The 139,276-nt window shown below is 56.4% G+C and overlaps 3 protein-coding genes across 3 annotated transcripts in view; all 3 read left to right on the top strand.

Moving 5' to 3' along the window:
* INMT (indolethylamine N-methyltransferase) overlaps positions 1-2,382 on the top strand; it is a 4,722-nt gene extending 2,340 nt beyond the window's left edge. Inside the window, exon 3 of the mRNA XM_004606913.2 lies at positions 1-2,382. This exon is cut by the window's left edge and continues 419 nt beyond it. Within this exon, the coding sequence (XP_004606970.2) occupies positions 1-11 (11 nt within the window). The 3' untranslated portion in view covers positions 12-2,382.
* Positions 2,383-22,806: 20,424 nt separating this feature from the next.
* MINDY4 (MINDY lysine 48 deubiquitinase 4) lies at positions 22,807-116,579 on the top strand. Its single transcript, XM_012932360.2, has 18 exons — positions 22,807-22,994; positions 32,027-32,146; positions 36,947-37,182; positions 42,933-43,179; positions 46,032-46,450; positions 70,111-70,169; positions 75,419-75,525; positions 77,440-77,556; positions 78,425-78,513; positions 83,120-83,221; positions 84,415-84,478; positions 85,449-85,514; positions 92,847-92,914; positions 100,834-100,897; positions 103,387-103,548; positions 107,788-107,968; positions 108,233-108,305; positions 116,186-116,579. Exons 1-18 carry the CDS (start codon positions 22,839-22,841, stop codon positions 116,232-116,234), a joined length of 2,379 nt encoding a protein of 792 aa, XP_012787814.2. The 5' UTR covers positions 22,807-22,838; the 3' UTR covers positions 116,235-116,579.
* A 19,111-nt stretch (positions 116,580-135,690) lies between these two features.
* Positions 135,691-139,276, top strand: part of AQP1 (aquaporin 1 (Colton blood group)) — a 9,621-nt gene continuing 6,035 nt past the window's right edge. The window contains exon 1 of the mRNA XM_004606909.2: positions 135,691-136,222. Coding sequence (XP_004606966.1) covers positions 135,833-136,222 — 390 coding nt within the window. The 5' untranslated portion in view covers positions 135,691-135,832. The remainder of the gene's footprint in view (positions 136,223-139,276) is intronic.

The raw sequence follows: 139,276 nt of genomic DNA, 5'->3' as shown, positions 1-139,276 counted from the left end.
TGGGGCCCTGAGCCGCAGGCCCAGCGCCTCCCCAACCCTGTGCGGGGTGGGAGAGGAGGAGGGTAGGCGCAGGGGCCTTGCTTTCCCCACTAACTCCCTCTTCTGAAAGCCTGAGATTTTAACATGCCGCTTTAGCAGACCATTCGCACCATCCTAGTTCCCGGAGCCCTGGAAGAGTCCATCTGCTAATATGTCCCCTCAGCCCCTCTCCTGGCCCGAAGGCTGGCGCAGGACATGGACTCAGAGTTCGATCCCAGAACAGAGTCGGAAAGCTCCTACCCCAGAGTCTCCCCATCCATCTTGGGTTCCCCATTATTGTGGTTTTGGCCCTCCTGGAATATCCGGGGGCCCATGCAGGTAGCCTTTGGCCCTTTGTGGGGTGTTGGGACATGTTTCACCAGCAGGGAAACATGTTTCTTTCTTTTTCTTCCACAAAGAGAAGGATGGAAGGAGGCGTGGAGGGATGCCGTGTGGCAGTCCCTGATTTTCAAGATGTGAGCACACCTGCCAGGGTTGACTCCAAGCTTGAGAGCTGGCTCCCGGTATTCCCCAGCCTTTCACAGTTTCCTCTCGCCAGCCCACACCGGCCGAGAGCATGGCTGATGGTCTAGAGATGTCCAGTTAAGGGAATTCAGATGAACAAGACTGTTCTACAATTTGAGGCATATGCCCCCCCGCAAATTGCGCAAACATGCTCATCCCAAAATGCAGATTTCATCTTTGATCTGGTCCATTTCCTCTGCTCTGGACCGTGTCCCCCAGCCCTGTGGAGAGAGGCCCAGGGGGGAGTCGGCCTGAGTGGACTTAAGGCGCGTTCACCTTCCCTCGTGTCTCAGCAAGGGTCCCCCAAAGGAGTAAGTAGGGAAAAGGGCTCTCTGCAGACCAACTGGGACAGTGCCTTCCCAGGCTGCTGTGGTTCTGCCTTTGCGCCCCTCAGCTTCCTGTATTCCTTCAGTCCCTCCTGAAGAGTTCACACTGGACTCTGGCCCTGTAGTCACTGGGGGCCTGCCTCCAGCCTCAGCCAGCTGGGCTGAGGGCTCCCAGACAAGTCAGTTCCCGCCTCTGGGCCGCACATTTCCTGTCCGAGAAGCAGGGCCAAGGGACCTAATCCAATCATCTAATCATCTTCCAGGAGCAGGGAATCATTGATGCAAAGTGCTTTGCCAATCAAAGACCTTGCAGAAAGTCTCTATGGATGTCACATCTCCCCAGAGCTGGAGCAGCCATGGCAGAATCTAGTCTCATCCCTTTGCTTGAGTAGGAAGCTTCGTCAGGAAGTTTTGTTTTGCTTTGTCAGGAAGCGGAGGCCCAGAGAGAGCAAGCAATTTGCCCAGAGACACACAGTGAGATGGTGTCAGAGCTGGAGTGAGCACAGGGACCTCACACTCCTGACCAGTGGGCCCTCCACTCCACTGGCTACCCTCACTTGAAAGGGCACAGAAGCTGCTCTTTGCTGTAGGTCGCTCCCAGCCCAGGTGTGTACCAGCAAGGCAGGCTGAGCCAGAGAGGCCGAAGCTCCCTCTAAATGGGCTGGTCTCACCAAGCCCTGTTTGGACTCATCTGGATCAGCACTGCGCTGGAGAAAGCTTTGGAAATGGATGTGGTGGGAAGGTCAAGAGACAGAGAGAGGTGGGTGGTCAGCAGACACAGGGACACAGAGACCCATAGCCAGGAAGAGGACTGACAAAGGGGATCTTGGCAAGCCCAAGGTTTGGACATATTTGAAGTTTCACAGCAGCCGAAGGAGTATGTGTGCATGTGTGTGAGGGGGTGGGTGCAGGGAAGGTGCTTCCTGCAAAGGGATTTGCCAATCAAAGACCTTGTAGAAAGTCTCTATGGATGTCACATCTTCCCAGAGCTGGAGCGGCCATGGCAGAATCTAGTCTCATCCCTTTGCTTGCCAATCAAAGTGCTTGGCAGGGGAGATCATGAAGAGAAGAGAAGAGACCTACAAATGTAGGGTCTGAGCACAGTGGGTAGGCTATTTGCCTTGCATGCGGCCACCCAGGGTTCATTCCAGCCTCGGCGCCCCAAATGGTCCCCTGAGCAGTGCCAGGAGTAATTCCTGAGTGCAGAGCCAGGAGGAAGCCCTGAGCACTGCCGACTGTGGCCCCAAAACCAACCAAACCAACAAAGCTAGATAAATGCACTGCCCATCGTGCCAGGTGCCGAGGAGCTGTGCGGGCATCCTGGCAACACGGAGGACCTGGTTCTGTTGGCAGCCCAGCAGGAGCGCCCCCTGCTGCTGGGAGGTGGGTGCGGAAGTGGGGAACCATGCACTTGAGATGTGGGTCATTGTTTGACTGGGCCGTGCTGGCTGGAGTCTCCATGTTTTCGACCAGAGTCCATGAAGATAAACTCTGTATGTCTTAATAAAACCTTTGCTTCCCCCTCCCCAGTGCACGGAACTTGAGATTCAGAGAGTGTGGGGGAACGGGGTCTCCAGAGAAGGAAACTGCCTGAGGACTGGGAAGGAAACTTCCCTTTAGGCTGGGGCCGGGGAGGTGGACTTAAGGACTAACTTCTCTTGTGTAGTTAATCTCTGAGCTTCTACCTACGGTGGTGGTGGTGGTGGGGTGATGGGGCCGGCATCCTGTTATGGCAGGGGTGCAAACAACAGAAAACCCTGGAGCAGGGTCTCTGCCATGTTTGTCTTTACTTCTCTGAGAACAGTGCAAGACACTGGCCCTGCGGCAATACTGACCCGCAGGTCTGGCGCAGCCTGTCCTCATGGTGCCAGGAAGGCTGCTATAGCTCCACCCTTTGTGCTTCTAGCAAAGCTGGGAAAAGGAGGGAGGAAAGGGGACTTTGTCAGTGATGTCTAGCACTCTCACAAGGAAGGCGAAATTTTCCACATGTCATACAGCCTCCCACTAGCTCCCAGGTAGCCAGGAAAGGAAATGTCACCGTCTCAGTCCACAGTGGAGGAGGGGGGAGGGGATCAGTGAGCCTCGCTGCCTGTTCTTCAGGTGAAACAGAGTAGTCCGTGTTCCTTTCCTCCAGACCCGACTGACTAGAGCCTTCGGCCTCCTCTGTTCTCTCAGATAACCGTGCCGGGTAGCAGGGACTGAGTCAAGCTAGGCTCTGGATATCTGAGTCTGGGTTCGAGGAAGCACCCTCACCTCAAGACAGAGCCCAGGCCCCTCCAGGCAGGATTCCTGAAGGACCCCGTTGGACAAAAGGGTCACACTGCACCCTGACCGAATCTCGGGTCCCTCTCCCGACTCTGTGATGGGACATTCTGCGATGTCTGTGGGCAGGCCTCCCCACCCCATCTCCACAGAGCTCTGCCCATGTGGCTGCTGCTCTCAGCCAGGTGGGGAGTCTGGGGGGTCATGCCCAGTGTGGTGAGGCAGGGATCCCTCCCCAGCTCTGGGGCCCAGGGAGTTCTGGCAGGTGTGCCAGGCTCAGGAATGGAACCATTCTGCCAGGTTGGCCGAATGTCACCAAGAGTGGCCCCCAAGCCCATCTGAGCACTGCTTGGGAAGACCCCCCCTTCCTAAGAAATATTTAATTTTCACAGCAGCAGCTGACTCTGGAAGGTGTCATTTTTAAACCTTCCTTTTATAAGTGGGGAAACTGAGACCCAGCTGTGAAAAGGACTTGCTCAAGGTCGAGATCACAGGGTTACAAAGGAGCAGGACTAGGCTTCCAAGCCCAGGTAATGTGGCTCAAGAACCTGAGAGCTGACCCTTGGCCCCTCTGTCATCTCAGAGAGACTCAAGAGCAAGTGGGACTTATGCCTGGGGTCATCCCAGGAGGACCTCCTGGCGATGACCTTTGAGCTGGGTGCTGAGTGAGTTCTTTGCTGGTGTCTAATGGAGAGAAGGGTCTGCATTCCCTGCGAAGGGGAAGCCTGGCATGCTGTGGCATACCAGGACCCGTCTCCGCTGCATGGCAGGCTCCTGAGTCCTAAAGTGACATGCAAACAGCAGCTGGAAACTCTGGATTTTATACTGTGTCATGTCCCCATGCCCTGACCCCTGCACCCCACCCCTTGGTGATGGGATTGAACTCACACGGCATTTGACCACAGAAATGTTAACCCCACATTCAAGTTTGAGTCTCCTCTGCCCACAGTTCTAACTCCCCACACCCTGGTGGGGTGTCAAGGAGTGGATGGGGGAGAGGAGGAAGTGAGGATGCTTGCCCCAGAGTCTCCTAGGCGAGCTCTGAGCCTCAGACTCCTTCATGCACCCAAGAAGCCTGACTGCAGCTGTGAGTTCAAAGTGTGGGTGCACGACACGTGCATTCGGTGGCCAAGAGCCACCTCCCCACCCTAGCCGGCTGCTGCAGACAGGCAATGAAAGGAGGAAACAGGACTGCCAGGCTGGTTGGTAATCAGTCACTGTTTATTGGAGTCTCACGGCATTAATTACAGAGAAATCACGAAGGGTTGGGGTAGCAATTACACACAGGTGTGGTTGCACAATGAACCTTTAAAGCCTTTTTTCAGGAGAAGTAGATTCTAGGAGATACTCAAGGACAAAATCTCATTTTGCTTGGAGATCCACCCAAGGGGGGAATTCCATCTAAGGGTGTGTTGCTTTCCTTAGCCCCTGTCCATTTAAACAGGCATCATAAATTTACTTCTTAATAATATTTCTAGTCATTTTGTATGGGCAGAGATATTTTTAACAGATATATCTTAAGAGACATTAAGCTTAAAATGTGGCTCTCCTTGGGGACATCTTATCTCTATCCCAGACTACAATCCTCAGACCAGATTAGTCTTTCCTAACTCCCGCAGGGTCCTTATTCAGTTACTTCTCTCTGGATCATGACAAGAGTTTGTTCCGTGACCGTGCGCTGAACTTATTATATGTTTTTTGGTGCTTAGCCTGTCCCTTTTTGATGCCAGGATAGCTTATAGCTGCCCAAGTCCCTTGCCAGGACCTTCCTTTCGGGGTGCTAGGATCTAAGGGCAACTGAGGCTTAAGTCAAGTAAACATGACAGATGCCCAGGAGTAAATATTACTCTGAGTCAGTTAGCTCCAAAGTTACAAAAGCGTAGCATTACTATCTTCCTGTATCTATACAAAAAGGACATTGCCCCAAAGGTCATAAACTGTGCAAAAGACATAAAGGAAAGAAAAAAAGCAATATATATACAAAATATATATACACTTACATATACAAAATCCAGAGTTCTCAGAAGAATATGACTTTACAGGTCACAGGGTCTGATTTGGGGGTATAGTGATTAACAGATAGAGAAAAGTAGAGCACAAAGGAGAAGTTAAAGATAAACACACAGGAATGGGAGTGCTTGAGAGCACTGTGGTGGGAGTAACTCAATACGTTTATTGAGCTTAAGTTTAAGCTCCCTGCAGGGGGGGGAAGGACAAACCAATGTTAAACCTAAAATGTTTAGAACTATAATCCAGTATGAAACCAGCCCTCCTTGGCTTCCCCAGGCTAACCTCAGACCCAGCCCCAAGTCTTCCCAGGAGGATTGATGATACTACATCAGTATCATGTTGAGTGAAGTGAGCCAGAGAAGACAGACAAACACAGGATGCTCTCACTTATTTGTGGGATATAGAATCCTAGATGAGGAAATTTACTGTAATAAAGGGGGGATGCCTAGCTCAGCCCTGGCCCGAGTTTATAGAGGAGGACAGAGAAGGAAAGAAATCAGGGGGAAAGAAGAAGAGAACATGAATTAGTGTTGATCGGGGGTCAGAACTTCAGTTATACTGGTGATATGGGTGAGTGATACAGCCATGGATCCAAAACACAGATTCAACAACGTGGAAAGCATGAGATCTAAGTTACTGCACCCACTGGACCTTTGTAATGTGCCTGTCAGGATAACAGGGGGGTGGCAGCTGGGGACAGAATACGGAACAGGTGGAGGCAGGTTGACATTGGTGCTGGGTTTGCTGTTGAAATATTATATGCCTAAAACTCAATATTAAAAACTTTGTAAATTAAATTCTTTAATAAAATTAAAAATCACTAAAAAAAAAAATCCCCGTCAGGAGAAATGTTGTTTATGCGAGGCACTTCGACTCACTTATCGAGGAAGGAAAGGGTCAGAAGTCTTCGGTCAGTGCAAGTCTCAGCAAAGAGGCGAGTTCCTGAGGGCAGCTGTCCCTCCAGGCAGGAAGTGAGACTGGGACTTACGCTGTGCCTCGGCGGGGCAGTGGGTAGGCCTTACCCTGTTTGGGCATCGAGGCCTCAGGACTGGGCCCTGAGCTCCATGTGCTTGGCCAGACACACGGGTATGTTGTGAGCACAGTAAATGTATAGGACGGAGAAGGCCCGTGATTAGTGATCCTAATAAGATAATACTGGGGTTAATATTAATATTAGGTTCTGGAGCGATAGCACAGTGAGCAGGGTGTTTGCATTGCACACGGCCGACCCAGGTTTGATTCCTCCGTCTCTCTCAGAGAGCCTGGCAAGGTAGTGAGAGTATCCCACCCGCATGGCAGAGCCTGGCAAGCTACCTGTGGTGTATTCGATATGCCAAAAACAGTAACAAGTCTCACAATGGAGATATTACTGGTGCCCGCTTGAGCAAATTGATGAACAATGGGATGACAGTGTTACATGTTACAATATTAATAGTAAATGTATAATAATATTATAAATCAATATGAATTAATATTGATATTAAATTAATACTTATATCCAAATAAAATAATTCAGGTACAGAAACACACTTCTTGGAAACAAACATACATAGATAGATAGATAGATAGATAGATAGATAGATAGATAGATAGATAGATAGATAGCTGGCATGCTGCAAAGACGCTGAGCTCCTGCATCCACTTATCCACTGTCCCCCACATCTTTAGTCACAGGTTTGGTTGTTTTTTAAGCTGGTCACATGGTGAAGACTATAATATCCAACAAGCAATACAAACCCTATTCGTATAGCAAGGTACAGCCAGGCTGGCATATTTGCATTCTGATCACTGTTTGATTTTTAAGAGAATTTCCATGGATCCATGGATCCTGTACCTATTGACAATCCCTCCAACACTGTAAAATAGTGTTTCATTTTCTCCTCAATCTCACAAATCCAAGTTGTTTCCAAGCCTTTCCACGTGGGTGTGAGGTGATAGCTCAATCAAGTTTTGACTTGCAGGGTTTTGGGTAATGTGTAAAATTGAGCATTTTTCCATGTGTGAGGGGGCCGTTTGTAAGACTTCTTTAGAGAAGTATCTACTGCCCAGGTTTTTAAAAACTGAGCTGCTTTTTGTTGCTGCTGCTATTGTACTCATCATGCATTTTAGATATCCGTCCCTTGGCAGGAATCCAAATATCTCCTCACAATTACTTATGTTTTTGTTTTGTGGTCCTTTCATTTTCTTCATAAAACTTTTTAATTTAATGAAGTCCCATCTCTGGGCTAGATTTTGTCCACCTTTTCGTTGGGGTTGTCTGGAGATGAAGTTCTGGATGTTATCACTGGTTTTTTCTCTGCATTTTATGATTTGGGGTCTATCCTCCTCAGTCTTCTATCCTATAGATTAGATTAGAATAGAATTCAACTCTTCTGAGTTGACTGTTGTGTTCGATATTAAAAGTAATCACGTTTTGTTTTATCTTTTGCTCTTTTGTATGTGGCAGTGCAGTTCCCCCAACATCATTTGTTCAAGAGACTTTATTTTCTCTATTGTATGGTTTTGCCCTTCCCTTGAGATCAGTTGTCCCTTTTTGTGCAAGTTTATTTCTGGGTTCTTTATCTTATTCCATTGGTTTCTGTGCCAGCATTTGTTCCTTGTCCCATTGCCACACTTTTAACATGATTGCTCTGAGGTTAAGGAGTATGAAGCCTCCATTTTTCCTCTTTTCTCTCATCATTCTTTGACTATTCAGGGTTCTTCATGGTTCCATACAAGATTGAAAATTGTTTTACTTCCTTGAACAATGACATGGTATCTTATAGGGATTATCTTGAATCTGAAGATTGCTTTTAGAAGAATAAATATTTTAAAAGCGCTCATTCTTCCAGCACCTGAGCCTGGGACAACTTTGTCTTTCTGCTTCTTTGTGTTTTCTATTTCTCGCAGCAGTTTCTGATACTTTTAGTCTCTTGTCTTTTCAGATATTTTCTCTCTTTTTCTGTGATGTAATTGCAAATAAGATGTCTTCTTAATTTTCCTAATCGGTCTTCTGTGCATATAAAGCATGCACCTCTGACCCTAGGGCTGTCTTTCTTACTCTGAAAAAAGTTTTTAATTTATTGTTTTGCATTTTTTAAATCATTTTAAACTTTATTTAAACACCATGATTTACAAAGTTGTTCACAATGTAGTTGTTTTTGGAATTCAATATCTCAACACCAGTCCCACCACCAATGTGGGCTTCCCTCCACCAATGACCCCGTTTCCCACCCACCCCCAATCCTGCTCCCTTATCTGGCACTAATTGAGTTACCTTATATTGCTTATTACAGTAATCATAGTGTTGTAACGGTGTTGCTAAAGCCGTGGCCTGAGGAATACTGCGCTGTGAGCTGTGAGTGGGGCCTTCTGTGTTACTGTTTCTCTCACTGAGCTTCCAGGCTTCTATTCACGTTCCCACCTAATGTTCTTGCCTTTTGGGGGCTCTCAGCTCTGTGAAGTTGGGAGGTGCTGCAGAGCGTCATATGCAGCTGTTCGCTTCAGGGGCTTTGGAGCTGGCATGATCAGCTGCGGGGGTCTCGCTGGTCTCTGAGGTCAGCCCTGAAGCTGGGTGTTTATCTGACCGTGGGAGCCGGCTGGGGGTGGGTGGAGTGCTGGGCTTTATCTGCCCCCGTCCTGCCTGAGTCCAGAGACCTTGGCCCTGTGGCGGCCACGCCTTCCTGGGCTAACTCAGCTGCTGGTGTGTCTCTGAAAGCTTTTACTTTCATGCTGGTATCAACTTCTCACTTGACAATAGCAGTTCTCTTCCTTCCCCTTTTATCTTTGCTATTGTCTCATATCACTGTCCATTTTTTGTTTCCATAACTATATTACTACTAATCTCTTTATTCAGGATTTTGTTATTTATTTGGTTTTGGGCCACACTGAGCTGTGCTAAGGGCTTATGTCTGACTCTGTGCTCAGGGATCATTTCTGGCAGGGTTCAGAGAACTTTGGGTCATGCCTGGGGTTGAACCCATGTCAATCACATGCAAGGCAAGAGCCCACTGTCTGTATCCAGTTCCAAGGTTTTGTAATCTTTTGTTCCTTGTATATATAGAACAGTCAACACTTCTTGTAGAGCAGATCTGGTGGTGATAAACTCTATCAGCTTTATTTTCTTTTTTAAATGTCCTTTGTTTCTCTATCATATTTGAATGATAATCTTTTAGGATAAAGTATTTTGGGAGAGGCAATCATTGCTTCTCAGTAGTGGGACTGTGTCATTCTACTCTTGTCTATCCTGGAGGTTCAGAATTACGATGAAAGCCGGGTCTATGGGCCTTTGTATGTTCCTTTCTCCCCCTTTCCCTGGAAGTTTATCCAAAAGTTTATCTTTGACTTGATAATTGGACAATGGTGGTCTTGATGGAAGTAATTCCAGACCCATATTCTAGGATGTTCTCTGTTTCCTGTGGTTAGTTCTTTCCTTATGCTCGGGATGTTCTCAGCTAGTCTCTAAAAATGTTCCCTCTGTCTTCGCCTTCTGCGACTCTTTGAACTTAGATGTTTACTCTTATGGTGCCTGAGATTTCCCACCAATCTTCACTCTAATTGTTATTTCTCTTTGCTCTTCCCTTTGAGACTTGCTATGATCTGATGTGCTCTGATATGCTTTCTTCTGTGAAGACGAATCTATTAGTGGTTTCATGTTGGTTTTTCATTTAGTGTGCTCCTTACATATGTCATCTATGGCTTTTAAAAAAGCATCTTCAGGGACTGGAGTGACAGAACAGCAGGTAGGGCGCTTGCCTGATCCAGGTTCAATCCCCAGCTTTCCTTATGATTTTCTGAGCCCATGTGGTTCAAGATATAATTACGTATCTCTCCATATATTTTATAACAGCTTTTATTTACTCTTTTTTACCTCCACCATTTCTGCATCTTTACATTTTCCCTCTGGGGACTTGTCATTTTCTTTGGGGAATTCCACGTCATCATTGCAGTGCTTGCCCACGGGAGAATGCTAGCTCCTGCATTCCTGCAGGTGGCATTGTGGCCTCAGTATTGGAATTTTGTTTCTCAGGTTGTGAGAGGAGTGGGAGAAAGATGGAACTGAGGCTATCTAAAACCTCAGTTTACGGGGCCGGAGCAATAGCACAGCGGGTAGGGCGTTTGCCTTGCGGCCGACCCGGGTTCGATCCCCGGCATCCCAAGCACCGCCAGAAGTAATTCCTGAGTGCAAAGCCAGGAGTAACCTCTGAGCATCGCTGGGTGTGACCCAAAAAAAAAAAAAAAAAAAAACACCTCAGTTTATCAATTACAGCGTTTCCAATCCAGGTGGGATGGGACTAGCTCAGAAGAGGCCCCAAACTGCTCTCACCCTCTGAGGCTTCTCCCGCCCCTATTCCTGCCAACTGTCCGCCTTAGTCTCCATTTCCGGGGCACAGATAGATGGCCCTACCATTCCCTGAGGCACTGAGGAGGTAAATCACTCGGGTGGTCTGCTGCTAACCTAAAACACCAGGACTCCTTTTGTAGTTGCTGTTCTAGAGTTCAGTTTCTGCATTTCACCTCTGGGTGAAGATGGTTAGTTTTCTAGTCTTGGCCCTTCCCCACCTGGTCAGCATACGTGTGCCCAGATTCCTTCACAGCACAACCTGTCCCTCCAATTCCATTTTGCACCTTGCCAGCCCACCTTCTAATCCGTGGACGCATATGTCTCTGGGACAATTGGGCTATGAGTAGTTGGGATATTTTGTTCAACATGTATTGATTTCTGATTGTCCTTCAGATGAGAAATTTCCTCATTAACATTTATTCTATTATATTTTTAAAGTTTTTAATTTGTTCATTTATTTGTTCCTTTTTTTCCCTCCTATTTTACTTTATTTCTTTACATGTGAACTAATAATGGATTCTTATTTCACTCAATTTTTAAAATTATTAATTAATTAATTTAGGTTTTTGAGCCACACACAGTGGTGCTCAGGGCTTACTACTGACGGCACTCAGGGAGCACTCCTGGTATGCTCAGGAGACCATTTGTGGTGCTAGAGATCAAACCAGGTCAGCAGCGTGCAAGGCAGGCACTTTACCTGTTGCACATTTCCTCTGACCCTCAGTGGATTTTATTCTATATCGCTGCCATTACTTTAATACATGGGTTTAGCCTACAGGTACTTTAGTTTGCTTGTGTTCTTTTTGACATACTCCCATCATTTTCTAATCATTTCTTTACTAAGTCAGTTTTGTCATTCTCAATGAAACTAATATTAACTAATATCATATAGCATGGGTGTTCAAACAGAAATGAGGGCTCTGGGATCACCAGTTTCCCCCTTGGGTTTTTTTTTTTTTGGTTTTTGGGTCACACCTGGCGATGCACAGGGGTTCCTCCTGGCTCTGCACTCAGGAATTACTCCTGGCAGTGCTCAGGGGACCATATGGGATGCTGGGATTTGAACCCGGGTCGGCCGCGTGCAAGGCAAACGCCCTACCCGCTATGCTATCACTCCAGCCCCACAGTTTCCCCCTTGGATAGGGGCAGAGGACACTGCTTGATGGGAAATGAAGTGTCCATAAAACAGTCACTCCTGTCAGAGTTCAATGGGGAACACCCTGGTGACCGCCTGCTCCAAGATAGCCTCGTTTGGAGCAAAGGACACAGGCCAGTGCGGCGGACAAAGAGGTCAGAGAACCAGGAGAAGGGAGAACAAAAGGGCCTTGGGTGGAAAGCTGTGGGGAGTAGGACATCTCCAAGGGAAGGTTTCATGTCAGGCCACACAGTGAATGATCCTGTGGTGCAGCATATGAGCTGCCCCAACAGGCAGGTTCACACCTGACAGGCACCATTCAGCTGCTCCAGGGCTCCGAGGCTGTGGTCTCAGCACACACGGAAGCAGTGGGCAGCTTCTCGTTCCCAGATCTCTGTTGTACACACACATAAACAGACCAACTGATGCACCTCCAAACAGACTGCAACTTATTTCTCTTGTTCACAGCCACCTGACCTCCATCCATGTAGCCATGCAACGAAACAACTTTCCTTTTACCTTGTTTTTTCGTGGTCCCTCAAGAAGATGCTTGGACTTGGGGGAGCATCCAAGTTACATGGAGGGTTAGGAGAGATGGATTTCTGGCCCCGCTCTCAGAATTTCAGATTCAGTAGCTAAGAAGTAGGAACTGAATATGTGCCATGATGATAATCGTCATTGATGTAGATACTGCTTTTTTCTTTTGATGGGGTGGGAGGAGCGTGGCACACATTGAGAGTGTTCGGAGGTTAGCTTTGCATTTATAGTCATAGTCCATAAGCTGTGGTGCTACTGAGCCCTGCCTGACCAGAGAACAAATCACAAAAGCATGAGACCTGGTTTCAAGGCATGCTGGCCCTCTCATGCCATTGATGCTATAATTCCAGGGAACATCCAACTGCAGAAGAAGGGGAAACAGAGTGTGACTCAAAAACCAATTGCTGGGCTCTAAATAGAGCATCATAAATGATAGAAAGAATGGATCATGTTGGGGACCTAGTGTGCTTCATATCCGGTCTTCGAAAGCTGTCTGTTCATTTGCTCAGACTAATATTTTGATGTAGAACACTTTTTTCTTTTCTTTTCTTTTCTTTTCTTTTCTTTTCTTTTCTTTTCTTTTCTTTTCTTTTCTTTTCTTTTCTTTTCTTTTCTTTTCTTTTCTTTTCTTTTCTTCTTGTTCTTTCTTTCCTATTATTTTCCTTTCTTTTCTTGCCACACCCAGGGATGCCCAGGGGATTACTCCTGGCTCTGCAATCAGGAATTACTCCTGGTGGTGCTTGGAGGATCATATGGGATGCCAGGGATCAAATCCAGGTTGACTGCAGACAAGGCAAATGCCCTATCTGTTGTACTAATGCTCCAGCCCATGGTAGCTTTTATAGAGAATTTTTAAAAAATTTAGTTTATTGAATCACCATGTGGAAAATTACAATGCTTTCAGGCTTAAGTCTTAGTCATACAATGCTGAAACAACCATCCCTTCACCAGTGCCCATATCCCACCACCGGAAAAACAAAAAAACAACAACAAAAAACCCACAGTACGCCTCCTATCCCGCCCACCCCCGCACCCCCCCCTTATAACTGATAAATTTCACTTTAATTTCTATTTACTTTGGTTACATTCACTATTTCAACACAATCCTCACCATTATTGTTAGGAGCACCCCACTAGAGTCAGACCTGTTGTGAAGGGAAATGGATTTGGATTTCTGTACTTTAACAACTAAGTCCAGGGAGATTTCTTCCGGATATTGGATCATTGCAAGCTTGTAAATCCCATCTATGGTCGTCATAATATGGCGGTCCCCACGCCCTTCATCCCCGGGAAGGGATAGTCGAGAGAGAGAAATAACTTTCCCCTCCTGGGTGGGCACGGGGGTCGAGGCTTGGTTCTCAGGCTGTAGATACTCTGCAAGTAGCTGCCCACGTTGAGTTTGGTTCAGCTGGGTCTGGATTCACGCTGGTGCAGCTGCAGAGGAGCCGCACATGCGTGCAGCCCCCGGGGTCACATCTCAGGGGAGGGAGGGGCCGGTGCCTCCCACCTTCCCAAGAGCACCCTCGAGTCCTTTTGCTGCAGTTTTTGTCATATAATCCCATCTGTGGTCGTCATAATATGGCGTCCCCACGCCCTTCATCCCCGGGAAGGGACAGGCGAGAGAGAGAAATACCTTTCCCCTCCTGGGCCGGCTCGGGGTCGAGGCTTGGTTCTCAGGCTGGAGACATTTATAGAGAATTTTTATTCTAGATATGGTCTAGACAAACATCTTTTCACAATACCAAACAAATAAGCATTGATTTGTAAATATTTGTTAGCATTCATTTGAGAGGCAGAGTATGGCAGAATTTATAAGTAAAAATAATGTCTATCATTGTGTCACTGAGGTCAAAATCCAATGATGTTTGAAGAAAGATAAAGATTTTGCCTTGAATTTATTTCAAATATCTTTCTTTTCTTTCATCTTCCTCTTCTTCCTACTCCTCCTCTTCTTTTTCTCCTTCATTTTCTTCTTTCTCTTCCTCCTCCTTCTCCTCTTTCACTTCCTCCTCCTCCTTCTCCTCCTCCTCCTCTCTCCTTTTGCTCTTTCTCCTCCTCCTCCTCCTCCTCCTCCTCTTCCTCCTCCTCCTCTTCTTCCTCCTCCTGCCCTTTTAAAGTTCTTCAGATTTTCTCCTTCTCTCCTGTACCCTGCAGTACTCAGATCTTATTCCTGACTGTGCTCAGGGATCACTCCTGGTGCTCCTTAGGAGCCATATGAAGTGCTGGGGATCAAATTTATGTCTGCTTCATGCAAGGTAAGCACTTTATTTGCTGTGTTATCTCCTCTTCTGCCCTTCAGCATCATTTCTTTTTTTTGGAGGGATGGGGTGACACACTCAGTGTTGCTGAGGGATTATTTCTGACTCTGCACTCAGGAATCACTCTTGGTAGGCTCAGGGAACCTTATGGGATGCTGGGGATTGAATCCAGGTCAACCATGTGCAAGGCAAGCATCTTACCTGCTGCAGTATCTCTCTGGCCCTAAGCATAATTTCTTAACGAATATTATGATCGCCAAAGGGTGGCATGTTATTTCTTTCACTTTTCTTTGTTTTCACAACAAAAGCACCCAGTCAGTCTGGGGGCTCCACTGTGTTTGGGGGTTGCTCCTGTCTGTGCTTGGAGGAAGAGCAGGGCCAGGAATGAAATTGGAGAGCAGTGCCAGGCTTCCTGCACGCAGAGCGCAGAGCACAAACTCAGCCCTTTGATCTAGCCTTTCAGCTCCCCATGCAGATTCAATAAGAAACTACTCACAGGCGGCCCCTGACTGAGACCTCAGCTCTCTCTGAGAGTCCCGGTGTGCACCTGATGGTGAGAACACAGGGGTGTGAAGTAACCGCCAAAGGTTAAAGCCTGCCCCAGACAAGGCATCTATTTACCTGGACCAAGAGCAACTCGCCTTGAGAATTGCACTGGGCCATTCTGTGGTGAGACACAGTGAAGTGGGCTGTGTTAGTCAGTGACAGTCAGAGCAATGGTGTCAATAGTGTGTGTGTGTGTGTGTGTGTGTGTGTGTGTGTGTGTGTGTGTGTGTAAAACACCTATATTTGTTCAAATATATGAGGAAGGTGTATATGCATGCATGCATTTATGGAGAGGGAGGGAAGTAGGGGGGCATAGAGGCAATTAGGGAGAGAAAGAGTGAGAAAGAAAGAGAGAACGCATATAAAATATATAGAACAGATTGGCAGGCTGGAGAGCCAAAGGAAAATACCCATGGACACTACCGTATATTTTTCTTTAAAATATTTAACTGACTGAACAAAACCTACCATGTTACGGGAAATTCTATTATTCAGAATCTACTGATTTCAATGGTATCTTACCATGTACATGGCCATCTCCCACCTTTTAAAAATTGGTAATCTCATTTTTTCAAGAGGAGACATCTGGATTGATGTTTGACCAAATATCTGGGTACTGTGGCCTGGTGAAATTTTCACATGAAATGACCAATTGTGGAAAAGTAGGAGAATTCCATTTATTTGGTTAAATTAGATACAGGATTTCAGAATCTCATTGGGTATTTCTGCTTCCCCTTACCCTCTGCCTGGCACAGGCCCGCCTGATGCTCCAGCTACACAGACTTGTATGGATATCTGGATGATCTTATGTGAAAACGAGCCACATCTGGAGTGTCTGAGGCTAAGTGACAGGCTGCAAGCTTGGCCACCGTTATGGCCATCATTACCGCATCATTATCATCCTGTGGGGGTCTGGACCTTTCCACATTTCTGGTTGCATGTTGGCCCATGACATGCTTGTGTGGACAGTCTGTGGACGAGCTGCTCCTTCACACTTCCAAGGGCAGTGACAGACTGGTCCTATTGCTCTGACCTCTGGGGACGGTGGCCAGACAGCTGAGAAAGTCTGAGGGTCACTTCATTGGAAGAGTTGGCTTGTCTTTGCAGTGCAGCTGGTCCCAATATATCACGCCTCGGTCCATGCTCCACCTCCTCACCCCGGATTGCTGGCTGCTGGTGAAAGCATGGTTCTGGAGACAATGTGTATGCATCTGTTCTCCCTGACCTGTAGCAGACAGCAGTCCTGTTTGCCTTCAAAGGGCCCTCAGTGAGAGGGTTCTTATCTGGTTAACCCCCCCAGAGCATCCTGGAAGGTGAACCATATTCTTTCAAAACAGTGCAATAGTCTTCTTGTTCCAAGGCCCCTACCATGATGGTTACACCCAGTGGGGCACCCGGAGTCCGGGTTCATAGATGCATTGATCTTCTGTGTATAGCAGTGTGTCATCTCTCTCTCTCTCTCTCTCTCTCTCTCTCTCTCTCTCTCTCTCTCTCTCAAAAACACACAGTCTACATATTAAAGCTTGCCTACACACCCAAGAATCCTTTCTCCCCTGTGTGAAAGCTGGGTTATGAGGCAAAGCCATCTACAGTGTCTTTCCATTACAAAGTCTTTTCAAAATCCCTCTGCAACTCCCACCTTCTCTCCCTCATTTCCTACCCTGTCATGGGGCACAGACTCAACATTCTACTTTGGCTCATGGCCTTCTCCATCCATTGGTCTCTGCAAGGCCCAGCACAATTGACTAATGAATAAATAGAAATCACATCGCAAATGCATATACATAAAACAAAGACCGAAAAGACCAACACTTGTTCCCTGGCCCTGTGCCTGAGCCTTCTCCTTCTGTGGTTACTGCTGTCCTGAATTCTGTGGCCTTTACTCCTTTGATTCTCTTTTCATAAAGCTTGACTGAAACTATCCTTTCCCAGAAATTATGATGGTTTAGAAATCTACACAAATACTGTGTGCCATCACGGGGATTCACTTTTTCTATCACAACCCTTTGTTGAAGCTCCTGGTGCCGTCTGTTTCTGAGAAGGGGAGTGAAATGAGAGGGGGTCTCAAGTGAGACCCCCACTCAGCTTGGCTGGCGCTGGTTTTCGCCAGTGTGTGGGGTGGAGAAACTGTTCCCCAGGTACTGAACAGACCCATGCTGTAGCTTTGGTTTCTCCAGGTGTTTACCCCAGCGTCTGGAGCTCAGAGAAGCATTTTCCTCCCCATTTTTGATGCCGGTAGATCTTCACAAGGTTCAAATGCTTATTTTGATGCCTGTGTGTTCCCTGTGTGATTCTCATTGTAAGGCGCCATTGATGATGGCCCCAATCAAGCTCTGTATGTGGGAGCACGGGGAGCACGGGAAGCATGGGGAGCATGGAAAGAGCAGCGTGGGGTCTGGCAGGGATCTGCGGCAAAGAAAGAGCCATGCAATGCAATCCCGCCTCCTCCTCAGGTGCTGGCAGGACGCCTTTCCTTCTCCCCATTCCGAGCAGCTTGGCCCCTTTCACTTGACATTGTAAGGTTTTCGTTAGGTTACTAACCCCACTAGGAGCCAGCTCTGTGTCTGGAGAAAGAATGCATTCCTGTGCTTGCTCTGCTAAGTGCTCCGTTCCAGTGTGATTGAAAACGCCCCTTAGCAAAGTCTCTCTTACCTAGATAACTGCTGTGGTTGTCTCCTAAATGGTCTCTGTTTCTAGACATATCATCAGTCTGTTCTCCGCACAAAAGTCCGAGAGATGGGATCAGAGAAGATAGCACAGCAGGTAGGGGCTTTTCATTTTGCATGCATCCAACCCAGATTTGATCCCTGACACCTCATATAGTTCCCTGAGCCCACCAGGAATGGTCCCTGAGTGCAGAGCCAGGAGTAAGCCCTAAGCATTGCCAGGTGTGACCCAAAACTAAAAAAAAAAAAGTAGGAGGGATTCTGTCAAAACCTAAGTCAGATTTTGTTTTTTCTTTGCTCAAAACCCAAGTCAGAGACAAATGTTCAGGATCCTCAGACTCAGGCTAGTGGCCTCGTTCCCTGCTCTCACTGCAGGCTTCTTTCTCTCACAGCTCTCAGGATGCTTGCTGTCACAGGGCCTTTGCACCTGCTGTCTCCTTTTCCAGGTTTGCTTTTCTCCCAAGTCTGCTTAGCTCTCATTTTCTTTTCCTTCAGGGTTTTGCTAAAAGAGTCCTAATTAATTATTTCAGGCTAAATGGTTCTGGTTGAAATAAATGGTCATGTTTCCTTAAAAATTCATATGTTAAAACCCTAACTCCTGGGACCAGGAATAATACTCGGTTAGGGCATATACCTTGCCCTGGCACCACACTCCTCCCAACCCCGGTACCATGGGCCCAAGTAGCGCTGGTGCTAGCATTGAATCTCCAGCTGGTTTTACAGAGTGTTGCTGGGCACGACCTCTGGCCCCTGAGCACAGCCAGAGAGCCCCAGAGCATACTCCTGCAAGCCCAGCACCCAGAGGAGACTTTGGGGGGTAGTTTGGCCTCGATGATGGGACTGTCAGGGTTAGTACTCTTCTGAAAGAGACCCCAGGAGCACCCTCAGACATCTGAAGCAGCGCAAAAAGCAGACCCTGGCAGACAGTGAATATACTGGAACCTAGGTCTTGGATTTCTAGCCTCAGAATGACATATAACAACTTTGCTGCTCCCAAGTCATTCAGTCTATGGCATTCAGCCCTCGCAGCCTTGGTGCCCCACAGCAGCCACCTTGGATCACTCTTTCAAAAACTGTGCAGGGTAATGAAATACTATACAGCTATTAGGAAAAATGAATTCATGAAATTTGCCTATAAACGGATGGACATGGAGAGTATCATGCTGAGTGAAGTGAGTCAGAAGGAGAGGGACAGACATAGAATGACTGCACTCATTTGTGGTATAAATAAATACATATATATATATATAAAATATATCCATGACCAGGGAAAACAGGGCCTAGGAAGACTGGTCAATGATTGGAACTAACCACAAGCATGTGTGGGCTTAGGATAGGTAAGATAGAGAAGGGACTAGGGTGACAATAATAGCAAGGAATGATCCTGCTGGACAGGATCTGAGGCTTAAAAGTAGGTAACGGGATGTTCTTGATAACCTTTCAGTATCAATGTTGCAAACCACAATGGCCTGAGAGAGAGAGAGAGAGAGAGAGAGAGAGAGAGAGAGAGAGAGAGAGAGAGAGAGAGAGAGAGAGAGAGAGAGAGAGAGAGAGAGAGAGAAGCAAAGCGCCTGCCATAGAGGCAGGCAGAGGCTGGGGGGTGGAGGGTGATGGGAGGGAACCTGGGGACACTGGTGCTGGGAAATGTGCACTGGTGGAGGGACGGGTGTTGGAGCACTGTATGACTGAAACCTAATCATGAACAGCTTTGTAAGGGTCTATCTCACAGTGATTCAATAAAAAGTAAACGAAATGTGCGGGCACTGGGGAGAGTAATCAAAGGGCTAGAGTGCAGGCTTTGCAGAGGGGAGCCCCATTTTTTATTGTTTTGGTTTTGGTTTTTGGGCTACACCCAGAGGTGCGCCCCTGGTTCTGCACTCAGGGATCACTCCTGGCAGTGCTCAGAGGACTTTATAGGATGCCAGGGATCAAACTCGAGTTGGCTGCTTGCAAGGCAAGCACCCTATCCACTATTCTATCACTCCAGCTTCCAGGTTTGGTCCTGGATCAGCAAAAATTCCGCGTGCCTGGCTGAGGGTATATCTCCAAGTACCTCCAAGGTGTGAAGCTCCACATCCTGTTCCGTCTGCTCCATCAAAGCTCTTCAACTCTTTAAATCTATTCTCTGTTTTCTTTAACTACCTGCTCTGTTTTATGTGTTTCTACTTTTTCTTTTTGCTTCACTTGCTGTATTTTTCTCCTTCGCCCCTCCCTCGGAGAGGACACAGATTCTGCAGGGCTAAGTCCACAGTGTCTGTCCACCAGTTATGTGGCATGCACCCATCAGACTAGTCATGAAGAAAGGAATGAACAAATACATGAAGTTTTAGCTCTTTGCTCTCATTATACCTTCATCTGTCTCCATGAAGAAGAAGCCCTCTTCATTCTGCCGGGTGATGTAACACTATTGTGAAAATCCCCTGCTCTCAGGCTGTGTAAGCCATTCCTTCACATGCAGAGATAACGCATTAACAGATGTTCGAGGGCTCTCTCGCCGACCGCGGTTGGTGCTCTTGAGCCGATTCTCCACCCAGGATGGCTGTTGCCTTGGACGGACGAAGGAAGAACGAGGGCCAAGCTGGTTGCTGATTAGTCTATTCAATCTCTCGTCTCTCCCAGCTCTCTCCAACCCTCTGTGTGTGTGTAACCATGCAATTCTTTCTTCCCGCTCTGTCTCCTCTCTCTCTCTCTCTCTCTCTCTCTCTCTCTCTCTCTCTCTCTCTCTCTGCTGTCTCTCTGCTGTCTTCATAACCATCTCTCCTTCAATACCCCCTTTCTCCCTGCAGAGATTTTTTTTTATACTCTCATCACTCCTCCCCAACCACGCCTCCCTATGGGAAGTGCAATCAAAAATGTTTTTTCAGTCTTCCCGACCACCTGCAGCCCACGAGGGCAAAACAGCCCTTAAGGTGTGTTTCTCCTCTCCTTAGACTTGCAACTTAATTAACATCTTTAATTCTCCTTCCTAATATTTACCATTCTGTATGGTCACAGTAACAGACACTTTTAGGCTGTACGGTGACTCTCCTGGGGACATCTCACCAGATTAAGACAACAGTGCTCAGGGCAGATCAACCATTCCTAACCCCAGCAGTGTCCAAATCTAGTTATTACTTTTTGGTTCATGACAGAGTTTGTCCATGACCAAGCTCTTAACTTACAGTTAAGCATTAGGGCACTTTGGCCAGGCCCATTTCGATGCCAGGGTAGCTCATAGCTCACCGCTTGCCCTGTGTCCATCCAGTCCCTCGTTGGAACCCTGCTTTGGGGGATCTAGGAAGTAAGGGCAACTGAGGCTTAAGTCGACGGAGCAGATGTCCAGGAGGTAATATAATCTGGAGTCAGTCAACTCCCAAGCCACAAGCTTGTCTTTTTAACTGTCTTTCTGTATACATACAAGAAGCAGCCGCTCTGAAATAGCTAACCATGCAAAGGACATTAAGGAGAAGAGAAAGACAATATTTACAAGTCAGAGTCTGATTAGGAGACAAAGGTAACTGACAGGTTGGGGAACAATTAACAAACACAAGCTCTCAGCAGCCAGGGAGGAAGGGCAAACCACTGTTATCCTACAACTATGACTCGCAAATCATCTCTTTACTTTCCCTTCATTTTGTGGGGGGAGGGATGAGGGCTTTGGGCAACCCTTGCCTGGGCTGAGGCTTAGTCATGGCTCTCAGGTCAGGGATCATTGCTGGTGGAGCTCAGGGCACCCTATGCGTCGAACTGGGGGCTGCTACATGGAAGGCAAATGCTTTACCCCTCAACTATGTCATGTGTGCTTCAATGTTGCACATCCACTAATGTGTTCTCGTAGCTGCAATGTGAGGCTCCCTGGACTGAGGGTCACGTGGTTTTCTGGCTCTGTCACATCATCGCATGCTCCAGCGAGGCATCTCAGAGATCATTGCGTGCTGGGAGGAAGGTAGCTGAGATGACATGGTGTGCCGTGTTTCAGGGGGTACCTAGGAAGCCTGAGGAGAGGGGCACAGCTGCTCCCCAAGTGTGAGGCATGCTGCTGGCGGCTGGAAGATGACTTTAGACTTTATGAGCATGGAACTTTTTGGTGCTGGATTGGAATTATCCTATATTCAACATTGAAGAAGCAAGTGTAACTCATGGAGTTTTGGATATTACTGCTTGGAAATGCTTTCAAAATCATCTTGAGGACCAGAGCAATAGCACAGCATTTGCCTTGCACGTGGCTGACCCAGGTCTGATCCCTGGCACCCCATATGGTGTACCCCGTGCACCGCCAGGAGTTATTCCTGAGTGCAGAGCCAGGAGTAACCTCTGAACACTGCAGGGTGTGGCCCAAAAAGGGAAAGAAGAAAAAAGCATCGTGAAAATGTATGTTGGTGTAAAGAACATAAAATAGGGGCCGGAGTGAGAGCTGGTAGAGCACTACCCTTGAACCTGGTAGTCCCTTTGATCCCTAGCTTCCCATATGGTCCCCTGAGTCCATCAGGAGTGATCCCTGAGTGCAGAGCCCGGAGTAAGCCCTGAGCATGGCTGGGTGTGGTCCCCAAACAAAAACAACCATGTCACCTCCAAGCTAAGGGAGAGACTCTGGAGGGGGCTCACTCTGCCCAAGCCTTGGACTCCTCAGAACTGTGAGAAAACACATCTCTGCTGTGGTCCATGAGGTGGTAGCAACAGTGCACCAGATGCTGGCAATGACGTGCAGATGATGTGCACGGGCAGGACGGGAAGCTGGGACGGGCAGGCAGAGGCTTGGCAGTAGCCGCAGCTAAGTCTTCTTCACCTTGCTTTCGGGGAGGCTCCTCCGTGAGCGCCTTGCCTGGGATCTGCAGGAATTAAGGATGCATGCATGGTGGCGCGCTCTGGGGCTCCGTCACTGGCCTCTGGCTGTGGGAAAGCAGACACCGAGGGGTGGGCCTGTCCTCCCATGTCGGTGTCAAAGTAGCAGAACCCCCAATCCAGGCCTGCCTGGTCACCAGGAGCGGGCAGCGGTTCTGCTGGTGGACGTCCGGGGCCGAGAGGCAAGCACTGTCCCCGTTTAACATCGTGCGAAACGCAGACCGGCGTGGAGCAGAGCGGGTTCCAGGCCACCCAGAAGGCCGCGGTCCGGGGTCCGAGCGCAGGGCCCGGGTTCCCGCTTCCCGGGCTCTGCTGCTGCTGGCAGAAGCGAATGGGAAGTGGCTCCGCCCGCTGGGCTCCCGCGGGCCCTGCCCACAGGCTCCGGGCCGGGGAGGAGCCCGGCCGGCTCTGATGCCACCGTCTCCACGGCAACGCGGCCATACTGGCCCAACCGACCCGGGGGGCTGGGTGCAGGGCCGCGGCCTCGTGGCCAGGGCGGGCAGCATGGACAGCCTCTTCGTGGAAGAGGTGGCCGCCTCCCTGGTGCGGGAGTTCCTCAGCAGAAAGGTACGTGCCCCCTCCGCGGCGGCGGGCGACTGCTTTCTCCGGGGGTCCCCTGCAGCCCGGGCCCCCTGCAGCCCGCGCACCCCTGCAGCCCCGCACCCGGCGGGGCGGCCCATCCTCCGCCGCCCGGCCCGGAGATGCGGCTCTCAGGCGCCGCGGGCCCGGGCCAGGAAAACTACATTTCCCAGGAGCCCGCGGGGCCAGGCGCAGCCCCCCCTCCCCCCCCCCGGGAGCTGGGCCGCGGCCCTCCTGGCGCCCCTGCACCCCAGCCTGCGGGGGCACCCCCACCCCGCCCCCGGGCGCCTCCCGACGCCCCTCCGCCGAGCCCGCCCAGCTCTGCAGGCCGCCCGAGCGCGGGGCAAGAACTGCCCGCAGAGACTCTGGCAAAAAGTTGGGGCCCGTGGAACCCTTCGGTTCTGTTCCCCCCGGCGGGAAACGCAGGCTTGGCCTTTGTTTCTGCGTAGAAGTCCCCCAGTTGGCTTATCCCAGGGAAGTTTTCGCATTGCTCAGGAAGTTAAGTTGTGTCCCGGGGTGCAGGTTAGAGTAGGGGTGTCCAGCGCCTCCGTCCGCCGCCCGCTGGGGCCAGATTAAGACATGCACAGTGGGGCTGGAGTGGGTGGTGGGGTACTCCTGCCTTGCACGTGCCGGCCTCCTGCACCACACACAGGTCCCCCAAACAACAGCAACAAACCTCTCCCCCCAACACACAGCTCGCAGAGCTCCAGAAGTGAAGGGGAAGGGTTGGGAGTCAGAGAAGGGGCCTGGGTGCCCGCTGCTAACCCGGATGCTATGCTTGGGGGACCCTCACCTGTGGCGGGAGCGTGCTAGGGAGAGAGGGGGACGTTTGCCCCTGTTTCGTTTCTCAGTGGAATCTGATGAGCGGGTGGCTGGGGTTTGAGGTGAGAGGAGGTGTGAAACAGTCATCCAGGATTTGAGCCAGCGAGTGGCCAGGGAGCCAGGCATTACAGGGGTTCATGGCTGTGAGTTTGGGGTGAAGCCTCCTTCAGCTCTGCACCCCGACAGGGGGTTAAGGGAAAAGGGACTTAGGCATGGAGGGCAGGGTGCTGGGGATGTGGTTACAGTGGTGGGTGGGTGAGTGAGAAGATGCTGGGAATGGTGAAGAAGGTTCTGGAACAGTGGAGGCAGAGGAGACTGAGGCGGAAGTGCATACTGGGCTCATGGTGGCTGAGCTGGAAGGGAGGACACGAGAGATGCTGGGAACCGAGGCGCTTGGAAGGCTCCCTACCGTGGTGGCCAGCCCCGGCATGCACTGGGAACGGGTGGTGAGGGGTCAGTCACGGCCCTGAGGCTGGCATATCAGAACAGTCACGCTTGGGCTCGTCTGTCACTGGAAGTCTGTTGTGACACTGCCCTTGGGTGTCCACAAGTGCTTGATGTGTGTGTTCAGGGGCCAAGGCAGTGGTGCTCGGTGGGAAGAGGCAGAGTCAGCAGTGGAGGGTGGGGTCTGAGGGGGTGCTGGGGAGAGCCCCCTGCAGCCTCTGGTCTTACTCTGGTTCAGTGTTAGCTCCTGGAGGGATTGTGTGGGCAGCGTGGTCTTGCCCCTTGGTCTCGTGATCATTGGGTAGGAGAGGCTCCATGTACGCCTCTCTTCCAGGTTTTTTTTTTTTGGGGGGGGGGGGTCACTCCTGGCGATGCACAGGGGTCATTCCTGGCTCTGCACTCAGAAATTACTCCTAGCAGTGCTCAGGGGGATCATATTGGCTGGGATTCGAACCCGGGGTTAGCTGTATGCAAGGCAAACGCCCTATCCTCTGTGCTACCGCTTCAGCCCCTCTTCTACGACCCCTGTGAGGGAAGAGGCCCCTCTCCTTGATGGGAGCACCCTGGGTTTTCACAGTGGAGCACCTGCCCGGCCCCGAGCCCCAGGAGAGTGTGTGCTTTCCGCCCTGGAGCAGAAGGCAGGGAAGGCAGCTCCATTGCAGTCCCGGCTCTCTAGTGATCACGTAGAAGGTGGGAGGCGTGTGGCTCCCTTACGGTGACTGCCCCCTGACCACATTCCTGTGTGCAGGCCACCACCAGGAGGCGCCCTTAATGACCTCAGTCCCAAGCATCCCACTTCCGGCCGGTCCCCTCCTTATGATCGCGGCACGCACTGTTCATCCACCTCAGTCTCACCTGCACCCTCTGCTCCTGACTCCTCCTCACAGTTCTCGGCCCCACTGTGGCCTCCCCTCACTGCTACCCCCGCCCCGCCATTATAACCACCCCTGGCCCTCTTGTTCTTCTTGCCCTCCACAATACTCCCCTCATTTTTATTATTTAAACAGGGGGCTGGAGCGATAGCACAGCGGGTAGGGCATTTGCCTTGCACGTGGCCGACCTGGATTCGATCCCCAGCATCCCATATGGTCCCCTGAGCACCACCAGGAGTAATTCCTGAGTGCAGAGCCAGGAGTAACCCCTGAGCATCGCCAGGTGTGACCCAAAAATAAAATAAATAAATAAATAAAAATTTGCCCATTTTCATTGAGGTGCCATGATTTATATTCCTTAATGATCCCTTCATGCATATTTTGTCCTGATGCCAGAGTACCCTCTTCCGCCAGTATCCCACGGACCCTCCCCGCAATAAGGGAAGCTCAGTTCTCTAGTTCTGTTGTCTTTGGCCTTTTCTTCCTTCTTTCCTCCCTCCCTCCCTCCCTCCCTCCCTCCCTCCTTCCTTCCTTCCTTCCTTCCTTCCTTCCTTCCTTCCTTCCTTCCTTCCTTCCTTCCTTCCTTCCTTCCTTCCTCTCTTTCTCTCTTTCATCTTTTCTTTCTTTCTTTCTTTCTTTCTTTCTTTCTTTCTTTCTTTCTTTCTTTCTTTCTTTCTTTCTTTCTTTCTTTCTTTCTTTCTGTCTGTCTTTCTTTTTGTGTTTCACTTTCTCTTTCTCTTTCTTTCTTTCTTTCTTTCTTTCTTTCTTTCTTTCTTTCTTTCTTTCTTTCTTTCTTTCTTTCTCTTTCTTTCTTTCTTTCTTTCTTTCTTTCTTTCTTTCTTTCTTTCTTTCTTTCTTTCTTTCTTTTTTTCTTCCTTGGGTATAACCATAATGTTTTGTTTTTACCAAAAAAAATTATTTCTGTTTAATTTCCAAGTGATACCTCCCTTCCATTTCTGATTGTGATTAATTTCCAATTTCAAAACATCATGGTCTTAGAGGATAGTTGATATGATTTTTGTCTTCTTGATTTTATGGTGCTATGTTTTGTGATCTAGTATATGGCCTATTTTTTATAATGTCCCATATACTCAATTTCTTGGAGCTGGAGGGCCTTATATATGCCTCTTTCATCTCTTTTTTCGAAGTCAGTGTTTCCTTATTGAGGTTCTGCCGGGCTGATCCATCTAGCAGTGACAGCGAGTGTTGAAGCCTGCTGCTGCTATGTCAGTATCTTCCTTTGTGCATATTTACAGTTGTTTTAAACTGCTTTAAAACATTTTGGTGGACCATCATTAGGTGCATATGTGTTTAGGAGTGTGAGTTCTTGATATATGGATTCCTTGATCACTAAGAAATGATCATTCATGTTTCTGAAAGCTTTTTAAAATTTGAAGTCTGTTGTCTGACAGAAGTATGTCCACCCTGACCTTTTTAACAGAACTGATTGCCTGTAAAACTGTTTTTCAGCTTTTTGACTTTGAGCCTGTGTTTGCTCTGAGTATTCAGATGTATCTCTTGTAGGCCGCAGAGAGTTGGGTTCAATTTTCTGATCCATTCTGCTACTCTGTGTCTCTTACTTAGTGATTTCAGGTCATTGATGTTGAGATTGTTTATGTATTATTTATTCATTTATTTAAAGATTTTTTTATTGAATCACTGTGAGATAGACCCTTATGAGGCTGTCCATGATTAGGTTTTAGTCATACAGTGTTTGGACACCCATCTCTCCACCAGTGTACATTTCCCAGCACCAGTGTTCCCAGGTTCCCTCCATCACCCCCCATCCCACCCCAATCCCCAACCTGTCTCTATGGCAGGTGCTTTCCTCTCTGTCTGTCTCTGTCTACCATGTATATCTCTTTAACACTCAGTTATTGTCCAGCATGATCTGTTCCAACTATTATTGTCCCTTCTTTATCTTACCTACCCTCTGCCCCGCACACACTTATGGTAGATTCCAACCATTGGCCAGTCCTCTTAGCCCGTTTTCCCTGTCCTTGGATATTAGTCTTCTACTATATATATTTATTTTTTATATACCACAAATGAATGCAGTCATTCTGTGTCTATCCCTCTCCTTCTGACTCATTTCACTCAACATATTTTCCATGTCCATCCATTCATAGGCAAATATCATGGCTTCATTTTTCCTGACAGCTGCGTAGTATTCTGAGTAGATGTGCCATAGTTTTCTTTCTCCATTCATCTGTTCTGGCACCATTGAGATTGTTTAGATAAAGAAAATAATTCCCATCATTTTGTAGAACTTGTGTATTTATGAAGTTGTTTTTTTTTTTTTGTCTCTTAAATGAGTTCCTTCAATGCTTCTTGCAAAACTAGTTTTGAGGCTATGAAGTTCCAAAGATGATGTTGTTTGTCCTGGAAGCTTTGTTTCATTCCCTCAAATCTGAATGACAGTTTAGCTCAATGGAGTATTCTTGGTGAGGTGTTCATTTCATTAAGTTCTTTTTAAAAACTATACCCCACCCATCTCTTCCACCCCTCTAGTCATTTAATAGGTCGACTGTGAATCTTAGGGAGTACTTTTGTATGTCATTTCCTTCTTTGGTCTTGCTGCTTTCAGTATTCTGTCTCTGTCTTTTGCCATTCTGATCACAATGTGTCTTGGAATCTGGGTGCACTCTTTACCTCCGGGAAATTCTATCTGCAGTATCTTAGGTTGGTGGTTCCCCACCAGATTTTCCTTCCTGTTGCTAGGGATTTTGGTGATTCTCATATTGTTCCTATTGAACTCATACCATAGTTCTCTGATGTGAGATTTACTTGTTTTCAGACTCTTTATATTTTCTGTTGTTTCAGCATCTCAGCTTGAGCTCACCTTTTCTTTTTCTCTGCTGTTACTCTGCTAAGACCTTTCCTAAAGTCTCCATGGAATTTTAAATTTCACCTACCAGTTCTGTCACTTCTAGGGTTTTTTTTTTTTTTTTGATTTTTTCTTTTTTTGGAGGGAGTATACCTGGTGATGCTCAGGGCTTATTTATTCCTGGTTCTGCACTCAGGGATCACTTCTGGTGGGGCTTGAAGGACCATATGGAATGCTGGGGATCGAACTCAGGTTGGCCAAGTGCAAGGAAAGCACCCAACCTGCTGTGTCATCGCTCCAGCCCAGTTTGTCACTTTTGATTATAGTTTTCTCATTTTGCTTTCCTAATTGCTGGTGCTTCACTATATATAGATCTGTGACTGGCACTGTCATCCTGTTGCTCATTGATTTGCTCAAGCGGGCACCAGTAATGTCTCCATTGTGAGACTTGCTATTGTTTTTGGCATATCGAATATACCACGGGTAGCTTGCCAGGCTCCGCCATGTGGACAAGATACTCTTTGTAGCTTGCCGGGCTCTCCGAGAGGGGCAGAGGAATCAAACCCAGGTGGGCTGCGTGCAAGGCAAATGCCCTACCACTGTGCTACCACATATATTATATATTAAAGCACATTAAACATGCTCATCATGGTCGCTCAGGTCATGAACTGAGAGTTTGTAGAGTTGGTTGGTATTGGTGGAGACTTCTGAGCTATTAGCTTCACTCACTGAGCTTGGTGGGCTTCTGTGTGGCTTCCCCATTGTGTCTACTGTGTTCTGAGAGCGAGTCTTCAGCCTTGCAAGGGCTCTCTCTGATGGGTCAGGCTGGATGTTGCTCCTTTCCTTCCATGCCTGTATTCTCTCAGCAACTTTTTTGCTGTTCATGGTTTGTAATTTTGAGACCCAATATGGATTATGAGGCTACTTCCAATGCCATCTTGACTCCGTCCCACTTTACCATGTAAGGCTCCATGATTTCTTTCCACCACCGCTGCTCTTGTGAGGGCTTTCCTGAGACAGATGGACGGAGCTAGGAATATGTTAGCACGCCAAACTACCCGAGTCTCTGAGTTCACTGCAAGAGGTTATGTGTGTGCAGCACAGTGTATAGAGTTGTGTGGCACTGGAGCAGCTGCAGAGAAAAGAGGGGCTGCTAGAGCCATGTGGGAGGCGAGTGAAACGGAATCTGCTTCCACTTCTGCAAAAGCCCTGGGGGTAGCACTGGGGGGTTCACCTCACAGGAAGAATGGAGCAAGTAGCGGTGTGAGGCTGGATTTGCATCTGCAGTGATGGCCAAGTTGGGCATGGAGACTGCTGCAACCCTGGGGGCAGGGAAACTCCTCCCACTTAGCAGGTCTCTCTTCAGTGTATGCCATGCCTTGCATGCAAAGCTGAATGAGGCAATGGGTGGCTTCACCCTAAATTCACTGCCATGTACCCCTGGGCTGCCTCAGAGATGCCTCCCCACCTGGCCACTCTCCTGCTCAAATCCTGGATGACCATTCTCACCTACTCTCAAACAGCAACTTCCTCCCCTGATTTCCTGGAGAAACTAATAACAACCCGCTGTCTCTGGTCAGCACACTCACTACTCTTCCTGGGACTGAACATTTCACCGCCCCCCTTTGTTCCTTTGAACACATTTCCGGGCCCAGCCAGCGCTCCTGTGGGTGCCTTGCCATGCTTTGGGCCACGGTGGCCACGGCTCTTATTTTCCTTTATTGCACACACATCCCACATCCTGCCTCCTCTCCTCATCAGCGTGTGTGTGTGTGTGTGTGTGTGTGTGTGTGTGTGTGTGTGTGTGTGTAGCTCCCTCTCTCCCCTAAGCCCCTCTGGCTGTCCGTCTGTTTTCTTCTTTTTATGGCAGGACCCCATGAGAGATTCGTGTGTGCTCTGATTCTAATTCTCATCCCTGTTTTCTCAAATCTACTGTATTTGGGCTTCTGACCTCCCTAATCCACGGAAGTGGTTCTGGTCAAGGCCTCTGATTTCAGCCCTGATGCTTCTTGATCTAATAAAGAACTGAAGAACTGGCGTTGTCCTGGTTGATTGTCCTTCCTCCTACAAACTTCCTCTGCTTGACTTCTGGAAATCAGCTTCTTCTGATTTTCCCCCGCTACCTTTCCATCATTCTTCCCCAGTTCTTTGCTGCCTCCCTCTCTCCTTTCTCTGAGCTGTACATGAGGGGGGAGCTTAACCCCCGTTTGACCCTTTTCACTGCTTCGTGCCCCTTTCATTTTCCCGGTGCTTCCACCAGTCTTGTGCATTTCAGTACCACTAATTGTCTGTCTTGAGCCAAGACTTACCTAGCCATTATATATTTCCACGAGTAAACGCCTCAACATAACACAGCCCCAACTTAATTCCCGACTCCCTCTTCCTCCTATAATTTCCCTCACCCCATCAAGTAGCAGCACCATTCGTCTGAATGTTTGGCAAAAAACTGGAACCCCCGAGCACCTCAGGATTGCCCGAGTGGCCCCTAACAGTGCTGAGCCCTTGCAGTGCCATTTTGCTTGGCTGGAGTTGACCTAGTTGATGGAGCTTCACGGGCAGTAGTCCCAGGGTCCCCGGACAGTGCTTGCAGCACTCTCCAGTGCCCCCAAACCCTTGGAAATCATCCCTGGCTTTATTTCCCATAGTGTCCCATCATCACTTTCCTCTGCAGCTCCTGCATCTACAACAGTGTGGCACACTGTTGGTGCACAATTAATGATGACTGTCTTCTGCTACTCCGGCGATGTCCAAGTGCCAGAGTGAAACACAGTCCTGGGGATCTGGTTAAACGTACAAGGTGCAGGACCAGACATGGCTGCCACTGGCTCAATCCCTGGCACCGCAAATGGTCCCTGAGCAACAGCAGGAGGATTCCTGGGTGCAGAACTGGAGTTTGCCCTGAGTCCCACCAGGTGTTGGCCCAACACCCTCCAAAAGCAACAAACTTAACCCCAGAAGACTTGCTGATCTGAACGGCGACAAACACAGGCCATCATCTGGCACAGTGTCCTTCATCACAGCAGTTTCCACATCACTGGCCGATTTGAAGGCCCGGTTAAGCTCAGACCGCACGCGGGGGCCGGACCCAGCAACCCGTCCTCAGCTGCGCCGCTCATGCCTTTCTCTCCCCGCCACTGACACCCGTGTCTTTCTGTTGCGCTTCCCTCAGACCTTTTATTTTCTTTGGTTCCAGGTTGTGCCCATACCTCTTGCTTTCATAAATTCTTCTTTCCTAAACTCATGGTGGCTGTAGGTTTTGTCTTATTTCCCGAGCCATTTTGAAGAGTTTGAGGGCCTGGGATTCATTAAGCGCCAGGCCAGGCTGTTTGTGAGGCATGTCCTCATCCTCTGGCCGTGCGGTGGTCGGCAGGGTCCAGTGAGGTGGGCCGGCCACAGCTGCTGTGATGGTTGTTCAGAGGGAGAAGCCAGGCCCTTGCGGGGGGGGGGGGACAGGCTGCCCCCTTCCCTGGGACTGTGACCTGGGCCTGCGGCAGCTCAGGGCTGGATGAGAGAAAGCAGCTTTGCCGGGAGTGGGCGGACGTTTGCCCGGTGCCTCCTGACCCCCCAAGTCTGGGGCAGTGAGGTCTGCATCCATGTGACTCTGCCGTGACCTTGGGCAAATCCAGTCTGGCTCCCCATCTGAGGAAAGAGGGAAGTGAGTTTTGGCCTCGAGTTAATGCTTTTCCTTTTGTTTATTTTTAAAGTTTCATATTCCATGGCTTCAAATCTAGGGCCATACACAAGCCTTCTGAAATAGCTGGGGGTCAATCAGTTACCTGAATTCCACATTCTTTATCTATTAAACATACCGGCAGCTGCGGCCTCGTTCGGCCCTTGGGTCACTGTATGATTCAGGATAATAATCGTGAAGATGATGTCAAGTGGAAAAGGTCATACAAAAATAAGTTGTCAATTCAGTCCCCCACCCACCCCCCTTTATGGTTTACAATATCCTCCTGAGGAAGGCAGGATAAATCTCCTGTTTTTCCTCTGCGCCAGAGCACAGGAGGTTTTGATCTTCACCAGTAAATAACGATTCAGATTTCTCCCTCCAGGGCTTAAAGAAGACGTGCTGGACCATGGACCAGGAGCGCCCGCGCTCCGACCTCAGCATAAACAGCAGAAACGACCTCCGCAAGGTGTTGCATCTTGAGTTCCTCTACAAAGAGAACAAGGTGGGGGCTTGTCGGGTGGGCGTGGCCTTCTAGAACAGAACCTGGCGAGCCCTGCGGGGCCTGTGCGGCCCGGCCCGGCAGAGACTGCGGGGGGGGCAGGTGGCTGGCCAGGCCCGCGGTCAGCGGGGAGCGGACCCGGCAGCGCCCGCAAGTCCCGGGAGTGAGTCTGCTTCCCGGCCTCGAGGGGGGCCGCCGCCCCACGGGCGCAGCGCGCCTGCGCCCGGCTCCCAGGCCGCGTCTGCTAGCACTTAGTCCCTGGGCTCCCCCCCTCCGGGGGGGGGCGGCTATTTTTAGGCAGCCTGTACTTAGGAATATAGTATTGGGTTATACTAGAATTTTCCATTCCCCCCGCCCGCGTCAGACTTTCCTCCTTCAGTTCTGAGTAATGCGGTCTGCAGTCCCCCGTGGCACGCGGTCCCCCAGCTCCCCCCGCGCCTTCTGGGGTGCCGGCCAGGCGCATCACAGAGCCACCGTGTCTCTAGTTGGTTCCCATCTGCCGCGACCCCCACCCCGCCCCAGCAATCTTGCACCTCCGAGGAGGGTGCGGCTCGGGCCGGCACTAGTGGCCGCATGGGCCAGCGCGACCGGATGGCGCGGTGACTGCCCGCCCGGATTTGGGGGTGCTCCAGGGGCTCGGGGAATGAAGATGCGGCTCTGGCAAGGAGACAGTCTCTTCCTTTCATCCCCGGGGGGATTCCCCCGCAGAGGCGGCCACTGGGGAGGGCTCAGTGTTGGCCAGAAGGGACCCAGCCACCACAGCATACCTGTTTGTCACTGTCACAAACCTCCATAAAAAAATAAAAAAAAAAGCAGCCGTCTTCTGCCCAAGACTAATATGCCAAAGTGAGGGTGCACCGTGTGAAGCAGAGAAAAGGGGCCCTGACTTTTTGAACTTCTCGGATGAGCCCTTAGGATGGATGTCCAGCAACTTTTTTTTTCTTTTTTTGGGGGGGGGGTCACACCTGGCGATGCACAGGGGTTACTCCTGGCTCTGCACTCAGGAATTACCCCTGGTGGTGCTCAGGGGACCATATGGGATGCTGGGATTCGAACCCAGGTTGGCCGCGTGCAAGGCAAACACCCTACCCGTCCAGCAACTTTTAAACCACTGCTGGGGCGGAGCCCCCAGCCCCGGGGCACCCACGCATCCCTCTGCTCATCTGTCTCGTCAGTTCCAGAGGGGTGGACCAGGGCTCCTGATCGTAGGCCAGTGGTGGGATAAAGTGGTCAGGTTGGTGGGTTTTTTTCTCTTTGGGTTTTGGGCCACGCCCTGGGGTGCTCAGGTCTTACACCTGGCTCTGGGCTCAGGGATCACTCCTGACGTGCTTGGGGGGAGAGTATGCGGTGCCAGGATGGAGCCTGAGTGAGCTGTGTGCGAGGCCCCTGCCGGGCCCTGTGCTCTCTCTGACCCCCTGGCCAGTCTTGTGTGAAGTGCGATTCTTTCCTCAGATGGTAACCTCACAGATTGGGTTACGGGGGTAGGATGCTCCCAGCCTTCTAAGGACTTGTACGAGTCAAGCTACCTCAGGAACAGTGTGACAACTCCCCTCATGCCCGTCATAGCCCAGCTGTAGGCCCACCCTCTCGGTAACGGATGGCAGTCCACGCAAACCCATACCTCAGGCAGCTAACAGTGGTCTTCAGGACATGGAGCTGCCAGAATGCCCGTGCCTCCCCTGTGAGGAGAACAGGCTCCCGACAGCAGGGAAGTCCTCGTGGAGGCTGAGTGGAGGCCTCAGAGAGGTGCACTCTGTCCTCTGACCCTGTTTCAGACCCCTGAGGCTCCTGCAGCCTGCTCAGCTGCCGTCCTGTAGGCAGACCCGTGGCCCTGCCTGTAAGCAAGGGTCTTCCATGTGCTGCATGATAAGGCAGGAGAGTGGATGACATTGAAGAAGGATTTTTCTTTTTTTTTTTTTTTTGGTCACACCTGGTGATGCACAAGGGTTATTCCTGGTTCTGCACTCAGGAATTACTCCTGGCAGTGCTCAGGGCACTATATGGGATGCTGGGAATCGAACCCGGGTTGGCTGCATGCAAGGCAAACGCCCTACCCGCTATACTATAACTCCAGCTCTGAAGAAGGATTTTCTGTAGAGAGTGAGAAAACTAATCAGAAAACTCAGCAAAAATCTCAGCCCAAAAGAGCCCAGTGGACTGAGGGCATGCAGGAGGCCCAGGTCTGCCCCCGGATCCTAGGCCACATGCCCCCAGCACAGTAACCGCACCCCCGGGAGGTCAGGTTACCATTCTGGTATGGTGAGATTTTTATGTAAATGCATCTTTGCTTAATTTTCCAGAAGCAAATGCCAATAATCCCTAAAGGCTTTCTTCTTCTTTTTTTTTTAATTATTATTTTGGTGTGTGTGTGGGGTGATACACCTCACATGTACTCAGGGCTTAGTCCTGGCTCTGTGCTCAGGGATCACTCCTGGCAGGCTCAGGGCACCATATGGGGTGCCAGGATCAAACCTGAGTTGGCCGCATTCAAGGCAAACACCCTACCCACTGTACTATCACTCTGGCTCCTTATTTATTTATCTATTTACCATAGTAGTTGGTCTCCTCCAACTAACTGTTATCTTTAACTACTTAAAGAATTTTTCTTTGATCTTGAAAAGTGCCTTGATTATTTGATTTATGTAATAGTTGTCAGCCATTCTGTAATGAATTGGAGCTTATGTTTTACAGAGAAATATACTTGATTTTCTAAATACTGTATGGTGGTTTGGCATTCACTCAGCACGAGGCTTGCATGATTCCAGGAAAGCCTTGCAATTGAATGGTATTTCCAGTAACTTTCTTTCCCTGTTAAGTACATAATAGATAAAATGCCTGTCTAAAATTGAGGTTTTTTAAAAAAGAATATGTAATAGGCCAGATCATAGTTGACAACAGTCCTGGTCTGCCATGAGCATAGTGCCCTTAAAAGACACAGGTAGACTTGGGTAGGCAGGTAGCTCAGGGCTCCCTCCACCTCTCTAAAAGGAAAAATCATGGGGGCTGGAGAGATAGCACAGCGGGTAGGTGTTTGCCTTGCACGCGGCCAACCCGGGTTCTAATCCCAGCATCCCATATGGTCCCCTGAGCACCGCCAGGGGTAATTCCTGAGTGAAGAGCCAGGAGTAACCCCTGTGCATCGCCAGGTGTGACCCAAAAACCAAAACAAGTAAATAAATAAATAAATAAAAGGAAAAATCAGGAAGCCAAAAGGAAATTTATCTTTTTGATACTCTCTTTCTCTTTTGTTTCACTTAAGACTTAGACAAAAATGTTTTTATTTATTTTTTTGGGGGGGGATAGTCCATATTAAAAAATCAAAGCCATAAAGCCATTCCATGAATTTACTGGCTGATAAATCTGTGGAATTTGTTCCTAACTCCTTTGGTTGTGGGTCTTGGTTCCAGAGTTCTGCTTCATAGATTAGGGAAATAGCGGGTTGACGGACTGGAGGTGCCAGGGTACCCACTTTGTCACTCTCTTTGTGTCATTCTTTGTCACTGATTGCAAAACTCCTGGTGCTCCCATGTCTGCAGGATTCTGGCAGGGGGTGCTAGGGACAGAGGGGCATCGGGACAGTTTTGTGGTCTTGTCCCTGGGGCCAGTCTGCAGGCTATATCAGGTAAATCTCTCTATCCAGTACAATTATTCAGAGGAATATTTAGAAATAAATTAAGGTTCTAATTTTCAGTTATGGTTAAATAAGACTCAATGGGCCTGGGAATCACACTGTCATCCCGTTGCTCATCACTTTGCTCGAGCAGGAACCAGTAACATCTCCATTGTGAGACTTGTTGTTACTGTTTTTGGCATACCGAATATGCCTCGGATAGCATGCAAGGCTCTACAGTGTGGGTGAGATATTCTCGGTAGCTTTCCAGGCTCTCCGAGAGGGGCGGAGGAACCAAACCCGGGTCGGCCACGTGCAAGGCAAACATCCTACCCGCTGTGCTATTGCTCCAGCCCTGGAATATGCAGTAAAAAAAAAAATTCTCCAAGGTAATTTTTGATATAGCAGGAAAGGGAAATGTTATTTATTTCCTCTGCCTTTTTAGTTTTTTGTTTTTGTTTTTATTTTTTTTTTAGGATTGGGGCAAACTGAGTGAATTTTGACTCCCTCTTTGTACCTCATGCAGTAACGCACTACAGTGTTGTTCATTTGATCCCTAGTGACTGAAGTAAAATGTGGAGGATACGACCTAAGATAATATTCAGGTTCTAAATGTTTGTCAGCTTGTAGAATGAGCAATCCCTGAAGGCTAAACTTTTTTAAAAATGAAATAGACATATAGTGTTATTCCTTGGAATCCAAAACAGGAAGAAACTTGCGTGGTTTTCTTGTCATCCCACATCCTATTATAGCTGTTCATGGAGTTTCCTGACACATGAATTAGATGCTTGTGCTTTCAAGGTAGAGAGTTTGTCTTCCTCTTTTCTGGGACACTTCCTAGCTCAGGCACCTGATACATCATAGACAGTGAGCATTTGCTGGAAAAGTACAGGAATGAGGGGCTGGTGAGATAGTACAGGGGGTCGGGTGCTTGCCTGGTATGCACCTGACCCAGGTTTGACCCCCAGCAGCTCATATGGTTCCCCAAGCACCATGAAGAGTGATTCCTGAGTGCAAAGTGAGGAGCGAGTCCTGAGCACCGCCAAGTGTGGCCCAGAAACCAAAGGAGATGGGGTATGAATGAGTGAGATGTTGATAAACTTACATCAGCAAGCTAGAGTGGCCATTTCCCCATCCTGTCCCTGATGCTGTATATGTAGTTAATAATTTCCCCCCCTCTCTTTTATTGACAGGCAAAGGAAAATCCTCTAAAAACAAACCTTGAACTCATTACCAGATATTTTTTGGATCACTGTGGAAATACTACCAACAACTTCACTCAAGAAACACCAATCCCCGCACTCTCAATGCCAAAGAAAAGTACCAAATTACCACTGAGATGCTCAGAGACCACACTGGTGAACATATATGACTTAGCAGATGAAGATGCAGGCTGGAGAAGCTCGCTGTCAGAAACCAGCAAAGTCAGGTATCTCTGCCCTTCCTTCTGCTGTGGCAAGGGGCTCTGAACATAGTGACTGTATTAGTCCAGAGACCCAGAAACAATAGTACATGTGTGTGTATATGTGTGTTTTCATAAATGTATGTTATCTGAATACATGTGTAAGATTTAGGAGCTAGTAGGTTTGAAATCTGTAGGGCACACTGTAAGCTAGGAGGGTTTCTGTGACTTCTGTACAACAATCAGCAGAATTAGTTCTTTTCTGGGAAATCGAGATTGATTTTTTTTGTGGTGGGGTTGGGGCTTCACATCTGGTAGTGCTAGGGGCTTACTCCTGGTTCTGTGCTTGGGGATCACTCCTGCAAGGGGTCGGAGCACTATAGGAGGTGCCAGAGATGGAACTCAGGTTGGCTGTGTGTAGGGCAAGTGCCCTGCCCACTGTACTATCGATCTGGCCCCATCTTAGTTTGCTTTGATGCATCAACTAGTTGAGTGAATTTTAACCTTATTATCAAGGATATGGGTGTCATCAACTGGTGGTAAATGTTAAGTGCATCCTAAAATCCTCAAGGCACTAGCTAGTCAGACCAAATGGCCAAAGGATGGACACCACAGTCTAGTCAAATCAGTTTATAAAAATTAGCCCTAAGGCTAATGTAAAAAATTATATTATTTTATTAATCAGTTTATATTATAAATATAAAATTTATATTATTCTATAAATCAGTTTTTTAAAATTAGCCTAATTGAGGGGGCTGGAGCAATAGCACAGTGGGTAGTACGTTTGCCTTGCACACGGCCGACCAGGGTTCGATTCCCAGCATCCCATATGGTCCCCTGAGTATGGCCAAGGGTAATTCCTGAGTGCAGAACCAGGAGTAACCCCTGTGCATCGCCTGGTGTGACCAAAAAAAGCAAAAAAAAATTAGCCTAATTTTAAGGCCGGTATCTTAAGGCAACATGAATTGTTATCTTCCTATTCTGCATGTTAGATGTTCAGAACTGTCTCTCTGGATGCTGGTTTCTTTCTTCTAGTGGCTTTAATGAGAGAATCTATTTTCTTTCCTCTCTGGTCTTCTAGAGGCTGAGTCCAGCCCTTGCGTCTTAGCCACCTTTCCAGCTTCTGCACTTGTGACAACCATGTCTGCTGTGTCTAACATCTCCAGCTGATGATGGTGCTCCTGTCTTCTTCTAATGAGGACCCAGTGATTCCACTGGACCCCACTCCAATTGTCTAGGATCATCTCTCAAGGGTTCTTCTTTAATAATATCTCCAGAGTCCCTTTATCCATGCGAGGCACCACATCCCTACTTTCCAGGGCTCAGGGCGAGGAATCCTTTGGAAGGACCAGGATTCAGCTGCCAGCTTTGTCAAGATCCCTGTCATGGACTCCTCCCTCCTCCCTCCCTCCCTCCCTTCCTTACCCTTTTTAAAATTTTTTTTATTGAATCACCGTGAGATAGTTAAAAGCTTTCATATTTGGGTTACAATCACACAATGATCAAACACCCATCCCTCCACCAGTGCACATTCCTCACCACCAATATCCGGGGTATACCCACCCTTTCCCACCCTCCCCCTGCCTCCATGGCAGACAATATTCCTCATACTCTCTCTCTACTTTTGGGGATTATGACTTGCAACACAGACACCGAGAGGTCATCATGTTTAGTCTGTTATCTACTTTCAGCACACATCCCCCTTTCTATATCTTTTCTTTCTTTCTTTCTTTCTTTCTTTCTTTCTTTCTTTCTTTCTTTCTTTCTTTCTTTCTTTCTTTCTTTCTTTCTTTCTTTCTTTCTTTCTTTCTTTCTTTCTTTCTTTCTTTCTCTCTCTTTCTCTCTCTCTCTTTCTCTCTCTCTCTTTCTCTCTCTCTTTCTTTCTTTCTTTCTTTCTTTCTTTCTTTCTTTCTTTCTTTCTTTCTTTCTTTCTTTCTTTCTTTCTTTCTTTCTTTCTTTCTTTCTTTCTTTCTTTCTTTCTTTCTTTCTTTCTTCCTTTCTTCCTTTCCTCTCTCTCTCATCACACCCTGTAATGCTTAGGGATTACTCATGGCTTTGCACTCAGGGATCACCCTTCCAGGCTCAGGGTTCCAGGGATCGAAGTCAGGTCAGCCATGTGCAAGGCAAGCATCCTCCCTAATGTGCTATTGCTCTGGTACTAGTTTTCTGCTGGAGGACTGGAGAAGAGAACAGGTGTGACAGAGGATACGTAGGATTTAGAATGTCTGTTTCAAACATGTGGTCACTAAGGCTCAGGGGCTTGTTTTGTTTGTATTTAAAAAAATAAAGAAGCTGGTGAGTGCATGGGGTTTAAGGCACTTGTCTTGCTTGCAGCTGACCCTAGCTGCTGTATATGCCCCCTGAGTACCTCCAGGAGTGACCCCTGAGCACAGAGCTTGGAAAAAGCCCTGAGTACCTTCTAGAGTGGCCCCAAACCAAAGCCAAAAATCAATTATATATTTCAAAAGCAACAATCCTAGGCAAGAGTACAGTATTTAGGGTGCATGCCTAACAGTTGCCCACCAGGGTTGGTTTCCGACACCGCATGGTCCCCTGAGCATCTCTGGGTGCAGTTCTGCATGCCCTCAGAGTCCTAGCAGTAAATTATCCTTGCACCCTTGCATCAGTCTGATGGTCTGATTGGCCAGGAATCACTAATCTCCTGGCTGATGTCTCTCCCTTCCAAAAAAATCCAAAAATCAAAAAGGGCATTCTATGGACATTTTTTAGGGCATTCACCCTAAAATGTGGTGAAACACTATAGCAGAGAAAACTTGTAAAATAAGATCTTTTGGAATGCAAGAAGAAAATTGTGATTTTTTTTAATTAAATCACCGTGAGAAAAGTTACAAAACTTTCAGGATTAATTCTCAGTCATACAATGATCAAACACCCACCCCTTCACCAGTGCACATGTTCCACCACCAAGAGCCCCAGGATACCCCCCCTTTCCACTCCCCACCCTGCCTGTATAGCAGATGATTTCCACTTTACTCTCTCTTTACTTTGATTACATTCAATTTTCGACTGAAAACCCACTATTATTATTTGGAATTCCCCCCCAACGATCAGACCTGCCGAAAAGGCATCATTAGATCATTTGCTTTCTATTGCTGATAACGAAGAGCATATGATGTTGCACAGCCACAAAAGTGGCCATGCTGTTTTGGAATTCTGATATTTTATTTTATTATTTTTTTTTGCTTTTTGGGTCACACCCGGCGATACACAGGGGTTACTCCTGGCTCTGCATTCAGGAATTACTCCTGGCGATGCTCAGGGGACCATATGGGATGCTGGGATTCGAACCTGGGTCGGCTGCGTGCAAGGCAAACGCCCTACCCGCTGTGCTATCGTTCCAGCCCCAAATTCTGATATTTTAGTAATTAAGTCCAGAGGTATTTTTGCCAGCAGCTGCTGTGTTCTGAGATTGGTTTGTGTGCCTCTGGGATCATGGCTGTTAGGAGCCGAATAATAATAATAATAATAATAATAGTTCGTGGGCAGCCACTCGGCGTTCCGTTTGGGTGGGAAGCAGGGCTGGTTCTGCTTCCCCCCACCCCCATTGTGAGATTTCCTGTGTGCCCCATCACTGCAAGCTCCTACTTCTCTGTCCAATTGGCTCTGAGAGGTGGTGGTCGCCATGCTGCTGCAAAGGAGAAAAGGCCGAGGGACAAAACCCCTTCCCTTCCTGGGGCTGCAAGGGGCTGTAGCTTAGTTCACAGTCCAGGAGTATATCTGCCAGCAGCCACTGTGTTCTGAGATTGGTTTGTGTGCCTCTGGGACCATCGCACTCAGGGGCGAAGGAGCCATTCCTGAGAGGTTTTTTTGTATATCAGGAAAGAACGCGAGGCTGTGTATGTGGCCACACGGTTTGGAGAAAGAGTCCTGGTCCCCACATACCGGAGCCATGTTAGTAGAAGCTCAGTGTCGCCGGGACTCCATCTGGTGCAGGCGGGGAGACAGCACCTGCTCCATCTAGGAAACCCCAGTGTTGTCGGCCCGGTCTGGGGTCTGGAGCATTCTCTGGCTTGCAGTGCCCGCCGGCCATGATTCTTCTGAAAATTGTGATTATTGATTGAAAGTTTTTTATTTGGAAGACAGTTACAAGAAATTGCAAGAATTGGGTATTAAGCTAGCAAAAGATGGGAGCCATTCAGCACAAATTAGTGTGCTTCAGGTCATACCTTCTTTTTTGTTTTGATTTGTTTTTTGGGGCACCACACCTGGTGATGCTCAGGACTTACTCCTGGCTTTTCAGAGATTGAACCCAGGTCGGCCACATGCAAGGCACATCTCCTACCTGCTGCACTATCGCTCCAGCCCCCTGGTTGTACCTTCTTTCCCTGGCACGTTCCCAGGATCTCTTTCTGGCTCTGAGCACCCCTAGCAAGTTTCTTCTCAAATCTTCCATCCTTGACCCAAGATGTGTAAGTTTTCTGTAAAACAAGTCTGGCCATGTTGCTCCGTGCTATAAGATTTTCACAGACTCCCCGGGATATTCAGAATAAAGTTGGACCTTCTTAGGACAACGTGCAAGGCCCTCCCGTGCTCCCTGGGCCAGCCCTGCTTTGGTGGGCCTCTATGCCCTGCCAACCTGATAGTTCTCTCCGACTCGGGTGCCAGAGTGTCACTGGAAACTTCTAGATTGCCCCAGGCTGGTTCCAGACCCATCCTCTGTTTGTCATGTCCTAGTGATAGCCCACCAGCCCCCTTTCTCGTGGGTAGGCTTCAACGCTCTGAGTAGGCTTGGCACTGAGTAGGCTTCAACGCTCCATTATGCCAGAGGCCAGTGGTAAGAAGTATCTGTTGGGGCTGGAGCCATAGCACAGTGGGTAGGGCGTTTGCCTTGCATGCGGCTGACGGGGTTTGATTCCTGCATCCCATATGGTCTTCTGAGTAGGAATAGTCCCTGAATGCAGAGCGAGGAGTAGCCCCCAACCATCACTGGGTGTGACCCCCCAAAAAAAAGAGGTATCCTTCATGTCAGAGTGCTCCAGGTAAGAGCCCCTCTTTCCCTAGCTCCCTGGGATCGTGTTCTGTCTCATTCTCATTCCTGTCCTGTCTCTCTGCCCTTCCATCCTCTGTGCGGCACACACACACACACACACACACACACACACACATACACACACTCACACACTCACACACTTACACACACGGTCACACACACTCACACACTCACATATACACTCACACACAAACACTCACACACACTCACATGCACACTCACACACTCACACACTTACACACATGCTCACACACTCACACACACTCACATACACACTCACACGGTCACACACACACTCACACACGCACTCACACTTTCACTTTTTTCCTCATCCACTGTCAAGCAACCAAGAAAAGGAACTGTGGGCCTGTGCCTAGCTTAATCCCGGCAATCCAGGAGCACCCGGCTTGCCTCAGGTCTTCAGCCAACCCTGTCACCGTGCAGGAAGGCGGCCTTCATCTTTAGTGACTGTGTTGAGGGTCCAGGGGCCTTTCCTCAGTCATGCTGTTCGGATGGAGAGATCCCGTCCTGGGTCACCAGCACTGATTTGATTTCTTCATTCCTGGTCTTATTTTATAGGTCAGACTTGCCCTGCTCTGAACATTTTTTGATTTTCTGGTCTTCATCTTAAATAATGTAAAGCTCTTCCAGCAACTGAACCCGTGCACTAGATGGATTTGTGAACACTATGAAGTTTTGTGCTGTCCTTAGTAATTCCGTTTGGAGAATCTCTTTAACTAAAATTGTCCCTTTTTTTTTTTTTAAGACATGACAATCATGATGGGGATGTACTTGGTAATTTTGTATCATCCAAAAGGCCCCCCCACAAAAATAAGCCTGTCCAGATTGTCCCTGGTGAGACCAGCCCCTTGGCCCCGGTGTGGGAGAAGACAGACAAGCTCCTGCCGTCCGAACCTTCCTTGGACACCAAGAAGATGACGGAGAAGATCAGGCCCAGGACTGGCCTGATTGTTCGAGGCATGATGTCCAGGCCCACTGCCAGCTGCCCACAGGTGGGGGTGCTGCTGTGACTGTGACTGTGAGGACTGGGGGCTACTAGAGTTTATTTGGGGGCATCCCAGGAGACAGCCCCAGGGGGGACCTTTGTGTGGCGGGACAAGAAGCTCTTACCTCTGTGTCCCTCTGTCCTCATCAGCTCCCTGTGGGAATGTGGGCAGGCCACCTCTCCTTCCAGGCCTCAGTTTACCCATCTCTCCAGTGTCCTGGAGGCTGTAGTTCCATGTTCGTTTGTCTAGGGAGATTACGTCTACCCAGCTTTATCGTTGCCACTCAGGAGGGGGCACCCACCCAAATGTAAGAATGTTTTCTTCGTTAAACAACAGTCGTTTCCCCACTAGTGATGCCCCCTTGTGTTTTCCCAAAACCAACTGCCACTTTTTCGCTTCTGAATCCCCTCGTCCCTCTGTCCCTCTTTCTTTCAGGCCTGGGAAGTTCAGTTTCCAGCTCCCCACGGCCACGCAGGTGCATTTCCTCAAGATGTCCAGTAGGGGGCCGATAGGACCGGCCCGTGTTGTCACACAGAGAATGAGTGACAATGATGAGCTGAGAGTCAATAAAATGCGTCATTCTTAGGTGTTGCCTATGTGGAATGAGCACTTCTGTTCGTTTTTGTATAGGGGCTGTGTAGCAGCTCACAACTTCCTCAAGTCCCCAGAAGTTCTGGCAGCTCAGCCTTGCTGTGTGTGGAGACCCACTGTCCCCCTGCCCTACACTATGACAGGCAGATGAGGCTGTGCTCCCTGTGGTGACGAGACAGCCTTGAGCTCCCTGCATGAGCTCGGGGCCCTGAGGGCTTGGGTGCTCGCCCTCTGACGGCAGGTCGAGCAGGTGAACGCCAGGGCCCCTTCGGGTCATCACATCCCAGTTGTGCAGAGCACGGGGTGACGCCCTTCACAGCTGTCGTCCGGGCGGGCTGCAGGGGATCTGACTGACTTCTCCTGACTGGGGCTGTTTGAGGAGCTGCTTTCTCGAAAGACTCACCCCCACTCTGGATGAGAGCACGAGAGGGTGGGTCATGTGGAATTTCCCCAGAAACACTTCCCCGTTGGGCATTTGTGAGCATCTTGGTCCATCTGACTAGCTGCTCTGGAGAGGCTTGCCAGGCACTCCATCACACTTGACTGTTGGGTCAGCCCTGTGTTTACGAGGGATGAGTAAGGGTCGGGCCACCAGTTTGGCTTTCCTCGGAACGGTGACTAATGTTTTCCTCATGCTGTGGCGAGGGTGCTTGAGAGGATTACAGTGTCTAGTAATTTCCACGAGCAGGAGCAGTACAGACTTAGCTCTTCCTAGTCCACCACTGCTTTCACTGTTTGGCTTGAGATTGTTTCGGAAAAGACGCGAGGGCTGGAATTTTAAAGCTAGGAAAAGCCCCGCGGGCCTGTTTCCATTCCCTCCGCCTCCACTTCCCCCTTCTGAGCTGTAACAACAGGAGTTTCCATTCACCGGTTAATCGTTGCTATGAAGAGAGGGCCGTTTCCATGGACCGCTATGACTTCATTGGAAACTAAGCTGGCCCCTGGCTGGACGGCTACGCGGCAGCTCTGTGGACAGCCGAGACGAATGGTCTCCGCTGCTGCTGGCCTGCCACCAGCGCGCGTCGGGCCCACGAGGAAGCGACTGGAGGGGCTGTGTCCCTACTTCTGTCCTCCCCACGATCTCGTGGGAGGTGGGCACGACACCCCTCTAGTCCCCCATCCGAAATCCTCGGACCAGATGTTTTTGGAATTTAAATTAAAAACATTTTTTTTTCCCTAGAAAAGAAGTGCATACACATACTACACACCCTCTGTGGTGGGCTAGGCAGTGGCACCTCTCGGCAAAAGTATGCTGATTTCCCTCAGCAAAAGCCTGAACCTTGACATTTATTTTATTTTATTTTTTTATTTTTATTTTTTTTTGCCTCCCGCTCCTTAACATTTATTTTAAACAAACAAATAAATAAACAAAAACAACTCTAAGTGACCTCGTAACTAAAAAAGACTTGACCACAGGATTCCAAAAGAAACCCATTTTCCAGGAGGCTTAGAAGTGACAGCTCGGGGCCGGAGTGATAGCACAGCGGGTAGGGCATTTGTCTTGTACGCGGCCAACCCGGGTTCAATCCCTAGCACCCCATATGATCCCTCAAGCACCGCCAGGAGTAATTCTTGAGCACAGAGCCAGGATTAACCCCTGAACATGCTGGGTGTGACCCCAAAAGCAAAATAAATAAATAAATAAATAAATAAATAAGGGGCTGGCTGGAGCGATAGCACAGCGGCCTTTCACATGGCCGATCCGAGTTCGATTCCTCCGCCCCTCTTGTAGAGCCCGGCAAGCTACTGAGAGTATCTAGCCCGCGTGGCAGAGCCTGGCAAGCTACCCGTGCATATTGGATATGCCAAAAACAGTAACAATAAGTCTCTCAATGAGAGACGGTACTGGTGCCCGCTCGAACAAATCAATGAGCAACGGGATGACAGTGATATGACAGTGAAATAAATAAGATGTTTAAAAAAAAAAAAGAAGTGACAGCTAGAGGACAGGTTATCAATGACAGGCTGTACTCGTGACGGGTGTGAGGGGCAGCGGGTCCGTGACTTGCTCCACAGGCACCGCTGACGCTGGTGACTCGGAATTAGACATGGGGGTGGCGTCCCAGCCTCACCTGCTCGTAGAGCCCTCTGCCCGTCAGTGGGGGGTGGGAAGAGGGTGAGGTGCGCTCTCAGGCTAGCACTGGGGGTGCAGTGGAGGAATCACAGAAGCAGTCGCCTTTGAGTGTCTGACTCGGGACTGTGGGGAAGGAGGGGGAGGGGGAGGGTGCGTTGACCAGGGCCTCACCGCTTTGTCCCTCGGCCTCCAGGATGCCAGCCGGAAGCACTCTCTGAAGCGGTCCCCGACCACCACGAAAAGCATGAGCCAGCCCGGGCCTCACAGCCAGGAGGAGGAGAGCCGGAAAGTGGCCGAGCTGTCTGCCTGCATCCCGGCCGGCCCCAGCCCTCAGGAAGGTCTGCTGCTGAATAACGGCTTCGTGGCCCGGAGCTCACTGCCCTGCGACAGGCAGAGGCCCGGCAGCCCGCCTCCCCTGCCCAGCAAGGGGCTGCCCCCCCGGGACAGAGGCCAGCGGAGAGAGGCAGCTGTGGATAGCCCGGCTGTGAATAGTGGCCCTGGAGCTGACGGGACGCCTCTGAAGCTCTACCTGCCCGGTGGGAACACCAGGGCGACCCAGGAGAGGCTGGAAAGAGCCTTCAAACGGCAGGGGAGCCAGCCGCCACCCGTCAGGTGAGCACACCTGGGCTCCCTGAGAACCCTCTGGAACCTTCTAGTGGCTTCCATGGGGCTTCACCGCAGCCTTGGGCTCTCGGCAAACCCATGAGGCAGGGAAGGACCATCTAGGTGCTTCTAGCAGGGAGGAAACAGCAGGGAGCTTCTCTCTGGGCTCTGGTTCTGGGTAGTGAGCGTTTAGCAGATGGTTCCAGAATGGTTCCAGATGGCTCCAAGACCATAGGAACCTGGCTGGGTTCTGGGGCTGTGCAGAATCAGACCCTTTGTCTGGGGTCCCGGGAGAGACACAGTACCTCACACAAGGTTTTTCACTGAAGGAACCTGAACATTGAGTTTTAAATCTTTTACAGGTTTTTTTTTTTTTAACGATGGATTAAGGCATTGGTTTTAATTTATAATTTCCATGTCTTTGTGCAGTTAGTATTTTGACATTGTGTCTGTGTTTCACACTGAGTGGGCTAAGTCCATGTTTGTGGGTGTCCTGTACCGGGAAGTCTGCGCTCTGTGGTGGTGTCTCTGCTTTCGTTCCTGACCCAGGGTCTGTAGTCCTGTGTTTGGCTGGTCTCGTGAGAGATTTAGCTCTTCTACCCCATCTTCTGTGAAGCTAATTTTGACGTTGGTTGTTTCTATTTTTCTTTACTGCTCTTATTTTTATTTTTCATTCTACTTTCTTGAATTGGAGTGATAGCACAGCAGGTAGGGCATTTGCCTTGCCCGCAGCCAACCTGGGTTCGATTCCTCCGTCCCTCTCAGAGAGCCCGGCAAGCTACCAAGAGTATCTCAGCCGCACGGCAGAGCCTGGCAAGCTACTCTGGTGTATTCGATATGCCAAAAACAGTAACAAAAAGTCTCACAATGGAGATGCAACTGGTGCCCGCTCGAGCAAATCTATGAACAATGGGACGACAGTGATACAGTGCTACTTTCTTTGTATTTAAGTCACTATGTACTATTATTTATTTAATTTACTATTTTATTGATGTGAATAACATTTAATTCTTAGTCTTCTTTTGTAGTACCTTTTAAGGTTATTTCTGAATGGTGCTTTGTATGTTAGGCAAATGTTATATATTTGGATTTTTTTTAATGTTATATATTTGTGTGATTTATCTGATTTTCATTGTAATTTCTTCTTTTGACCCATGGATTATTTAGAGATATATGACTCATTCAAACCATCTGGGATATTTTTTCTAGTTATCATTTACAGTTTGGTTTCTAGCTTATTTCTTTTTTTTTTCTTTTAAAATGTAGGAGTACTACTATTTATTTGGCCACTGATCAAGCTGACTGAAGCAGGCATGAACTCCACATTAATTTTTTAAAAGTTTTTATTGAATATCTGTGAGATAGACCATTACAAAACTGTTCATGATTGGGTTTCAGTCGTACAATGATCCAGCACCCACCCCTCCACCAGTGTACATTTCCCACCAACAGGGTCCCCCATTTCCCTCCCACCATCATCCAGCACCCAGCCCTCCACCCCCAGCCTACCTCTATTGGAGGCACTTTTCTTCTTGCTCTCTCTCTCCTGTAGGATATTGTTGGTTTGTCCTTTCACCCTTATCACAAAGAACTTAGGTTTATTGGGTCATACCCATCATAGTGCTCCCAAGTCACTCCCATTCCTTTGTTTATCTATAACCACTTCTCTGTGCTCTCTTCCCCAACCAGTTAATCAGCGTTTCCCCCTACTGTTAATTTGTAAGGTCAGATCTTTCTAGGACACTGAACTTGTATTGTAAGTTAATATTGCCTTTCTCCTCTCCTTATGTCTTCTGAATAGTTTACATTAAAGCAATGTCCTTTTTTTATGGACAAAGGAAGACAATTAATATTACACTTTTGAAACTTGGGATTTAATTGGCTTAGAATATTATTCACTTTTGGGCATCTGCTTTCTCAACTTAAGCCTCAGTTGCCCTTAGTTCCTAGCACCCCAAATGCAGGGTCCCGATGAGGGATTGAAGGGACCCAGGGCAAGCTGTGAGCTACCCTGGCATCCATATGGGCCAGGCCAAAGCACCATGATTCTTAATTTAAGAGCTTGATCATAGACAAATGCTGTCATGATCCATCAACAATGAGACTAGGACCCTGGTAGGGATAGGAAAGACCAATCGGGCCTGAGCACTGTAGTCTGAGGTTGAGATGACCCCAGGAGAGCAATTCTATAAGTTTAATGTATCTTTTATTGTGTCCATACAAAATGATTAATATTATGAGTGCTTATATGTTTGCTGGACAAGGAGAGGACAAACACACCCATGGGATTTTGCCTTTGGGTGGGTTGTCCTGCTGAAAGAGAATCTGTCCTAGAAGCAGCATCCCCTGAGGGAAAGAACTTTAACCCTATTGATTGTGACCACACCTATGTGTAAGCCCCAACCCCTCATACCTTGGAGATTTAACGAAGCTGGAAGAGGGGGCGGGGAGAAGCAGATAGAGAGACAGGAGTGACTAGAGAGGAGATTGGAATAAATGGCAATCGAGACCAACCAGCCTGGCTCTCGTTCCTTCCTATGCCTGCCCATTGACATTGACCTGCCGGGGGTGGGGGAAACGGTGTGAGATTACCGAACGGGGGCGGCAGTGGGAGAGATAGAGCCCCACTGCCCCCTTTTTGTGTTTACACACTCTCCTTTTCTTTTTGTGCATTATGGTTTGCAATACTAAGCAAGTACTAATACTAATACTAATACTAATACTAATACTAATGCAAGTACTAAGAAGTCATCCTATTTGTTCAGGGCATTCAGTATTTTTATCAGGACGGTATAGGCTGGAGTAGCTTTTTAACTGGGTGGCAGCTTTGGGGTGTGGACGGGACTGCCAAGGTGTCCTGAAGTACAGAGAGGTTGCAGTAGGTAGCCATACCAACCCAGAGAAAGCCTGGAGATTTCAGTCACAAAACCCACCTACCCACCTATCCTAATTTTCAGCAGATTATAACTCGGTAAGGCCCATCCTGAGTTGGTGCTTTTGGATTATGGAAGCAAGTGGCTGCCAGGGTCTCTGCTTGGATGGGCATCAAGCTAACCTGCCCCCTTTGATTTACCCTGGTCTGTTCAGCCTTGTGCAAGTCCCATATTATCTATAGCTTTTGATCTCTTTCAAGATGTATTTACAGGTCTCTGGAGCAAGGCTGGCAGAAGAGCTTACAGGGTGGCACTGGAGTTGGTTCATGGGGTGACCGCCAGTGCTTCCAGGAGTATAGGGACATAGGGGGAGGTAGCCCATCCCGACCCCAGAAAGCCTGGAGATTTCATCAAAACCCATACACCCAAATTTTCAGTACATTATATTCAGTAGGTCTGTCCCGAGGTTGGGGTCACGGTCAGTGACTTTGGATTGTGGGAGCAAACAGCTTCCCAGGGTTCTGCTTGGGCAGGCACCAGGCTAACCTGTTCCCCTTCGGTTAACCCGGTCTGTTCAGCCTTGTGCAATCCAAGATTAACTGCAACTTTTGATCTCTTTCAAGATTGATTTATGGGCCTCTGAAGTGTGGCCAATAAACGAGCTTGTATAGCTGAGCCGGAGGTGGTTTGTGGTTCCTGCATACCTAACTTTTGACCATTTCATTTCTCGGGAAACATTGTCCTAGTTGTTGGGGTCCTGTCAGAGGCACAGCAGCAATTTTGGGGTATCAGGAAGCCTGAAGACACCATCAGGCTGCTGATGCACTCACCCTGCGGGTACAGCTTGACTTGCTGGCAGCATTGTACCTTTCTGGCTTATTTCTGCTTTGGACCTACGTGCTCTCTGGGATTTTGATTCTGTGGTACTTGTTGGTTTTCCTTTAGGTCTGATGTATATTTAAAGTTTATCCCAGGTAAGCAGATTATTTTTTAATCCAATATGTTTTTAAACTTTTTTTAGTTAAAATAGTGATTGCTTTTATATTTTTCTTTTGAAGAACTTCTTTTAGTGCTTCTGAGAGGATTTTTGTGAGAGGGTTTGTGAGATGTGTTTGTGAGATGTGTTTGTGAGAGGGTTTTAATTTCTTCCAGATTTTGTTTGGAAATGTCTTTGATGATTTTTTTTTTTTAGTATTTTCTCTTGACGTAATGGTCCAGATAGTGGTTTTTGTTCTCATTTGTGTCACACCTAATGGTGCTCAGGGCTTCCTCCTGGCTCTGTGCTCAGGGGTCACTCCTGGTAGTGCTCGGAGAACCATATGTGGTGCTGGGAATCAAACCAGGTCTGGCTGTAGGCAAGGCAGATGCTTCAACCTACTGAACCTTGGTCCCTGCTGACTTATTTCTTTCTCTGGCACTTGAGCTGTTTAATCCACCGCCTTAGTCTTGCATCATCCCTGTGGATAAGTCAGCTGACATTTTTGTTGTTGCTTGGCCTTTGGCTTCTGTTTTTATGTTTTGTAGGGACTACAGTTGGAGCTCAGGGACCAAGGGTGCCAGGGGTGAGCCAGGCTCCTGAGTGTGTAGGCATGTGTGTGCTCTGCCACTCACGCCACATCCCCCCCACCTTTTACTTCCAGCTTATTAACACTATGACAAGTCCTGCTGTGGTTTTCTCCAGTCACTCTACTTGAGCTATGGAGAGCTTCCTGACTGTGAAAATTCTTTTATTTTGTTTTTTTTTCAAATATTGCTTTTGTCTCATTTTTTAATCTTCTTGCTCTCTACTTATCAATATATTGGCTTTTTCTTACTATATTCTATACGTTAAATACACTCATGCCCCGGTGAAGCAGCCAGGCGCAGGGGGAAGAGACTCTTAATTTTGCCATGATCAGTATCTTGTGAGGACTTCTAGTTTGTATTTTTGAAGTTTTCTTTATTAACTTTTTTCCTTAGAGTTTCATGGTACTCATATATATCCACATATGTGTATATTTTGTCTTTTCACATTATCAGCTTAATTAAAAGATGCCCAATTAAAATTTCAACTAAGCATGGGCCCCTTATTCCTGTGCCCCAGAGACTAAGTAGTTTACAGGAGTGCCTGTTCCCTCTCTCCTAAAGTTTTAATTAGCTTCATAGTTTTAGCTTTCACATTGATAAATTTACTGTTTTTTACTGGTTAGTATGAAAAGGTCCACTTTGATTTTTCCCCACTTGAACTACTTTCCCAGTATTACCTGAAAGTATGCTATATACTCTGGAAGTATCTAATATGGTTAGATGTTTTAAAAAATGTGTGTGTGTGTGTGTATTTTTGGCTCATACCCAGCAGTGGTCAGGGGCTTACATCTGGCTCTGTGCTCAGGGATCATCCCTGGTGGGATTTGTGGACCCACAGGTGGTGCTGGGGATTGAACCCAGGTTGGCCGAGTGCAGCAGGAAGGTGCCCTACCCACTGCAGTATCTCTCCAGCCCCAATCGCCTAGATGGGAGACTGCTGTCCAGTCTGGTCTCTCTCCAGTGAGCTGTGAAGCTCCTCTGTGACCTTCTGCTGAGTTCTGCACACACCGAGTGTCCGCTGAGCTTGTGTGGGCTGTGGGCGGGGACTGAAACCACCTGACCATGGCTGTTAGTATGAAAGCTTTGCATCTTAATAGCACAGTCCTAGGTCCCCTGTTTCTCCTCCCAGGGCTGACATCAGTGCACACAGATCTTTTGTGTTTCTGTGGGCCTTTTCTGGAGGCGCAGGGGGCTCTCCCTGCATGTCTGGCTTATTCCTGCATGAGGGAGGAGCGCTGGCCCTGTGCCGGGGCCGCTCCCACACCGTCTCAGGACTGCCCTCAGTGTGCTTCTCTGTGACCAGCCCCACCTCCGCCCTCGAGTCCCTGGTCTGTTTTATTATCTCTACCTGCAATGATTTTATGATTACTTACCTGTCACTCTTCTCTCTAACGGGCTGTGTGATGGCAGCACCTCCCATTTCCTGTTTCTGGGCTGGTGTCTGCCCACAGAGGCTCTCAGTGATGTCTTTGCCACTGCCAGTAGCAACAACAGCAAGAACAACGGCAAGACGTGGGGCCCGAGATGGAGCTCAGTGGTGGAGCACATGCCTTGTCTGTCTGAGACTGGCGGTCGGTCCCGGGCCTGCGACACCAAACAGAGCAGCAAAGGCAGGGGCCGCGACTCAGTGGCAGGGCGTCTGCCTTGCGTGTGGAGGCCCCTGGCTCTAGCCTTGGGCACCAGGAAATACCTCTAACAACAGCAAAATGAACCACAGAAGCCCAAACAATAGCAAGATCAGCAAACTTTTGCTATTGGCCTGTTTGATATAGTCCTACTGCAAAACACTGCTCTAAGTTTGTTTCCATTTTATTAAAATGCTTTTGGTCTTTTTTTTTTTTTTTAATTCTCTGCTCTCTTCCCTTCCTCTGTTGTTGAATTGTTGGGATGTTGGGATGTTGGGTTCCACGTGTTTGTTATGTGGGCGTTGTGTGCCTTTGGCTGCCTGGCCGTGGTGCTCGCTGAGGGGTGTAGGTCAGGGGGTCCTCCCAAGAAGCTGTGGTGCTCATGCACTCAGCTGCGGTGCTCCCTGAGGCGTCCGTGCCTCTAGTTGTGGTGCTCACACATTGTTTGAGGTTTGGGGTCAATTACTCTTTGACTTCCCATAACATCTGTAGGCGGGATGGAATACTATTACTCAGTTACTCAGGGAAGCTCCTTTGCTTGCCCGAGTGTGTTGAGCTAGTAAGAGGAAGAGCAGGAGACCTAGCCCAAGACACCAGCTCCCGGGAAGCTGGGTGGATGAATGAAAGAATGAGTGAATGAGTGAGCCCATGAATAAACGGGACCACGTTTCCTGGAGGTCAGAGCCTGCGGTTTGGTGGTGTTCTTGTTTGCTTTTGTTTGGATCACACCTGGCAGTGCTCAGGGCTCTCTGTGCTCAGGGCTTGCTCCTGGTTCTGTGCTCAGGGATCACTCCTGACAGGGCTCAGGGATCAAAGCAGGGTGAGCCATGGGCCAGGCAAGTACCTTAGCCCCCTGCTCTCTGCAGCGCGTCAGGGGGGCTCTTGGGAAGTTGGTGCTTGGCGAGGCCAGATTGGGGGGTGAACACATAACCTGGGGCGAGATAAGGATGGACTGTCTCATCCCATAACCCTTACATCCAGGCCCCAGGGTCCCGGCCCGCCTGTGGGTCAAAGTTCCCGAATGGTGCTCGTCGGGGGGTTGTGGGGGAGCGGACAGCAGGTGGCAGCAGATCCCCGTCCATCTCTAGGATTCGGGCGTGGCCTGGGCTTGTCATCAGGAGACACTCGCTGGCCAGGACCCTCCCAAGGACCCGGGGCCACTAAGCAACCAGGAGGGAAGTCAGGAATTCACAAATTCACAGCCCTCCTGGGGCCCGAGTGCTGGTGGAGACTGGCAGTTCCTGTGTCCCGAGAGGAAATGAGCGAAGCCAGCTGGGCCTGGCAAGGCTTGGCCGGGCTGTGCCTGGCATTTGCGGCTCGTGGACTATTTCTCATATCCAAGTGTCCAGGTCTGGCAGCCTCTGCAGCACCTGGGGTGAGTGACCGGGCGAGTGACAGGTCATTTCCCATTTCGGCTGGTCTCTGGGCCCGATCTGGCTTGTGTCAGATGCAGAGCTCTGGAACGTGCACCCCCGTTGCGTTCCTGTGCACGGGTGGCCAGCAGTTGTGGTTTCCATGTGGACCTGGGGCCCCTGCCACGGTGGCCCCTGGCACCTCGTGCCAGCTCTGGGCTGGCACCCTCTAGACCCGCAGTGGAGTCTGCCTAGTGGGTTTGCATCCCTGCCCTGTGCCCTGGTCTGCCCTGCGTGCCCCCCTTCCTCAGTGTCCTCCCCGGGCCCGCCCCACCGGCATGCCAGGGAGATGAGATGCCAGCACAGCTCCCATGCACATTCCAGCCGGATCAAAGCAGCGGCGTGGCTGAGAGGACCTGCGGCTCCCGGCTTCCGAGCGCCGGAGCCAGTGTGTCTCCCCATGACTCAGAGCTCCTGTGAGCGGGAGAGAGTGTGGTCAGAGAGGGCGAGTGCCCACACCACACTCCGCCCACACAGGTGGCACCGGGCAGGCGGCTCTGAGGTCCTCCTTGGACCATGCCTGGGCCTTGCCAGCTCTGCACATGCCCGAGTGAGTCCATGGCCCTCAGACCTGCAGCCTCCCTGTAGGGCACCCCAGGGAGTCACTGGGGTATTGAGAACCTGAGGGCAGAGGGGCCATGGCGGAGGTGAGAATCCAAGGGCAGAGGGGCTGTAGCGGAGGTGAGAATCTGAGGGCAGAGGGCTGTGGTGATGGTGGAGGTGAGAATCTGAGGGCAAAGGGCTGTAGTGATGGTGGAGGTGAGAATCTGAGGGCAGAGGGCTGTGGTGATGGTGGAGGTGAGAATCCAAGGGCAGAGGGGCTGTAGCAGAGGTGAGAATCTGAGGGCAGAGGGCTGTGGTGATGGTGGAGGTGAGAATCTGAGGGCAGAGGGCTGTGGTGATGGTGGAGGTGAGAATCCAAGGGCAGAGGGGCTGTAGCAGAGGTGAGAATCTGAGGGCAGAGGGCTGTGGTGATGGTGGAGGTGAGAATCTGAGGGCAGAGGGCTGTGGTGATGGTGGAGGTGAGATTCTGAGGGCAGAGGGGCCGTGGTGATGGTGGAGGTGAGAATCTGAGGGCAGAGGGCCGTGGTGATGGTGGAGGTGAGAATTCGTGGGTAGAGGAGAGTGTGGAAGTCTTTCTGGCTGCTTCCTTTCTCTCGCCGCATGTCGCTTTCCTGCCGGCTGCTGGCCCGTGGAGGCGCTGGTGGACTGAAGCTAGGGAGGCAGGCGGTTAGGTGCAGACTGTGAGGAGCAGCCTCTGACTGGGTGCTGGGGCGGTGTGCAGAGGGCCTCCGGGCAGCACCCTCAGTTCTCTCGCCTGTTCCCCGCCCTGCCCCATCGGGCCTGGATGACAGGCCTGCTGCCTCTGGGTCACACCCCAGGACCACGGACGCCTGCAGCGTCACCTCGACTTCAGGGGTCGGGACTGTAGCGGCCTCAGGCCCTTTTCTCACCAGCTTTATCCCGGACACGGCAATAAATGTTGAGTCAAAGAAAGGAGGGAAACGTCTACTGCTCGGCTTGGGCAAATGTCCCGAGACTTAAACTGATAACTCTTTCATAGAACTGGAACAATCCAAACCTTATTCTCAGCCTGGCTTGTTGGCATGTTACTCATTTACTTCTTTTATTCCTCCATTCACTCAGCCAACCAGTATCCATCTAAACACCCATTCATCCAGCCAGGATTCAGACCCACCCACCAAACTTGCGATTCTAGCCCGCCAACCTCCCTTTCCCCCCAGCTATGAAGTCTCACCACGGAAAGTTCTGGACACGGCCTCTCCTGCCCCCTTCCTGCTCGTCCTGGCTCTGGTCCTCCCGTGCCTCGCGCCGCGCCTGTCTCCCGGAGCATAGACAGGGCCCCTCGGTTCTGGTCAGTCGTTCCACACTGTGGAGCGCAGCAGAATCACTGCTTTGTGTGGGGCGGGGGAGGCTTGGGGTGGAGCGGGGGTCTCCCGTCTCTAACGCGGGAGCGAGAGTGACAACTTAGCACACAGGGAAGCTTAGCCGAGAGCAGCAAGCGCCCCTGTCCCGGCCGGGTGGACGGAGCCCGCCGTGGGCCCAGCCCTCAGAGGCAGAGCGCTTCCTGACAAAACAGCGCAGTTTTTGATCTCTCTCTTAATTTCATCGACCTGGGGACCAGCCTGGGTCTCCCTGTGCCCAGCAGGCCGCAGCACCCTGCCACTTTTCCTCCAGGAAACAGGAGTTTGGATTGTGTTTGTTGGTGCCCCAACCCTCTATTCCTCAAGACCGAAGCAGTGATCCGCTTCTAGGCCTGTTTTGTTTTTATTTTTTGCTTGGTTTGGGGCCACGCTTGGCGGGCCTCAGGGCTGACTCCTGGCTCTGCGCTTAGGGGTCACTCCTGGCGACTCAGGGGGGACCATCTGTTGTGTTAGGGATTGAGCCTGGGCCGGCCGTGTGCAAGGCAGTGTCCTACCGGCTGTCCTGTGGCTGTCCCTCCCCGGCCTGTTTGTGCAGGGCTCTGCCGTGGCCTCGTGGCCCTGGCGTTGTTTGTCATGCTCCAGGCTGCTGCAGAGAGAACAGAGTGTGTGTGTTCCCAGAGGGCTGGGAACGGGGCCCGGTTTGAGTGAGCATGCTGTGGCCTGCTGCCGTGGGGCCGAGGGGCAGCACTGCCCCTCCCCGCCCTCCTGCTGCCGTGGGCCTCCTCGTGGAAGGCCACCCGCTTCTCCCAGAGGGCCACGGCGGCGAGGAATGTGACACTCTCGGGCTAGTGCCACCTTGACCTTGATGCCCAGTCCCGTCTCGGCCTGGTGGGGCAGAGGTCTTCACATCACAGAGACGGCCTGCCAGACGCTTTCCTGGATCGCCACATTCCTTGTGTGAGCCTCATTCCAGAAAGTTCCACTTTGTTTCCTCTGCTCATTCCACAGTAAGCGGCTCAAGCCTGGGATTCCTTCCATTTCCTGCCGAGGCCGGTCTCATAGCCACGGGCCCTCAGAAGCCGCGTTTGCTGACAGAAAAGGCAGTTTTGATCTCTGTATAAATAAATGTTATTCAATTTCATTGAGTTCAGCCGCGCGTGTGTACAGAGTGCCTCTCCCTTGTTTGAACAGCGCTGGGGAGAGAGGTGCTGAGGATGAGGCCTGGACGCCATGTCAACAAACTCTGCTACAGGATGTGATTAAGGCAGGAGTGACCCGGGCCTGGCAGGCAGCCGCGGAACCCGCTCGCCACGCTCGCTCCTGTGCTCTGCGCGTTCTCGCCAACGCCCGGGTCCTGTCTGGGCCAAAGCCGTGGCTGTGTCCCCTCCCTCACCCCCGACAACCACACTCGGAGGGAGTGCGACAGGTGACAGGCGGGGGCACTGAGGCACAGGGAGCCGACCCTTCTGAGTTTCTGCGGGCGGTAGGCACCTCCCCTCACCCTGTTCTCAGCCCCCCTCACTCGGGGAGGCGTGTTGGGGAGCCGGCATTGGCAAGGAGGGAGACCCCGGGAGCCTCGGGGAGCATGGCAGGCTCTGGTGGATGCAGGGGCAGGCGGGTCGGCTAGTTGGGACGCGTGAGGGGGCGGGAGACGCGGACCCCCCAGGAGCCTCCTCTGGGCGGGCGCCGGTGCTCTCTGGTGTTTCTGGCTGTGAGGCGGTGGCTGTCTGCGGGGCTGTGCTGGGCTGTGCTGGGCGGCCGGCAGCAGGGGGCCTGAGCCCCGCCTGTCTGGTCTGGCCGGCCCCAGGGGCTTCCTAGAGATCCCACCGGGAGGCCGGGAGCGCAGGTGGCAGAGGCCAGAGAGGGAGGACGAGGACACGTCTGGGTCAGGACGGAGCGCAGAGGACTCTGCTCTGGACAGGCCTGTCCAGCGGAGCCCTGGCTCCCACCATCCGAGGGGAGGGCGAGGCCGGGCTGAGGGCGCGTTCTTGGACGTGGCTGACGCCCGGTGGGAGAGGCACGTGCTCGTGGGGTCAGCAGGAGCGGGGAAGGGGAGCCAGGGGTCTCTGGGCAGCTTTGGCGTCTGGAATCAGGGTGGGCAGGACCACACGCCCCAGAACATGGAGCTCTCAGGCAGCAGGTTCAAGGCTATGGGAAGGAAGTGCAGGAGCAGGGTCCTTGCGTGGGAGCGGCGAGCCTGGGTGTCGGCAGGCACCCGGGGTGGCCACAGAGAGGACAGGGGCCACTAGCGGGGCCTCATGGGCAGAGAGCATGTGTGTGTGCGCACGCGCGTGTGCATGTGTGTGCATATGTATGTGCACATGTGTGCATGTGTGTGCGTGCGTGTGTGCGTGCATTCGTGTGGGTGCATATGTGTGCACATGTGTGTGTGCATGTGTGTGTGCGCATGCTGGAGGGGACTGCAGGGACAGGGGCCACACTGTCTCTGCCACGCTCCCAAGGCCCGATTGTCAGCTATCGTGCGGGCCCGGGGCATGGCGAGTCCCCAGTGTTTGTCCTTTCAGCCCCCGTGAATGAGCCAATTCTGCTCAGCGACTTTCCGAGTCCTGTGAGGTCTGTTCCGAGTGAGGAAAGCTTTGTCGGGCTTGGGCTGCCCTGCGGGAAACACGGCTCCCTACTGCACTCTGAGGCTCCTGTGTGTGGTGCTCACCGTGTTGGTGACCCTCCGCTGGCAGGGCCGACAGGGCCCGAGGTCTCGTTGGTCAGAATGGCCACTTCCTGCAGAGCTGGGCACAGCCGGGGCTTGTTGCTTTTAACTCTTTTCACGACTGAGTTTCTTTGTCTAAACGAAACAATACTGTAGACTGACCTTTCTGAGATTGTTACGAAGAATAAGCCAAATAACGTCTATGAATAATTGGTCGTAAGCGTTCCCTTAGTTACTACAAGCTTTCTTCCCGACTACAGCCAACACACCCTTGAAGGGGTGATATGTTCCTCAGCAAATGGAGTTGTTCATTCTTCTTTTTTATTTTTCATTTGGGGAATGTCTGGGCCACACCCAGCAGTGCTCCGGGGTCATTCCTGGCGAGGCTCGGGGGTCCACACGTGGCGCTGGAGATTGATGCCATGTGCCAGGAACGTGTCCTGGACTACCTCTCCAGCCCTAAATGGAATGTTTTAAAGAGAGCTGGGGAGAAAGAGCAGGGCCAGCTCACAGAAGGTTGCGACAGGCGGGGAGGCATTCTCAGGTCCTCGGCGTGTGCCTGGCTGTGGAGGGGAGCTGAGGCCTGGCTGGGCTCGGGTTGGGGGCAGGCCAGCCTCTCCTCTCCTGCACACCGCAGGCCACTGGACCACTGCCCTACTTGCCCCCTTGCGGTGTCCATTGGAAAGCCCAGGGGTTGGCATGGACGTCCATCCTGGCCTTTCTCTCTCCCAGGCCAGGCACAATGAGGTGCCCTTGCCCGGGCCGCAGGCCCCCAGGTCCTGTGGGCACCGGCTCTGAGGCTCTGTGGAGGCATCCTGAGGTGCAGGAGCCACGAGGGAGCACGCGGCCATCTCAGGCCCCAGATTCCAGGCCGGCCCCTGGCGCATCTGCCAGAGCAAGGGGCACCTCCTCCGCCCCCACTGACCCCTCATGGCCCCTCCCTCAACATTTCTTCTTCCGGAAGCTGCTCTCGAGACTTTGGAGGTCCTGTTGGGGTTCTAAGAGGTCGCCAGGAGCACAGTGCTCCAAGCTCCCTTGACAGGTTTCCCAGAGCTGCAAAAGAAAATTAATGCAGACAGAAGTTTGCGTTTTCACAGCCGGAGCCTGCCCCACTCCTGTCCCTCTCAGCTTCCTAACAAGCCCCACTTCCGGCCTAGAAGATTCAGATCTAATGAGCTTCTCAGGGTGTGTTTGCAAAAAAGGCTGGGCCGGGAGGAGAGAAGCTGGAAATGGAAGTATCCATGAGATTGAAAAAGAGAACCTGCCCATTGAATGTAATACAGGCATTGGGACACTATTTTTTTTTTTTTTTCAAGAGAAAACAAACCCAGCAGGGAGCAGTGACCTGAGGCAGGACCTGGGTCGCTCCTACAAGGATCTGGGCGGAAGCACGCAGGGACAGTGTGTGGTGCTGCGGACTCCCGGGGCTCCTGCAAAGAGGATGCTGTGTGTGCTTCAGCATACGGGGGATGGTGTGTGTGCTTTAGCTTACATGGTTGGGGAAGCAGCTGGGCAGGGAGAGGCAGGCCTGGGTCTCTAGTTCTGTTCTTCACCTTTCCGGCAGGTCTCTCAGACTGAAGCTGGAAGGGAGAATGTGGAACACAGGGAGAAGTCATCTCAGAGACGGTCAGCAAACACTGTCCTGAAGGGTGACAAAATGCTCACAGCACTTTGTTAGAGAGGTACCAGAGGGGGCCAGAGCGATAGCACAGTGGGTAGGGCATTTGCCTTGCATGCCACTGACCCAGCTTTGATCCCCAGCATACCATATGGCCCCCCCAAGCACCGCCAGGAGTAATTCCTGAGTGCAGAGCCAAGAGTAACCCCTGAGCACTGTTTGGTGTGATCAAAAAAAAAAAAAAAAAAGAAGAAGAAGAAGAAGAAGAAAAGAAAGGTATCAAAGGGGAAAGGCATCTGTCTTTCTCCAGAGTCCTTAAAATCTTTTCTGAATTCAGGGCGAGGAAAGAAGGGCCACAGTCCTGTGTTGGCGCTTGTGGGGTCTGGGTGAGGTGGGAGCGTGGAGCACCAGGCCGGCCCGGAGGCGGGTGGGAGGAGCCTGCACGCCACGTGGCCCCCCTCGCCGTGCGGGCACCCACCGTCCTGGCTCTGCAGCACCACAGCCCGGCCCCAGGCCTGGTGCCCACGTAATGGAGTGGCCTCTCTCTGGGCCGCCTTGCTGGGCACAGGACTGCGGGGTCCTCCCACCCCTCTGCGGCTCGAGCCTCCTCCCACCTGCCCGCCCGCCGCCCCCAGCAGCCTTTAGCCAGACTGGCAGTGCCGAGCCGGCCCCGGCTTTCCTTTCCGACCCTCTGGGTGTTTTCTCAAATCCTCCGGCCCTTTGATCCCGCCCACATCATGAGCCCCGACGTGACATTTCCACCAGGAGACCGTCTGACACGCGGCCAGCTGCTTCATATGGTTTTTATATTTGTTCTGGAAAAAGCTCCAGATACCTTTGGTCAAAGTGCTTCCTGTGGGCCGCCTTGCTGGGCCCGTTCCTCACCCACGCAGTCCTGACGGGGCGGCCGGGTGGGGGCTCCCGGGGCGTGTGCCGCTCGGGGGTGCTGGAGGCGGCAGGGGTGGGGGATGGGTGAGGCGGAGGGCTCTGGGTCTCATGCCCGTGCTCTGTGGGAGCCCGGGTGCTGCCCCACAGAGGTGCCCGCATGTGCGCACACAATTCTCTGCCCAGTAGTGGCTGGTGCTTGTTCCCTGTTGGGGAGGGGGCTGGAGAGCCAGTCTGGGGGGATGCTTTGTATGCGGAGGACGCCCGCCCCACATAAGGTTCCCCAGTCCCACCCCCCTGCAGCACAGAGGCAGGAATGACCCCCCCGAACACCCCCTCACCCCCCCACCACCAACCAGAGCTCTGCTAGTACAGCTTGCCCCGTGCTGCCATCCTGGGCACCCCGCAGCCTAACTTCTGTGTGAGGTGGTCCCTTTCCCAGGGTGGGAGCTCGTGGAAAGTTCCAGCACTGGCTCCCCCCTTTGAACTCGAGAGTCAGCTGGCTGCCGTGAGGCCCTCACGTCTCAGTGTTAGCTTTTTACGAGTCATGCTCAGCACTTGCACAGCTACTTGGGTTCAAAGCAACATGTGTCTTTCTCCTTTTTCAAAGAAATACCCAGAAAACAATCTGTGCTTTGAGAGTAGGTCAGAGTTTCCTTGAGATTCTGTTTTGTTTTGTTTTTTTCTATTTTTTTTTTCCCCTGGACTGGGATGGCGTGAGGTAACCGAGGAGGAGCACTTCTGCCAGCCCTGACTTGGCCGTTTTCTCTACCAACCTGGGCTTTTTCCCAGTGCAGTGAATTTCTGGGGAGCTCAGGACAGCCAGACAGAAGCAGAAACCAGGGGGACCAACTTTAGGTTCTGGGGCTGGGGCTCCTGTTTGAGTGGCCTCTTGAAGAGAAGGAACACGCCACTGAGTAGTGCCATTTTTGCTGAAATGCAAGATCTTAAGCATTACTGGGGCCCGTGCAAAGTGTGGGTCCTTGAAGCCTGGGAACTTCTTATAAAGGCTTACCAGACAGTTATGATTATTATTGATTTTTCTGGGGAAAACAAGTTCAAAACACATTTTTAAAAAATTGGTATATAGATATGATCTTTGAAACTTAAGCCTGACATCGATATCCACAGATCAAGCCTTGGGAAAGACTCACTGGATTCTCGCTGGTTTTCTTCAATTGATGTGGACCTGGTTTGTATTAAATCATTTCTGGTTTTCCTCATTGTGGAGTCGGACTCACTGCCCACATACTGCCCCCGACTCGGGGCTTTTGGGAGAATTTAGTTTAAAACTGCTTTGTAAGTTTTATAGAGCACCATCTCTAGAAGGTGCTTCCCCCCGGACTCCCATTAAGGGAGCGGATGTTTTGCTAAGGGCCAGGCTGTGGGACCTTGAGAATCCTGAGAATGTCACAGAAAAGAAGGTGGAGGCCGCAAGCCGCAGCTATTCACTCAAGGCCTCTGGGCGGGGGTGGAGGGGTGGGGCGGGGTATGAAGAGCTCCAAAATGAGTGCTCTCTACATGGCAGTTTCCTCACCTCTTCAAGGAAGGAAATAAAGTCAAATTTCTTTATTTCCATGTTGCCATGAAGTGAGCCTTGGGCCCAGACAGTTTATTGCACTACACTGATTTTTCCTGGGGCCGTGGCCACTCCCAGCTTGGTGTTTTGGGGTCACGGGCGGTTTTCAGCACTGCTGGGGAACCGTCCTCAGGCAAAGCCCAGGGCCCTGCCCTCCCTCAGGGCTGTTCTTTCGGGACTCCTGGAGTGCTCTGAGTTCAGAATGAAAACATTTCAGCCCCGCAGTTGTTTTAAGCTTCCCTTTGGCACCTTGACCCAAACAGAACCTAAGCGGATTTTACGAGCGGGAATTGAGGAAGCCGGCCTCTCTGCTCGGGACAGCTCACCGCCCTGGACGAACATGACCGGGCAGGACAGGGGGCCGTGCCAGAGCACAGCTTCTCCTTGCAGCTGAGCAAACATCTCCACACGCTGTCTGTCCACTGTGGCAGGCGCCAGTGACTCTCACGTCAAGGCCTCGGCGGCGTGTCGGAGCCTCCCCTTGACAACTCCAAGTGCACTTTCTTACTCTCTGGGCCGAGAGGGAATCCTTCCCACCTGGGCTCTGCCGCCAGCTCAGAAGGCCTCTGGGAGCTGCAGCTGGGTGCCAGGAGCCCTCGGCATGGTCCCGCCACTGGGCATGGCATCCAGTTCCGCACTGCACACGCCCCTCGCCCCGTCTCTAGCTCTGGCACGCGTCAGCGGCCCCCAGTGGGTCCTCACTACAGTACTGGGCTGAGCTGGGCAGCCTCCTGCTGTGGGTTGAGGGGAGATGTGAAGACGGGGTCCCTGGCTGTGTGGCCAGTCCCCCTCCAGAGGGCGGTCAGGCCCTCTGTGCCCATCAAAGCGTCCGTGGAGCCAGGCTGCCCCGTGTGCCGCTGAGCTCAGCCACGCCCCAGGAGCTGAGGCCGGCGGGGAACGGACAGGGAGGTGTGAGTGGGGGGCACCCCCCACTCCATTTCTGCTAGAGAAAGCCCCTGAGAGGAAGACCACCCGCCTCTCCAAGTGTGTGTGGGTTGTGAGAAGACACATCCGGTGCCTCTGACACTGTCCTGGCACGAGGAAACTGCCCCGAGAAGTGTGGGGCTGAAGGTCCTGGCTGTGTCTTTGCCTGAGAACCAGCAAGTCTGGCGAAAGCTACTCCAGCCGTCCCGTGACCGGGCAGTCGGCCTGGTGGGATGAGACTAGCGGCTCCTCAGCAGCCTTCCCAGCACTTCCACGTGGACCAGCCACCGTCTCCACCGTCTCCCAAAGGGAGCACCCTGAGACACCAGCCCCGTGCCAGGCCTTGTGCCGAACTGGGAGAACGGGAGAGTAACAGGGTAACGGTCATGGCCGGTACCGTTTTGTTTTGCAAACTGCGTGCCCTGGAAGGAACCCTCCCAGTCCGATGCATTGGTGACTGGGATAAAACTCTCCTCTGTTCCCGGAATGTGCTAGAATCCAGCCTGACTCAAGGAAGGAGCAGCGTCGGAGCTGGTTTCAGATCTTGCCCTGGCTCTGCACACTTTTGTACAGGATGCGTGCCAAAGGCTGGGGCGGGGTGCATAGGGAAAGATAGTTAAGCCGAGAAATCATCACCGAAGAACAATGGGCCGCGGGGGACGACGTGTGTTCTCTGTGGCGAGATGGCGGGCGATGGCTTTTCCAGGAGGATGCAGGCCCATCAGCACCCCTGCACCCCCGCGGTCTGTCCTCACCCACGATCTCTATCTCTGCACAACCTTCGTCATCGGGGATCCGGATGAGAGAGGCTCGGGTATGCGGCCCGATTCCCAGCGAAGCCTTCTCGCCAGTCTCAGGAAGATAATTTATTTGGGTTGAATTGTTAAGGCAGATTGTTTTCACAGTATTCCAAGCAGCGAGCTGCCTCACAGGAAATGTCAGACCAGGCGATTCTAGTCAGGTTTTCCACATCCTTCAGAGGAAAGAAAAGACAGAACACACACACACTCTCTCACACACACACACTCACACACACACACACGCACAAACACACTCGCACTCACACCCACCACCATCCTACAAAACACCAAGTCCTTTTATACGCTGAAGGTCAGGCTTTGGGGTCTGGAGCCGAGGCCTGTGAAAGTTGCTCGGCATTGTGGCAGGGCTGCACGCGATGACTCCCTGATAACCCGGCCCCTCGGGAGACCTCGTGTTCCCCACGGCTTAATTTTAAAACCGCCTGCCTGCTGGGTGGGCCCTGGAGGTGAGCGGGCGCTCCCTTCCTCCTCGCTGGGCTCCGTTTCCTCGTCAGGAAGAGCAAAGGTTGTGGCAGGTGAACCGAGCTGTCCCCGACTACCTGGGGACTACTGGCGCCCGTGCCGGCGGGGACTGCGCAGAAACGGCTGCCCATGCGGTGCCAAGGATGGGCTCTTCCACGATGGCTGCTAAGGACCGCAGGGCTGGGTGGGCTGCTGCAGAGGATCACCCCGCCCGGCCCCCCACTTCTCACTGCAGCTCTGGGTGGCAGGGGGCGACGCCAGCGCGTGGTGCTTCTTCCCAGCCCCCAGTCTCCCAGAAGTGCCCGCCGGTGGGGCTGGGAGGGCCCGGAGCACTGAAGACCAGGCCTCTCAGAGACAGTGCTGGCCAAAGGGCTGTTGAGGCCTGTGGGGATGCGTCTGTTGCTGGCTGATGGTGGGTTCACCAGACCCTCCTGGAGTGTGGCGTCCCAGGGCAGGAAAGGCAGAGCGGGGGAGGCAGTGGCTGCCCCCGTCTCTGTGGGGGAGAGGTTTCTATCTGGAGCCTCCCTCCTCCCTTCCTCCTTCTTCGGGAAGCCTCAGCTTCTCCTCTGCGGGTTTGTCCTGACCCTGAACGCCCGTTCTTCTCCTCCCAGGACCGTTGGCCCTCGGCGTGCCTGTCTCCCCTTGGATTATCGTCCCCGATAAAGCGTGTCACCATCTGAGGCCACGGGTCTCTTTGGGTCACCTTGGCATCCAGAGATCTGGGGACCGTATTTGCTCTCAGCGGGCTTGACTTAGGGCATCTCAGTTTCTCCTGTATTCCATAATTCTGGGGGCTGTGTATTTCGAATACCCACATCTTCTAAAGTGGGGTTTCAGACACAAACCTCGCCCCCTCCCTCCACCGCCCCCTGCTCCAGGAATCTGTGTGATCTGGTTGTCAGAAGCTTCCCGTCTCTGTCCCCTACCGTCCTCTGGTCACGGGGTGCTGGGACGTCACCGACCTGGGACCATTTCTGCTGGTTCTTGTGCTGTGTGGGTGGGGTCCATTTGGATGCCATTTCCACTAGGTTCTGGTTTTCATTAAATGTTCTTTATTCTCAGGAGATCCCTTTCCTTTGGAGTTCTTAATTGTGCAGCCAAGTAGTTGGTACCAAACCAGAGGGTGGAACCGCCTCCATTTTCTTGTTAAGAGAGTGAAATATTCCAGGTATGGGATGCATAAGCTGAGAAACAACTCCCCCTTCTTCTCCTTCTCCTTCTCCTTCTCCTTCTCCTTCTCCTTCTTCTTCTCCTCCTTCTCCTTCTCCTTCTCCTTCTCCTTCTCCTTCTCCTTCTCCTCCTCCTTCTCTTCCTTCTCCTTTTCTTCTCCTTCTCCTCCTCCTCATCCTCCTCCTCTACCTCCCCCTCCCCTTTCTCCTCTTTCTCCTTCTCTTTCTCCTCCTTCTCCACAGTTTCGCTGGAGCTTATTTAGAGATGTGAAGGGAGAGGAAGGGAGAGGTGGTGTGTGTTGGAGAGAGCACAGGCAGTAGAGATACAGAGACAAGCTACACGTGTTGGAGAGGCAGTTTGGGCCGAAGAGCGAGCCAAGGAAGGTGCCTTTGAGAAGCCCGTGAGCCTGCCCAGAGGCCTCTCAGAGCCCCGTGAGTGGGCCTGCTCAGGTGCCCCACCTGGGACGGAAGAACCTGGTGTCGGTACAGGAGACTCGTCCCAGTCACAGTGAAGGGACAGGGCAAGACAGGGGCCAGCAGAGACCCAGTGGTCCAGTGCTGCATCCTGACCCATCTCAGTTTAAACGTCCTGGGCCTTGCCTCTCCCACAGGGACACACAGAGGACACACAGGGGAGCTGGGGTGGGGGTGGGGAGCGGAGCCCCTTGACCCGGCGGGCAGGCAGGCGGTGTCGGCGGCCCACTTCCACGGCTTTGTCACATGCACGCTCGGGCACATGGGCCCTGGGTTTATCTGCACAATCGCATTTTGGAAAAGTGTTTTGATTCCCTTCATTCATCTTCTTGTCATTGTTTTCCAGAATAGTTTTCACTCAAAGGCAAGAACATGCTTTTAAACTGACCTTTTAAACTTGGAAATGCTTGCCCACAAAGGGACACATGAAAGGAACAATAAGCGCATTCCCTAAGTGTGAGCGTAGCGGCCGGCTCCCTGGGAAACGGCCGGAGCCTCGCGCGAGCTGATGGATGGCACGGGGGAGGGGGCAGGTCTCATGACCGGCGGGAGCCCCGTGTGCCCAGAGCACCAGGAACACCCCCACCCGCTCGCCACTGCTCGTGCTGCCCGCGTGCTCTGCTCTCGGAGCCTGAGGGTGGGGGGGCCCGCTGGGCAGGGTGTATGCGTCCCCGAACTCCGCCGGGGTCCAGGGCGGTCAGCGGACTGGCCCGGGGGCTTCTGAGTTGGGTGACCTTGTGGGCGTGAGTCAGGTCCTGGGAGGGGGCTCTGCACCCACTTAGGGAGAACCGACTCGTGCGGGGTCTGTCGCTGCCCCCAGAATGGGCACCCCAGACCAGTCGTCCCCAACTTCGAGGCGTAAGACAAGAGCAACTGCTTCTCTCAGTGCTCTGGAGGGACCGGCAGCTGTGCCGCAGGGCAAGGAGCCCAGGGACTGTGCAGGCAGGGCGGACTGCTTGGTGGAGGCAGCAGGGACCCCGTTAGCCTACCTTTCCGAGCTGCCGGTGGTGTCCACTGCCCAGGCAGGGGGTCCTGCCTCCCTCTTCAGAGGCCTCGCCGCACCCTCTGCGTCTCGCCATCCCCTCTCCTCGGCCCGGTCTCCAGCTCCGCTCGGAACCCTTCATCCCCCCTGCACAACCCCTCCCCTTGGCATTCGCCATCAGATGACAACACTGGCAGGTCTCGGATGCTATGACTCAAAGACCCTGTGCTATCCTGACCACCACGTGTGGTGCCACCCCGTGCCCCAGCCTGCTGCCCGAATAGCACCTCTGGGGGCCCAAGCCTGCCTGCCGCCAACCACCACCGGCCGGGAAAAGCAAAACGCACCCGTTGGCAGGTTCCTGGGTCAAGGTCAGGATACCCCGGGGCCATTATCCGGCCCCCCACACCATGGCGGGTCACGGCAGTGCTCTTCCTTGGCTGGGTCTCCTGTGGGCACGGAGCACAGCACAGGCTGGCAGGGAAAGCCAGGGGGCACTGTGTGTGGTGGGCGAGGACGCTGCTCACGTGCCAGCTGGGTTTCTGAGAGATGCGCCGGGCTCAGTTCACGCACCGTGGGCAGGGAGGGCACAGGGCTGGGGCCCCACGGGAATGCCGGGAGCGCAGGGGCGCCCTTGGGGGCCGAGTTGGATTTGGAAGGAAGCTGTGTGCGGCGTCACTGCCGTCGTCTTGGGGGTCACTGTCAGGTTCTTGCGCTGGCCCCCGAGAGGAGCCCCACGGGCCGAGCTCAGGCTTCACGCTCCAGAGGCTCGAGTTTGCTAGTCGGCCTCCCGCAGATGCCTGAGCACAGAGCCAGGAGTAGTGCCGGAGCACTGCTGAGTGGCCCCTGAGCCAAAAAGCAAGTGGGAAAATGCTAGAAACCCGAAGCGCCAGCTTCTATCTCTCTCCTCACAGCTCCCGGGACCTGATGCTAGTCTGCAGAAGCCTCTTGGGAGAGGCCCGGGGCCCGAGAGAGGGGGCTTGTCACAGTCCCGGTTATTGTTGCCCTGGGGCCAGGTGGCACGGTTGCACTTGTCCCTACAAAGATGCCCTCAGCCTCCAGTGGCAGTGTGGGGGGTGCCCCAGGGTCCCAGCCAGGAGGCTCTGCAGTGCTCTGGGGCTACGGAGCATCAGCCATGCTACCCCGGAGGCCGTCTGCCGAAGACGTGCTCCAGAGATGCCTTGACTGCAGTGCTTCCCCATCTGAAAAGGCTAAGGCAGCTTTCAGAGGCCACCTGCCTGCCCCCGGGCCCCCAGACCCCCACAGTGGGCCTGAGGGGAGCAGGGGCAGACGCTGGTGCTGGGTCTTGGTGAAGTGGTGATGCCTGGTCTCCATGGCAGAGCAAGGCTGGGTCCGCTGGTGAATGTGCTGAGGTGAGGGGTGCTCAGAGCTGAGTCCTTTCTCCTCCTGCCCCCTCTTTAGCCTTCCCTGCACAGACACAGTGGAACCCTGGACATAGGGGTGTGGGAGTGAGGAGAGGGGGCAGGAGTGAGTGGGGGAGGGCCGGTGGGCGCTTCTGGACTGCACGCCCCTCCCGTGTGCAGGAGGAAGCTGGTGCCCTCGGCACGGCAGCCGCACGATCGTTAATCATCTCCCCTGCAAAGATGTCGCAGGACAATAGATTTCAATGCTGCATTCAAAGGAGCTGTCACTTTATAGCTTAGTAAATGGTTTCCAGAGAGTGATGTCATATTGTTATTTTTCAATACATCCTTTTTCCCTTCTGTTTGAACTGCACCCGGCAGTGCTCAGGGGACCGTATGGGGTGCCAGGGCTTGAACCCAGCACATCGGCTGCGTGCAGGCAAGCACCCTACCCACTGTACTATCTCTCTAGCTCCTTAGTGCCCTCAAACAGATGACGTGACTTTGCCTCACATGGATGCATGCCGGAGGGGGGAAAAAAAATACCCAATTAAACAAAAAGGGCTCAGACAGAGTATTTTAAGAATAAATCGGAATCATAGGGAAAACTTTCAGAAATGGGCCAGAGAGATACAGCGTGGGGGATTAAGGTGCTTGCCTTGTACACAGTCAGCTTGGGGTTCCATCCGAGGCACCATGCCTGAGCACTTTCGGGAGTGCTCCCTGAGCACTGCCCAGTGTGGCCCGAGGCCCTGTTTTTCTGCTAACATGTCTTTGGTACGGAGGCCTCGTCGTGTGGTGTCAGCCTGCAAGCAGTCCCAGGCCCTGGAGGCCACTGGGTGGTTCTTGGCTGACCGGGCGGGGGGTTCAGTGCTTGGCCCAAGGATGTGGTTCTGCTCCGACACCGCGGTGCTGCAGACCCCAGGACAACCTTGCTGTGCACGGGGTCTCCAGGGCCCCCGCTCGTGGTGCCCAGCTTAGCGGGGCAGGTGATGCCAGAGTTTGGCCTCAGCTCTAACTGCTGAGCTGAGTCCTGGCCCGGGGTTTTTCTGTCATGTGACTGCTGACAGCTTCAGGGAACACCCGGAGGCAGGGGAGAGAGAGACAGAGGCTGGTGGGTGTGTAGTGCGTGCGTGTGCGTGCGTGTGCATGTGCACATGCGTGTGCGCGCGCATGTGTGCGTGTGCGCGCATGTGTGCACGTGTGTATGTATGTGTGCGAGTGTGTGGAGATGGCTTGGCTCCCTCCCGTGTGGGGTCCGCCGGGGAGCACGGAGCCTTCCCCTCCCCGCACTCCCCGCTCTCTTCTCTGCCCGGTGTTCCCGGTACACTGATACGTTCTTCCCCCTTTTCTTTCTCCAGGAAGAACCTGTCGCCAGCGTCCAGTAAGGCTGGAGGAGAGCTGGACGCCCTGGAGCTCGGTGGGTGCGGCGGTGCCCCTGCACTCGCTGGGGTCTTTGCTGGCCGGGTAGCGCTCAGGGTCCCTCCTGACTGGCGGGTAGGGATGGGTTGGTCTCCTCTAGCCAAGTCTCCTCTCCCTTCCTGTCCTCCCCACCCTTCCCTCCTCTCCCCTCCCCTCCCCACAGCCACTCCCTTGCCCTCCTCACTTTTCTCTCCTCCCCTCCCCTCCTCCCTTCTTCCCCTCTCCTCCCCTGTCCTTTCCTCTCCCCCCTCCTCTTTTCCTGTGCCCTCTCCTCCTCCCCCCTCCTCTCTCTCCTCCACGGCCCGCCTTTCTCTCCAGGTCTGGCTGCTGGTGGTCCACACTTGGCTGGGCCAGGGGACCCTTCCTACATGTGGAGGGTCACACAGAGCTGTTGAGGGCTAGTGAAGGTCTCCGCTCCCAGTCAGACTCTGAGGTCAGCTCTGCCCGGCAGAGCCCCCTTGACCCTTCACGGAAGCCCTCTGGGCAGCTGCCCGAGGCTGCTGTGTGCTTGGACCGTGATGGGCACAAGCCCTGGGCTCCAGTGTGCCGCCTGGTGCGTTCTCAGTGTGACTGTGCCGCCGTGACCGTCCCCACCCTGTTCTCTGGGAAGCTGCTGCTCCCGGCTCCCTCCCCCCAGCCCCCCAAGGATGGCTGTGCCCAGGGCCGTGCTCAGGGCTGGGCCGGGCAGTCTGAGGCTGGTTTTGACAGAGCTGAGGGGCGGGAGCAGCCTCGGAAGGAGGCCGGGTGTGGGCTCTGGGGCTCGGGCGTCAGAGATGGCAGCGGGAGCGCGGGCATTTGCAGAGGGCATCTGCCCGGGCGCTACAGAGTCAAGAGTAGGGCCGGGAAGGCACAGCGGACCCCGTCTGGGAAACGCTGCACTTGGAGGCCTTCCTGACCCGTCTTGGGCTGGACACCGGCGTGGGGAGGAAGGCTCTCACAGTGCTTGCTGAAGCCGCTGTTTGGGAGGGAAAGTGTCAGGCAGGGCTGGGGAGTGGGGGGCAAAGAAAGAGCAGGGATCATCGATAGGTCTCTGCTGAAACCAAGTTCCATTCTGGGTTCTCGAAGTTTCCATAGCAAGGAGGTATTTTGACTGGGCATTGAAGGATGGGCTAATCAGCTGCGCGCGCGCACACACACACCCACACACCCACCCCCCGCCACACACACACACATACACACACACACACAGAGGAGAGAGAGATGTAGGGAGGGAGAGAGACTGGCTGAGGCTGACTGGGGAAATGACATAGCTGAGGGTGATGGTACTGGGTCCTAGAGCCAGGAGTGCTGTGCTGGGTGGGTGAGCACTGCTCGCGGCCAGGAGGGAGTCCGGTGGTGGGGTGCTGGTAGGTGTCTTTAGGGTTCCCTTTGGGGGTGTCTGACTTTGGCAAGGCACATGGAGGAGTCTGGAACTCCTGTTCGGTCTGGGGACAGATGCCGGGGTTTCAGACCCCGAGTAAATGTTCCCATCCTCTGAGAAGCTTCCTGCCTCAAAAGCAGTCACCCTGCTCCTGCCCCGACAGCGACAGCCGCATGCCCTGTTTCAGCCCAGAGGGTGCACGCATCGTGGGACTGTCTCTGTGACACTGAGCCCTCCCCACACTGAGCCCCTCCCCACACTGAGCCCCTCCCCACACTGAGCCCCTCCCTCACACTGAGCCCCTCCCCGCACTGAGTCCCTCCCCACACTGGCCCCTCCCTCACACTGAGCCCCTCCCCGCACTGAGCCCCTCCCCGCACTGAGCCCCTCCCCACACTGAGCCCCTCCCCACACTGAGCCCCTCCCCACAGTGAGCCCCTCCCCACACTGGCCCCTCCCTCACACTGAGCCCCTCCCCACACTGAGCCCCTCCCCGCACTGAGCCCCTCCCCACACTGGGCCCCTCCCTCACACTGAGCCCCTTGGATGCAGAATGGGGCTTTACTGACGCCTGCTGGCTTCTGCCCGCAGCCTAGGGTGCTGGTGTGGGTGTCCAGTGGGTGCGTCCTGTCTGGTGGGGGGCAGGGCTGGGGTGGGTGAGGCCCGGGGGCTGGAGGCAGGTGCTGTGTGGAGGAGGCTGGGGCTTTAGCAGGGTGCAGGGCTGGAGACTGATGTCCAGACTGAAGCCAGGGGGCGCTGGACTGGGTGTGGGGCCGGGGAGAGGCCGGGGCGCTGCTCCCAGCTGGGCCTCCTCCTCCAGAGAGCCCACGGCTCGGGAGCCCAGCAAGCCCCTTGCATCTTTTCCTTCTTTTGTTTATAGTTTGGGGGCCACACCAGGGATGCTCAGGGTTGCTCCTGGCTCTGTGCTCAGGAATTTCTCCTGGCGGTGCTCGGGGGGCCGTACAGATGCCCGGGTCAGCCACTTCCAAGGTAGCCGCCCTCCCTGCTGTACGGTCTCTCTGGCCCTACTCGCATCTTCTCAGCCGGAACTTGCTCTCGGGCCTTAAGAACCGCTCCTGCAGCCGCTGGTGTCACCCATGGTTTTGCCTGCTGCCAGGGCGCCCTCGGGCAGCGCCTCACTTTCCCCTCGCACGGACTGAGCCCCCGCCAGGTGTGGCCACATGCTCTGTGCTGCCCGAGCCGCTTCCTCTCAGGCTCCTGCTCGGCGCTCAGGCCCTCCAGGGACCTCTGCCTTCTCTCATGGCCCCTCGGGACCCCCACCTTCCCTCAGGGCCCTCCGGGCATTCCCCCGCCTTATTTCACAGGGCGCCTGTGCAGAGCATTTAAGCCCTGGCTCCCTCCCAGCCAACCTCAGACTAAACAGAAGCTTCCAAATAGGCTTAAATACCCCCCTCTGTGCCTTCAGGAGCCTGGCTGGCCCGTGGCAGCTCAGCTGACCTGCCCTCTGCCCGGCCTCAGACTCCTAGCACTGCACTCACCCGTCTCTGCTTCCTAGGGAGCGTGTCGGGATGGATTTCTGCAAGCCTTCTCACTGGCCTCCCTCTCCCCGCCACCCCCTCCTCCCCCATCCTTCCTTCGTCCTCCCTTCCCCCAGCCTCCCTCTCTCTCTCTCTCTCTCTCTCTCTCTCTCTCTCTCTCTCTCTCTCTCTCTCTCTCTCTCTCGCCTTTCCTTCCTCGGCTCCTCCTCTGCACGCTTCTCTCCTAAGCAACCCCCCTCTTGGGTCTGACCTTCCTCCTTGGCACGCGTTCTTGCAGGAGGCACAGTATTGTGTGCGTGACTGCGGGTCTCACGGATGGAACTGGGTTGTGGTTCTCATTTGCTTTCTTCCTTCCCCTCCATCCCACCCCGTTTCCCAGACCCCGACCCCCGCGCGTTGCCGGGCGAGCATCTGCTTAGGGTATTGTATGGCCACGGTCTCAGGGGCCTAGTTGAGATCTCTTCAGACGAGCCCTCATTGACAGCCACATTCCAAACTTAATTTGGTTTTGCTTCTGTCATTACCAGGGGCCGGGGGACGGAGAAGCAGGGAATGCGTGTGTTGTTTTATTTTTGTGTCATGGTGGTTGGAACGGAACCAGGGCCTGACACGTGCAAGGCATGTGCTCTGCCAGGAGTTCATTCCCTGGCCCTAGATGCGTTTTGTGAGTTTTTTTTTTTTTAAATGTTCACCCTGTGTGGGGCGTTTGTCTCCTTCTCCCTGGACCGAGACTCTAGGAGCAGCCTGGGGCTGTGCCTGGTCCCCCCAGCAAAGAAGAGGCTGTAGAATAACCCACAAGACGTGGGTCTTGGGTGCACGGGCCTTCCGATAGTGCCACGCTCCCCCCACGGGCCCCTCGGGGAAGGCCCCGTGTGCTGCCGCCAGCTTAGCTGACCTGGGTTGTTTACACTTGGATTCTGCAGCTGATTCTTCTGACAAATTTGGTGGCAGTGGGTGCACTTGTGATGAAGCGGAAAATTTAGAGGCAGGAGCCGGAAACTGGAGGCAGGCCTCTGAGTGCCCCGCTCTTGGCGCTGGGCAGCGATGAATGGGTCGTAAATCACAGAGTTATGACCAGAACAGAGCAGGCGAGTGAGCTGGATCGGGTCGCTGGAGCAGGCACGGAACTGGGGTCACGGGAGCAACAGCAAATGTCAACATGGAAGTGAAGACGAGTTGTATTTGCCACGGACGGCGTCCACCCTGCGCGTGTTACCGCTGTGTGGACAAGCCCTGTGGATGTTGGGTGAGAGCGTGCTCACAGGTGCGGGTGGCCTGGAGCTAGCCTCCGTAGCCATCCGTGAGCCCCTTCGAGGCTCAGCCCCTGGGGGCGGCAGCCACATCTGGACCACGTGTGTAACAGCTGGGTGCCCCCTACACACTTCTTGGTGTTGCTATTTCTTAGCCCGATTTCTGTGACAGCAAGAGGGAGCCTGGGCCAGCCCAGGGGCTACAGGAGTCGGGGTGGAGGGAACCTGTGTGGGCCTCATGCACCCACTGTGGAAGTCTGACTGGGGGCCGGAGAGCATGTGGCTGACCCTGGTTTGAAGGCTGACAGGCATGGCCCCCGGAGAGTTGCTGGATGTGGCCCTGGAGACCCCCCAAGCTTCTCCAGGTATGGCCCCAGGTAGCTCAAGTGACCTGGCCACCATCCTGCTTGTCAAGAATCACCAGAGGTTGGGGCCAGAGCACAGAGGGCGGGGCGTTTACCTTGCAGTCATCGGGTTCAATCCCCAGCACCACATATGGTCCCGAGCACTGCCAGGAGTAATTCCTGAGCATGGAGTGAGCTCTGTGTACTGCTAGTGTGGCCAAAAAAGGCCAAAAGAACAACAACAGCTGGGGGTTGGAGGGCAGTTAGGAGTCTGGCTTTCTCTGATACCGTCACAGCTCGCCACTTGTTACTCGACTTCTCTAAGCCTCAGTTTGCTCTTCTGTAAATAGGAGTAATGGGAGTCAGTCTGCCGTGGGCCTTTTGGTGCCCAGGCCCCGGGGGTGCAGATGGAAGGCAAAGCGTGGGCGAGCCCCCATTACTGTCCTTATTTTAAAAACACGTCAGGAGCACTGTGTTTTCTGTCCTGATTCCTCCCTCTTGGCGCTTGTTCTCAGGAGACAGACTCCCGGCCCGCTCTGGTGCTGTGTCTGAGCGAGACTCCGGGCCGGCCCAGACTGCGCTGCGCCCGCAGCACGACTTCCCAGTGGACCTGCCAGCTTCTGAGCGGCACCACCCAGCACGGGGCTGCGACAGGGAGCCCCAGAGTGCGGGCTGGGGAGGGGGAGGCAGGGAGGCGGGGGGAGACCCTGTGGGTCAGACCTCCCGGCACGCCACTGTGCGCGGTGTTCGAGGTGGCGTGGCACGGAGCTTATGTGGCCGCCGCTGTCTTGCAGAGGACGTGGAGGACGAACTGATCCAGGAGGAAGTCATCCGCTGCCCGGCCCCGGCAGTGCTCCAGCTGCAGACGGCATCACGGCCCATCGACCTCTCGGTGGCCAAGGTCGGTGCCACCACCGGGCTGTGCAAGGGTTGTGGCGTGGGCTGGGGTTGGAGTGGGCAGGGGTGAGGCGCTGCTGATCTTCCTGGCCCAGCCCATTGCGCTGGGAGTTCTGGGGCGTTGTTGAGTGGAAACGCGGGTACACTGGGGAAAGACGTCTGAGTGGAGGGAAGTGCGTCCGGCCCTGGCAGTGCCCTCTCCCCGGTGGAAACAACAGGCAGGAATGAGGCCTGGCACATTCCGGGTTGCGGTTCTTGGTGCCAGAGCATCTCCACAGCCACATTTATTTATTTATTTATTGCTTTTGGGTCACCCCCGGCAGTGCTCGGGTTACTCCTGGCTCTGTACTCAGGAATCACCCCTGGCGGTGCTCGGGGGACCATATGGATGCTGGGGATCGAACCCAGGTTGGCCGCGTGCAAGGCAAACGCCCTACCCGCTGTGCTATCGCTCCAGCCCCTCTCCACAGCCATAGAGCCGTCCATGGCACCAGCCCTGCTCTGGCCTTGCACACTGGCCTCAAACACTGCCCGAGGGCTCCGGCACCCCCTGTGAGGCCCCCCATAGTCACGGGACCTGGGGGCAGCAGTTCCTGGCCTTAGAGGCCTCCTCTGCATGCATGCCCCAGGGGTCCTCACATTCCCCTGGGCAGTGCCCACTGTCCTCCCAGCTGTCCCCTGGGACCCTCAGGAAAGCACACTCTGGGGGACACACTTGGCCCCTTCTTTTATGGCTCACTAGGAATTCACAGTGAGCACGGAGGTTAAAAAAGTTGAAGGCAGGCTGAAGCAGTGGTGCAGTGGGTAAGGCCTTTGCCTTGCATGTGACTGACCCAGATTTGATCCCTGGCATCCCATATGGTCTCCTGAGCCTGCCAGGAGTGATCCCTGAATGCAGAGCCTGCAGTCAGCCCTGAGCAACACTGGATGCTGCCGCCAAACCAAAACAAGACCTAAAGTTTTCTGGAGAATCCCTTTCCTCCCACGAGGTCCAAATACACTGGCCCTGAGTCTGGGAGCAGGACTTGGTTTTCTGGCCCACATGATATGGCTCTTTGCAGAAACCACTCATGCGTGGGGAAACCCCCTTTTAGGCCTCTGGACATGCCTGGTAGTCGAATCTCCAGGAGTGGCTGGAGGTGACAGGGTCCACCCAACAGGGAGGAAGCCAGCAGTGGGTCCAGGCATCTAATGCCCAGTGCCCAGCTTGGGGCCCGGGATGTGCTGTCTGTCACTCAGATATCGATAAAAACTAGCATAGACACCATGTAAACAAATAAGCTTCCATGTTCCAATAAAACTTATTTACAACAACAAGTAAGGGGCCAGCTGGCTTTGGCCATTGGGCTTAGTTTGTCAAGCCTGTCCGGAGTAGTGCTTCTCTAGCTGTGTCCTCTCTGTCCGGCTGGTTGGCCCCTTTCTCATGCACAGCCCCACATTGACGCACTTTTTACCTGTGGCCCTCTTGGAATATCTGAGGGGCTCCAGTTGAGAAACCCCCACTAGATCATTGCTGCTCAGACATGGCGGCCCGCTAGAAGCACGAGAAGCTCTGAAAGCATACGTGGAGGGTCAGCGCCCCGGGTTCTGACTCAGGGTGCCGGCTGTGAGTTTCCCTCAGGGGTCCTGGTGTGAAATCAAGGCTTCCTTTGTAAAACGAAGGTTTGTGATTCAACTTTGCCCTCAGGAACCTAGGAGGGTGTTGGCTGGGGCCAGCACTGGCCGGGCTCACAGATGTTCCAGAGGCAAGATCCTCGGGGTCAACGTTCTCGTGCCTCAAATATGAGAAGAATGGTTTTGCAAAATGGAACCCAGAGATAAGCCCTGTTGAGAAACACGGACGGGCCCCGGGGGCTGCATATCAGCAGTGTGCGCTTTTTTACTGTCCACATCGCTGACGGCGGGTCTCTCCCGACAGGACATCAAGAACGTTCTGTTTGGCTCCAGCTTCTGCTGTTTCAGTGAAGAATGGAAGCTTCAGAACTTCGCCTTCAGCGAGGCGGCCTCCTTAAAGTACGGCATTGTGCAGAACAAGGTGGGTGTGCCTTCCCTCCTCCGCGTGGGCTGGGCACCCACACACCTCGGCCGGGCCCTGAGTCCTGAGTCCTCAGCGTTCTGTGGACAGGATGGGGACAGGACACCCTGGGCATGGCGGCAAGGACAAGGGGATGTCGTGGGACTGACCAGGGACTGCAGGAACTGGCAGAGGTGTCAGGCGTACAGCTGGGGGGAGGCGTGCTTAGCCCTGAGATGGAAGCGCCTTTCCCAAGGTCTCCTCTGATACCGGCCCTTTGAAGGGCAGCATCAGGAAGTGACCGGAGAGGCTCAAACATGCTCCATTTCACACATCCCGGGGGCCTCCCGCTGCCCCACAAAGCCTGAGGAGTTGCCCACCAGCCTCTGTCCAGCGTGGCCACACTCAGCACAGCCGACTGCACCCATGGGTCAGCGGGGACGCACCACCAGCTATTCTGAGCACCCTGGACTTGTCGGCACTGACAGGGCTAGGCTCCTTAGGGTGCCTGCTCACCCACATAGGAGGGGGCGGTGACAGACCAAAAGGGAGCTAAGGCCAGCCTCAGCTGGGCTCACGAGAGCAGATCCTCGTTTCTAGCCCAGGTGTTCAGGGAAGGCTTCCTGAAGGAGGAGGCCTTTCAGGCTGGGTCTTGAGGCCACCGTAGACACTTGTGGACATGGAAGCATTTCCCGGGGTGACTGGAGACTTGATGATGGGTTGTCCTTGCTTTTCCCCTGATGGATTGTGAGGACTCAGGTTTGCCCCTTCCTTTAGTGATGGGCTCGGGGTAGGGGGCTGTCACTCCTCCCAGTGACTCAGGGTCAGTCAGGGAGCCCCCCGGCCATGTGGGGGACCTTGGAGGAACACTCACCCCCTTCCTTTGCAGGGGGGCCCCTGCGGGGTCCTGGCGGCGGTGCAGGGCTGTGTCCTGCAGAAGCTGCTGTTTGAGGGCGAGGGCAGAGCCGACGGCGTGCGGTAAGTCAGCTCCTTCTCGACGCCTCTGCGGGCCAGGGAAGGTGGGAGGCAGCCCCGCCTTTCGGGGACGCTGGCGAGCTGAGCTCCGGCCCCTGGTGAGCGGGCCCCCCACACAGGCAGAGCCAGACAGCAGGCCCTCTGCAAGAGGAGCCGGAGTCCGCCTCCTGCCCAGTTACTGAGGCTGCGCACAGCATTCGCCCACCGCACCGCGGGGGCCCTTGCACATGCGTACTTCCACGGGGCCGCCTCCCGCTGAGAGCTCTGGGGGTCTCCTGGAGAGTGATGCAGAGGAGACCCTGGGGGTTGCTGTCGAATGAACACGACGAATGTGTTGCGGACATGGAGGGGCCAGGAACGGTCTGGAAGGAGGCCAGCAGGGCGCCAGGAGCGGCTTTGGTGCTTGAGAGGCGGGGGAGACCCAGGGCCCCCGTGTCGGGCCCCTCCACTGACGCATCCCAGCTGCTGCCCCTCGCACTGCTTCTGCACCTGGGCCTTGGACAGCGCGGGGGAAATGGGGCTGGGGTCCTTCCTACCGGCAGGGATGCTGCTGTGAGGGGTCCTTCCTACAGGCCGTGTCGCGGAGGTGGGGTCCTTTCCTACGCCAGGACTCTGGGGTACCCATCCGTGGTGCCCTGCAGGAAGGTGCCGGAGAAGGCCTCTTGGAGAGGGAGCAGCTGTGCCTGCGGGTGGCCGAGGGGCCTTGCCCACTCACCTGTGGGTAACTGAAGCCAGGACAGCTGGTCACTGGTCCTTTTGTCCCCTGTGCAGCTGTGCTGCAGGAGAGACTGCGCTGAAGCTTCTCGGGGAGCCCCGTGCTCTCGTCCGGGACCAGCATTTGTTCAGGGCCCTGCGGCAGAGTTCTCCAGGGAGGGCCGAGCAGTGCTCCTGCTGGCCCGGTGGCGTGTCTTGCTGAGGTTCCTGAAAGTACCCCGAGGGAGGGCTCCCTGTGGGGTGCCTGCGCGGGAGCTGCCCTGAGCTGCCTCACGACCCTGGAGAACAGATTCTTGGAAAACAGCAGGGAGATGTGACGGCCGGGGAGGAGGCGGAATCCGGGCTTCCTGGCAGGGCCCGTGTCCCCACTGCGGGTGGGCTGGCTCCACGGAGACAGGCTTCGGTGTTTTTCCATTCGAGAAGGGGCTTGGGGGGCCCCTGTGGGCCGGGAGAGTGCTCAGACAGAGCAGCCGGTCGCTTACCTCCTTCCTCTTCAGTGGGGCGATTCAGGGCTGCCAAGGGCCAGGACACCAGGCCAGTCCTTCGTTTCACCCAGGAAGGTGCCAACAAGCTTCCCTTCCCTCCCTCATCATTCCCCAGTTCCCTTCCTTGGAATTTGCTAGAGACCCAGGCCCGTGGGCACAATCGCGGGAATGGGTGAGGCTGTTCAGAGATAATTAGGGCAGAAACATCCCTTGACAGAAACTCCTGGGGAGCTGAAGCCAGCGTAGAATGAATCAGTCCCTGACGCCCACTCCATCCGCTGCCTCTGCTGGGGGCCTCACTCAGAGGGACAGCAGGCGCCTGGCCAGTCCTGGGACAGTGGCGGGGGTCTGGGAAAGGGGCTGACTCAGCAAGGCAGCATGGAAGCATTCTTGCCAGTGGGGCTTCGCCAGGGAAGGCGGACCCGAATTCTCTGGTGGAGGGAGCGTCTGGGAGACTCACCACAGCACCTCCTTCCTCGTGACAGTCATCTCTCTGTGCGAGCATGCACATACACACAGGGGCACACATGCACACTGCACATGGACACACTGCATGCATACACAGTGTACACGCACACATGAACACATACATACACGTGACCCCTACACACAGTGTGCACACATGCACACATGCCCACACAGCCATATGTGCAACACAGGTATGCAGTCCACACACAGCACACATATGCACACATGCACGCATATACCCATGCAGCACTCACATTGGGCATTGGAAGGCTGCAGAGACCTGTGGACGAGAATGGGCACATTTAGGTACCTGGTACAGGCCGGGACGATGCAGAGTCCAGTTCTGACCACTGTACATGCCCCAGCCTGTCTCACTCTCGGGAGAGTGGAGTCTCAGAGGAGCAAGTCGGAGAAGGCAGGGTGGAGTGACCAGCAGAGCTCCACAGGAAGCCAAGAGGAGAGAGAGAACTTCAGTGTCGCCTCCTGGAGCCCAGAAGGTCTGTGGTCAGAGATGAGTCAAAGGACACAGCCTGGCCCAGACCTTGGGATGGTGCTTCCTGGGGCCTGAGAGATGGGCTGGAAGTCAAAGCCACAATGACCTTTTGCTTGTTTTCGGAGCTCAGGGCTCTAGGTAATGCATCCCCGAGCCCCTCCTCCTGCCCTCACCGCTGCTGCCTTTTTTTTTTTTTTTAAGTTTTTACTGTGTGATCCTGGGCTGGAGCGATAGCACAGCGGGTAGGGTGTTTGTCTTGCACATGGCCGACCAGGATTCAATTTCTCCATCCCTCTCGGAGAGCCTGACAAGCTACCGAGAGTATCTCACCTGCCCGGCAGAGCCTGGCAAGCTACCTGTGGCAAATTCGATATGCCAGCAACAGTAACAGCAAGCCTCTCAATGGAGATGTTACTGGTGCCCACATGAGCAAATCAATGAGCAACAGGATGACAGTGATAGTGACTGTGTGATCCTGAGAGCATCATGTATGCTCCGTGCTTCCGTCTCCCCAGTTTTAAAAGATGAAACAAGTAGCACTTTCTTCATAGGGTTTCAGGTTTCTTTTAACCAAGGGGGGAGCAGTTTGGGGCCACATCTAGTGGTACTCAAAACTTCTTCCCAGCTCTGTGCTCAGGGATCACTCCTGATGGCGCTCAGGGGACCATGTGCAGTGCCCAGGGTCGAACCTGAGTCCACAGCATGCAGTGCAAGCATCTTAACCCCTGGACTGTCTCTCTGTCCCCATGAGGCTGTTTTTATAATAAAGTGATGGATGAAAAATTCTTGATCTATGTTAAGTTGAGAACCTCTGCAACTTACCATGGGGGTTTCTTCCTGATAAAACTACTGTTAGCTAACAATACCGTGAATTTGAAAGATATTTCACACACCCACTCTACATCAGTTCACAGACAGGTGCCAGTTGCAGGCTGAGAACCAGGGGTCTGCTGCGGGTCTGTGGGCTGGTGTGCAGGACAGGTCCTGGCAGTGGGTGTGAAGGGGTGGGCGCCTGCTGGCCCAGACCGCTTTAAGTGTGCTCAGGGCACTCATTAGATTCTATTTGGGAAACCCTGGAACATAAAGCCCGTCTCGCGTGCAGTTGACTGAGCACTGGAACAAACCTCATCTGTGGGCTGCTGCTGCTTCCCTGCGGGATGGCGCCACTCGCAGGGGCCGGGCACTCGCTGTCCCTGCCGGCAGTCTGAGGGCCATCTGACTGCCCGGTGGAGGGAAGTCAGAGTTCAGAATCTGAAGTGCGGTTTCCGCTGTGTGTGTTGCCCCACCTCGTGAAGCAGGGACTGTCTGTTCTCCCGCAATGTGGGGCTCTTCAGCCTTAAGCGTGGGCGCACGGAGCCACTTTGAACCAGGCACTCGACTGACCCGTGTCAGGAAATAACTGTAGAGTGCAGAGCAGCTTGGAAAGGTCAGCGCTGCCCTGTGGCTGGAGGAGGTGCATCCTCAGCTGCAGGGCGAGCGTGGGGTCTGAGCGTATGCTGGGCTCCCGGCTGGCGCGGCCTCGCTGAGGAGGGGCCTGGCCTGAGTCCTGAGGGGGTTGCAGAGAGGGCAAAGGGCCCGGCCCCCATGGCTCAGGGGAGCCAGGGGTCAGGGAGAAGCCCACGCACCTGCAATGTCACACCTCTGCGACCGAGGGCAAGAAGCAGGAGCTGGGGGCAGGGGTCACATGATGGGGTCCTGAATCGGAGGGAGGAGGCACTTCTTTCTTCTTTGTCCAACCAGCCCTGGGCTTCCAGAGAGCCCTTTGCAACATCTCTGTGTTCATTCTTGCTGTGGCTGAGCTGGGCCGTGCCCCTGCCTGTGTGGCCTCCTGCTGGCCGGTGGGCCAGGACCGTCTCCTCCGACAGCCCCAGGGGCTCCAGAGCTGCGGAGGAAGCGGCCGTGTGTGGAGCTGGTGTCCTTAGGGGCACTCACAAGAGTGCCCCGCTGTGGCTTCAATCAGATGTAGGACTTGCCCTTCACTGCTGAGGTCCAAGTGCACACCTGGTGGGACACTGCATTGTGCCAGGCTCATGGCCGGGGCCAGTGAGACCTGATCCTATGCGAAGTTCCCAGGGCAGTCCAAAGCACTGCGGCAGGGACCAGGCACCCACCACCCTCCATCCTGCCTGGACTCCTCCCTCGGCCCCACCCCTTTCCTGCCCCACCCCACTCCCTGTCCCGCTCCATCTCGCTAGGCTCCACCCCTACAGCCCTCTGCCCCGCCCACACCCTCCGCAAGGTTGGAGGGCTTGCGTCTCTCCCAGGGCTACCCCCCATCTCTCCCTCCCCTACCTCTGGTCTCCCCCTCCAATGGGCCCTGCTGCGGCTGCAGGGGCCGGCTCCGGGCAGCAGAGGACAGGCCAGTCCATGTGGGGCTGCGTCGTCCCGGCCTGTCCCGGCCTGTCCCGGCCTGTCCCAGACACCTAAATGTGCCCATTCTCGTCCACAGGTCGCTGCAGCCTTCCAGTGCCCAGAGGACACGCTGCCTGGCCCTGGCCATGGCCGACATTGTGTGGCGAGCCGGCGGCCACCAGAGAGCCGTGCTTGCACTGTAAGTGCCTCCCGCGGGCCAGTGGTGCCCTCCTCTCCGCCACAGGCCACAGGGCCAGGGTCCTGTTTGCGGGTCCTCCAAGTTCCCTGCCTCGTGCTGAGCAGCCCCCAGTGCAGAGAGCCAGGCACCGGGCTCCCTGCCCCTTGGGGCAGCGGTCAGCCAGGGCAGCTCAACAGACCCTCCAGCCTGACCGTTCCTTGCCCTCTGGCTTGGAGACCAGTGCCTCTGTTAGCAGCCACCTGCCAGCTAGGCTCGGCCCCTACTGTCCCAGAGCACGGTCCTGTGTGCACAGCCGCTGTGGGCCCCGGTCGGCGGCGGGGGGCACCTGTTGGTGGGACTCAGACTGGCCTTTCTGCAACCCACCTGGAGGGGGCCCTTGGGTCCACAGGGTTCTGCAGAGTGTGGCCTTCGCCCTGACTACAATCAGCTCTAGTAGAGGAGTGCCTCGGGGGTCAAGGCCACTCTCTGGCAGGGCACTTTGCAGGCCACTCCCAGCGCCATTGCTATCAGTGGTGTGACCTTGGGCAGGTGACTCAACCTCATCGTGTTTCTCACCTGGATGCAGGGATGATCCTGATCATTTACTGGGTGATTAGAGGCATTCAGTAGGAGTCAATGATACACAATAATGATACGGTGATTACCTAATAGTTCCTATTAGGTAACCCTCTCTGACGGGTCAGGAATAGAACTGTACCTGTTTCCATCACTCATCCGCAGCCAAGTCACTGGCCTAGAGGTGTCTCGGGCAGTACCTGGCACCTGAGCTCCCAGGGCTGCCCGCCAGGCATCTCCGTCCCCTCCTTTCACTGCCCCCTCGAGGGCCCGTCCTTGCACCCATGTCCCGTGAAATGACACATGTCAGCCCTGGCATCCACACATCATCCCGACCCCGACCCAAACCCTCCCCTCTGCAGGTGGGGGCCATGCCCGAGGGGGGCCGCCAGGCGGACAGGCAGGCTCACCCCACGCTCGCCCTCCGCAGCGGCCTTTTGATTTTCTTGTTTTCTCCTCCCGCTAGTGGAATTCTCCGGACGCAGCCTGGCGGCCGAGGTCAGGCGGGGAACCTGAGAGCCCTTGGCTCGGCCCTGCCCGCGGGGAGCCATTGCTCCATCTGTCCTGCGTCCACGGCACGGCGCGTGTGGTTTGGCCCCTTCTCCCGGGACTGGGCTCAGCGTCTCTTTCCTTTTTAGGACGTCGGGAGCACAGCAGTTCAGCCCGACAGGGAAATACAAAGCAGATGGAGTCTTAGAAACAGTACGGCTTTCTGGAAAATTACCCCGCACCCTTGGGCTTCGTTTGGGGAGGGACCCCTTTCCTCTAAGTAAATCCTTCCTTGGCCCTTCCTTGGCGGGGTGTTGGGGGCTGGGCCCCCTCCCCGCATCGCACGCCCCCCACCGCTGCCTCCTGGGACCGGGCAGGGCAGAGGAGGGGCTGGGGCCAGTGACCTTAGGGCAGGCTCCAGGCTCTCCCTCCCCGCCCCTCCCCACCCACCTTCTCTGTGCCCCATGCTGTGTCTGAGCGTGGGCGCTGGGGAGCTGAGGGGGGGGTGGCATGGGTGGGCTGGGGGGGAGTGAGAAGGTGAAGGGCAGTGCTAATGGCGGCAGTCTCAGCCTTAACACCATTGTTTTTGACCGCGGTTCTTTTTCTTTTTTGCTTTTTGCTTTTTGCCTTTTGGATCACACCTGGTGATGCACAGGGGTTACTCCTGGCTTTGCACTCAGGGGACCATATGGGATGCTGGGAATCGAACCCGGTCGGCCTCGTTCGCCCTACCCACTGTACTATCGCTCCAGCCCCTGAATGTGGTTCTTTTCTGGGCCTGAGAGGCTTCTCGGGAAAGTCTTGTGGCCTAGAACTGGGCCTGGGGAAGGGAGTTGGTAACTCTGGGCCACGGGGCGCTCCCCCACCCCACCCCCGCAGCCCCACCCCTGCCGCTCCTCCAGTATCCAGGTCAGTTGGCTGGGATGCTGGTCCCTGTGCTTTGGCCCCCCGCTGCCTGCAATTCTGGGGCCCCTGGGTGCAGTCTGCGGCTGAGCACCTTTGTGCCCAGAAACCCCCGCTGGGGCCGGCAGCCCTTCTGTCTCCCTGGGGTGAGGGTGCCTTCCCAATGGGGCCCGCTGTCTAACTGCAGGCTCCTTCCCGGGAGGCGGCAGGGAGCCGGGGCCCAGTGGAGCAGGCATGCCCCCGGCAGGGCGGCTCACTCTGTGCCTTCGTGTCTTCTCAGCTCACCCTGCACAGTCTGACGAGCTACGAGGAGCTGCTGCGTTTTCTCCACCACTGCGTGCCTCAGGTAGGGGCAGAGGGGCTCCTGCAGCCTGGCCTCAGTGGCGCAGACACGGGGACGAGGCGTGAGCTCAGGGATCCGCCCTCTGCCATTGCACCCTGCAGGGCTGGGCTGGACAGGAGCTGCAGGAGGCCCGGGTGGGTGGGCAGGAAGCAGGGCTGGGAGGGTGCAGGGCAGCAGGCAGCCAGGGGACTGGCTCATGGGAGCACTCTCACGGGAGGTGGCCGGAGGTAAGGAGCATCACTGCAGGCGTCCGCACAGGGCCCGCAGCTATTGGGGGTGGCAGGATGGGGGAATGCAGACACCTGGGCTGCTCCCGGCCCTCACACTGGTGCCAGATGACCCCTCGGGGGGTCTGCCCAGGAGGCAGCACCTCTGGAGCACCTTCTCACTGAGCCCTGGGCTGGACTCATAGTCTCGGGAATGCAGAGAAGGACTGTAGCTGACCAGCTTGGCCCAGGACAATGTGGGGTGCTCTAGGGATAAAGAACAAGGTTCCCCGGGCCAGAGAGGGAGCAGTGCTGGCACGCGGGGCCTGGCTTGGTCTCCTGAGCACATGCCCTCCCCCGCCCCCCTGCACGGGATCCCAGGTGCCACTGGGTGCAGCCCCCCAAACTGAAATGAAGCAAGAGCAAGGTTCCTGAGAGCCCAGGAGCTGGTGGTTGCTCCGTGACCCGGTGACTCACGTAGCCCCCTCTCCCCCTCCAGGGCCCAGTCTCTGCTTCTGTAAACCATGGCGGCCACGGTGGCCACCTCCGTGTCTTGCTGTCCCCTCCCTAGGTCCCTCTTCTCGGGGCATCTGCTTCCTTGGTGGATATAAGGGCCCCCAAGATCATTCAGGGGGGCCTGTGGGCTGAGTGGCAGATGGAGCAATTGAGGGCAATTCCCAGACTGGGGCCTGGTGGTCCTGTCCACGCTGTGGCCTCTGAGGCCCCCCACTGCATGTGTGCAGGAGGCGCCCCCGGGGCCAGGCCTCTCTTCAGCCTGGCCTGTGGATCCCGTTCTTGCTCCTCAAGGCACCAGGGAGGTGGCAGGGGGTTGGAGGTGAGCCCGAGAGTGAGCCGGGCCCCATCTGCTCTCTGACACTCCCTCACAGCTCTGCAGCACGCACTCCGAGGCGGGAAACGGGGTCTGCCCTGGGATGGAGGGGGGCAGGCGTGAGGCCCCTGGCCCATGGGAACTCCTCGCATCAGGGACCACCAGCCACAGAGAGGCCTGTGTCCAGCCGGCCAGGCGCCAGCCCTGTGACCGGGGAGGAAGGGCACGCTAGGCCTCATAGGCTGAGTGCGGCTCAGCGCCCCCTGCCTGCGCACCTGGCCCATGGGTGGGCCTGTGTGGGGGCCAGAGCAGGGGTCAGAGGTCACCCCCGCCCCAGGGTGAGTCTCCTGCACTGCTTCTGGGCCTCAGCTGCCTACTCCTTTTGGGGAGCGGGAGGCAGAGAGAGAGGTTAGCAGACAGATCCCAGCTCTTCCCATCCACGGGGATTCTGTTTCTTTTGCTTTTTGGATCATACCCAGCAATGCTCAGGAGTCACTCTTGGCTCTGCACCCAGGAATTATCCCTGGTAGTGCCCGGGGGACCATATGGGATGCTGGGAATCGAACTCGGGTCAGCCGAGTGCAAGGCAAACGCCCTCCCCGCTATGCTATCGCTCCAGCCCCTGCATGGGGATTCTGAAGGTAGGGCCGGGAACACGGGGAGGTGCTGGGAGTGTGGGCCAGCCCACGGGGCAGGGGACCTGTAGGGGGCCCAGAGGGCTCCTGGGGGGGCTGGCTGAACACCCCTCAGTTTTGAGGCCCTGTCACTGCACTCAGAGGCTCCCGGGAGTCACCCCAGCACCAAACCCCAAGCCAGGCAGGATGGAGAGGGAGGCGGGGGGGGGGGTACCTTGGGGGAGGGAGGGGCCGCCCTCCCTCCTCTGGGAGGCAATGCTCCCTCCCCAGCCCCCTGTTTGATTTGTGTTTTTGCTGGAAACCGTAGCGCTTCCTCAGCACTGCCCTCACCAAATTCATTTTCCATGGCCCGTGCCTCAGAGGGGCCCTGCATGCCAGGCCGGGAGGGGCCGCCCCGTCTCCGCCCAGAGCCGAGAGCCCCTCGCCCTGTTTCAGACTGCTCAGCCCCCAGGCGGGGGGCCCCCCCCGGGCCTCCCCAGCCTGAGCTGCGGTGGGGGGTGGTGCTCAGAGGCTCGCCGGGCTGGGCCATGTGAGGGAGGGCCCCTTCTGGCCCACTGGCCCCTCCCCTGGCCTCTGGCCCCGTGGCCGCCCCTGGCAGCCTGGATTTGGTGAGGTAATTTTCATGATTTAAAAGGAAGAAGAGAATGCTGGTGCCATTCAGCTCAGTTAGAAAGGCAGGAGGGCCCGGCCGGCATTCCCCAGCCCCTGCAGTCCAGGGGCGCCCAGCCGAGGGAGGACACACAGGAGGACACACAAGAGGACACACAGGAGGACACACAGTGTGCCAGAGAGGCAACCTGCTGGCTTCCTGGCGGCCCAAATTCATGATCCGGTGCGTCCAGGGTGCTCCCCGTCCCTCCCTCCACTGCAGGTGGACACAGACACACGGGCCCAACCCAAGGAAGGCCCAGAGTTCCCAGGACAGTGCTCGCCCACGACAGAGCAGTCGGCCTTCACAGAGGGGCCCGGGAGCCCAGCCACTTCCTCGGGCAGCTGCGCTGTGCACGGGTGGGACGGGCCCCCCCCGATCCTGTCCCCCGTGGCCAGGGCCCATCTTGGCAGTCCAGAACCCGCCAACACTGACTGCTCTTACTCATGCCCACAGCACGAGCCACGTGCGAGTCATGCTCAGCCTGTTTGTTGGATTTTTAAATTCTGCCATATTGCTAATAATGGTTTCTCATGCACATAATTCTAATACCACACCCGTCCCCTCTCCCTCGTCGAGGACACCAACACCCCTTTCTTCCAAACTCCCCTCAACTCAGCCGTGTGGATCAGTTCTCCTGTTATGTTGCCTTTGACCCTTTGCTGCTCCCTGACTGTGTATCTTTAAGTCCCACCTGTGAGAGATTATTCCTGTCTAGCTCTTTCCTTCTGACTGGCTTCGCTCACATGATCTTCTCTGGTTTGCTCTGTGTTGCTGCAAATTGCATGATTTTGTTTTTTGTTGGAGTTGCATAGTATTCCATTGTGTATATATACTGCTTCTTGATCCATTCATCTGTGGTTCAACATTCTTTCCCCTTATTTTGGCTGCTCTAATAAGTGTGGCAATGAACATAGGTGTGCATATGTCTTTCCAAACAATGTTTTTGTGGTATCTGTATAAGCACACAAAAAAGAAAAGGGAGCAGGCACCACTCCAGGGAGGTTGATGGCGATGATGAGGCAGGCGAAGGAAGGAACTGAGCCAGGCTGGTTGGTCTCAGTTGCAGTTTATTCCATTCCCATCTCCATTCTCCTCTGATTCTCCTCCTGCTTCTTCCTCCCCCATGCTACTTCATTCTCCTTCTCCTCTGGATCTGGATCTCGATCTAGCTTCTCCAGATCTGGCACTGGAACTCGCCCCCAGCCCACTATTACAGCCTAGTTAAATCCCCAAGAATGAGGGGTTGGGGCTTACACATAGGTGTGGTCACAATCAATAGGGGTAAAGTTCTTTCCCTCAGGGGATGCTTCTTCTAGGACAGATTCTCTTTCAGCAGGACACCCACCCAAGAGCAGAATCGCAAGGGTGTGTTTCTCCTCTTTTTGTCCAACTAACATATAAGTATTCATAATATCAATCATTTTGTATGGAACAGCAAGAGATGCATTAAACTTATAGAATTGCTCTCCTGGGGTCACCTCGATCTCAGACTACAGTGCTCAGGCCAGATTAGTCTTTCCTATCCCTAGCAGGGTCCTAGTCTCGTCGTTGCTTTTGGATCATTACATAACATGTCCATGACCAAGATCTTAACATATAGTTAAGCATTAGACACTTTGGCCAGACCCATCTCGATGCCAGAGTAGCACATAACTCACCGCTTGCCCTGGGTCCGTCCCGTCCCTCGTCGGAACCTTGCTTTTGGGGGTGCTAGGAAGTAATGGCAACTGAGGCTTAAGTCAAGAAAGCAGATGCCCGGGAGTGAATAATATTCGAAGCCAATTAAATCCCATGTTACCAAATCATATTAACAACTGTCTTTCTTTGTCCATACAAAAAGGACATTGTTTTAAAGTAAACTATTCAAAAGACATGAGGAGAGGAGCAAGGCAATATTAATTTACAATACAAGTTCACTATCCTAGCAAGGTCTGACCTTACAAATGAACAGTCTGATTAGGGGAAAAGCTGATTAACTAGTTGGGGAAGAGAGCACAGAAGTAATTATGGATAGACAAAGGAATGGGAGTGATTCGGGAGCACCTTGATGGGCGTGACTGATATACCTAAGCTCCTAGTGGCAAGGGGAGCAGGACATACCAATGTAGTCTAGAATTGTTTAGAGATTATTACCAAATATGCCTAAACTCTTTGTGGCAAGGGAGAAAGGACAAACCAATGATATCCTACAGTATCTTTGTGTCGTATGGGAATTCTATTCCTACATTTTGAAGAGATCTCCCTGTGTTTTCCAGAGGAACTGAACAGTGGATGAGGGTTCCTTCTCCCCACAGCCTGGCTGTTTCTGTAGTTTTTGATATGTGCCACTCTCACTGGTGTGAGGTAAAAGTCTCATTGTTGTTTTGATCTGCGTCTCCCTAACCATGAGTGACGATGAGCGTTTTCTTCATATGCCTGTCAATCAGCCATGTCTTCTTTGGGGGAGTTTCTCACCCCATTTGCGGGGTTGTTGGGTTTTTTGTTGTTGAGTTTTGAGAGAAATCCAAGTTACAGATCTTGGATTTCAGCCCTTTATCTGATGTTTTGTGCACAAATATTTTCTCCCATTCAGTAGGGTGTCTTTTTATTATAGCTTGAGTTTCTTACAGAAACTTCTGAATTGGATGTAATCCATTGGTTATTTTTGTTGTCTTTGCCACTGCAGCCATCTGTGTTCAGTTTCCTGAAGAGTTCTGCTGATGTTTTCTTCAATATATCTATGGATTCAGGTCTAATCTTGAAATCCTTAATCCACTTTGAATTTACTTTCATGACTGGTGTGAGATACAGTTCTAGTTTCATAATTTTTACATGTATCTATCCAGTTTTCCTACCACCGTTTGTTGAAGAGATAGTCTTTGCTCCACTTCATATACTTAACTCCTCTGTCATAGATGATCTGCCCATAAACACGGGCTTTAAACTCAGGATTCTCCATTGTTTCATCGGTCTACAGGCCTATCTTTAGTCCAGTCCCATGCAGTTCTGAGAGTATAGCTTTTGTGGTATAGTTTAAAGTTGGGAACTGTAATGCTTACCTCCTTCCTCCTGGCCCCCAGGTCCCCACCCCCAGCCCACCTTAAGACAGCTGTGGCTGTTCTGGGAGTTTTCGGGTTCCATACAAATGCTATTGGTCCAGGTCTTTGAAAGAACTCATTGGAATTTTAATGGGTACTGGGCTGAATCTGTATAGGGCTTAGGGTAGGACCATCATTTCAATGACTTTTCTCCAGTCCATGGACAGATGACTTTCTGTCTCCTGGGGTCTTCTTTTTCCTGTGGTGATTCATAGTTTTCACTGTACAAATCTTTCGCCTTCCTTGTGAAGTTCCTAGATGTTCGGGGGCACTATTTTAAAAGAGACAGTCATTTTGATTTTTTCTCTTTTAGTTTACTATTATTAGTCTAGTTTTGCGAAGGGGGATGCAGAACTACAGAAGGCCAGAGGTGATGGAGGATGAAATTGACTTGATCGTTGGTGACTCATTTATTGCTTTTCTACTTCTGGAAAGGGATTTGCATTCACTTATTAAAACATTGATGCTTTTCACACTGCATGCCTCCTTCCTCCAACATCATACCCCAGTAATCTTGCCTTCTCTTGCCCCTGGACCTTTGCACATGCCTTTCTTCTGGAGTAGTCAGCATTCTCTTTCCATCTCCTTGGGTTTCTGTTTCGACATTACTCCCTGCATTCCTGTGCAAGTCTGCGGGGAAGGTCCTTCCCGTGTATCTCAGAGGACTTTGTGTTTCCCATCGAGAAGAACTCTTCTTGCTCCGAGTGACCCGTTCTTGTTCCCCAGTTAGCCAGGAGCAGCCTCTGGGCACAGAAAGTTCACTCACTCAGATTCTCGGGTTTTTTTGTTTGTTTTTTAATGATCAACAGATTGCTTCACAGGATGAAAATAAAGGCGGCATGATGAAAAGAAAGTGTTCCCGGATGCCGTAACTGAGATAGTTAGCGCAGCTGAGCCCCGTGTTTGGCTCTGTCTTCCTGGCAGCCAGGACAAACATGGGAGAAAGAGGCGAAATTCTACAATTCTTGTTCCAGGAAAACAAGCTCTCCCCACACCCCGGCTTTTAACTCCAAGGAGAAACTGATCCCACATAAGGAACTCTGGCCGTAGCGACAGGCCGCCTGCCCCCAGGCAGAACCCCCAAGCAGGGTGAACGGGGTATTTCTGCTGGTAGCAGGGGCGGGGCGGGGGGGGGGGGGGACTGCTGGCTTGCCCCCAGTGGCCGGTGCCACGTCAGCGTCGTGCAAACAGCCAGGCCCTGCAGTAAGGCTTTATGAGGCTTCCTTCACTTTGCCCAGCGACAGGCGATAAGGCCTATCAGCATCCCTGCTCCACAGCGAGAGAAGGGGGCCGGGGAAGTGACGGCAGTGGAGAAACAGTCGGGAGTGGCTGGGCTGGACCGAAGCCTGGGCAGCTGGGTTCCAGTCTGCGGGCACCAATCGAGATGTGGGGGCTTGGGAGAGGCCAGTGAGGCGACAAACTCAGAGGGCCACCCCCCAGCAAACCCTCCCTCATGGGCACAAATAATGTTTTAATGCCATGTTTTACAAAGTAAGAGTTATTCCCCCAAATTCATGATGAGCAGAGTATCGGTCTTTACGGGAGGCGCCATCGGGCCCTCGTCCCCCTGCTGCCTGTGGACCCCGCTGTGACCGGGTCTGCTTGGCGCGAGTGCTCCCCGAGCGCGTGCTCCGTCCCCGCACCCGTGCTGGGCTCGTGCCCCCGCCTGGGGCTCTCCAGGCCGGCACCTTCAGGGATCCCGCCTGGCCCCTGACAGGCTGCTCGGGAATGCTCCACTTCCAGGGAGCAGGTGGGTTTCAGTCTCCCCGGGCCCCCTGACCCATGGGCAGAGGGAGAGAAGCTACTGCTTTAGGGGATCTGGCTGGGCTCCCCCAGGCCGCCTGCAGGCCTTTGGCAGGTGCTGGCAGCCACTCTGGGGTGCATCCTGCCTGTGCAGGAAAGAGGGGCCACGCTCAGTCCCGTCTCCTCTCCACAGTTTGAAGCAGGCCCCTATGGCTGCATCCTGCTCACCGTGTCTGCCATCCTGTCCAGGACCACAGAGCTGTGAGTATCTCCCATCCCACCGTGACCTGTGGCCCCGGGTGCGGGAAGAGCCAGGGACAGGGGCCCAGGGCTGTGGCATGGGACAGGCACCCCAGGCAGGGCGGCCTTCTCTGCAGCACCCAGAGATGCGTCCGTCTTCCTCCTCCAGGAGGCTGTGACCTCTCCGCTGAGAGGTGAGGCTGAGAGCGGGCAGTTGGCCCAGGGCTCTCCATGGTCAGGGTTAGGGCTGCTCTCTGGACCTGGGGTGTGCCCGTGGCCATGAAAGGGTCCATGGTGCTGTCCCTGGAGCTCAGCCCCTGCATCCCTGTGGGCTCCTGTCTGGGTTTGTCCCCTAGACGCCAGTCTCCGGGGAGGAGCAGCCTGGCCCACAGGGAGGCTGCAGTTCAGCGGCCGAGGCTCTGGCCTTACGATGGAACGTGTGTCTTCGCAATGGCACCTTCTGTGGCATCCTTGCACTCACTCTGCCACGGCCATCAGATAGAGGCCAGACGTGGGCTCGAGGGATGGAGAACCACGAACGCTCTCCCCGGCCTGGTCTGCTGTCCCCCAGGCTGACGGGTGGGCTGGGGTGGCGGGGTCTGAGGATGGGAGCCTGGGCCCGCCAGGGGTCCGAGCTCTCAGCAGGGCCGCAGGGCCCCTCAGCCTGTTGGCGCTGGACCTCTGGGACTCATCTGGGACCCTTTGCAGTGTCTCTGCCTGGGCAGTGATGGGGCACTGCCAGCCTGGGGACAGCTTCAACCCCGTAGGGGCTGACTGTGGCCACCATCTGCTCTGCAGCAGTCTGCTCGACACCTGTCCTGCGCTGGGAGCGGGGCACCACCAGCCCTCTCCATCCGGGCAGCCATGCCTGGTAGCAGTCAAGGTGGGGCTTGTACCATCTGTGTGGGGAGACCACCCCAGGGGCCCGCACAGCTGGCTGCTGGGGGCCCGAGGTCATAGTTCTCCCACAGGACCCCTCCCCCAGACAGGTAAAGATACACAGACACTGTGCAGGTACACATAGACACACATATGGAGACTCGGTATAGGCACCTAGATGCACACTTACACTCATGCACATCCACATGCACTCATTCACATGCATACACACACATATACTCACACACACATGAACTTACACTCATGTGTAAGACAAACACATGCATATTCATCCACACCAACACACATGCACACTCACACGTGCCTGAGCACTCATACACTCACACACACACACATACTCATCCACACCAGTACACATGCACACTCACACATGCCTGAGCACTAACACACTCACACATACACACACACACACACACACAGAGGCCCGAGCGGTCCAGCTGGGGTCTCCACCTCCTCCCTGTTGCCGAGACCGTGGAGGGTGGGAGTGACGGTCCCTGAGCCCCTCTGTGAGCCCAGGCCGGGCCCTGCTCCTTCCCAGTGAGGCGGGAAGCCCCAGGCTAGTGTCTGTGCCCAACTGTCCTTCTGTTTCTCAGTCTCTCATTTCCCTATTTTCTACCCGATCCCCCTTCCTGGTGACTGGTCATGCGCCCAAACTGCAGGGCCTCCAGGCCGTGCTCGGAGTGTGTGAGGTGGAGATGGGTGCGGCCGAGGCAGGCGCTTTGCCCCGAGCTTGCTCCAGCTCCAGCCCTGCCGTCTCCGACAGGAAACTCAGCGAGTATCTCGTGGAGCCCACGTGGCGGGAAACTCTGGCCTGGGTGACGCCACCCAGCCCGGGCCCCAAGCAGGCCTCTCGGCGGCTGGGGGCTGAGGGAGAATGGGGGCCAGGCCCAGCTAAGCCCCCAGAGAGGCCGCGGGTTCCCACCTCGCAGGACACAAGGAGATGCAACTGGCGGCTGGGGCCGAGGAGTGCCCTGCCCTGCCCTCTGCCCCGGGCCCGCCCCCAGTCTCTCACCGCCTCAGCCTTGACCTCAGCAGGCCTTTCCCTGCAGCAGGGGCGGGGGGTCTGGGGCATGGAGAAGGGGCAGGGGAACAGACAGGGCCATGGCACTCTCACTGCCCCACTGGAGGGCCGTGGTGGGCACAGAGCGGGCCCTGCCCTGGCATCCTCTGGGTCTGCTGCACGCCCGGCCGAAGTCCACAGCAGACGCCCTCCACTCCCAATGGGGACCCTGAGTGTTGCTCGGGGTGGGTTCATCTGTGTTCCCCAGTTCTTGTCACAGGGACGTGCTCTCGGGGGACGGGGGGTCCCTGGCACTGCGGGGACTGCCCATCCTGCCCCACTGCCCTCCACAGCATGGCCCTCGTTCCCCCACAGCCCCCGGCACCTCCAGCCCTGGGGGGGTGGCAGTTCTCATGGCACCAGAGGCAGGCCAGGACATGGCCCCCTCCTGCCCCGGCCACCAGCCTGCAGTGGTCCTCACGGGTGTCCAGGCACCGAGCCCAGGTCCCCAACACAGACACCCTACAGACCACAAAGCGAGAGTGGCCAGTTGGGGACAGCTGGGGGGCAGGGGGTGGTCCCACGCAAGCATCCCCCTCATTAGCTGTGGTGTGGCTCCAGGCCGCCAGGGCCCCCAAGAGAGGGTGCGGTGCCTCTGACACTCCTGCCTCCACGGCCGCTCCTGCAGTTGCTCTGCAGAGTTGGGGGCAGGGGCGCGGCCCCCAGCAGCCCCAGCGCCATACTCACAAGGCCTCCCGTGGCCTCCCTGCCCCGTGCCACGGATGCTGTTTCTGGTGCTCGCTTACTACTGGGGGTGCCTGAGAACACGTCCAAGAGATCAGGTTAGGCGGGGAGAAATGGAGGGGGGCCCTGGGACTCCCCCTTAGTGCTCTGCAAATAGAGGGTCTGTGTGTGCCGTGACATCGTGGGCTGCCCTGAGGCGGCATGGCTACTGGTGCCTGTGGTGGCACCGCGGATCTGAGTGTGTGTGGGACCCAGGGCACTGGCAGTGGCAGGACGGGCCGAGGTCCCCAGAGCCCCCCTGCCTGGCTGCCAGAGCCCCCCTGCCTGGCTGCCCGTCACCCAGCCCTCGGCCCCCCGGGTAGTGGGGCTGCCGGCTGCTGGCAGCCTGGCAAGGCTGTCTGCTTCTGTTTCCCAGCAAGATCCCGGTCACTTACGGTAAACCTCCTGGCTCTCACGCCCTCCTTGTTTTCAGACTACGCGCCCAGAACCTTCTCCGGCACGGCTCACAGCGCCAGATCTGCTCCGGGCACCCGGTCAGGCCTGCGCAGCGTGGCGTGGCAGTGCCCGCGCGGTGCCCTGGGAAAGCCTTTCCTGGGTCCTGTGACAGCAGCGGCTCTGTCCACCCCCGCGGGCAGTCCCGGAGGCCCTAACAGGGCAGTGGGTCGCCATTCGCTAAAGTACTATGTGGACAGCACAAACTGGCCTCTGCGGGTGTGGACAGGCCCTGTGCACGGAGGCTCAGCTGCTTTCTGTGCCTCTCCAGACAGTCCTCTGTGCAGTGCAAAGGCCTGGGGAGAGGCAGGCTCGGCCGCAGCGGCAGAGCACACCGTCCATTCACTCGCCACGAAGCCAGGGGTCGGGAGTAGCCGGTCCAGGGCCTCAGACTGTCTTTAAGCCCTGCTGGTCCCTTCCCTGAACTCTTTTCCTTCGTCTTCAGAAGGGCCTGGGAGGGGCCTTTCTCCCAGAATTCTCACCTGCTGGGATGCCGGGTCCCCATTTCTGCCCCTCACTGTGGCCTGGGTGGCGTCCAGGAGACATCAGCACTCAGGGCCCCCCCCGAGATGCCTGTGCAGGCTGGCAGGGAAGGGACAGGCTCCAGTTAGCAGCTGGGCTGTCTTCAGGACAGGAGGCAGATGGGCAGATCTGGGCCTTGCTGGGGCCCCCACAGAGCCCTCGCAGAAGCGCAGGGCAGGGGCGGGAGGGCTAGCACAGCAGGGAGGGCATTTGCCTTGCACACAGTCGACCCGGGTTCGATTCCCAGCATCCCATATGGTCCCCCGAGCACCGCCAGGAGTGATTCCTGAGTGCAGAGCCAGGAGTAACCCCTGAGCATTGCTGGGTGTGACCCCCAGAGAAGCAAAAAAAAAAAAAAGCGCAGGGAAGCAGTAACCCTACTTTCGCTCCCAGGAGTGGGCACTGCCCAGGGAGCACTGTGGAGAGAGGTTGGGCTGGCCTGTGGCCTTGTGGGGATGCTGGGCTTTGTCCTGGCAGGAGGGGACAGGAGCCCACGGGCTTCTCACCAGGGGCCATGGCCCTGCAGCCCTAAACCAGTGGAAATCGAGCGGGGTGGGGAGGAAGAGCCCGTCTGCCCTGCAGGGATGGGGGAGAAACAGGCCCTGCCCTGCTGTGGGCAGCAAGTCTGGATGCCCACTCCCCCACCCCAGGCCCGCCTGAGCCACTTTGCAGACGTGTCTGTTGACCAAGGTGCCGGCAAGCCAAGGGCACAGCGAACACCCTCTGCCCACACCCCCAGGACAGAGAGGGCAGTGTCCTCGGGGGCTGGCCCTGTGTGTGCTGGCGGAGAGGGGGACTTGGCCCCGGATGGCCCCCGTCCCCGCCCCATAAACAGGATGCCTGTCCTGCTCCGCTGCCCGCTGGGTCAGGGCGGGCATCTCCAACTCCTGTTGCTGGAGGGGGCCTGGCCATGGCCCGGGACAGAGGCAGCCCCAGGGCCAGCGGGTGCTCTGAGGCCATCTGAGGGGCTAGGGTCCCTGTGGAGGGAGTGGTCACCACTCTGGGTAGGTCCCTGTGGGAAAGACTCGGGTCAGCGCGGCGGGTGGAGGGGCAGGGAGAGGGAGGAGGTGGGGCAGCCCTGGCGCCTCCTCCGGGCTGTCCAGCCACACCCGGCCCTGCCTCCCTGCCCACACCTGGTGCTTCATCCTGCACTGAGGTTCCCTCTCCCGGGGGCGCGTGCAGCTGGGGGGCCGACACCAGGGGTCCCGACTCCTGGGAATGCCGCCCTGCTGGTTCCATCGACCTTTCAGACACTCCCAGCCCCCTCCCTGTACTTGGCGCCTGGACTTTGAGCCACAATAAGGTGTTGGAAGCTGCGGGAATCTGCCCTCTGGGTCACTGTTGCTCCACGTTTTATTATTGTTGTTATCGTGGACAAGGGAAGTGACACTTACCCAACGCCAAAAGCTTTATATAGCTGGTCATTCAGTTCTCACCACGGGCTGACCTAGCAGGGATCGTGGTGCCTGTGTCACCGGGGAAAACTGAGGCATAGCAGTGGGAGGGGGTTCTCAGTTCAGCAGTGGTGGCTGTAACTGACCGCCCCCCCACCCCAGGTCCAGCAGAAGGGCTCGGCAGGGGTGGGGGTGCAGGAAGGTGATGTCTGCTGGGTGGGCCTTCCCACACATCCCTGCTCACTTGGGGCTCGGCACCAGAGCCAGGCTCACTCCACGCCCTTCCAGAAGGGCCGGGCCCCCGCTGCAGTGCTCGGGTGTGTGAAAGGGAAACAGATGCAAGGCCGGGCGGGGGCCACGCTCGGCAGCCGGCCCGTCCCCACCTCCCCGGCAGAACCTGCTGCCTCAGACTCCTGCACCCGATGCCTAGACTCACGCAGGAAGACACGTGTTTGGGAAGGAGGGACAACGGGTGGGGGACCCGAGGTGGGGTCCATGGTGGTGGGGTCCGTGGCACCTGGCCACCTGCTGGCCACAAGGTGGGGACACAGTCCTGGTGTCATCGCTGCTCCCTGTCCTTCCCTGCCTCTGTCTCGGGGGAGCAGCATCCCACCCACCCGCCCGCCCGCGGGATCTCTGCCCGCTGAGGTGGGCAGAGAGAGCAGCGGCCCCGAGGAGCTGGCTGCTGGCCCTCTCTGAGCTCCCCCACCCCTGTCAGGGCGGAGCGGCCCAGGGGTCTGTCTTCTGTGCTGGGGGGCGTGGGGTCTGCCCCGGGCTCCCACCAGGCAGCCCCACCCCTCCTCCCTGCCTGTCCAGGAATCTGTGTGCTCCTGCTTTCTGGAGGGGTCTCCAGCGCAGGATGGCTCCCGGGGGAACCCTCCTGGTTCCTGCCGCCCAGCCAGGGGCTGGGCCCCGGACACTGTACAGCTTTCTCCTGGCCAGCCCCCTCGGGAGACGACGAAGGGCCTGGTGCCCACTAGACCAGATTGGTGGGGAGTCCTGGGGTTGGGGTGCCATACAGGGACCTTCGTGATCTAGGTGTGCCCCAGAGGGCTGCCTGGGCTGGAGGGGGAGATGGCCCTGTCCCCACACCCATCTAGGCCCCGCCCTTCTGCCCCGCCCTCTAGGGCAGAAACACGGCATCTGCACGGCATCTCTTGCCGGGGAGAGAGCCTGGGCCTCAGAAGCGGCAGGGCTTCCTTGTGTGGCTGAGGGCTGCTGTGGTTCAGGCCCACGGCCTGCGGCCACACTGCAGGCAGAGGTGTCCCTGGAGGCGGGGACACCAGCAGGGTCACCATCCACCCCAAAGGCCCCCGCTAACAGAATCCCTCCCGTCTGATGCAGTTACTTTCTGAGGACAGGGGCCCCGACTGCAACATTCCATATCATTCTGGGCTGCAGACATGGCCCCTCCCTCAGGTGACAGAAGGGGAGACTGAGGCCCAGAGAGCAGGACCTGGGGGGCTCTCACACGAGCGGCTCCTCTTGGCCGCCGCTCCTGCATCTCCAAGACTCCCCACACTTGGCTGTCCCGGGAATTCCCCCAGGGCCAGCCCGGGCATCTCGGTCAGCCAAAGCTGTAAATCTTTTAAGCCATAAGCCGGTCCTTGGCGTCTCCCGCGCGGCCTGATGTGAAACCCAGATGCCCCCCCCCCTTTCAAGATCGGAGCCTGCTCCTGAATTTCCCATCATGTTTGCACCTAAGGATGCAATTACCATTTCCTGCCATTGTCCGCCCGGCCTGTCCCTGTGCTCTCGGCTGACGCAGGCTCTCAGCCCCGCTGGGTGAGCACGAGGCTGGGAGTTGATGAAGATCTGACGGGCTCCGAGAGCCTCGGCTGGCGCGGGGCCCACGATGCTTATCAGCGCGCACCCAGAGCTCCTTTGAGGTTATTTTCTTCCCTTCAGAAGATGCCTGTCTGGCCGCGCCGAGCGTTTCCATCAGCGCCTCTCTCCGAGCCAGGGCCTGCCCGGCGCGGCCGCGGCCCTTCTGCAGGAGCCCTTCCTGGCTTTGGGGCGCTGTCCATGGTGGGCGAGCATCCCTCAGGGCCTTCCCCAGGACCCCTGAGACCAGCCGGCCGGCCTCTGCTGCCCGCGGGCGGGCCTGCTTGCCATGGCTGTTAGGAGCAAGGAGGCATCCTCCCGGCCGCCGTCACACAGCTCGGGTCTCTGAGTCTCCTCTGGGGGACCCAGGCCCGGGCCAGCGGCCTGGCGGCAGACCTCAGACATAACGCACGAAACCGAGAGCAGACCTTGATGCTGAGAGGACACGCCCGGGCTGGGGACGGTTGAGCCTTCCCAGATCCAGGTGTCGGAGAGACCGGGTGCCAGGTGGGCTGGGGCAGCCCCCACGGGCGTCCGGGTCTGAGCCGCGTCCATCTGCGTGTCTGAGGCACAGAGCCAGCTGAGCACCAGCTCCACGCATGGACGCGCCCGCCCTTCCTGTTTTCTCCCCCGCCACTCCGTGGCGGGAACGTCCCCGGGCTTATCGAGGTGGGCTGGAGGGACCGTGTCCCACTGCGCTCCGGCGGCAGGAGGACGCAAGCTCCGGTCCTCGCCGTTCTGTTCCTGCCCCCGGCTGCCGCTTTGCCCTGGCGTCCATTCGGAGTTCCCTTCCTCGGGGGCCTTCTCCTGGCTCTGGGGGGTTTCTTGTCGCTGTCCTGCGGTCCTCTTTCCACATGTGGTGAGCTGGGCTGGGGAGAGCTCAGGCCTCCATCCCCAGCTCCGGCCTCCCTGACCGTGGGGCCCTGCCCGTGCCTTGGTGCTCCCTGCCGTGTCTCAGGAGTAGAGCTGGGGTGGTCCGGGGTGGCCCAGCTCACAACCCCCTCCAGATCCAGAGGCCGGGGCCCTGCTGACCTGCCCCCTGCACCCCACCCTGTGTCTTCCAGCATCCGCCAGGACTTCGATGTCCCCAGCAACCACCTGATCGGAGCACACGGCTACTGCACACAGGTGAGGCCGCCAGGGGCTACCTTGCCCCCTTCTCTGCAGACAGCGCGTGTGCCCCAACCTGGAGCCCGTGAGAGCAGGAGCAGCGGGGTGCCCTTGCCATCCCCGAGCACCTGGTTCCGGGGGACGAGAGCGGGCAGGTGCCATTCACATGTGCCTCAGCGCTACAGCCGCCTCTCCTGCCCCTTCACAGTGGCACCTGAGGTGGGGGGGCCACATTGGACAGCCCCTGTGTTGTTGACCCTGGGGCCAGGCCACCTAGAAGTCCACTAGAGAGTCCTGGGACTCGAAGGCCATTTCCAGCAGTCATCCTGGCCGTGATGCACAGGGCGACATCTCCTGCACCAGCCTCCAGGCCCAGGTCCACTCCACTCTGGCCTTGCCGTGTACGAGGACCATGTGGTGAGCGCACAGGCCGGGCCTCGGCAGCTCACCCCCCCCCCCCCCGTTTCTAAGGAATCCAAGCCTGCAGAGGCCTGGCAGGGCTCTGGGGCTGGGGGCTGGCCAGCCCCGGGTGGTCCGGCTCCTGCCCTGGGCCCCCCACGTCTTCCCCAAGGCTGCCACCACAGAATATGGGTCACCCCACTGTGGACAGTCACTCAGGAGACCGAGCCTGCACTCACTGCTCCAGCTAGGAATGGATCCTGGCCAGTTTCTTCCCTCCCAAGCCTCAGTTTCCCCATTTGTGGAACCACTTCGGTGCTGTTAGACATGAGGCCTGGACACGGAATCAGGCCTGCCCTTGCGCCCTCAGGTCCAGCAGGCTCTGGACACGTGCTGTGGGGTAGTGGGTGGAAAAGCCTGTGCCGGGCTGACCGTGCTGGGACCGCCCCCGCCAGCGTTTGCAAAGCGGCGAGGCAGCACGTCCCTGCCCGGGAGCAGGGGCCTTTTCCTAGGCGAGTGGGACGAGACACTGGAGCCTGGCAGGAGAGGCCGTGCCCCACCTCTGCCCTCGGCGGGCGCGGATCTCACAGCAGACACTTCCTCCAGATTCTTTTCTCATTTCCTCTACGAAGACACACAATGAGGCCCCCACATCGCCCGCCAAAGGGGTCCCTCGGTGGCCATCAGAGGAGCCTCTTTTACTATCAGTGGGGCAGGGGTGTCGCCCAGCATGGGGGGTTGCTAGCTCTGGGCTCGGCTCTCCACCCAGAGGAAGCCCCTCTGTGACCCCTGTCCCCTCGGAGGAAGGATGAGGAAAGGGCCCTGACGGCCAGACCCAGGCGGTTGCCCTTGAACTTGAATCTTTTGCTTGCTTGTTTTTAACTCCTAAGTGGTGCCTGGGGGCCTCTAGTGGGATCCTCGGCCAGCTGGGGCAGCAGGTCACTGCAGGGCCTCGGGTGCCGTGTGGGGGTTTCCTGCACCCCCCGCAGTGCTGGGGTCCACAGGCTGCACCGGCCATGCTTGGGGGCACGTGTGCTGGGACCACGTCCGCACTGCACTCACAGATGGGCCCTGACTCCCGTGCTCTCTCCAGCTCAGCACTCTCCCTGGTGTCCCGAGGGTCACCGGGACACAGGGCAGGGGCAGCAGCGGGGAGCAGACAGTGTGGGAACAGCTCTGGCCGTCACTGGGGCAGCGTGGTGGGGGCACAGCCTTTCCCACTGGGGAGCCTCAGTTTCCCCATCCTCAGAAGGCTTCTGGATGGGACTTCCAGATGTCCCACAGAAGGAAGGAGGCCCCTGCCAACGGGAGCTGCCCGAGAGATTCAGACGTTGGTCGGCTCCGGGGTCCTCTGACCTGTGGGTCTTTGGGGCCTGTGGCTCAGAGGCGAGAGACAGAGCAGGCCGTGGGCTCCCTAGCCCCCTGCCCCAAGTTCCTGCTGTGCACCAAGGTCCCCAGGCTGGAAGAGCCGCCTTGGCAGGAGGGCGAGTGGGGCTGGGGGTGAGGCCTGGGAGCCCCTGGCAGTTTCCTGGCGTTGATGCTGCTCCCTGGCCCCATTAAGATGTTATCGTTGGGGGAAGCTGGGTGAAGGGTACACAGGAACTCTCTGTACTATTTTTATAACTTCTTTGGAGCCTAAAGTTATTTCAGAAATTTAAAAAAATTATTAAATTAATAATGCCCTTCTTCAAGACCCACCCAAATGTCACTTTCTACAAAGCGTCTCTGACTCAGCCTCGCGGCCCCCGGCCGTCTGTCCGCACCCTGAGTGCCCTGCACACACACTGATGCCTCGACCCCAAACCCCGCCCCGTACGCTTCATCCAGACACCCGAGGACCCCTGCCCGCTGACCAGGGGCAGGGAGGGTCTGCGCGGTCAGCCAGTGCTGACCTTGCGCGGGGGGGTGACTCTGGTGGCCGCTGCACTGGACAGGCCATGGCCACCTGCCCCCCGGCAGTGTGTGGGAACGCGCGCGTCCCACCCGCCCGATTCCAGTCTCTCTCCTCCTCGCTTTCCTTCCTTTGTTCCTTGTTCCCGACCCCCCTCCACCCCGTGGGCAGCTCATTCCGAGACTGGACAAGCCTTTCCCCTTTCTCTCATCAACAGGAACTTGTCAATCTGCTCCTGACCGGGAGAGCCGTGTCCAATGTTTTCAATGACGTGGTGGAGCTGGATTCTGGGGACGGGAGCGTCACGCTCCTCAAAGGCATCGCCGCACGCAGTGACATCGGCTTCCTGTCCCTCTTCGAGCACTACAACGTGTGCCAGGTACCCCGAGGACGAGGGCAGGGCAGGGCAGCGCCTGCGACTTCCCAGAGCCCTGGGACATCAAGGCCAGCCCGACCCAGGGCCTCAGAGGGATAAAAAGTCCAGGTCCTCGGATATGGAGAATGGCTCGCAGTGGGGAGACTGTGCTGGCCTTGTATGTGTCTGACCCGGGTTCGATCCCCTGCACCCCATCTGGTCCCCAAGCCCTGCCCGGAGTGTCCATAGCTGGGAGTAAACCCTAAGCACTGCTGGGTGTGGCCCAGAAACCAAAAATAGAGAGAACGGCTCATCGTTCACCCCCTGAACCCGGCTGGTGCCACCTCTGGGAAGGGCCTGACGTCCAGAGACTTCGGGGTGTGCTCCTGGGAGAAGTGGCCCTGTTTGGCTTTTGAGGGGCAGGACGGGGCCCAGGTCTGAGGCTGTGCTGGGTGTTCCAGCTCTGACATCACAGCACGCCCCCCTTGCAGGCTTTAGCCTGCCTCCTTGGGGCCTCCATGCACACTCCCGCCCAGAGCCCTGGTGTGGGAGGGCATCGTCCCAGCCCCAGGGCCAGCGCTCCTTGACACTTCAGCTTCTGACACCTCCTGTCCCTCCCTGGCATGTGGCTGCGTCGCGTGGTCGCTGCCTCTGCCCCCACCCAGCCCGGGCCACCTTCTCAGGCGCTGGGTCAGGCCCCCCATGGCCTCCTGGGGTCACACAGTTCAGGTCAAGCCTCACAGGCTTCCCTTGGCCACTTTGTCCGGGTGTCCACTTCCTCCCTGCCTGCGGATGGGCCTCGGAAAGGGTGGCCCTGGGGACATTGTCCGTTCCTGGCCGGGCGCCTTGTTCCAGCCTGCTGCCGCACCTCCTGGGCCTCCTCTTCCATGGGTCTTCAGAGAAGACTTTGTTCCCTGGGTTTGTATGAAATGGGCCCCCCGGGGTAGTGGAAGGCCCTCCCTTTGACCCTGCCCGCACCGGGGCACCAGGGCCTTGGAGGCTGAGCAGGGGCACAGCGGGGACGGTGCCTTGCCAGGGGCAGGGACGCCAGCGTCTGGAGGCCCGGCTCAGTTTGACTGCACCCGCCCAGCCCAGGCCGCCCGTCAGGGGTGCTTTCCTGGGGTCTAGGAGCCTCCTGCAGCTCCTGTCCCCAGGCCCCATTCCTGGGTGACACCCGCCAGGGATCCAACTCATGAGCTGCTGTGACAGGGAGGGAAGGACAGAGGCGCCTTCCGGACAGCTGGGCTCCAGGGGGAGGTCAGGGTGGCCAGAGGGACGCCCCAGGGTCTTCTGGAATCCTGCAGTCCAGACTTCCCCACGGTCGGGCTTGTGAACCCCACTTTCACTCTGCGTCAAAGGCCCTGAGGGCCCGAGAGATGGGGCCGGGCATACGGCGCTTGCCTTGCATGCAGCCAACCGGAATTTGATCCTTGGCACCTCCTGAAGTCCTCTGAGTACAGCCAGGAGTGTTCCCTGAGCACTCCGGTGTGGCCCCGACCTCACTTGCTGCCCCTTACCTCACAAAATGAACAGGCTCTGTGGGCCAGAGAGCTTAGCACGGGGCCATGCTGGGCACGAGCCGGTGGTGGCCCAGGCCGCAGCACACCCAAGCATTGCCAGGTGCCGCCCGGAGCCCCGACCACTGCTGGGGGGTCGTGGCTGCTCTGTGGCACCCGGGACCCACCCGGCACCACAGCCTCCCGCCTTGCCTCGACTTGTGGGCCTCGGCGGCCGAGCGTCCCAGGGCAGGAGCCAGTAATGCTGTGGAGCGCCCCCCGCCCCCCAGAAGCAGCAGGATGCCGTCCCTCCCTCGGCTGTGCTGCGGGTAGCCAACAGGAGCATCTTCCCTGAGTGAGTGCAGCTGCGGGGGAGCCGGGGCCTGTGCCAGCACACCCGGAGTCAGTGTTCGCTTGCGGGCACTCCTGGAGCAAGAGTCCAAAGCTGCACCTGGCCTTTGCCGCTCGGGCGCTGCGGAGCTGTGTAGGGCAGCAGTGCTCAGGGCACGTGGTGCTGGCACATACGGGCACGCAACCCGGCCACGGAGTTGTCAGCTCCCCACCTGGACTCGGTCGGACTCTTTGGGTCCACGCAGCAGCGCCCGCCCGCCAGACCTCTGGTGTGTGCCGGGCTGGAGCCTGGGGGTGCCCTGGGGGTGCCTTGGCCTCGGCTGGGCTGGGCTCTGAAGGACACGGCAGGCAGCTGCCTCCACAGCGCACTCCTTTCGCTTGCTGCTGATTCCTCTGGGCCTGCGTGGACGCCAGGGAGGGCGAGCTCCCGGCCCAGACCAGGCTTGTTTGTAGCTGAGGCGGTGTCGGAAGAAATGGAGTTAAAGCGACGGCCCCTGGTGGGCGGGGGCTCTAATCCCTTTACCTGGCATGCTTGGAGGGGAGAGAAGGATCCCTGCCCCCCCCCCCCCCACAGGCACTTGGGGCCTCTGGAGGGCCCCTGAGCAGGCTGCCATGTCCAGGACACAGTGAGGGCCTCCTGGAAAGTCGTACTGTGCTGCCGGCCCCCTGGGGGGCGGGGGCCTCGGGAGCAGGGAGCCCCTCAGTGTGTGAGATGTTGCTGGGGTGGGCCTCGCCTTGTACATCCGAGGCCCCGGGCTCTGCTCCCCCCTCCCCGCCCACCTGCCTCCCAGTGCCTGAGGAGCCCCCCTGCTCCCCCTCACTGGCCTCTCCCCGGTCTCCGTGGCCTCAGAGGTGCACGTGTGCGTCCCCTACCCCCGCCCCCAACACCACTTGACCGTGTGTGCGGTTGTGATGCGTCACTGCTGTGTCCGGCTCTTCTCCTTACCTGAAGGCAAAGCTGATGCCTCTCGGGCTGGGGTCTGCGCAGCGCCCGGGTCTGGCCCCTGGGTGGGCCCACGAAGGACCTGCCTGCTCTGTGCCCTCCCCTGTCCAGCACGCGCTGCGGTGTGCGCCTCCTCCTGCCCCCAGAGGTGGCCCTGGCCCTGGCAGTCCCCGAAGGGCCCGGGGTCGCTCAGTGTCCCCGCTACTAGGAACCCCCGGTCAGGGCGCGTTCACGCACCGGGAGGAAACACTCCAGCGACTGCGGGAGGAAGCGGCCCCGCCTGCCTCCACTCCCGGCCTGGGAGACTCCCCAGGCTCCGGGGGAGCAAACTGGGCTCTGGAAGGCGCGGGCACTTGGCAGGCACTCCCGGTGACCACCGCCCCCAGGAACCCTTGGGCAGCTTTGTGGCCCTTAATCCCCTGAGCGTGGCCGCCGGGGGCCAGCTGCCCTTTTGTTCGCTGCTGGAAAATCCGGGGGAGGGGGCTGGTCACAGGGACGCAGGCCCCCTGGAGGGCCCCGGTTCTTGCTCCTGTGGGGAGCGAGCCCCGGGGTCCCGGCGATGCCCCCAGCGGCAAAGCCTCTCTGGAGCGCGGGAGGGGAGCCAGGTTTGCAGTGGGGTGCAGGCACGTCCGGCCACGTCCTCTAAGACGGCTAATTCCCCTCACCCCGCCTGCCTGGCCGCAGGGCGCAGGGCGAGGCGGGGGCAGGGCAGGGAGCACAGGTAAGGGGACAGGGCTAGGGCCTGTGAGGAGCCCCTCTGCCCTCGGGGCCGGAGTCCCCACCACCTGGGTCAGGGCCTGCAGGGCCCCCGTGCCCACCACAGAACCACAAAACGCCCCAGGCTCTGAGGGGGCCGGGAGGACAGGCCCTGGAGAAAGGTCACCCGCTGCCCCACTGGAAAAATTACTCCCATTCTTTCCTTAATCCGCGTGCTGCGTCGTAAACACCTGAGCCCGCAGACGTCTCCCGGGCGAGCAGGGCTTGGGCGGCCGCCAGCGGGGCCACGGGCACCAGGCAGCGGCATGGACCAGGCTGGGTCTGGAGGTGCACCTGAGGGAGCACCGTGGGCACAGGGTCTGAGCTGACCTTCAGAGCCCAGCAGCAGCACCCCCGTCCCTCGGATTCCCTGTACTGTCAGGGGGGTCTCATCCCAGCCCACCCCTTGCCATCCTCCTCCCGGGTATCCCGCAGCTCCCAGACGACCTCCCCGTCAGGCTCCTGACCCCCGAGTCCACACGCGCCCTCCAGGACAGGCCCTGGGTCCTCCCTGCTTTGGCCGACTCAGGCAGACCCCGGGGCCCCTGCACGTGACTGCACCCTAACAGCCTCGTCGGGGGCTGTGGGTTCTGCCAGGCGCAGGGTCCGGTGCTCTCATGCAGCACTTGCGGCCAGATGGGGCTTTAGGGGGAGGTCCTCTGGATGTGGAGACCAAGGGGCCGTCCCGTGCCGCCCCTCAGCACCCCCTCCCCGCAGGTGGGCTGCTTCCTGAAGACGCCTCGCTTCCCCATCTGGGTTGTGTGCGCCGAGAGCCACTTCAGCGTCCTCTTCAGCCTGCAGCCCGCGCTCCTGCAGGACTGGCGCACGGAGCGGCTCTTCGACCTCTACTACTACGACGGGCTGGCCAACCAGCAGGAGCAGATCCGGCTGACCGTGGGTGCGCCCCCACCCGGGGCCAGGGGCGGGCGAGGCACCAGCCAGCTGGACCCACTCTGCAGGGAGCCAGGTTCCTCTCCCCAGGCACCCTGGATGCTCCTTCTGACGGAAGCTCGAGCCTTTAGAAAGACTATTCTGGAACTGAAGGGGCGGGGGCGGGGGGGTGGCTACAGCAGGGGCGGGGGCTCAGGCCGAGATGGGGTGAGGTGCTGCACCCAAGGTGCCCGTGGGCTGACCAGTGGGCACCCCTGCCCTCCCTCCCCAGACACCACCCAGACAGTGCCTGAGGACGACGGCCGGGACCTCACCCCACCCCTGGAGCTCTGCATCAGGACCAAGTGAGTGGGGTGATGGGCATGTGAGTGTGAGTGTGTGTGTGGGGGGGGGTGCTGCCGACTGGGGGCCTCGCAGGCCTCTCTTCCAAGGCTGCGGCATCAATGGGGTCTGGAGGAAGGCAGGTCCAGCCACCCGGGGGCCTGGACTGGGCACTGGGAGGAGGCACCTGGTCAGGAGGCAGGAGGGGGCAAGGGGGCTTCCCTTAGCAGCCTGGGGCATGGTCCGCCCAGCCTCAGTCTGAGGCAGTGTCCCCCCCGCGCTGCAGCTATGGTCACGAGGCATCGCCTGGCCTGGGGTCTGGGTTTATGCTTTACTCGTTCGTGTCCAGCGTCCAGCCCAGCTCTCCTGGGGGAGGGCAAGGACGGGTGTCCTCAGCCCACCAGCACTGAGCATGCGGGAGGGAGGGAGGAGGCCGTGGGGAGCAGGGCCCACATGCGCGGTCCACGGAGCTGCCTCCTGCACCTGCTGTCACCTGATCACCACAGAGCCTTCAGGAGCCCACTGCCGCCCGGCCGCGTCATCTCGCTCCACACGCGCCTCGTTGCCTCTCTCCCGGCCTGACCAGCGGCCTGTGGCCTGCGCCCGTGAGGGCTGGGCTGGAGGCATGTGGACCGGGCCTGGGCCGTAGGCTCTCCTGGCTGCTACAGGGGCCTCCACAGGACCCTGGGATGGAGCTGCCGGGACCCAGGGCTCCATGTGGCGAGAGACAGCAGGGTGGGGCCGGGGAAGCGCCGCATCCGCATCTGCTGGCCGGTCCATCCACCTGCCCGCCCCGGCCAGGCGGCGGGATGAGGCATTCCTGTAGGGTCAGGGCCGGCTTTGCTCGGGCGGGCGGGAGGATTAAAGGCGCGGTGCCGCTCCCCTTTCATGTACAAAGGCCCCTCATTCCGGGTGATGAGAGAAGCTTGGGCGGGGCGGGAGGCCAGCGCACAGCCTTCCTGCAGGTGGGCCGCGGGCGCCGTCTGTCTCTCTGTCCCTTCCGGCAGGGCCCACCTCTGAACCTCGGAACCGCCCAACCCCAGTGGGGCGTCTCTCTCCCCAGGGAAGACCCAGGCACCCCCCGGCTCCCCCAGCCAGCTCGGCGCTGTGACTCAGGGTGGGGGGCCTGGTCTCCCCACCAGAGCTGCTGGAATAGGAAGCTCAGCCCAGCATGTCTAGGGGGTCTACCCCTCTCCCAGGCTCCCCTCCTCCCGGCTGTCATCCCTGGTGACCGTGACTTGGAGGCGTGGCCACACCACGGGCAGGGAGCTAGCTGGCCCAGGTGCCCGGCCCTGGCCCCACTTTCTGTCCGCAGAGCGTCTTGGGGCAGGCCGAGCCCAGCACCCTGTCCAGTGGCCCTTCCGGTGCTCGTTGACTCCCTGGATGAGATGTCACTGCACATGTCCAGGACGGGGCATGGGGACCAAGGAGGCCGAGGGCCAACCCCCTGCATGTCTGGAGGCACTGCTCGCGGGGTCACGCCCAGATCTGGGGGTCCTGGGAATGGGCATCCGAGGCCATCCAGGTGCTGCTGGCACTGCGGATCCAGGCCTGGGGTGCTGTCCTGGCCGTGCCCGTGGGCCACGTGACCTTCCCGCACTCCGCTGCCTGCCCGCTCCGTGAGCCCCACCTGAGGTCCCCTGGCTGCCCTCAGTGGGGCAGTGATGAGGAGGGGAGGGCTGGGCCTTCCCCAGGGAGCCGGAGGCAGCGCCCAGCTCCGAGGGCTCATGTTTCAGGCCCAGAGTCTCAAACAGCTCAGAGTGTACGAGCCGGGCAGCGGGTGCAGGACCAAGAGGGACCAAGACCGCTGGGGCCTGCCCACACGCCCACACCAGGCCCCTCCAGTCCCAGGCACCTGTCCAGCTGGGGCTGGGGACCTTGGAGCCCCCTTGGGCCTGTGGGCATCCCCCCACGCCCAGCCACACACCAGGCGCATCTTGTTTGCTCTCAGCATACAGTTGGGTCTGGGGGCCACGGGCTCTATGGGGGTGACTTCCCGCCTCACACCAGCTCTGCAGGAGGCAGCGGGACCAGGCTCTGGGGGCTGTCTGGGGTCGTCCAGCCCAGCAGGGTCCTCCTGCCACATCAGAGTCCCCGGTGTTGAAGGGGTGGGTGACCCGCGGCCCCACCTGCAGCCACGCCAGCCCCTGAAGCTTAGACCTGCCTGTCCCTGCCCAGGGAAAGGTCACTATGTGGGCGGCCGACTTCCGGCCACCTGGCTCTGTTGCCTAGCAACATTGCACAAGAGCAGACACCTGGGACAAGAGCATCCGAATTCGCACCACCCGGCCCGGCCGCTGCCTCTATTCGGGAGTGACACACGTCTCAGCCTCATGTACTGAGTCAGGAACATGGGGTCTGTCCCTGCCCCTTCCTCCACGGCACAGACAGACACACACCAGGGGCCTCTCCTGAGCTTTGGGCGGCTGCGCTGGGACCGATGGGAAGAACCCCCTGCCCCCACCCCATGCCAGCTGCAGACGTGCCTGAGTCCAGCCCAGTCTGTGCCTTCCAGGGGCCGGGCTGAGCGCCCACCCCACATGTGTGCCCGCACTTGCCTTTGCTGCTCGCTCTCTGGCTTCCCAGCATGAACGGGCTGTGTCCACCATGTGTCCCGCCACGTCCCCTGCCCATCCCTCGCCCATCCCACACCAGCACCACCACTTTCCCCCCGGGTCCCCGGGGCACACAGGCTCTTCCCTGAGCTGGGGTGAGGGAAAAGGCCAGAGCTCGCCCTTTCGCCTGGGCACTGGAGGGGTTCTCACCTGTGGGGGGGTCCCCCTCAGCAGCACCTCCAGGCACTGAGATTGGCATGGTGCCAAGTGAGGTCAGCTCTGGCCCTCAAGATGGTCAGTGGGAGGGACCCCACCCCCCCCAGCGACCCGGCCCGGGAGAGCTGGAGCAGAGGAGCGAGTCCAAGGGGAGCAGGGTGGGCCGGGCCAGGTGGGCAGCAGCCCCAGCCCCAGTCCAGAGCCGCTCTGGTTCCAGGGCAGGCGCAGGAGGGACACTGGAGACCCCCGGGGCCCAGGGGTGCTCAGGGCTTGCTCCTGGCCGGGCTGGGAATCAGGCCGCAGTGCGCAGGCAAGGGTCTTACCTTGGGCCTTGTTCTCCAGCCCCCGCGGGCTGTATGTGTTCCCTTTATTTATTTATTTATTTTGGTTTTTAAAAATCTTTCCCCTCCACTTTATTTGAGCACCATGGTTTACAAGGTTGTTCGTGATGGTTTGTTGCAGGCATTCATCTATTCCAGACCCTTTCCCTCCACGACTGTCGCCCTCCCTCCGCTGCTGTCTCTGTTTCCCCTGAAGCCCGCCCCCGTAGCCGGCCCACAGTAATTTATTTTGTATTGCTTGTTGCCAATAAAAGGCTAACAAGATGATCAAAAAATATTCCTATAGAAGAAAATTTGTGCAAATTGTTGTGTCTCCCCACGGGGACATCAAGTCCTTGTCTGGGGGTCCACGGGGCTGTTGTTGCAAGGTCGGCGTCTGCGTGGACGCTCTCGTCAGCGGAGACCGTTCGGCTTCCTCGCTGCACGCCGCCCCGTCTGGTGTGCTCCGCGGGATGCCAGCGCTCCCGAGATCGGAGGCGTGGCGTGGTCAGATGTGGCCATGCATTCGGGCTGTATTTCTACAGGCCCAACTCTGCAACCAGAGCTGCCCCCTTCTCCTTGGAGCTGAACTGGGCGGGGGGAGCGAAGAGGCCCGGAGTGACCCCCAGGCACTGGGCATCTTGGCCCTGCAGCGTCTGTACATGAATGACACTCATAAGCCTGGACACAGTCGTAAACGTGGACCTAAACTACAGCAGCAATAAGTGTTTTTCATGGGGTGCAAGAGGGGCAGGTTGGGATGTGCCCGGCCATGCTCAGGGCTCTGTCCCCTGCCCCTGGCCATGTGCCCAGGGATCATTCCTGGGGGTGCTGGGCATCAAATCAGGGTCGGCCTTCTGCATGGCAAATGTCTTTACATGGTACCAGCTCTCCAGCCACTCTCCCCCACACACGAAAGAAACTTCTTTTAAAATGTAAAAATAATAAAAGTTAATCAGGGCCAGAGTAGTAGCACAGCGGGTAGGGCGCTTGCCATGCACACAGCTGACCCAGGTTTGATCCCCAGCATCCCATGGTCCCCTTTGCACCACCAGGAGTAATTCCTGAGTGCAGAAATTACTGAGTAATTTATGAGAGCCAGGAGTAAGCCCTGAGCATCGCTGGGTGTGACCCAAAAAAGCAAAAGAGGGAAAAAAAAAATCAGCATGAAGCCCGGGCTGCCCTCTACTTGCCTTGCCGCAGCTTTTCTCAGGCCTAGACCCCAGAACATGGTTTATTGGTGCCAGCCAGGCTGGGCTGTTTGTGCTTTTTTTTTTTTTTTTTGTCTTCTTGGTGATGGCCGTCATTGGGAGTGATTCGGGGTTCTGGGGGACATTGGCAAGGTCTGGTGATACCTTGAGCTGTCACAGCTAGGGGAGGGGCCCTGAGGGCCCCACATGCCCAGGAGCATCCCTCTCTCCCACACCCTCTCCCCAGAGAACCGTCCAAACCCACAGTCAGCGGCAAACGTGGAGCAACCACGTGCAGGATTGTCCTGGAGCCTGGGAACTCCGAGGGTCTTCTGGGACCCTGAGAGTCTGCTGGGACCCCAGGAGTCTGCTGGGACCCCCCTCTCCCCAGAGTCTCTTGGGACCCCAGAAGTCTTTTGGGACCGTGAGAGTCTGCTGGGATCCCGGGAGTCCGCTGGGTTCCCACCTCTCCGCCTCTCGCCTGTCCCGGACCCTGTGCCGTCTCCCCTAGTGACTGATTTGGACTGATGGCACCTTCCTGCCAGGGACCACCCCCCGGGCCGAATCTCCCAGTTTCCCAACTCTGGTCCTGCTCTGGGGGCTCCCCCTGCCTGACACAGCTTCTCTCGGTGGGGGGTGGTCCCAGCACTCTCCAGACGGGGCCCTCGGGGGCCAGGCCGGGCTGGGTCATGATCTCTGCTGAGAGCTTCAGGACTAGCACCAGGGGCCAGAGTGGGAGCACGCGCAGGCAGGCCTTGTCCTCGAGCTCCATCAGGAGTGACTGTTGGTGTGACATGTGGGGACCAACTGCCGGGGCCTGGCATGGCAGAGAAGGCGGGAAGGAAGGAGAGGGACGGGCAGTGACGCTGGAAGCCTGGCCATGCCGTCATTCTCGCCGTGACCGGCGCTGAGACCACTGTGGCCTCTGCAGACCCAGGCCTGCTGCCTGCGGGAGCCGTCTGTGGTGGGGTCCTCAGGGAGTCTGGGTGCAGGAGGTGGCCTACCTGCAGCCGCAGGAGAGCAGTACAGCCTGTGAGTGGCCTGAGGAGAATGAGGGGGAGATCTCAGCGCGCTCAGGGGCATGCGTGGAGCCTGGATGGTGCTGCCGAGGCTGGTTCCGAGAGGAGCCTGGCCCCCCACCCATGGCATCTCCAGAGCCTTCTCCCGGCCCCGAATGTAGTCTCAGTGATGATGACAAGTGTCCATGAGCCCAGAGCACCTCGCAGGCTCCAAGGCACCTGCCTCCACCCCTCAGGAGGAGGCCAGAGCGCCCGGATGCCAGGAACGCTGCATCCTCCCCCGTCCAAGGCAACCAGGGACATGGCCTGACATGATGAGACCATACGGGAGGCAGGTCCAGCACGGCGTCGTGCCATTGGGGCTCGGGACATGGCAGAGGCCTCCCTCAGGACTTCTCAAGCTGAACTCTGCAGGGCGTGAGCTGGCCTCTGCAGGGAGTGACCGGGTTCTGCAGGGAGTGGCCAGGCCTCTGCAGGGAGTGGCCGGGCCTCTGCAGGGAGTGACCGGGCCTCTGCAGGGCATGATCTGACCTCTGCAGGGAGTGGCTGGGCCTCTGTAGGGAGTGACCAGGCCTATGCAGGGCGTGTCTGACCTCTGCAGGGCGTGATCTGACCTCTGCAGGGAGTGGCTGGGCCTCTGCAGGGAGTGACCAGGCCTCTGCAGGGTGTGTCTGACCTCTGCAGGGCGTGATCTGACCTCTGCAGGGAGTGACCGGGCCTCTGCAGGGAGTGGTCGGGCCTCTGCAGGGAGTGACCAGGCCTCTGCAGGGCGTGATCTGACCTCTGCAGGGCGTGACCGGGCCTCTGCAGGGCGTGATCTGACCTCTGCAGGGAGTGGCCGGGCCTCTGCAGGGCACTCAAGCAGGCTTGTCTGCCTGTCTAGACCTGCCTTTGAGCCTGGGGCAGGACCCAGGGATGTCTGGTTCGCTGCCTGGAGGCCACACAACCCTGCGGGGGGCATCTTCCAGCCCCCTGCCTAGGGACAGTGGCACAGGCGATGGGACATTCCAGCTTCCTAAGATGATGCATCTTCATGGCTGAGTCTGTCTCCCTCGCCGCCCACCAAGGCCTGTCCTGCTGACAGGGAGCTCCAGCCCAGCGAGCTTCAGGGCCAGATGACAGTCCTCCAGACGTCCACTGGCACGCACCATGCCGTGTCTAGACTGACACGCATCACAGTCTCCGAGCCTCCACTGATCTGGCCCTGCAGTGCCCTGGGGGGAGCGAAGAGGAAAACACACTTTAATCATTCCAAAACGGGCCACATGCAGACGTCACCTCCTGGCCTCACTGCAGGCACAAGTGTCACGGGTGGGCTCTTGGACAGTTTTCCTCCATGTGGCAGGAAATAGTTTTGCTCATTTGAGGGTGAGTGGCATGTGTAAAGCATGTGATGTACTCACCCGGGACAGATCTATGGGCTTCACGGGATCCGTGGAGCTGCCCGTGGCCAGCGGTGTCATGGCAAGACCTTCAAGCAGGGGCCAGAGACAAAGGAAGCTGACGAGGGGCTGCAGAGCTAGGATGGCGTGTAGGACACCTGCCCTGCCTGCAGCATCCCCGGTGGTCCCCCGTGCCCGCCAGGAGTTAGTCCTGAGCACAGCCAGGTGTGGCTCCATAAGCCAAAATAACTGGAGGAACAACAAAAGGAGCCGAACATGAGCTCCGTGCGCTCCGAGAGGAAGGGGCAAGTGTCCGTTCTCGGAGGTGGAGCGGGTTGGGCGCGCCCGGGGCCGGAGTGGAGCCTCTCGGAGGCTGCAGACCTTTGGCGGGGAGCTGGCGTCTTGCTGGGAGCTCCTGCTGCTTCTCTTCGTGCCTCAGTTCTGCTTCCCGTGCAGCCTTGGAGCAAGAAAGTCCATACTTAGCCCAGGGTGTGGCTCGTGCAGGGTCCCCCTCGGCGGACCCTGACTCCAGCCTCAGGGCTGCTCAGTTTCCCACTGGGCTTCAGTCTTGGTGAGGAGGGTGGACCCGCCTGCTGCTGAGACGGTTCAGAGACGCTCCATCTGCCGGGACTGGTCCTCACTCCAAGTTGTTCAGGAGACGAGGGCCGGACGGAGATGAAGCACCGGGAAGGCTGCATAGGCTCGTGGCTGTAACTTTCATCTGGAAACGGAACTGTAATCCCGTTTTTCAAACCCTGGCCTCGGGTTTAATTGTGTGCAGTGCTGCCTGTGACTTCAGAAAATCTTTTTTTTCTTCTTTAATAAATGGCAAATCTGTGTTTCCACGAGCCGCTCACAGCCTTTCACAGGCTTCTGGTGGCTCTTGGAACAAAGCTCAAAAATCCTTACGGTCTCCCAGGTCCCTGGAGGGGTCCCCCGCAGCCCCCACTCTCGGCAGCTCTCCCCTGTACCGTGACATTAGGGTGGCCCCTGGGGAACTAGCACGTGCCAACAGTCCCGTAAGACACACACCAGGCACTGTGGGTTCGAGCGGATTTGGGCTGCTTGGGTCCCTCCCACGGGCTGAGGACCCCATGCTGGCCACAGAGGTGCCCAGAGGAGGGGTGCGTCTGGGCGGGACCCATGTGTGCTGCGGCTCTGTGGGGGCGTGAGCGGGGCCAGGTGGGCATCCCTGACACTCTCTCTGCTCCTCCCTCACAGGTGGAAGGGCGCCTCCGTGTGCTGGAATGGCTCGGACCCCATCCTGTGACCCCGGGGGACTCCCTTACTCAGCCCAGGGTGACCGCAGAGCCCAGGCCTCGGGGCACGTCTCCACGAAGAGCTGTACCCTCACCTGGGCCCGCACTGTGGCAGAAGGGCCCAGAACTTCCCAGCACCTTCCGGAAGGGACGTGCAGGCCAGGGAAGGCCAGGGCAACGCTGCCCGGCTCCCACCCGCCCACTGTGTCTGCCAGCAAGAGCAGGACTCGGCCTGTGCCTCCGCCCCCACTGCCCGCGGGCTGTGCCCCAGACCAGCCCCCCAAGGAGCCTGTCCGGGGGCCCTGGATGTTCCTAATTTGGTCTTTTTATAAAGAAGGACCGAGGGTTGAAACGTGTGTCCTGTTGTGTCATGTGTCTGTGTGAACGGGGCCAGCGGGGGCCCAGGGCCCTGCAGATCCCCACCAGCACCCACCGGCCCCCGTAGCACCTGAGAAAGCCCTGCAGTGGGAGGGCTGGGGTACTGTCCCTGCGGCTTTCGGCTAGGCTGACCCACTTCGCAACACCCCTGCCCCCTAGCCAGGCAATAGGGGCCCAGAGGGGTGTGGGAAGAAAGTCTCCGGGCTGGGCCAGGCTGAGGGAATGAGCCCTGGGCAGGGGGGCCGGGGGACGGGAGCTCCAGCATAAAGCAGGCTGCGACAAGGGAATGGGGTGTGTCCTTCACCCGTTCACGGGCCCGACTGGTTCCAGAAAGGTGTGTGGAGACAGCAGGGCTGGGGGGAAGGCTGTAGGGGGCCAGGGGCAGGGAGACCCTCGTGTCTCGGGAGCTGGGAGGGCGCCTCGTGCTGGGCAGGGCCCCTCTGAGCAGCACCGCGGAGGGCCTGTGAGTCCAGCCGTCCCCGCACACTCCTGCCTGTGAGTGAGCCAGGCCCGACCCCACGCCAGCCGGACCCCACTCAGCCTGTCTCGCCTCCCCTGCCTCGGGGGGACAGCGAGGGACAGCGCGGGCGGCTCCCTCGCCCTCTTCAGGTGGCCCAGGCAGTGGCGGCCACCCCAGGCCCTGCCGTGCAGGGGGGAGCGGCTGGGTCGGGCTGCCCCCCGCCCCAGACAGGCCCTTGTAGCCTGGCTGTGTGAGCTCCTACTCCCCCGGCCATTCACAGCGGGCGTCCGCAGAAACGCTTCCTATATGTCCCCGAACAGTGGGGGCATTTGTTTTCCTTGGCTGGCCGGCCGCTGCAGCCCCGGCCTGGCCCGAGGAAGTCGGCCTCCCTGCCACAGCCTTGTTTATCAGCCTGGGAAGGAAAAGTGTCTTTTCAATGAAACTCACTTAACCTCCTGACCAGTGTCCCTTGGCAAGCCTGGAGAAATCAAAATATTCTCCACATTGCAGGGGGGCGGGGGGAGGAGGGCAGTTCCAGCAGATCACAAAAGGCTTCTTTCTGGAAGCCTGAAGCGTGGCCACCTGCAGGGGGGCACCCTTCGCCCAGGGCCTCCTGGAATGGGTGGCGTGTGACGACCCAGGGCCAGGCCCGCCAGGGCGAGACTCAGCTAGGCAGCGGTGCTGAGCACGCGGGCACACTCTCCCCGTCAGGGCAGACTTCTCAGGGCAGGGTGCAGGCAAGCTGCAGAGCACTTATAGCCCCCCACAAATCCTATTACAATCTTTGTGTGAGGGCCTGGGCATGTGGTTGGCAATGCATTGCGGGGCCCTGAGCACTGCCAGGAGTGAGCCCTGAGCACAGAGCCAGGAGTGAGCCCTGAGCACAGAGCCAGGAGTGAGCCCTGAGCACAGAGCCAGGAGTGAGTCCTGAGCATAAAGCCAGGAGTGAGCCCTGAGCACAGAGCCAGGAGTAAGCCCTGAGCACAGAGCCAGGAGTGAGCCCTGAGACAGAGCCAGGAGTGAGCCCTGAGCACAGAGCCAGGAGTAAGCCCTGAGCACAGAGCCAGGAGTAAGCCCTGAGCACAGAGCCAGGAGTAAGCCCTGAGCACAGCCAGGAGTGAGCCTTGAGCACAGAGCCAGGAGTAAGCCCTGAGCACAGAGCCAGGAGTGAGCCCTGAGACAGAGCCAGGAGTGAGCCCTGAGCACAGAGCCAGGAGTGAGCCCTGAGCACAGAGCCAGGAGTGAGCCCTGAGCACAGAGCCAGGAGTGAGCCCTGAGCACAGAGCCAGGAGTGAGCCCTGAGACAGAGCCAGGAGTGAGCCCTGAGCACAGAGCCAGGAGTGAGCCCTGAGCACTGCCTATGCCTAAAAGGCAAAAGATTAAGTCTGTGCAAGCCTGGAGAGAGTTGAAAGGGTTGTGAGAGGCTCAGGGTCTGTCCCCAGCGCTTCAGCACCAGCCCCTGAGTGCCACGTGGAACCCCCCAAGCCCAGAGCCACATGCACCCCAAGCATTTGTCAGGGGCAGCCACAGGCTAAGGCCTGTATTTGGGCCCCGTGGGCAGTCAGCGGGCCCAGTGGCCCCTGGCGCCATACACCCGCCACGCCAAGTATTCCCCGCCCCTGCTCCTCCATGGGGACCCAACCATGTGAAACTCGTGTGTCAGGAGTGTGACCCAGCACCCAGCTGCCCCCACTGTGCCCAGTGGAGCCACTCCACTCTGCACACCCCCAGAAACACATGAGGTTGTTTCCAGGGGCTCCACTGTGGCCCCCAAAGGCCACACCCCTCACCCCAGCCTGTCCCCCTGCTCTGAGCCTGGCGTCCAGTGGTGGGGGCACTGCCAGCCTGCCCCAGTGGGCTCTGGAGAGAGTAGCCGCCTGCTGCCGGGCTACCCTGAGGCCCCCTCCAGAGTGCTCACCCTCCCGGCCCAGGGACAGGCGGAGAGGTCAGCCTGCTGGGTGAGCCCCTGGCACCCCTGAGTCCTGCCTAGAGAGCCTGGGTGGGAAGACAGCTCCCAGAAGCAGCAGGGAGTCCTGGGCTGGACCCCTCCTGGACGCTGAGCAGAGGGAGGTCAGGAGCCCGGGAGAGAGGCAGAGGCAGGCCAGCCCAGGGGGACCCCCAGGGCCCGCGGCTCCACCGCCACAGAGGACTTCCTGACCACGCCCAGACGCGTCCTGCGTGCGGAGGGCAGAGGGCTCCCTCCTAAGGGCTCCCCAAAGGCCAAGGCACCTCTCTCAGAGCCGGCTCAGGGGAAGCTGTGTTCTACGGCACGTGATTCTGCAGAGACCTCTCGGGCAGCGCAGCCACCCAGCTCCCAGCTCCCACCCATGGTGGGCCGCCCCCCCCCCCCAGCCCCTGAGCCCCATTACGCTGCTCCCGCCCCCTGCCTGCCCGGCCCCCAGAGCACTTGACCTGGCTCCCCAGGGCCCGTCCCCTGGTCTCCTGGTCAGGCCTTCGACACCTCACAGGGCTGCAATGCGGGTGGGGTGAATGGGTGTCGGAGGAGCACCTGGAGCCGTGCCCGGCAGCACAAGGGCGCAATGAAGTGTTTGCTCTGCAGACTTGCTTGGCAGGGGGTGCCCAGGGCGGCTCACCTGGGCTCGGAAGGCGGAAGGAGGCCTGTGGGGCCCTAGTCAGCTCCGCAGGAGTTCACGAGTGGCGGGTGGGACAAGGGGTGGCGGCGCCCCTCCCCCGGGCCACTCTGCACTGTCCCCGGCTCTCCCTGCCAGGGGCGCTGCCCTGCAGCCCGGAAAGAGCCCCGGGCAGGGGCCAGGCAGCAGGTCGCCTTGTGTGGGTGGCACTCGCTGGCCACAGGGTCCTCCCAGGTCCTGCAGCTGGCTGGAGGCGCTCGGCTGCCTGGGCTGTTGGCAGGCGCTTCTCTCCCGCCCACCTTGGCACTGCCCAGCCCTCACGCGGCTGTGGGAGCACGACTGGCAGAGAAAAACACCCGGCATCTGCGATAGTGAAGATTGCTTCATGCAGGGCGGTCGCAGGGGGAGGCGCCCGCCAGGCGTGCGCGGTGCCCGGGTGTTGCTCAGGCCGCCCTGAGCTGTGAGCCCACATGCCACAGCCGGCAGCTGGGCTTCCCCCGCCGTGGCACTGCTCACTCTCCTGCCCAGGACCCCACTAATACCTGTTCTGTGTCCTGCCCCCCAGGGAAGCCGCCAAACGGGGGTGAGCCTGGGTGAGCCTGGTGAGGCCAGCTCTACTCCAGGGCTGTGCTTGGAGACAGACCCACACACAGTCTGGCTGAAGGGGCACAACTGAGGGGGCCTTGGGATGCTGTTAGTCTGCCTGAGAGCTGGACTGCTCCCGGGACCCTACCTTCGGGTTCCCCCAGGGCTCCTTCTCCAGGAAGTCCTCCTGGGTCACTCGACTGCAGGAAGATCTCTGCCTCTGGGAGAGCTCATTCTTTCTTTTGTTTTGTTTTGGGGTCACATTCAGCGATGCTCAGGGCTTACCCCTAGCTCTGCACTCAGGAATCACTCCTGGCAGTGTTCAGGGAACCATATGGGATGTCGGAGATCGAACCCAGGTTGGCCACATTGAAGACAGGCACCCTATCTCTCCGGCCCCCAGTTTCCACTTTTAGCATTTTTTTCCTTTTTGGGTCACACTGGCGATGTTCAGGGGTTACTCCTGGCTTGGCACTCAGGAATTAGTCCTGGCAGTGCTCAGGGGACCATATGGGATCCGGGGATTGAACCCAGATCGGCCGCATGCAAGGCAAACGCCCTACCCGCTGTGCTATACCGCTCTGCGCCCCCAACCAGTTTCCACTCTTGACCAGCTCCTCAGTCCTGATGGGGTCTCAGTCATCGATCAGATATAAGTGTACCACTCCCTGTGTGTGACCATCGCACACACACACATAATGTTCACATGTGTGCATGCACACGCGTGCACACATGCCCCTTGCCCTGTGCCCCGTCTCCTAATCCCTGCAGGCCAGCTCTATGTCTCATCCCACTCCCCAGGTCCCTGTCCGTCCAGGCTGTGGGGACCCCGAGCTGAGGAAGCCGCTCCCGAGGCCCACCCCTGCTGCCACTCACCGCTGTCTCCAGCACAGAGCCCAGGACCTGAGCCCGGGGCAGGAGACGAACCTCGAGTCTCAAAACCGTTGATTTCGGGTGTGGCTTGGAGATGGAAACTGGCGCCTTTCCTGTGAGCTCTGATAAAAGTAATCCTCAGTGCTTATCTGGTATTTTCTGCTTTGAGGTCCTGCAGCCTCCCACCTCCTGGCCGAGGTGCACTGGGTGATAAGCACTCACTTAGGCCCAGCTGGGTGCCCAGTGTGGGATCTCGCTGGCCGCTGCGGCTCTGTCTGGGCCCTGCCCTTGGCCATAGCTGGGGCACAGGTGGGGCTGATTGATGGTGACGTCGGTATGTTCTCTGAGGGGGGCTTGTTCTGTGCTCAGTGGCTCTCTCACCCTGTCCGCAAACCTAGGTGTTCTGGGGGCAGGGAGCTCGGAGGTGGGGGGCTGTGGCGGGAGACACCCGGGAAAAGTGCAGGGGCCGTGCATCACGGGCGCCCCGTGGAGAGGCTGGGGTGGCTGCTGAAGCAGGGGCCGCTGGGGAGGGACCCCAAAGGGCTTTGAAAGTCCCAGAAGCTGGACACTATGCTGATGGCCAGAGGGCACTCTGGGGCCCGAGAAAGGTTTAGGGTGGACCTGGGCTCATCCGTCCTGCCGTGGTGCGACAGGAGTGGGCCAGGCAAGAGGCCCACGCCAGAGCCAGGCCCAGAGGGGAGCACAGAGGGGCAGCTCTGGACCCACCCGGCTACCCTGATTCCTGGCAGGCAGGCCACGACCTTAGACAGCCCTTTCCACGCCGCCTGGTACCCTGTTGGCACAGGCTGGACCATCTCCTGGGAACAGTCTGCAAAACATCCCTACGCCTGACAGGGCTTCCTCCGGCCCGCCTTGGCAGGGCATGAAGGGGGGCCTCAATGCGAGGAAGTGCCGGGCTTTTGTTCTGGCCCCAGCCGCGCTGGACCCACTGCCCATTGTTCACTCTGGCCCTTGGCGACCTTGGGCCAGCTGGACGGGACAGCCCGCTGCCCTTGGGCCTGGCCACCTCCAAGTGCAGGGTGATTGCCGCTGGCTCTCAGCCTCCGGGACCCCAGCTGCGTTCTCGAGTCTGGAGCCCCCCTAGGCCATCTGGGATGTTCTGGAACAGGAAGGTGGAGGGGGCGCGTCCAGCCCAGCCGCATGTCTGGGGGATCAGCACCTCTGCTGGCCTTCCCGGGCCTCAGGGGTCTGCCCCTGCCCGGGTGTGCTCTGAGATGGGCGTCTTGGCAGCCCCCCGTCGGGCCCATCAAGTCCCCTGGCCAGCAGGCACTCTCCTGAAGCCGCACATCCCAGCCAGGGGCCTGAGGGGTGAGCGGGCGGGGGCAGCCTGGCACCCTTTCCTGACCAGTGCCCTAGGCCTGGTCCTTGTCATACACAAGTGGGAGGTGCGGGGGGCTGGCAGCAGGCGGCCCCCCAGCCCGCCCCAACAATGGCAGGGACCCCTGTTTCCTGAGCCCCTTGTGCTGTTCTGGGACCACCTGGTTGAACGATGAGGAGTCCCACGGAGCTGCGTCTGCTTGTCCACCAGGAACACACCGTGGGCAGAGCTGGCGGAGGCCCCGAGTGAGGCCGGGCCCATGCAGGCGCCCACCAGGTGGGGAGGGGCATTTCCTGGACCCTCCTCTCCTATCTTCCCTCACTTCCCCCTCCCGAGGGTCCTGGTTCCGGTGCCCATTGGCTGGTTCCTTCCATTCACACAGTGGAGCCAAAGATGGTCTTACCCAGCGGCCACCACAAGCCCCACGTCCCACGGCCGCCCCCAGTCCCCCACGACTGGCTACCCCAGAAAACAGCAGGCGCCGGTTTTAAGGCCCACGCCCCACAGTTTATTTGTCTCAGGAGTTTCCATTTCCGTTTCTGGAAGGTCCTCGCGTCCCGCACACTCCTGTCATCACGGAGGCGGGGAGGGGCGCTGGCCCCCGGCACCCACAGCGGAAGCCCCATACGTGTCTCTGCGCCCGTGCTGGCTGGGGTGATGCGCCAGCCTCGTGGTGGGTGGGCCTTACCCCGCCCTGTGCCCGGCACGTGTCCCGGGGGTCTCTTCCCTCCTTGACTCTTGTCATCACTGGCCCCACCATGGGACTCTCTGAGGGGCACCCTGGCCAGGCAGGAGTGAGAGTGAGCACTGTGCCATGGAGTCTAGGTCTGGGGGGCCAGGCATGAGGGTGCCGTTCCCCCATCAGTGCCTCTCAGCGGAGGGCAGCAGAGCAGGGGAGGACACCCCCCACCCCCGCGCCCACCTCATCCCTTCTGCTCAGACTTTCCTCTGCCCAGCCAGGACTCCCTCCCTTCCTCTATATAAACACGACTGCCTGCCATGTCTTCTCCTCCAGGAAGCCTTTCCGGATTACTGGGAAGAGGTGGGGCTCTTCCGCTGCCCCCAGATTCGCCTCACCCCTTCCTGTGGTCCGGCCTGGGCCTCCGATGCTCGGCCCAGAACACCGGGGCTGCCTGGCAGAGCGGCAGGGCTCGAGGTCTCCCTCTGTTGTCCAGGCACTTGAGCCAACAAGGAACGGAGTCTGTGGCCACTGACCACGGGGCTGGCCCGGCTGGACGCCAGGCCCCACCTGGGCTGACTGTGACTCGGGCACAGGGCCGCTCCACAGAAGGACCAGACTGAGTCCTTCTAGGAAGGCCCCTGCACCCCACGATGCAGCGCACTCCTCACCCCTCTTGGGGTAGCATGGCCTGTCCCTCCTTCCAGCGGTCAGAGTCAGGGGGAGCTTCTCTTCCACCAGCTGCTGAGTCTGTGACCAGGAGCAAGAGTCGGGAAGCTTCTTGCCTTTCTCCCAGTGGTTCCCAGGGAGCTCGGCTGCAGAGTGACACACAGTTGCAGAATCTGGAGAGGCGTTATTTTCAGCGGACTTTGATTAGGAGCTTTTTTCTTGCTAGCTCGACCTCCAGTTGCTCAGCTAACGTATCTAAAGTATCAGCTTTGTCTGGGGGACTAGTGAGAAATGCGGAGTCCCGTGGCTCTGGGACAAAATGCCAGTGCCTCGCAGGCACAGGCCGTCAGTTGGGCGCCCCCAAATTTCCCAGCATGCACCAAGCGTGGTCCGGGGGCCCTGCCATCTGCCCTCGGTCGGGTGTGTGCCATCCCCATAGCTCATAACTCAGCACGGGGCTCACACACACCTCGTGTGCTGCAGGTCCTCCGGGCGCCTCTCGCCAGCCCCAGGAGAGGCTGTGAATGACCCAAGACCCTCTGTCCCAGTGGTCTGGTCCCCCGTGGGTTCAGAGGTGAGGCCTGGACAGTGGGGGTCTGTGAGAGGCACAAAGCAGATTGTGGAGTGGGGGCTGGGCAGGGCTGCATCCTTGTTCTCTCACTAGTGGGCAGCCATCCCTGGGCCCCACCCCACTGGCCCGTAGACTCCAGGAGCCCGGGCTTCCCGTGGATAGAGTCGCTAGGCAGGGTCACGGGGCAGAGGGTGAAGTGGGGCTGGCCGCCTTTCTCCCGCTTCACCGACACCCTCACCACCCGGTGTGCTGACAAGACAGGAAGCCCAAGGGAAGGGGGGTCCTCTGAGCTCCCCTCAGCGGTGTCTGTCCCTGCTTGAAGGGGACCCAGCGTACCCCCGACACTGGCTGCTGGGCTGCCTGGCACCCTGATCCTGGTGCCCACGGGGGCTGTGTGGAGCTTCTGGAATTGGGGTGCAGGTAGCAAGGTTTCTGCAAGCCAGGCAGCAGCAGGGGCAAGTACCTATGTGTCTTACTGTGTGTGGACACCTAGACATAGCATACATGTGAGTGTGCATGTGCATGCATACATACATGTGAATGAATGCATACATGTGTCTGCGTAGAGTTGAACACGAACATACATGTGAGTGTGTGTAGTGTGTGCACACATACATGTTAGTATGTACCTGTGTCTGTGTGTATGTCAGCATTCATATAGCTGTGAGTACGTATATATGTACACAAATGCTGTACACATGAGCATGTGTGCATGTAAGCACCAGTGTGTATATACATGTGAGTGTATATGCTCATGTACACCTGAGCGTGTACATGTGCAAGTGTATGTGCACGAGTGTTTGTGCACACAGGTGTTCGTATGAGCATGTCAACATGTGTGTATAATGAGCACACGTACACCTGAGTACAGGAGTGCTTGTGTACATGTGAACATGTCTATGCAGTGTACAGGTGTGTGTCTGGGAGCCCTATCTGCACCTGCACACACAGAGCACATATGCCCCACAGAACACGCCCCATGAGAGCCAGTGCTAGAGACCCCACCTCCTTGTCAGTGCCATTGCTAGAGACCCCTACTCCCAGTCACAGGCAATGCAAAGATCCCCTCTAACAGTAAGACCCAGTACTAGGAATGCCATCACCCACTCAGAGCCTGTGCTCCTGACCCCTTCTCTCAGTAAGAGCCAGTGCAAGGCACCCCTATTCCTATTCCATTAAGAGCCACTGCTAGGGGTCCGTTCTCTCAGTCAGCAAGTGCTAGGGACTCCTTTTCCAATCAGAACAAGTGCTAAGGACTCCTTCAACCAGTTAAAACAAGAGCTAGGGACCCATTCTCTCAGTCCAAGCAAGTGCTTGGGACCCTTCTCCCAGTCAAAGGAAGTGCTAGGGAGCCATTCTTCCAGTCAGACAAGTGATAGGGAAGCCCTTTACTAGTCATAGCAAGGGCTATGGACTGACCCAACTCCAGTTAGAGCAAGTTCTAAGGACCCCTTTTATCAGTCAGAGTGAGTGCTAAGGAGCCATCCTCCAGAAAGAGCCAGTGCGAGGAACCTGTTCTCTTAGAGAGAATGCTAGGGACTCCTACTTGTAGTCAGAGTAAGTACGAATGACACCTTCTCAAACTCAGATCCAGTGCCAGGGACCTATTCTAAAAAAGAGTAAAGGCACCACTTCACCCGATTCCAGACAATGCAAGTCACCCCATCTCCAAGTCAAAACCAAGGGAAGGGACTCCTTCCAGTCACACCAAGTACTAGGGACCCCATCTTTCCGTCAAAGCAAGTACTAGGGACTCCTACTCCAAGTCAAAGCAAGTGCTAGGGACTCATTCTTGCAATCACAGCAAGTGCCAGGGATCCCTTCTTCCTGCCAGATCAAGTGCTAGGGACCCCTCTTCCAGTCAAAGCATGTGTTAAGGATCCTTCTCTGAATCAAAACAAGGACTAAAGACCCCTTGTTCGAGTTTGAGAAAGAGCAAGTGTTAGGGACCCCTTCTCTCATTCACAGAGAATACTAGGTACTTTACTTCTACTCAGATCAAGTACTAGGGACCCCTTCTCCCTATCAGAGCAAGCACTAGGGACCCCTTATTTCAATAAGAGTGCTAGGGACACATTCAGTCCGTATCAGTCAGTTCAAGGGATCTCTTCCTCTAGTCAAAGAAAGTGCTAGAGTCTCGTTTTTCCTTGTCAGAGCAAGTGCAAGGGACTCATTCTTTGAGTCAGAGCTAGTGTTAGGGACCCCTTCTCTTATTGCAAGAAATTGTTAGGAACCCCTTGTCCTCAACTGACAAAGTGCTAGGGACCCTTTCTCTCACTCAGAGCAAGTCACAGGACCCCTGTCAGTCAGAGCAAGTGCTAGGACACCTTCTTCAGTCAGAGAAAGTGCTAGGAAACCCTTTTTCCAGTGAGAGCAAGTGCTAGGGACCCATTCTCCCAGTCAGAGTCAGTGCCATTCTTCCAGTCAGAACAAATACTAGAGCTCCCTTCTTTCAGTCAGAGCAAGAGCTAGGCATCCATTCCACATTAAGAACAAGTGATAGGGCCCCTTTTCCCAGTCATACCAAGTGCTAGGGACCCTTTCTCCTAGTAAGATCCAGTGGTAGGCATCCCTTCTTTCACTCAGAGGAAATACTCAAGATCCCTTATCCTAGCCATACCAAGTGATAGGGACCCCCTTCCACCTTTCAAAGCAAGTGCCTGAGACACCTTTTTCCCAATCATATCAAGTGCTGGGGACCTGTTCTTCCCGTAAGAACAAGTGCTAGGGACACTTTCTTTCATCAGAGCAAGTGCAAGGTACCCTTTTTTCGGTCAGAACAAGTGCTTGGAACCCCTTCTTCTAGTTCAGAGCAAGTGTTAGAGTGTCCTTCTTGCAGGCATAGAAAGTGTTAGGACCCATCTTCCAGTCAGAGCAAGTTCAAGAAACCACTTCTTCTCATTTGATCAAGTGCTTGTGACCCATTCTCTAACTCAGAGTAAATCCAAGAACCCCTTCTCCCAGTGAAACCAGTCTAGGGACCCCCTTCACCAGTCAAACCAAATGATAGAGACACTTATTCCAGTCAGAGCAAGTGCTAGGGACTCCTTTTTACCCATCAGAGAAAGTTCAAGGAACCCTTTCTCCCAATCAGAGCAAATGCTAGGGAGTCTTTCTTCCCGTAACAGCAGGTCCTAAGGACCTCTTTTTTCCCAGTGAGAGCAAGTTCTAGAGACCCCTTCTTCCAGTCTGAGCAGGAGCTAGGGACTCCCTTTGCCCTGTCAGAGCAAGTGCTAGGGACTCCTTCTTTGTGTCACTGGCAGTGCTAGGTGCTATCAGCACAAGTGCTGGGAACCCCTTCTTCCAGTCCATAGCAAATGGTAGGGAGTCCTTGTTCTAGTCAGAGTAAGTGCTAGTGACTCCTTTATCCCTGTCAGAGCAAGTGCTAGGCACCCCTTATTCCAATCAGATCAAGTATTAGGGACTCCTTTTTCTGTGTCAATGCAAGAGCTAGGGACTTCTTAAAATCAAAGGAAGTGCTAGGGACTCCTTAATCCCTGTCAGCATAAATGCTAGAGACTCCTTTTCCAATTAGATCAGGTGCTAGGGACTCATTTTCCCCTGTCAGAACAAGTTCTAGGAACTCCTTCTTCAAGTCCCAGAAAGTGCTAGGGACTCCTTTTTCCTTGTCAGAGGAAGTACCAGGGACCCTTTCTTCTCGTCATAGCCAGTTGTAGGGAGTCCTTGTTTCAGTCAGATCAGGTGCTAGGTACTCCTTTACCCTGTCAGAGCGAGTGCTACGGACTCCTTCTTCCAATCAGATCAGATGCTAGGGACTCCTTTTTCCCTGTCAGTGCAAGTGCTAGGGACTCCTTCTTCCTGTCACAGGAAGTGCTAGGGACTCCTTAATCCCTGTCAGCATAAGTGTTAGAGACCCCTTCTTCCAATCAGATCAGGTGCTAGGGACTCAATTCTCCCTGTCAGAACAAGTGCTAAGGACTCCTTCCTTGAGTTACAGGTAGTGCTAGGGACTTATTTTTCCCTGTCAGTGCAAGTGCTAGGGACCCCTTTTTCCAATAAGGTAAGGTGCTAGGGACTCCTTTTCCCCTGTCAGAGAAAGTGCCAGGGACCCCTTCCAGTCAGAGCGTGTAGTAGGGAGTCCTTATTCTGGAGGTGCTAGGGACCCCTTTTTCCAGTAAAACAAGTGCTAAGGATCTCTTCTTCCCATCTAAACAAGTTGTAGGGACCAGTATCTCACTCCAACCAAGTTCCAGGGATCCCTTCTCTTAATTTCACCAAGTGCCATGGACCCTTTTTCTCTCTCAGACCAAGTCCAGGCACCGCTTCTCTAGTCAAATCAAGTGCTAAGAACCCCTTCTTCCAATCAGAGAGGTGCTAGGGACTCATTTTTCTGTGTCAGAGCAAGTGCGAGGAACCCCTTCCCCTTCTAGTCACTTCCACAGCAAGTGACTAGAAGTCACAGCAAGGGGTCCTTCTTCCAGTAATAGCAGGTGCTAAGGTCCCTTCCCCCCCCCCCCAGTCAGTGCAAGTGGTTGTGAATCCTTGCTCCAGTCAGAGCAGGTGCTAGGGACTCATTTTACACTGTCAGAGCAAGTGCTAGGGACCCATCTTCCAGTCATAGCCAGTTGTAAGGAGTCCTTGTTTCAGTCACAGCAGGTGCTAGGGACTCCTTTTTCTAGTCAGAGCAAGTGCTAGGGACCACTTTCCTAGTCAGAGCAAGTGCTAGAAACTCCTTTTTCCATTCTTAGCAAGTACTAGAGATCTCTCTTCCATTCAGAGCAAGTGCTAAGGACCCTTTTCTCAGTCTGCAAGTGCTATAGACCCTCCTCCTGCAAGTGCTATGCTAGTGACCTCTTCTCTCATTTAGAGAGTTCTAGGGACACATAATTTTAGTCAGAGCAAGTATTAGGGACCATTCTCCAGTCATAGCCCTTACTAGGACCCCCTCTTCAAAAGAATATATGCTAGGCACCACTTCACCTGCTACAGCCAATGCTAAAAACCCCTTCTCCCTATCAGGTCCAGTGCCATAGACCTGTTCTCTGGCCACAGTCAGCGTTAAGGAACTCTTCCCCTATTGGGGGGCAAATGCTAGAGACACCTTCTCTTTTTTAGAGTCAGTGCTAGAGTCACTGTCCTCCAGTAAAAGAAGGTGGCAGTAACCCCTACTTCCAGTCAGAGCAAGTGCTAGGTACCCCTTCTTCCAGTCAGAACAAGTGCTAGAGACTGTTTTTTCAGTCATAGCAAATGCTGGGTCTCCTTCTTCCAGTCAGAGCAAGTGCTAAAGGGCTCCTTTTATTAAAAAATAGTATGTGTTAGGGATCATTTCACCCTATTACAGCTAGTGCTAGAGACACCTTATTCCAGTCAGAGCTAGAACTAGGGAATCCTTCTTCCAGTCATAGCAAGTGCTAGGGACCCCTTGTCCCAGTCTTACCTTCTGCTACAGATCCCTCTTTCAGTCAGAGCAAGGGCTAAGGACCCCCTTTATTAGTCAGAGCAGATGCTATTGATTCCTAGACAGAGCAAGTGCTAGGGACCCCTTTCAGTCAGAGCAAGTACTGGTGACCACTTCTCCCACTCAGATCAAGTGTTTTGGACCCATCTCCCAGTCAAAGCAAGTGTTAGGAACCCATTCTTCCAGTCAGATCAAGTGCTAAGGACCCCTTTTCTTAGTCAGAGCAAGTTTTAGGGAGACTCTGCCAGTAAGAGCCAGTGTTAGGACCCCTTTCTCTCATTTACAGAGAGGGCTATGGACCCCTACTTCTAGTTAGAACAAATATTAGAGACTGTTCTCCCATCAGAGCCAGTGCTAGACACCCCTTAAAGAGTAAGTGTTAAGCACCACTTGGCCCCATTACAAACAGTGATAGAGACCCCTTATTCCAGCCAGAGAAAGTGTTAGGGATCCCTTATTCAAGTCAGAGCAAGTGTTAGGGACTCCTTCTTCCAGTCACAGCAAGAGCTAGGGACTCCTTCCAGTCAGTGCAAGAGCTAGGAACCCTTCTTCCAGTCAGAGCAAGAGCTAGGGACCACTCTCAGTAAGATACAGTGCTGAGACTCATTCATAGAGACTGCTAGGGACCTCTATTTCTAGTCACTGCAAATGCTAGGGACTTCGTCTCCCAGCCAGAACCAGTAATTAGGGCTCCTTCTTTCAATAAGAGTCTGGGGACCTCTTTATCCTATTACAACCAATGATTGAGACCCCTTCTCTTTGCCAGAATCAGATGCTGTATTTCAGCAAGTCCTAGAAAACCCTATTTCTAGGACTTTTCTAGCAAGTCCTATAAAAGCCTGCTTCATGTCAGAGCATGTGCTACGGACTCCTCCCCAACTGAGCAAGTGCTGCAGACCCCCTGTCAGAGCACACGCAAAGGACCTGTCTTCCAGTCTGAGCATGTGTTATAGTGCCTTCTCTCAGAGCAAGGGGAAAATCTTTCCCCCAGTCAAAGCAAGTGCTTGGGACCTTTTCTCCTAGTCAAAGCAAGTGCTAGAGACCCCTCTTCCAGTAAGAGCAAGACTATGGATCCATTTTTCCTGTCACAGACAGTGCTAAATGCTCCTTCTACAACTAAGAGCAAATACTATGGACCTCTTCTTCCAGTCAGAGCAAGTGCTGGGGACCCTTCTCCCAGTTATAGCAAGTGCTAGAGACCCCTCTTCCAGTCAGTATCAGTACTTGGGACCCCTTCTCTCATTCAGAGAGAGTGCTAGGGACCCCTTTTTTCTAATCAGAGCAAGTGCTAGGGACACCTTTACCCACTCACAATTAAGGCTAGGAACCCCTTCACGCAGTCACAGCAAATCCTAGTGACCGGGATTGGTCACCTCAGTAAGAACCAGTCCTAGGAACCTCATTCCCCAGACAGAGCTAGTGATATGGACTCCTTTACCCAATCAGAGCAAGTGCTAGGGATGCTTTCTTTCAGTCAGAGTAAGTGCTAGAGACCCCTTCTCCCAGTCAGAGCTTTATGGTGTCACCAGTTGGTGATAGGGCCGGGGGGAGATCTAGGACTATGACTAGGAGAGCATGCAGCTTCAGGGCTCAGGGGGCAGGAAAAGGGAACATTCCCCCAAAACCTCTCCTAAACTTAGGTTGAGTTTAGGTGGCCCTTCCCTCCCAGGCAAAGTGGTCAGCACTGTGTGGGCCCCTCCCCCTTCCCCAAGGTTTGCCAGCCCTAGTGAGTGCTACCCTGAATGCCCCCTCTAATTGCACCATGAGCTCCCCACCCCCACCCCACCCCCAGTGCTAGCACCCCAAGCACATTCCCTGGAAAAGACCAAAGCCGCCTTCTCAATGCTAAGCCCTGGCCAGCAGGGCAGCGCCGCCGGGGGGGGGGGGGGGGTGGGGAGGGGGGGGAAGGGGAGCGCACCCCTCCCGGAGGGCCCCTGGGATGCGCGGGGCTGGGGGTGTGCTAAGGCAGCTGTGAGCTGAGTAAGCCCTATTTCAGCTCTGGGGGCGAGTCCAGCTCTCTCGAGTCTTGGGCAGGCTCCTTGTCTCCTCTTGTCCCTCTGAGGCATCAAATCTGGGGCCACCCCGGGGAGCGGGCAGAAAAGCCCAGTGAGAAACCTCCCCACCTGCAGCCCCACGGTCTCGCCTCGCCCACCCCGCCCTCACCCCAAAGCCAGCTCTGCTCGGACAGAAATGATGGGGCTGGAGCCTGGAGAATCCCTCCTCGTCCCGCCCCTGGGAGTCGCTGGGGCTGCTCAATCCGGTTTTGATTTCAGAGGGAGCATGTGACGCGACACAGCCGCGAGCTGCCTGCCGGCGGGAGGACAGCTCTTCGGGGTGGGCGCCGTCTCTGCGGATCAGATGGTCGTGGCTAGCTTGCCCCCGTGCGCAGTGGAGCATGCGGTGTGGCCAGGACAGCGCGGCTCTGCCCCAGCGCACAGCCTCACCCCACGGGGCGCATGCAGAGATCAGACCAGCTGGGGGAGCTCACGGCCATGCGGGCAGTCAGGGAGGTGGGGAGCCGGGGGAGTGAAGGGGGTGCGGGAAGCAGCACTCTTGCCCGCTCGCGCCAGGCGCAGGTGGAGGGGACGGTCTCTCTGCAGTGTCTGTCTGCTCCCCGATCTCTGTCTGGGCAGCCTGGAGTCCGTGGTGGGTCCTAGGTCAGACTCAGTATGGAAAGGGAGGTGGGGCTGGGGCATCCCCAAGATCTCCCGACACCCTGTCCAGCAGCCTCGGGCACTTGGTTTTATCTTGCTTCCCTGCCACCAGTTGCAGCAAAGGCTGGGAGCTGCTGGAGGGGCTGTGCTGGCCCCCCTCCCGGCCCCCTCGGGCTCTGAGCTCATTGCTTCCGACAGCCCAGCCTGCTGCGGGCCGGCCAGTCCCCTCCACCCTCCGCCTCACAGACACGGCTGGATTCCAGAACCAGAGCGGCCACACCCGGGGCGCCCCCCCCCCCACCAACCCGAACCGGAGGTCTGGACCCCTGGTGAGCCCCTGAGACTCTGCATGTCCGTCTCTGGACAGGAGTCTGAGGGTCCCCCCTGCGCACCTACGAAGCTGCACCGCAGAGTCCTGGGAACAGCAGCTCCAGCTCGGTCTGTCCTGGCCTGTCCCCACAGGAGGCCACATCTGGAAAAGCACTTGCTGAGGCCGCTGTGCCAGCAAGGCCAGACGGAGCCCAGGGCACCGCGGCTGGGTGGGCAGCCCCCCTGCCTCAGCCTGACTCGGGCCCAGGAGCCAGGGCTGGGCGGTGCGTGGGAGGGACAGGGGAGAATGGGGCTGCGGGGGCAGCCTGCGTCCTGGTGTTGAGCCTGGCCCGTGTGTCCACGTCTGCCCAGTACTTCCTGCCACTTCTACGCCAGAGCCCCAGAGAGGTGGGGAGGGTCCCTGCTCCCACCCTGGGCCCATCCGGGGGCCTCTGGGCAGTCTTCCCAGCCCACACCCGGGTTTGTGCCGCACAGAACTGGGTCCACCTGACGCCCAGGCCCCGTGGGGTCCTTCCCGGCGGCACAGACTCTGGGAGGGGGCTCTGGGACGGAGGAGGGCCAGAGTGACCCTCTCAGCTTGGCTCTGCCTTGGCAAATGCAGCACCTAGGGCCGCAGCACACGCCCTCCTGGCCAGAAGCTGCCGCTGTCCCTCCCTGATGCCCAGGATGGGCGGGTCCGCTGGGTGTGGGAGCTCGGGGCGGCACCCCTTCCCTCCCGAGGGAGACGCCAGGCCCCAGAGACCTGCCTCAGGGAGCGGGAAGGGAGGTCTCTGGCTCCTGGGGACATGAGCCTTCAGCCCAGGGGCCGGGGACTGAGATTAGGGAGCACGTCACAGGCCCCACTGGCTGGGGGCAGGGTGGGGAGTCCCCCCACCAACCCCGGGCGTGGCCTGCCTGCTGAGATCCATGTCTAAGTTGGGATAAAGCACTTTGTGCTTGCCTTGGTGGTGGCTGAGGGGTAGAAGCTCCAACCCTCCAAGCCCCCACAACACTGCTAGGGGGTCCCTGAGCATCTTAGGGGGGGCTCAGGCCACAGACACTGCTAAATGTTGCACCTATTAGAACAAAAACATAATCCTGTGCCAGGGCCCCCCACATACACACACATTACACATACACACACATGCATGTACATGCACACACAAATTTGCATGCATGCACATGCACACAGAATGCATGTACATATATGCACATGTGCACGCGCGCGCGCGCACACACACACACACACACACATACACACATACACACACACACAGCCTCCAGCAACAGTAGCCGTTCTAGTAGCTACAGGGGACCCAGTGGTGGGTCCATGCCGTGCTGAGAAGGCCCCGTGGAATGATGGGGGACGTCCCGGGCGACACCCTCCTCATAGCTCAGCTGCCGGTGCTCTCGAAGGACCTGGAGTGCCCCCTCCCCCTGCCCTACCGCCCCTCCCCAGCCTGCCTGCAGCTCCCCTGTGGCCTGGCCGGGGCTGCCAGTGTTGGGACTGGCTCCGCCCCAAGCCTGGATTCCAAGGGCCCACAGGGAGGTCTGTGAGTCTCCGTGAGCCCCCGTGCCTCTCTGTGGCCCCCTGTGACCACGGGGTCCATGTGGCCCAGCCCAGTTCACTTCCTCGTCTGGGGGCCAGGTCATCTTCAGAGCTGGCTTGGAGGGTTGGGGGGAGCTCAAGGTTGCCGGAGACCCCACTGTGGCCCACTGTCACCAGCAGCTCTCCAGCCCCACCCCTAAGGAGACGCCAGGGGCTGAGCCCAGGCCGTGCACGAGGAGGAAGGCACTGGGCAGGGAAATGGAGCCAGGCCCTGGTGCATGCATGCCCTACTGCCCCGTGTCTCCGCAGACAAGAGCTGTGCCGTCACCCCCTGCACCCGCACGTCGGTCCCTGGGGACGGGGCTGCAGGACTGCAGGAGAGGCTGGCAGAAGGACGGGCCCCTCGCCTGCCTCCTGCTCCCCTGTCCTCTGCATGCACACAGGGAGCAGTAGCCGGGCACAGGCTAGGGGACCCCGTTCCTCGTCAGTTGGGTGATTCTCGCTGGGCTTCTGGCCCGGGGACCAGCCGGGCGCACAGGCGGGACTGGGGGTCAGCAGGGCAGTGCCCCTTCTACCGCTGCCTGTCTCCTACTTCCACCCCCTCTGCCTGGCTTCAGCCGGGATCCCCGTTCCTGGGGTCTCCTCCCATCCCCCCACTGGTCTGCTGGCTCTTTCTCTTGTGCTTCTGTTCTGCTTCCAGCAGCCTCTGGCTGTGTCCACCCCCAGCCGCCCCCTCCTCTTCCTTCCTGTCCTCATCCCTCTCTGCCCGGCCCTCTCCTTCTCTGTCCCCTGGTGGCCTTGCCGCTTTGGAGAGGGAAAGTCCTAAACTGCCCCCTCCTCGCCCCCTGCCCCCAGATCACTGGCCAGACTGCCCCGGGAGCTGGGGCTTTCCTGGCAACCCCCAGCCCTGACCTGTCTGGGGTAGCTGCTGGCCCCAGAGTCCATGGTGGTCCACAGTCCTGTTCACCCCTGCCCGGTGGGCCCCTGGGTCCCTGGGCCCCAGCTCACAGTGCCCACCCGGCAGAAGCAGGAGAGCCCTGCCAGCTGGTCACTGTGCCTGTTTCCTGGGAGAGCAACGTCCAGCACCGAGTCCACTGCCTTCACTCCGCCCCGTCCAGGGCGGCTGTGCCCGAGGGCGCCCCCTGAGCTTTGCACATGGGGCGGGGCGGGGCAGAGACACCTGAATTTCTCCAGTTCCCTGAAGGGGGTCACTGGGGAGGAATTTCCCAAAGCCTATTAGAGAAGCTGAGGACTGCCTCCTGCCTGCTCCCCAGGCCCGGCTGGGCAGGGCTGAGGGCGGAGGGAGGGACGGGAGGGAGGGAGGGAGGGGAAAGTTGGCAGGCGGCAGTGGAGCCGTGTCTACATCCATCCGCGAGGAGGGCGGGCGGGAGCAAGGAGAGGCCTTCCTCCCTTTGTGCTCCCCCTTCTCTCCTCCCCCCGCCCCCCGGGCCCTATAAATAGGCCCGGCCCGGGCTGTGGCTGAGTGCGAGGTGGGAGTCAGCACAGCGGTCTGCAGCCAAGCCCCTTGCCAGCATGGCCAGCGAGTTCAAGAAGAAGCTGTTCTGGAGGGCCGTGGTGGCCGAGTTCCTGGCCATGATCCTCTTCGTGTTCATCAGCATCGGCTCGGCCCTGGGCTTCCAGTACCCGATGACGGGCAACCAGACGTCAGGTGGAACGCAGGACAACGTGAAGGTGTCGCTGGCCTTCGGGCTGAGCATCGCCACGCTGGCCCAGAGTGTGGGACACATCAGTGGTGCCCACCTCAACCCGGCCGTCACGCTGGGGCTGCTGCTCAGCTGCCAGATCAGCATCCTGCGGGCGCTCCTGTACATCATAGCCCAGTGCGTGGGCGCCATCGTGGCCACCGCCATCCTGTCCGGCATCACCTCCAACCTGCCCAACAACTCTCTGGGCCGCAACGATGTGAGTGGGGCTGGGGGCCTGGAGGGCAGCTGCCAGCCACTGAGCAGACGGGACCCCCGGGTGGGAGCAGAGGCAGGGGCTGGGGGGCAGTGCTCACCCTGCTGCAGCTCAGTCTTGACTGCGAGAATTCTCGGGGGGCCGGGCCCCAGTATTTCAGCGTCCGGCCACTGTCCAGGTGGGGACCCTCGCAGGGAGCTTACAGGGAGCAAGTGTGTGCCTGCAACTGCTGGCCCCTCTCTGGAGGTTCAGCCCTGTAGCCGGGAGCGGGGGCAGCTCTGCCCATCAGCCTGTCCCCAGGTGTGTGAGCCGGTCACACCCACCCCCCTCCGGAGTGGCCCGCACTTTCCCCCAAACTGCCCCAGGAGAAAGTGCTGCTCCCTGGCCCTGGAAACGGAGGGAGATAAGGGCGCAAACAGCTCCCGGCTCTGCAGGTGGTTTCCTGGATGGCCGTGCCGGGTGGGGCCGGACAGCGCTCTCCTCCTGCCCCGGCTCTCCGGCTCTCCTGCTCACTGGCCCCGGGAGGCGTGACCCCGAGGGTCTGGGGGTGTGAAGGGCTGTGTGCCGGGTCGTGGCGGGCCGTGGAGCTTGCGTGAGCTTGGAGGGTCCTGCCAGCGCCTGATTCTGGAAGCGTGTCTGGGGCGGGGGCGAGTGCAGGGCCTGAGTGAACACCCTGTTCCAGCGGGTACGCGCCGTGCCAGGCTGAACGGGGCCCCTGAGCTGGGGGCGCTAATGGGGAGCAGATGTTGGGGGCCCCGTGGCAGCGGCTGAAAAGCATTCCTCCCGGGCCGCTGAGCTCAGCGCATCGCTGCCGGCTCTGTCTGCGTCCGTTGCAGACCTGGGCTTTTCCAGAGCCGCGGCCAAGTGCACACTCAGCAGGGGAGGGCTGGGGTGGGGGGCCGGAGGGGGCCCGGGAAGGACAGCCCCCAGAGAGGACAGCGGCCAGGAGCGGGGCAGCACAGGTGCGGAGAGAAGAGGCAGCCCGCGTGGTGACCGCTGACCCGTGGTGACCGTGCAGGAGCCGCCTGGGGCTCTCCCGCCGATCCCCACTGCTGGCCTCTTGTGGTGCAGACAAAGGTCAGGCTCTGGAGGGCAGCGGGCACGACCCCGCCACGGGGGATTAGCACTTCCGATGTGGCCCGCACACCTCCCCAGACCCCTGCCCCTCGCTGCTGCACGGGATTGAAGATTAGCCCCGCGGGCTGGAGTTTAGACTTTAGTCGGGCGGATGTGGCTGCGTGGGCACCGGGGGCAGCTCCCTCCAGGTCTCCTGGGGAGCCCGGCAGAGGGGCGGGTCCGAGGAGCTTCACTGGGGACGACGAAGGGGCAGAGGCTCCCAGGCCTCAGCGACCCTCTTGGAGCCCCCTGCACCCCGGGGGCCAGGCAAGACAGAGAGGGTCAGCGCTCTTTAACCCCGGGCATCCGTGCTCCTCGCGTGCCACCACCACGCCCTGCCCGCTGCCTCTTGCCTGCTCGGTCTGTTTTCCGAGTCAGCGCGATTGATTCGATTGATTCGCGGGCCAGGCGGCGCAGGGAGTGGGGGTGGAGGGCGGGGGTGGGGGCAGGGGCCGCCCTGGCAGGCAGGCGGGGTGTGAAGTGCTCAAGTCCTGCTTGTGAACTTGTTGAGTTTCCCCGGAGCCCGGGCTTCAAGAGGGGGTGACTTAGGGCTCTTGGGCTCTGGTTATCTCCTGGCCACGCCCCAAGCACCCGGACCTGACTGAGCCGTTATCACCCGACCCAGAGGGCTTGGCTGAGAGGCGGCCAAGGAGCTCCACGTGAGCCCTGGCTCGGAGGGGTCTGGCCTGGGAGCAGGGAAAATGCCGCCGCCCAGCCCCACAGCCCCCGGGAGCGCCCGTCGGACATGGGGGTCGGAAGGGACCTGACGAGGGGCAGAGAGCCCTGTGCCCAGCAGGTGACACACTGTTTCCTCGGCGGCCCCCAGCCCCTGGCCGCACCCCGTCCAGACCAGGGTGGGGCACGCTGTTGGCATAGAGATTCCCACAAAAATAGGGAAAGAAGTGGCAGGAAGTGGTTGGGTGAGTCAGGGGGTGTCCCGGGGGACAGCCTTCTCCTCACTGAGCCCGGCGGTCGGATACGCCCTGCAGAGCCCAGGCTCCGGTCCGCAGGGCCCAGCCTGCAGGGTCCCAGCTAGCTCCGCAGCCCAAGCCCCTTTGGGTAAGGGTGAGGGGTATGAGCGGGGGGGCCATGGGGTCCCGGCCCCATGTGGGACAGGACAAGGCGGTGTGGCTGGGCTCGGGAAGGGGGGGGATCCCGCCTGCCCAGTGGCCTCTGGCTCTTGGCAAGCTGGGAGATAAGGCCCAGCTGGGCACCGTGATAGGGGCAGAGGCGTGCGATAAGGCCGGGGTCATCTCCGACCTCAGAGGCTGGGGCGCAGAAAGGCTTTGGGGAGATGGTGCAGGGGAGCCCTCGGTGAGAAGCTGGCAGGTGGCTCGGGGCTTCCAGCCCCAGAGAGGGGGCGATCAGGGTTCAGGGTCGTGCCTAGCCACCCCAGAGCCCCTCAGTCGAGCAGCCCTCTTTGGGAGTCTCAGCCTGGCTGCTTCAGGGTCCCTGACCTCCGTCTTGCACTGCACCCGATTTCCTCAGTTTCCCCACAGAGCGGGAGGCCCCGCATGTCACTTCCAGGCCTAAGGTTCTGGGCTCCGCCTGTGCTGGGGAGAAGGGTGCCAGGGCGCTCTGAGGCCCGCCCATGCCAGGCTGCCCTGGGCGGGGCTGGGGGCTGAGGGGCGCGTGGTGCCAGCAGGGGTATAATTACTGCTCCGGCCAGCCAGTGGCCAGGCTGCGGTGCACACTTCCTCACCACGGGAAATTCTGACTCCCTGGCTCAGCCCCACCAGTGTCACCCGACCGCGAAACCCCAAGGGGTGGCATGAGGAGGGGATCCAATTTGCCCCCTGCCGCTCACAGCCCCTCTCTCCCCTGGCCAGTTCCAAAGCGAGCTTTTGAGGCGAGTCCGAGTGTGCCGCACTCGGTGGTCTCCGGGCCGTGCCCTGGTGGGGTTCCTTGAGCACTAGCCTGCATGCACTGGACGTCCTCAGC

Source organism: Sorex araneus, chromosome 1, assembly GCF_027595985.1.
Source record: "Sorex araneus isolate mSorAra2 chromosome 1, mSorAra2.pri, whole genome shotgun sequence".
Taxonomy (NCBI): Eukaryota; Metazoa; Chordata; class Mammalia; order Eulipotyphla; family Soricidae; genus Sorex; species Sorex araneus.
Note: the sequence above shows the minus strand (reverse complement) of the source record. Positions and strands in the feature narration are given on the sequence as shown.

Coding starts and splice junctions, on each gene's coding strand:
- MINDY4 (XM_012932360.2), top strand. CDS start 22,839: ATGCCACCGTCTCCACGGCAACGCGGCCATACTGGCCCAACCGACCCG. Junction 77,557..78,424: donor ACGGCATTGTGCAGAACAAG/GTGGGTGTGCCT, acceptor CTTCCTTTGCAG/GGGGGCCCCTGCGGGGTCCT. Junction 85,515..92,846: donor TCCACCACTGCGTGCCTCAG/GTAGGGGCAGAG, acceptor TCCTCTCCACAG/TTTGAAGCAGGCCCCTATGG.